Here is a 133,904-nt window from a genome sequence, read left to right as displayed (position 1 = left end):
AGGGGGAGAAGTGGAAAAATGTTTCTGTGGCAGACTAAATATTTCTTATTCAAAGAGATTTCAAGTAATCAAGATATCATTTCAAAAAATGTACAGAGATTAAGTAAAGAACTAAAACCATGAACCTCTCATGCTGGTTTTCTGAGTATTTAATTCAGAATAATTTCTTAATTTTCTCTCCTTTCACAAAAGTTTCACTCTCATTTATTGACAAATGTTGCTCAATTCTATCTGGTCATCAGCTTAACACACAATGAAGTAACATGTAACTAGTATACAGTTCTTTTCTACCTGCCAGCCCTTTCTGAAAAAAAAGTTAATGCTCAGTTTCACTGCAAACAAAACTTCAGGACCTCCGTGACCCTGGATCATTTACTCTCTGCAAGACTTACTCTGCTTAGTGGTGTCTGTGTGGCGGTTTCCGCTGTTCCAGTCACTTAAGAGCAGTTTGCCCATAAAAACATGCGGATGTAGGATATGGGTGATAGAATGGATACCCTGTTCAGCCAGATGGCATTTGTCAGACTTTACACAAATCAGCTTGAAATTCTGTTGAGCCACAAGAAATGTAGAACTTCACTGAAGTAACCCACCAAGCAAGGTCAAGGAGTTCTTCCTTCATGATTTAAAACCTAACAGAAGAAAATAATCCTCTCCTCACACACACCTACACATGTGCTCAGTGGACAACTAGAGATGAAAGTGAAGACATCAGAAAATAAATGTTGAAAGTCACTTTTCACATATTTGCACTCACACAGCTTGATTTACAAATGTGGAAATCTTGCACATTCAGAGATCAAAAAAGAAAAAGAAGGTTTATCTTGTCATTCCTGTATATCTTCACCTGAAACATCCAGACTGAGCCTGAGTAATGAAATCAAGCTGTTATCTTTTCTCATGGCACAAACAAAGAAAGAATGTGAAGCTAGTTGGAAAATACAGAATGTTTAACCTCACAAAATATATTAATGTGTGTTTCCTTGCACAGTTTTATTTTCTTCTGTGGAATACAGAGAATAATAAATGTCCAGTGCAATGATCTCTGACTGGCAGCCTTTACACTGCCTACCCAGTAAGCAAAGGACTTTGAAGGATCAGAGCCCTTTTACACTCTGTACTTAAAACATTAATTCCCTATTTGGGAAGTAATAGTACCATTAATTCATTCAGGGTTAGCTAAGTCACTTGGAACCTAGCTGGGGGTACTGTCTAACCAATAACTATACAAACTCCCCTTTCAATTCAGCAACAGACAGTCTTCAATCAAATAAATCATCTAGAGAACACCAATTTAGAAAGTTTTTTCAGTGTTTCCAATATTTCAAACTCCTTGTTTAAGGACCTCATAGCTGATCAGTCCCAAAGCTGTAAACTGATCAATTCCTGAAAAATGGGTAATATTATGGATAATATTTGCATACATTCATTTAAGAAGATTTAATCTCCCACTAGCTGAATTCAGTGCTCTAACCATTGCAACTGCAACAGATCTCAAACTCTCCAAGGTCAGTGGTAAAAGATGTCTCGATGAGGACTTGAAAACGCCTGAAATAAAACCATAGACAATACAGATATTAATTCCTCTTTCTGGCTGCCTTCATCTGATCTCAGTAAGGTTTCAAAGTGTGTAATGAACTTGGTAGTAAAATAATTTAGGTGGTTTGTATAAGCTGATTATGAAACTGTCTCTTGGCAGTGTAGATGATAACACAGCTTACAAGAGCCCTCAGGTTTTGGTAAGCTCAGAGCCTTGAACTCAGGTATGGTTGCAGACACCCTTAGAAATAAATGTGCTTCTGCCATGCTGCTCAAATTTGGGGCTCACTGTAGGGACTTGATTTTTATTTGAGTGTCCTTTATATCCTGACTATATATGAGATTTATAACCATTTTGTCATCTCTCCCTACTAGCATAATCATAAACAAGTCTTGATGAAAAAAGCTCTTCAATGTGAATGTATCTGAAAGCAAAACATAAATTTAATATTAAATTATGGTATTGCTTTTTTCTCAAAATGTACCTTCATTTTCCATTTTCATGTTGAACACTCAGAACCACAAAGAAGCACACACAAAACTTGCTGTTCATGCTGCAGATGACTGAGCAAGGCTGTGAAAACCAAGTGTGTGTGCCCTTGATCTTTTACTTAGTTATTTGTTAAATATTTTTAATGCATGAAAGTCAGGACTCTAACCTTCAGCAGACAGTGAGAATGTTCTGTTTTGTGACTGAGCTGAATACAAGGCAAAATACAAGCCAGATAGCAGGGGAAAAAAAAACAAAACCAAAACCAAACAAAAAAGGACCAAACCCCACAACACAGCTTCCCAGAACTGATATGTGTGGCCTTCAAATGAACTGTCATGGCCCTCATGACCAAGCATAGGAATTGTTAAGCACCCTTCTTAATTAATCCTTCCTCCCTTTCCATTTACTTCACCTTCCCCATGTGGATGTAGGGTGGCTGGACCGGCTGCAGTAGAACAGAGACAAACTGAACTTACTTGGACTGAGATTAAGTGATTCATATGGACAAAAAGGACCCTCTCTCCAGCCGGGCTGAGGGAGGTTCAGTGTAGGGTAGAGGCGGCCTGCAGCATGATTTATGTATACAGCCAGAGCCAAGAGTTTCCATGTTCTCACTATGGGGCTCTCTGTCTGAAACACTATGGTCTGATGAGGACAGGTAAGGACAACTGATCTTCTGGCATGAATACAAAAAAAGTATGAATTGGAAGTGATTTGTTCAATCAAGTCAAATCTCAAGTTTTCTGGCATGAAATCACTTATGAAGAAGGAAAAGTACTCACATAAATGGTTTGGACAGTGTCACCCGTTCTACTGCTCAAACTCTCATTCTGATTACAAAATCATCACAAATCAATTTGTTTGTCTTGTGTTTGCTAACTTGAAGAAAGAGCTCAGAGAACTTCTGACTGCAAACAAATGACGCTGAAGCTTCCCAGCACTTGTCCAACAATTGCAGACTAGGAGTTACCCAGCACACATGGCTTCTACCTATGTAAGAATGTCTGCAATGAGTCAAAGATCCAAGTAGGTCATGCCATGCTGAAAAGTTTCAAAGAGAAAGTAAAAGATTTCTTCGGAAGAGATATTAGAACAAAAGAAACAAACATTCACAAACAAAACAAAACACCATCAGCAAAAAAAAAACAAAAAAAACCAAACAAACAAACAAACAAAAACCAAAAAACAAAAACAAAAACAAAAACAAAAACAAAAAAACAAAAAAAAACCCCATCAAAAAATACCTCCCTCAATGAACTAAAAAGCAAACTTACAAGCAAGCTTACTGTGCAATAATTTCCCCAGAATATTCATGTAACTTTCCAATTTTGATAGCTCAGGACTTCCTAAGATACCTGTGTCCTTGCATTTAATAACATTTTTGTAGATTCTGTGAATCCACAGCCTGCAGCAATGAAGTACTGCATAACTGAAGTGCATATCATATGAAGGAGTATTTCCCTGTGCAAGTTTCAAACTTCCTGCCAAATAATCAAGTAATTTTCGGGTTTTTTTTGGTACTAATTCATGGCTAATGAGAAATAGGTGCACTATACCTTTGTAGTCCCAGTCACCCTGTTCTGCATTTGTGCAGATTCTGCTGTGACCTTTGTGAGACAAAATACTCAAAAAGAAAATATTTTTTCTATGTAAAGATGTTGTATTGTTAATCTCATTAAATTATAGTGATGAAATAATTTTGCTAAACTCACAACTATAATAGTGAAATGCAGTACACCAGCTACTGTTTTGGTTAACAAAGTGCAACTCAAATTGTAGAGGTGAAGCCCCCAGTGCCCTAAACCAGAACCCCACTATGCTGGCTACTCTGCCAACACTGAACAAAAATCACTTCCTCACCCAATTCAATAACATAACAAGAGATAACTGAATAAAGACCCATAAAAGGAAGGTGCAGAACAGAAGTAACTTGGAACCAAAATTTGTCGTCTGCTGAAGTGTTCTGTGATTTTCCAAACTGGACTTGCTATCTAACTAGCACTTGAAATTAACAGCTGGTTTTAAGAAAACTGAAATTTGGTGACTCTAGGCTAAAACAAACAAGCTTAAAGTTGATGCAATATTAATAATCCAATCAGACTTTTGTATCTGGGGGGAGGAACAGAGTTCAAGGTCTTGCAGACTACAAACAAAGAGATGAGATAGTGCTGGAAAGATTTTTTTTTCTTTTTAAATACTGCATTTGTTCAAATTCTTAAACACAAAGAACTGTGTCATCACTTCCCAGCACACTTTTAACTTGTATTTATTTTTCACACATCCCAGCACAACCTTTCCCCCACTGCCTCTGAATTGTGGCTCAGTTGAATGCAGCAGGATTTCTTTCAAATGCTGATAATTTTTGACTGATAATTATTCCCAAGTATGGAGAAATTCTATTGCTCAAACACCCTAATTTCATCAATCTAAATGGATCAATGCCAGCCAGAAATGTAAACTTAGGAGAAACGACGTATCTTGAACACATCCCACAGTAAACCTATTCACTATTAATGTCTTGCAACCACACATTGCAGAGTGCAATTCTTTAGTAAAGGCTGTTTTTCCCTTCCTGAACACCCCAATCCTGGTTACCTGCCAGGTCCAGTGAAGCACAAACCTGTAACCATAAGCTACTCCCATGCCTCCATGTAGCTCAGTTCGTGCTTCTGTTTACTCCACAGTACAGCTGTCTGGAAAGTGCAAAGGGCTCGTTTAGGACAAAGATTGACAAAAATTTGCTCATCTCATCCTATTCAGCATTATCATTAATGGCTGGGGTGATGGAATAGGTTGTGCACTTCTTAAACTGACAAATGAGAACAACCTGGAAAGTCTAACAGCATCCTGGCAGATAGGAGCTAGAATTCAAATTTACCTTAATGCACTGAAATTAATTATGTGCAGCTTCTGTGATGCAAAGAGCAGAACTTTTGAATTTCAGCTGTGATAACCAAACTTGCAAATAAGAAATTCTTCAGAGCAAATCTTATACTGGAGTTTTTAAATAGCAACTTTCTACATGGCATGGAATCCCTCATTTCTATCCAGCATCAGAAAAACTTTATCTGTTATATTATGTCCTGGGCACCACTCTCAAAGTCAGATGAAGACAATGTGGTAAGGGTTCAGAAGACGATGGCAAGAACAACAGATATTTGATGTAGAAAATACAGCCTCTTAAGAAAGATGGAAAGAATTAACCTGTATAACTAAGAGAAGATTGTGGGTGGAAAAGTGAGAAATACCTTCCTTTAAAAAGGAAAGGCAATAAGCAACTTCCAATACACCACAGGATGGGAAAAGGAGTAACCAGTTTAAACTATGGCAGAATAACACAGACATAAGAAAACAAAAAATAAGGAAATTCTAGTATCTTTAAGCATTAAAAAAACAATGATAAGAGCTCGTAATTTCTCAAGTCATAGCTGATTCCTTATCAGTGTAGAGAGAAACTCGATGAGTCCCCAAACTCTTCTCGAGCACCTCCTACTTCAGCCCCTTCTGCCCCCCACTGCTGAATCCACCTTCAGTACATGCTTAAAGGAAAGAGCAAGACACATGCCTGCATATACAATTAGTTACTGGCATTCCATGAAATGTCAATGACAATACATTATAACAATCCAGGTGATGATCACTCCATTGTTTTTTTCCTCTGTTTTGCCTTTATTTAATAATATTTTTATATGAATTGAGTAAAAGTATTTGTACTCTGCCACATTAGCAAATGCATTACTTCTGTCTCAAAAGTAGATAATACTTGAAATGCTTCTATTAAAAGAGCTAAGCAAAACATCAGAAGCATTAATGTCAAGAAAGCACTTATAGAGGGTCATGCAATGTAACAGGCATTGGAAAGAAACACTAACATATTCTAAAAAATAAAATACTGTCCAATGAAAGCTAAATGTACACCAGATACATATTTGTGTATGCGTGTATTTTATCTCAGCAACCCATAAAATTTCTCAGAAGACATTTTGCTGCAACTAGGCTGTAAAGAATTAACTTTATCAGAAACATGTTATCTATTTGTCTCAGGAAATAGCTATGTAGCTATGCTGGCTGCAGCCTATTTTTTAATTTAGCATCATAACAGAAGTACTAAACGGCATTTAAGACTCCTTCAAATAATTATTTAAGTACAAAACTTGCATTATGTGTGAATGCAAAAAATGGTGACCACCTCTGTTGGTTTTCCTAATCTTTAGTGCATTAAATATTAGGGAATGTGTGGTTTAAATAACTAGATACATATGCTAGGAGTGAGTGGACAGAGCAAGCTGCCTGTGAGCAATTTACAACCTGGGACCTGTTTGTCCAAGCCATTTGGGAAGGGTGAACAAACATAAGGTTGGTCTTCATCTCTTAGTGTTTGCTTATGAAAGAAAGAAAGAAATTTTTCCAAATCAATTTCTTATGTAAAAACACAAGGGGACAACATAAGCCTTGTTCATCTAAAGCATTGTATAAGCATAACAACTCTTTGTAAGGCAGCAACACAGTTGAAAAAAAAAAGTTGAAAAGAGCCAAGTAACTACAGTTTATACTTCTTCATAACATAACAGTATAAAAGATTGACATAATTTGTTTTATGAACCCAAGCAACTCAGGCAAGAGGTGTTGTCTGAGTTCTGTGAATTACAGTGGTTTGCATTAATAGGAGTCAGGGGATCTGCAGCACTCTGAAACCGCTCAGCAGAGCATCAGTTGCACTCAAGTTACAAACAGGTCTTAAAAACTGCTTGAGTTGACACAAGAGCTGCGCAAAGCTTGTCCTGGCAGAGTCCCACCAGTGAGGCAACAGTGACAAATGGAGCTTAGAATTCCAAGAAATAGAGTGCAGAATCTTGTCAGCCAAGAATAATTCAATGGAGTTCAGTGCTTTACCTTGCTGCTTGCAGCATTAACAACACAGCCAGAAAATAGCAAACAACCAGGCAGTAAGGCACCAAGGAGCCAAGCTGATACACATGGTAACCCAAGAATTCTGTAGGTGACCAACGGGACATTAATAACAGAGGGAAAGAAAAAAAAAGAAAGGAAGAAAAAGAGGAAAGGAAAGGGAAAGGGAAAGGGAAAGGGAAAGGGAAAGGGAAAGGGAAAGGGAAAGGGAAAGGGAAAGGGAAAGGGAAAGGGAAAGGGAAAGGGAAAGGGAAAGGGAAAGGGAAAGGGAAAGGGAAAGGGAAAGGGAAAGGGAAAGGGAAAGGGAAAGGAAAGGAAAGGAAAGGAAAGGAAAGGAAAGGAAAGGAAAGGAAAGGAAAGGAAAGGAAAGGAAAGGAAAGGAAAGGAAAGGAAAGGAAAGGAAAGGAAAGGAAAGGAAAGGAAAGGAAAGGAAAGGAAAGGAAAGGAAAGGAAAGGAAAGGAAAGGAAAGGAAAGGAAAGGAAAGGAAAGGAAAAGAAAGGAAAGGAAAGGAAGAAAGATCAGAAAGAGAATGTGAGGGGGTTTTTTCTTATTTTTAATCAAATACATCCCAGGTTTGAATCTTCTAGTATTTTTGTTCACTTTTATTAGATGTTCTTTTCTTGAAATAAATTTCTAACAAGATAATTCTCCACATTTACAAAAAAGCAGTCTCTGTACTTTTGAATAACGCCTTGTTGGAATGATTGACCCTGCATGTATATTCATCCTTGCCTACAGGTTTAGCTCTTAGAAGTAACAGCTCATTTTTGCTGAAATGTCTACAAGAACATGAAATCTGGAGCTGGTTATGAAGACAGCTAGTCAAAGTGTGGATGAACTGCATCCTGTTCCTGGTGGGAACATAGTGAGAGACATTGCCCTGCAGACCAGGTAAAGGCTCCTTTTTTACTTCAAGAGAAGCTATTCAGTTCTGGACAGTACAGTATTTTAGCAAAGGTAATTGGTTTTTCTAAGACAAAACCAAAATATACAAAGGAAATTTGTAAGGTGATGCAATACACAAGTGCAATACACATTAGCACAATGAGTAATTGAAATATATATAAATATGTACATTTGATCCTGTAATCAAAATTATCTTCTCTTTCACATTGTAGACTGTGTAAATAAAAGGCAAAACATAGCAACCCCAGCAGGTAAATTACCCAGTCCCATGTGTCACTGAGAATCACCTCCCATTTAGTGTTCTATAAAAGCCATTACCTACAGTGATCACAGTGGTAAGGCAGCTTGTTATCCATCCCTTCCTTACTGAAATAAGCTCAGCCTCATGGACCAGCTCAGGAGATTCACTGAGTCGGATGCCAAAGGTACGTGACTAAGCATATCAGAGTACTTTACCAAGAGCTTTGTTGTTTGTCATCTAGTCAAAAGTAGCAACAATGTACCTTTTCAAGATACAATAAAGAAGGGAGAGCTCAAAAAATGTTGTATGTATGTTTACTTAAGAAATTAAAGCCTTCAGCTATTGGCCCTCTGTGTATTTAGAATAAAGCTAATACATTTTTAACTAGGCAATTGCTAAATAGCATTTTCTAAAGAAATCTGGAAGTAGCGTAAGGATTCTTTAAGACAGTCACAAAGTAGTGCTAATGAAAGGAGCAGCATGCTATTATTAGATAATCCTACACATTAAAAACAAAACTTTTAATGTTTTTCTCAGGTGAAACATAATTTCTACTTACTACTATTTGCTGTACTAGCTATGCACAAGAGCTGAAATATAGCTTAGTTTCATGTTTGCTTAGAGTCAAAGTTACACTTCTGTTGATTAAGGTAACTGGCCCTGGACTTCAATGTCCAGGGATATGCTATCATCCTTGTACCTAGCACAGTGCATATAGAAGAAATAAATACTCACAGCACTATCCTTAGAGAAAAGGATCTGATTTGCCTGTGATCTCTTGTTGGAGTCTACAGGCAGTAGGTACAGACACATAAGGAATGTACTTCTCCCTCTGCTCTTTTTCAGGGAACATACAAAGAACTTGTCCATTGGCCACATGTTAGCGAGAGAGAAGCCTACAGCAAAACCAGAAATCTTCTCCATTCCAGCACAATGTACAAAACCACATATGGCTGCACAGATTTGCAATGGGTTCCAATAGTCACTAGAGCTAGAAGAGAAACTTATACACAGTTTTGTAGCAGAAAACTGTCTGATAATAAAATGAGATTATAGTAAATTATATAATATTGATCAAAGTTCTTACACAGACCTTAAAAAAGCAACAAAAAGTAAATTCTTTCCCTTCAGAAACATTTTGAAATCCAGCACCAGCTGGGATTTCATTATCACAGTCCAGAGAATGTGGACCAAAGAAACGCCCCAGAGTACTGATGTGGTCACAATGTGGCTGATGTGGCTCTGGCAGATGACTCTTACATCCCTTTGTTCCTTCACCCAACTGTAATAGCCTCGAGTAAGTCAGTCTTAAAAAGGCTATATTCTTTTCCTACCACACATGCAAACTATTAAGCCTAGTTTTTGGTTAAAAACCAAAGAAGGGAAGCATTTAAGTGCTGTTAAACACGGATCTAAATAATACATTTTCAGATATTAATAACTGTCTCACAAACTTTCTTTGATTTGCTGTTCTAATGGACTTAATGCCAAAATAAAGTAGTGGATAGCAAACTGTTAAAGAAGCACTTTGCAAAAAGAGTGATCCAATTATGACAAGGTACAAAAAAGGTCTCATGAATTTTCCCTCATTTGGATATTTTGGGAGAAAAAATGATGTTTAAATCCATGTCCAAAAGATTATTCTGTATTAAGTATAAAAAAGTTACAGCAGTTCTAGGTATTGATTACATTCATTATTGCTACAGACCTGAAACTTAAATTTAAAAACTGTTTGGTTTGGTTTATTTTAATATCAGTTTATAGAAAACTGATGCATATATATGGTGCATATATATGGTGCAAATGAAAACTAAACCCATCCCATTTCAAAGTTATGGAATCAGTTAAGTATGAACGTAAGAAAATGAAATCAGATATTCTTTTGAACCTGCAACCTTCCAAGCCTTATCCTGAAAATTTTAATAGTGAAAGAGTAAAATTCAATTTCATATAATTAATTTTTAACCTAATTTGTCAGAGGACATGTGAAGGACCAGTCCTATTTTGGGCTGTTGCTCTAAAAATGAGATGTTTAACTTTACACGTAAGCTCACAGTAACCTATGGTTTTAGACCCAGGAAGAATGTCAAAATCCAAGCTTTTCCCCAGATGTGGAACTACTCTTTTAAATTAAAGTGGTTAAAGATTTGTGGGCTTGAAGTACTGCAAGCTATACTCTGTACTCAGGACAGCACTGAGCTCATCACTCAGCATACAACTCTTCCATCCTCAGAAGCAATTTTATTACTGTTCTGGTTTGAAGGACAGGTGTCTGCCGATAAAGGCAAAAGTTTTCCTTTGAAATAAAGACCTTAATTTTACTCCCCCCCAAGTATTTTAAATGTTTGAATCAAAGACTCTGAGGCAGAGATAAGGGGGTAGGAATAACAGCTATTTTACTAATATATCTAACAGTACAAGCAGAAACAACAGTAGTTGTTAAAATTACCAACAAAACAGAACAGATAACTCGGTCCCAGTCCTTTCTTTAGCTGCAGGCACACTCTCTGCACTCGGTCCCGGTGCTGCAGATGCGCAAAGCCCGGCAGCTGCAGAGAGCAGGCGGGAGCGGAGGCGGGAGGGGGCGGCAGTGGCCACGCCGGTCTCAGGTGGGAGCAGCTGGAGAGGGCAGCTCCTCGCTCACCGTTTGGGTTCTGGTGCTCAGCTGTGTCCGCAGAGGCAGGAGGCTGCAGCAGGGCAGATGCAGGGCAGGTGATCGCAGACCGTCTGGCTCTCCTGCGTTCGGCCACGTGGCTCCAGATGGGAGATCCTCCTCTGAGCTCCCCAGAAACACGAGTCCCCTCCGGAAGCACGAGTGCCCCTCTCGAAACCGCTCCCACCTATCCCTTTTGTCTAGAGTCATCAAAGGTTGTGGGTGTCACCCGGCCAGCTCCATTGGCATGATAATGGGAAAAATTCTTTAAATTGACACAGTAATAGAAAAACACTCAACCCCCAATATTTACTTAAAGAAAGAATTTACAATTAAAGGGAAAATTTACACCTGCTTTTCATTATCAGAATTATGTGGATTGTTTTTCTAAGTTATGGTTAAATGCTAATTTTTAAAAAAATTTAACTTTGTCCATATTCAGGAATACTGGAAAAGATACGATTATGTTTAATAAAGAAACTGCTGCCAGATTTGGAAGACAGAAAGAAGTATCATGAGGAGTTTGCCTCATCCACTTCATTTCATGGTGTGCATAACATTGTCCACACACAGAGCAAGGCTCGTAAAGTGCTGTGGCTGCTGATAGTCACAGGCTGCCTTGCCACTGTTATTTGGCAGATCTGCAGTCGCTTCATCTACTACTTCAGCTGGCCAACCACAACTACAGTGGTGGTTCAGTATGTGGAAAACGTCAAATTCCCTGCTGTGACCTTTTGCAACTTGAATAGGTAAAAATTATGTTTGTTGTTCGCTCTTGAGACACAACACATCTTTATATGAAAGCAGTCAGGTTCCACGACTTGTTTGGATAAATTGCATAAACCAAGGAAAATGTGACTATGTGGGGCATGTATTCCATACCACCACATGGTACTTAAATGAAAATAAAAATAGGAGAAACAACACAAGGAGGTTGCTTATATAATCTTCCCCTTCCTTCAGATGACATGATTTTTAAATTTTCACAATAGAAGTTGGAAGAGAAAAACTCCTCTGGTTGCAGTGTTTTATGTATGAGTGTTGCTATTCAATGTAACTAAGGGACAACCATCAGCCACATTCAAGTCAAAAATAAAAGGCAAGATTAGCAAATTATCTTAAGTAGAAACCTCATGCAAAGGTAAAAAGGTACTCTTTTTTCAGAGGTGCTCAGCCTTTAGAACTCCAGCTGATGTTTGGGATTTTTGCAGGAGGAAAGCATTTGGGTTGCTTAGAAATCATGTGTCTAAGCAAGAACTTCACTACAGATTTGAAGACAGTGACCAACATTCAGTGCAGCCAGTTTAAAAATAATTTAATAAAATTGTGGCCTGATTTTTAGAGCAAATACACAATTTAGGAACAGGGTTAGAAACACAGAAAGTTTATCCACATTTTTTCCTCAAAAAAGAATACTTTTTCTTATTTTCTACCTTTTGCTGGCAGAATCAGCCAGAAGTCCAAGTCTCAAAGATGTGGAGTCATTCTGCCTTCCTATGCCACCTTCCCATGACTTGCATAAAGCTGCCCTAGGTTATATCACAAAACATGCACTGCAGACAGAAGTTGCAGTGGGCTGGCTGTTATAAACGTGCCTCGCTTCTTGTAACTATAGCAGCAGCACACTGTATGGAGTCAGCTACTGAGCATGGCATTTTTCCATCTAAATAACAGTTCTCTGCCATATCCATCTGCCAGTCATGCTGTGCTTATCCTCCCCTCCTGTTTTTATTAACTGGGGTTTTTTCACTAGCAGGACAGAGACATAGCACTCCCTTCACCTTTATTTTTTTATTCAAATTCAGAACTGTTCCTACTAATCTTCCTTAAATTGGGGCATTAAGATCTATTACACAAATATGTTACATTAATAAAATTTTTAAAATAAGATAAAAATGTCAATTCTAAATAACATGGCATTATAGTTTCGTTTGTACTTATTCTCTCTTCAAACTTCTAAGTTCTGTAAAGCCTTAATTTACTTCAATGAAGAACTTCAATGCTGTACATAAGGAAAGCATCATGTTTTTGAGACTTTTCAAGTGGACTCAAAGAATAAAGATCATCCTTGATTTAAGCCACCATGCCACCAGCTCATGGGAAGGTAGACTCTCTACACTGAGGTGTACTACATTAGTAAAGCATGTACATGACACTACTGCAGATGTGCTTAGAATTCAGTTTTCCAAATTAAGGAAAACAGCTTTGTTTGAAAGGGGCAGCTCCTCTCAGCTAGTTTCCCACATGTCAACACAATTGTTCACCTTGTCATTGGTTCTACAAATCTGGTTGTTGGCTTATGTGGTTAATCTGCTTAGGGCATTTGGTTTTTAATATTTAATAAACAACCACACACAACAGAAATGTTCCCTATATGACTGACCAGAATAGCCATGGGAAGGGGTCTATTTTCTATTTCCAGATATGGAAGATACATTCCTAGAGAAAGAGACTATATTGTTTATTCATGTTGTAGAGTGCAACCTCTGATAAGAATCACTTATAGTTTGTGAGCAGACAGCAAATTATGTCAAAGTTTTGTCAAAAGCAGCCTTGAGATCAGTCCTATAACTACAGACTCCCAAGCAATTCTTTCTCCTTCTCATTGACAGGTTTCAAGCTCATGCAGTGAGCAACCTGAAAGTAATTTTTTTAATTTGGAACATTGTATCTGCAATTCTCCAAAAATTTGCTATGGAAAACAAACATTCCCAGGAGTTAAATGATTTCCTTCTTGGGAACCAGAACTTCAGTATCAAAGACTTCACAAGGAAAAATGGGTTTTATCTGAACAGCAGCACATTGCTAGAATGTGATTTTTTTGGGAAGCCATGTTACCCACAGGTAAATATGCTTATTTTATTAAAACAGTAGCATGGAGAGGAAGGGGATATGTTCTTATACTCTACTTAAGACATTTAGCTTTGCCAGCTGCTCCCCTATGTTCCTTTATAATCAAACAATGGAGAACAAAAGTCCTGCTCTAAATTACCCTGAGGGTCTCAATTCTCCCACTGACTACAGAGGCAGCCTGCTGGACTCTTTCAGCTGTAAGATGGGATTTCAGTTTAAATTGCTCTTTGCCTAAATCAATTCTGCACAGACAGCAGCTTTTGAAAGCTGTCATACCTCCAGGCTGTATCTAACAACCTTTTCCACCAGTGGCCTATAATGAAGGACAGTTTGAACGAAGTTTTTTACATGACATCATTCTGTAGTTTTGCTCTTGAAGTCAAGGATATAGACAGCCAGGGTAACTATATGCAGAGTCCACAGGAATTTAAAAAATTGACATTAAAACAGCCCATCTTTGGGAATTTGGGGCAACAGACAAAAAATATGATCATCCCATTCTTATGACAATTCTTCTGTAAATGAGTTCCCAACTTAAACAGAAAATGTGAACAAAGAAGTCAGATCTATATCCTTTCAGTTTAATCTAACCTTTAGATATGCTGTAGTTTCTAAAATTAGGCACTAGAGACTTCTCTTTACTGGAAACACTAGCACTAAGAATTAAAACTAAAGCAATGAGATGCAGTCAAATTACAAAGTGGTTTCAGGAAAAAATGCAAATACTGTACTTTCATATGTAACATGACATTTAGTTTTGAAACTAAGTCTTCACTAAGCAGTAAATGGAAAAAAATAAAAAGTTATTTTTTAATATATAATTTCTATATAATGTTACAGGTATAGAAATACACAGGATCTCATTAAACTACTCTGAGCAGTTCATAAGTATTAATAAACAATGTGAAATTTCTTCTTTAAACTTTGTTTTCTATAGAAACGGCTGAAAGACTTCTGAATATTTAATCACTACCACTTTTCTGATTGCAATATTGAGCACTTCGGAGGAAAAAAATAAAACAAAATAACCCAACAACCCCAGTAGTCCCTCTCTTGCATTGCAATTAACTAAGGAAACTGCAAGTGTTATTTCTTTCATTTCACTCTTCCCTATTTTCCTTTATTGAAGGATTTTGAAGAGGTTTTCACTGAATATGGAAACTGCTTTACTTTTAATCACAATGATCTTTCAGCAAGAAGAGTGACTTTGTCTGGAAGAGGCTTACATTTACTTTTTGATGTCCAGCAGGTACAGCTATCCTAAGGATTATAAGCAATGAATCACATGCTAACTTTTAAATTAGTGGTGGGGTTTGTTTTTTTTTTGGTTGCTTTGGGATTTTTGTTTGATTTGAGTTACACAGACCTCCAGAATTTCATGCCCAAAGTTCAAAATCAAGACTATTTCCAAGTAAAAGGGTATTTTAAAGAAAAGACCCAAATAGACATTTAAAAAGACAGAATTATTATTGACTCTGTCCTCAGCTAAGGCGGAGAAGGTTGTGAGTGAGCATATGCATCCACTGTTCACCCACAATTGAAAGATGTTATCAGAAGAGCAATTTAATTTTATACAAGCAGTTCATTTTAATAAAAGGCCCAGTAGGGAAGGTCACCTGGTACCAGTTTGTAAGTATTTTAGTTACAGCAGCTGCAGGAGCTCAATGCCAGCCAAGACCAGGCCTTTACACTGTAAATTATTTCTGACATTAAATTGTATTTGATGAACAAAAAGCAAAAAAACCAGGGAATATCACCCTGTGAGAACAGGGAAGAAAACTAGCACACTAGTAAATGACAGATATTGGCTTTTGTTCTCTAGGAATTATGAGTCAGGAGTGAAAGGTTCTGAAGAGAATAATGGAAAGTTTGCTGAAATGTGATGGGTAGTTGCAAGTAAAAGGATCAAATCTCCAAGTTATGAGTAAATGCTCATCTGTGACTTCTTGTATTTAAAACTGGGGTATTCCAAAAGGAATAAAAAGATTAAAAGTTTATAGCAACTGGAAAGAAACCGTCAGAGGTAATGAACAAAGGAAATTCAAGTCAGTTTGCTTCTATACCTTCCTGTAAATTGCCAAAAATGTTACTAAATAGCATAGTACCACAATTAATATAGCTAAAGGTTCAGATGGTAAGCAAACCCAAAACTACTTTAAACAATTCTTTTTCGTACCAGGACAAATTCACTGATGAACCTACTCTTGGTTATACTGATGCTGGAATAACTTTTGTTATCCATTCACCCCAAGAGCTTCCACGTTTTGATGGTTTAGGTTTACTGACACCAGTGGGGACACACGCACAGGTCGCAATCCGCCAGCTGAAGGTAAGGACTTTGCCATGAACTGGAACAAGTATTTTTTACTGTCTCTAATTCTCTTCTGAAGCACTGACAATGAATTAGACATTTTGGAATGCAAAATATTTTCTATGCTTTAGTGACTCCAAAAAACTAACATTTCCTCCAGACACAAATGAAATTACTGCTGTTTGGGGAAGGATATCACTGGTTTTCCTAATTTGTCTCTATCAAAGTCAGCCTTTCTTTCCTGAAACTTTACAGCCTTATTGACAGATAATGTTAAAAGACCACAGAATTTCCCTATCTGCTTCCCATTCTGCTACCATTAAGGGGGGGCCTCACATTCCTAGCAGAATCCAAGCTGTTCAGAGTACCATTTCACACTAAGCTGCCTGATCAGGCCCTACTTTTGCTGTAGGAGGGGGAGATGAATTTTTAATCCCAAGAGCATGAACTGTAATTGCCTCTAAATAAATGACAATGTTACACCTTGTGTCTTCAACAGGTTTCCTGCAGCACTTTAGGATGTAAGAAAGCAAAACCTATGTTTAAAACAGACCTCCAAAAGTTATATCTTTTGTTATTATTACCCTACAGTCAATTATCCAAGAATATCCATGGGGAGAGTGCAAGCCTGATATAAAGCTTCAGTACCACAAGATTTATAGTACTAATGGATGTTTGCTGGAATGCAAAGCCCGGTACATCCAGGACTGGTGTGGCTGTTTACCATTCGTTCTTCCAGGTATTTCTCAGGAGTATCATAATACCACACACTGATCATCTTCTTGGAAGACCTCACATGTTATTGAATAGCCAAGGAGATACAGCACATATTTGAGGGAAATCTCCATCTGAGATTAATTAAAATTCCAAGGAAACAAGAAAAATAGTCAAGCCTAGACCTAGCATCTGGGTTATTGTCTATTCTTAGCATACAGTCCAAAATATAGAAAGAAACAATTATGCCTCAGGAGCGTGAGACAGGTTTGTAGTCTTCAACTTGACTTCCTAAGGAGCTGGAACTAAATCCATAAGAAGGCATATATTTTCACATGGTATCCAGGCAATTTACTTCACCGGCAGGCATTCAGCAACCACAGCAGAAGAGCTTGCTTGAAGACAGAATATGAGGACCCCTACATGAGCCAAGGAAAGAGCCTGGCAGCAGCAAAGGCTTCACAAAAGCCAAAAAGCTGTATGGAGTCTTTTAATCAGCTTTAAATGTGGAGCACCAGGTGCATGTTGTAATACTCCCCTAAACTATCCAGGTTTCTTAGTAATACTCCTTAAAGTATCCAGGCTTCTAAATCAATCTAGAAAAGCAGTAACACTGAGCTCTCACACCTTTTCAGCATTAAATGTAAGGACAATGCTGTCACCTAAAGCAAGAGCTGGAATCCAAACCTCTGCTCTTGCACCACTTTTTTCACAACTGGTGGGCAAGAAAGCCACTAGATCACAGGAAAGGCCACAAGAAAGCCTGCACTTTCTTACTCATTGTATTTTAAAAATATGTTCAAGCAAGGCAGAATGCTCTTACTAAAGTAGGCCCATTAATGTGTAATCTCTAGCCTGTTTGAAAAAACAGGAAAAGGAGGTTGGCAGTCTTCTGCAAATGTCATGGAATGAGGGTTGCCAAGGCAATTAAGTCTGGATCGCCCATGCCTGGGGTGACAGCTTTATGCAACTTATACAACTTATACAAGGGCAGTTAGATAAATGAGAGCAATGCCTTCTGGAACTGTGTGCTAAACTGCTACACAACGTCTCCATGTGACCAAAAAAAAAAAAACAACAAAGGGGTGAAACTGAGGCCATCTGGAATCTGAAAATTTTGCTCTAGCTCAGCATTCTATCTTACCCCTAGGTCTCAAAAAAACTCCTGCATGCAGTTCAAATTTTCTTCAGAAACACATGGGATGTAATCACATATCAAATCTACCTTACTTTGGTTTTTGTTTTTTCATTTCCACTAGGAAAAGCAGACAATAACAAGCTAACACAAAGAGTGAACCACAAGCTTAAAGGCAGTTCAGGCTGGTACACATAATGAAGGTGTTTGCTCCAACAGCAGCCTCCAGGCTTGGTCTGTTGTGTCTCTTAACTCTGTACCCCTCCTGGTGTTGGCAGCTGCAATGTGCCCAACTGAATTGATTTCTCAGTTGTGTAATCATTAACATGAAGTGGTGAGCAGGCTATGACATTACATTTCAGTTTAGTACAAATAGAGCTAAGGGTTAGATAGCTAATTGAAGCTCCTAAATATTTTTATTTATATTTAGGAAATGGAACAGAATGTGACTTGCTGAAGTTTTACAAATGTGTTTATCCAGCAGTCTGTAAGTAATAACTTCATATTCATGTTTTCTAAGCCAATTCCAAATAGTGGACAACATCTATCAATTAAATCAAAATACTGAAAGTAATCTGAAGTGGAGTACATCCCAGTTAATTTAATATTCTGAAAACAGAGACCAGACGGAGCATGCTATATATATACATATATATATGTGTATATATGTGTATATATGTGTGTATATATATATATGTAAATATAAACAAACAAACAAATATATATATATATATAAACTAATAGAAGAACTCATTTTAACAACTAGAAATGGTTTAAAATGGAAGAAAATCCAACTAATGTGTTTTCAACTACCAAGACTCTGGCTAGCATTTTCACATCTTCATGGTATCCTTCTAGATCCAATGTTGTATTCTTTGTGCAAGAAGAGTGAGCAGGACAGTAATAACAGGTTTGTTAACTGGTAAAAACATAAATCACCGGACTTATAGGTTTTATCTTTTTTAAAGTAAATTATAAATTTTGAAAGCACTCCAAATGCATAAAATCTCTTCTATAAACAAATAATGTGCACAGAGTGGATATGAAATTTTAAGTCACTACAACAGACTGGAAAATACAACGGTAATCCGAGAAGTAACTTTTCATGTACTTCAGAAAACTTTCTTTTGTAATTGCTTTTGTTTCTATTGTGTGTAATCACTCTTTGAGTGATTAGTATACTCAGAAGTTGGTGGGGAGACTGTTTTGATAAGGTGTGTGCAACATTAGGGCCAGATCTACTACTATAAACAATTACTTTTTTTTCCCTGTAGCTATTTTGAAATGGATTCCACTAAGTTCACATTCTTATATAACCATGATCTTTAAAAGTCCGCCATGAGGGAAGATGTATATTATTTTACTTCATAGATTTTCAGTGACTGAATTTCAAAGAAACCACAGAACAATAAGCAAAAATGACCCCAAACTCCCCTGAAGGATGTACAGGATTCAGAGCTGGATGCCAGGAGGTTTGTAGATATATGGTCCCCAGCATCTCATTTTAGGGGCTGACTCTCCTCTGACAGTGTAGGAGAGGTAAGACATCTGATAACAAAATCTCAAGTAGCAGCACACTTATCCAGTATCTGCAGGACCTTCTAAGAGCATTATTTTAGGAGCTGTAAAGGCTGCTTCTCCAGAATACAATCCACAAACCCAGCATCCCTAGAGAGTATTTCAAATTATCATCTAACAGGCCGAGATATCTCCTCTTCTGTGCTTTGCAAAAGTGAGAAGCCCACAAGCAAAGCAAACAGACACAACCTCTGCTACCCCACAAACAGGACAAATAGAGCATTACAAGTAGAAGATTACAGTACTCATCTCATAGTGATGGCTTATGATCTAGGAAACATTTATGCATTACAATTTTTCATCCACATTGTTTTTCCCTAGCTTTCCCAGATTTCTGTAATGGTTATTTTCTGCAATTCTTTCTGTAATTCCTTGTTAAATGAATGGCTCCCCACCTTCATGAGCAGCCAGACCTGCAGAATTTTATGACTTCTCTTCGGTATTTGAAGAGAAAAAGCTTTCCCTAAGCCTTCTTAGCTGTCTGGAGCCCAATTATCAAATGTCAGGCAGGGGTTAAGGTAAAGTGAATTTAGCTTACCAAGGTTTTAAAGTTATCAGATGGTAGCAAATTACAACTGAAATTGCTCTGGAAGCTGTTTCTGTGCACTGAAATGAGCAGGGCAGGCACTAAGGCATCAAGACCAAGGATGTATACCTCAGTATTTAATTAGAAAGCTAGCAAAAAATATGGCAAGTCTTTTGTTGTCTTTTTGTTTAACTGTGGGTGAGAAATAATAAGCACATAAAGCACCAATGAAGGCAGAAACATTTAGAGGTGATGCATTTCTTGAAAGAAAGTGAGGAAAAATATCTCAACCCTTGTTTTGTGCACTAGTTTCCCAAATGACAGTTGCAAATGTTTATTTGATCCTTCAAAACTTTTCTCAGGATAATTAATCTGCACATTTATCAAAGACAATTAATAGTAATTTAATAAGTATTTTTAAAAAGTTTTTAAACTGTATGTTCTTTTAGAAATATTATATAAGTTATTTCTTCTGAAATTTCCAGATGATATAGAGGTAAAAGGATTATGCACAGTAGGAACTCACAATTCCACTTGCCCTACCCCATGTGAAGAAACAGATTATCCTACCACTGTCACCTATTCAAACTTTGGAGGAGAAAAAGCCATAAAATATTTTTCTACAAAATTGAAGAAAAGCCCAGAGTACATCAGGTAATCTTGCTTAACACCTTGTCTAACAAAGAAATTATCAATTCCTTTTAACCATGCTAGCAGAGCATATGATGAAAATATGACCTTACAAAGGTATTTTATGTGTGGTATTATTACCATTGTCTGTGAGACAACACAATCTCTTGGACAACACTGGTTAAGATTTATACAAATTCATATCTACATTGATGTATGTATGTATTATACACATAGATACATATACATATAAATATGTATATAACATACTTAGATACACCTAAGACTGGATAAGAATAGATAAGACTGGATAAGAATAGATAATGCAGTTGCAACATAATAGTCTCAATTACCTTCTCTGTCGCGAATCTCTTGTAATGAAGCTTTTGATCACTGTTTCAAACTGGAAAAAAAAAAAAAAAAGCAGGGTTATGAAACCTATACACAATCAATTCAATAGCAAAGACAAATCTTCACTTCCACAAATTAAGGCAATGAAAAAACACACCTAAATGCTGTATAACGGTTTTCTCCTTTCAGCCTATTCCCAAAGGAAGCTTTGTAAGTATGGAAGACCTGGGTTTTATTGTACTAGCAATGCCACAGATACAGTAGTATTTTCTATTGATAGTAGAATTCCCTAACACCATTAATATTATAAAAGTTATTTAGAAAATCTTTGGTACCACATTAATTCTCAAGAGATAGCAGAAGAGTGAAACAGGATGGTTGCCTGTGATTGAAAGCACTACACAGAAAAAGATCATTCTCCACCCAACAGAAGAAACACAGAACAGAAGGTAACAAACACAACCTTCCAGTGTGAAAACATCTGAACACTACTGACTACAACTTTTATGCATGAAAAGGTGATAGGACTTACGTTATGCATAGAGCTGTGTTGGTCACTATGCAGACTGCACTGATCTAATCTGCATACTTTTAAATTCAGAGATGCCATGTGTCCTTATGCTTTAATAGACCACACGTGCCTTACTGTTATGATATAAAGAATTGGTGCCAGACTTCTTTGCAAACACAAGTGTTATACACAAAAAAATTTAATTATTTCCAGATTTTTTTTTTTTTTTGGTAGAAATATATGATCTAGTTGTCAAAGAAATTTAATGCAGTTCCATACACTGAATTGCCTCTTTCTCATAGTCAGAGATGTCAGCAGTACAAATAAGTACTAAAGCAAGTGCTACATGAGCTCACAGTATATACAACATCAAAATATATTTATAAACAACTGAAGAAAATTTGATTCATTAAATATCTATGAGTTTCACTGTCTCAGTGACTTTAGTTTTCTCACTTTCAAAGCCGTCAGTCTGCAAATGTGTGCATACATTTATACATGCACAGGAACTATACAAATCATAAAATGGTTGGGTTGGGTGGGACCTTTAATGGTCAACTAGTCTAACTCCCCTGCAATGAGCAGGGACATCTTCATCTACATGTGGTTGCTCAGAGCCCAGTCCAACCTGACCTTGAATGCTTCTAGGCATGGGTCATTCACCACCTCTCAGGGCAACCTGTTCCTGTGTTTCACCACCCTTGTTGTAAAAAAATGCCTTCCCATATACCTAGTCTGAATCTACCCTGTCTTAGTTTACAACCATTATCTCTTGTCCTGTGTCTACAGACCATATTAAAAAGCCTGTTCCCAATGAACATTATGAAAATTCAACCTGTTGTTATATGCAAACGATATTAATCCCTTTATTTATCTTTGTTAATTATTTTATTGTCTATAAACATCATGTGCAACTCTGTAATTATTCAATTAAGCAAGGGAACATAGAGGAAATTCCTCTGTTACCAGGTCTTAACCAATAGGAATCCTGCCAACACATTAATGAGTACACATTTCAAACTATAAAACATAGAGATGTAATTATCTCTGAAGATGAAAGGGGAAAAAAGTTAAATATTTATTGGATAGTTCTGCTAATCCATTACAAGGGCAGGAGCCTTACTAACAGAATCTAGGAGAATAAGATTATTTTTATCTATTAGTGCTACCAGAGTTTTAGAATTATCTCCCAAAGAGATTGAAGTGATGATTTTGTATAGAAAATAATTTTCATGAATATTTAATACTGTTAATGAGCTCATTGTCACTGTCAAACCAGAAACTTGTAGCTGTTAAAACTTCTGAAGAATTACAGAAGGGTTTGGGTTAGAAGGGATCTTTAATGATTATCAGGTTCCAACCCCTGTGGGCAGGAATACCACCCTCTACATCAGGTTGCTCAAAGCCCCATCCAACCTGGCCTTGAACACCACCATGGATGGGGCATCCACAACTTCCCTGGGCAACTTGTTCCAGCGCCTTAGTACCCTCACAGTAAAGACTTTCTTCCCAATATCTAATCTAAACCTACCCTGTTTCAGTTTAAAGCCATTCCCCCTTGTCCTATCCCCACATGTCATTGTAAAAAGTCCCTTTCTGTGTTTTTTGTAAGCCTGCTTTAGGTACTGGAATACTACTATAATTTCTCTCCAGAGGCTTCTCTTCTCCAGGCTAAACATCCCCAAGTCTCTCAGCCTATCCTAACAGGTGAGGTGCTCCAGCCCCCTGATCATCTTCATGGCCTCCTCTGGACTCTCTCTACATCCTTTTTATGATGGGAGTCCCAGAGCTGGAGAAAACACTCCACTCTTGTGGACCTTCCTTCAGTCTTCTGGTCACTCTTCCTTCAGAGTTGTCTAGGCTGACTTTGTGGGCTTCAAGTGCATATTCTGGTATGTGTTGAGCTTCTCCTCAGTGAATACCCTGCACTTAGGGCTTCTCTCATTCTATTCTCTGTTCAACCTGTACTTGTACTTCTCCTGACCCAGGTTCAGTACTTAGCACCTGGCATTGTTGAACTGCGTGAGGTTCACACAGGCTCACCTCTCAAGTCTGTCCAGGTCCCTCTGGATGGCATCCCTTCCCTCTAGCATGTCAGTCATACCACACAGCTTGGTGTCATCGACAAATTTGCTGAAGGAGCCCACAGTGCCACTGTCCATGTCACTAAAAGAGATGTCAAACAGAGCTAGTCCAAATACTCTACTTGGACATTGTGCCATTAACATTATGTGTGCAGTCAGTGTGTCTGTTTTCTTCCAAACCCATTTTTTTTAATATTCAATTTAGGATATAGGCAAAGCTTTTCTGTAGACAAGACATCATAAAGAGCTCTTTACTTAATCATTACACAGGTCTTGCTCCAACTGAGATTTACCTACTCCTCCAATTTTGCAGCAGGCAAGAATATAATTAGGTAAGTGAGGCTACTAACAAAGAGTAGAACTGAACATCCAAGTTTAGGACAAGCAATGCTCTGCACATCCATGCCAGTTGAAATAAGCGTAATTAAATATGCAGTTGCACATAATCAAGTGTAAGGCTACACTGTGCTTGGCATTTCCACTTCAGTTTCTCAGTGACCCTTAAAAAGTATGAGTCTGTCCCACTCTGAGTTCAGATCTAGAGCTATTTTTTCAACATAGAATGAAGATCTACCACTACTAAACTGCTATTGTTATTAGGACTTTGGGTTTTATCCTTCTCTCATATAACTGATTTTGATAACACTCATCTAATATTTCATTAAAGGACACCATCCCTCTCCCTGAACTCAGACCATGCTGACAGATGTTGATAAAAATGAGCAGCACTCCTGATTGTCTCAAGTAAATTCTGTATTTGTCTTTAGGCAAAACCTTGTGCGTATTGAGATTAAATATCATGATCTGAGCTACAAAATAACACAGCAGCAGAAGGCCTTGACTATCTCTGAGTTACTTGGTAAGTGAATGTCTAATATTTATTTATTTTTTATTTATAATTGATCTAAAAATAATAATTTTAAAAACACCAGACAAAAAACCCTACCCTGTTTCTTTAATTCTCTCTCCTCCTAAATCAGAAATTATGTGGCCTTCTGAACAAGAAGCCATAATTTTTATATTATAATAGTAATAATCATGTCTGTCTCATGGTCATTTTTGATACTGTCTCCTCTCATTCAGTTAAAGAAACTGTTGTATGGGTCAGCAGCTGAGAGTAAGAATTAAGTTTGGCACTAGTTTCTTGCTCTATCACATGGAAGACCGTCAGAATAACGATGTTTTGGGGATTTGGAGAGGAGAGGGAAAACATGGGTATGAGAAGCAAGGGAACAGCTAAAAAGGCATAGAAGTGGTAAATATTTTAAGTATCTGTTTCACAGTAGGATGACTTGTGTTGTACTTGCTTTATTTAGAATTCTCAAAAACACATTAGTCTTCTTCAGTAAACTTTCTTAAGAATATTAGTTATATTTTCTTAAAGTGATGGATTATGTATATTGAATTTATTTAACACTTGAGCCTGGCAAGGTTTTGTTTGCTTGCTAGACTAAACCAGATGCTTTGGATGACATATGTTTATTTCCTTCTATTGTAGCTGATGTAGGTGGCCAGCTGGGATTGTTTTGTGGTGCCAGTATGATTACAATCATAGAACTACTAGAGTATATTTTTACTAACTTCTGCTGGATGTGCATCTTTCTTCTTTTGAAAGCTCCTGATATGCCTCAATGGAACAATCCATGCCAGAAACAACCAACACAAAAGGAAAAAACCAGGGGAATACAAGAATGTTAGTGGCTTGTAGAAGTCCAGAACTAATTGGTTTTGCAAATTCCCTTTCTTTTTAAGATATAAAGGAAACAGTAATATTTCACACTGCTCTCTCTTCTCTTCTCTAACTGTGCTAAATAACTTCAGAGTGTATTTTGCAAAGTCTTGTTATATTAAAAAAAATGCAATCTTTAACTTTTAATAATTTTTTTTAAAATAGCATAGCAAGTGATGCTGACACATGATACAATTTAGCATTCAAGTTTTTATCTTCTGTGTTTTGAGTGACGAGAAATAATACACATGCCAAATTATCTCACAGAAATTTCTCGACCACCATAAATATGTAGCATTGCTATTCTTAAAATGCAGGTTCCTTATTAACAACTGTTCTAGTAGGTATCATTGTAACATACTCCAGTGAAGAATATAGTGGCTTCAAGTAGAACAATTAGGAATGTGCTTAATAGCAATAAAATTTACAGTACTATCTGTCTGAAACACATAAAAAAAATGTCATCAGTCTGCCAGCAACTATAGAGAACCACAGGGCATCCAAGTGGGATGTCAAGAGGGCAAACATGGATCAGGTTCAGTGTTTAATGTCATGAAAGATGAAAATAAAGAATAAAGGCTTCATCTAAGTCTTAAATATGAGTCAGTCTAAGAATTTTGTGGTTTTGGTGCTGATTCAGGCTTCCTGAACATTTATTTCTTTAAAAGTGTTCAGAAAAGCTTCTGTGATTTCCTGCATCTGTTTGGGCATATAGAGCACTAATGATTTAGTCTTATGTTTTTTAAGAAAATTGCAATGATTAAATAAAGTAGTAAGCATATTTACCAAAGAGCCAAGTCCTTAAGGTCAGACATAAAGTAATGAAAATGCCACCATTTGGCCATTATTAGCAACAGTTTTCCTTCCACATAAGCTGTACCATATGCAATTCAGGAAATGGTTTTGCTTCCTACACAGAGATGCCTTGGTTTTGTCCTCTAGCTTTAAGAATAACTCAAAGATTTTTTTTCTCAATTCTTTTTCATTGGTCACTCCACTTCTGCTGGGACTTTTCCCCCTCACTATTATCAAGCACATTTATCTCAGCAGCTCTACAAATAGGTCATTCTAACCCCACTGTCCAAGTGTGCCTTAGCCAACACAGAGGAAGAATGGAAAGAACAGAGCAAACACACTGCAATATTTCTCCAAAGACTGCTCCCAGCCTCAAACAGTTTCTAACTGTGGAATTCTTAAGCCAAAAGAAATTAAAGGTTTGGAAGTAGGAACCAGGTATTATCTGAGCCCTGGATAAAAGAAAAGTAGGGTAAAGTTTAAACATAGTAATCTAGCATACCTTGAATTTCCGAGATCAAAGTGTTTGTTAGCTATCAATCACAATGATTTGTTCCGTTTGCTTCTATTAATAAGGGCTAAATAAAAGAATTGTAAGGACTAAACAAAACAAAACTAGTATTGTTTCTGTCTAAAGGTTCAAGTGAAATGAAGTCGAGAACATGCTAAAAAATCAGGAAAAAAAAAAAAGCACCAGTCCCCAGAAAGGGAAGGTACTGAAAACTTTGCTTTGTTTAACAAGACTTAAAATAACTTTTGCTTGCTACACTGACTTTGGGCAAGGACAGTTGAAATCACGGCTTGGTTACAGATTCTTTCAACATACATGGCAGAAGTAGCTCTGAATAAAGCAAAAAGACTTGTTTTGCCCAAGGTCAAGCGACAGACTTGGATGGATGTTATTCAGCAATGGTTTGTGATAAGATTATATAAAGCAATTGATTCCCCAGCACAGCTAAATTTAGCAAATGTGCAGCAGAGCAGAAGTAAAGGTGCTTTTGTATTTTGATGTATGACTACTCCTCTATTACAGCAATAATATTTTTAAAACTGTTGAGGAAATGTCTGGCTTTACTGGATGAGTGACAATGTCATATCTATAAGGACAACAGGAGCAAGGTATTTTAACAGGTTGAAAAGATCCCCTCCTAGTTTAGCATTACTTTGCCGCTTACTTATTCTGTTCTCCTTTTCACAAGTGCACATCCATGCAACAAGTAAAAATACTGGGAAGTTTTTCCCATAGCAATTGATTCTAAAATAGTAGTCCCAACAATGAAAGTAGTTTACATGATTAGGAAAGCCCCCTTGGGCTCCTCCCAAGTCCTTGTCTAATCTGCAAAAAGAGATGAAACAGAGAATTTTGTAAAAAAAAGAAAAAAAACCCCAACATTTTAAAATGCATTGTGCAGAAGTCATTAAACTTTATTTAATACTGTAGAGAATCTCACACTGTTGCATACATTTTCTGAAGAACAGAGGGAGACAATTTAGTCATGTGGATAATGACCTGTGTTTGGGAGCTCTGGATTTTATAGAGTATTGTATTCCCTTATTAATTTTATAAGTATTTTTCATAGAGTATTGTTTCATTCCCTTACACACAGTATTAATTTTCAACCTCTGGGCTACTGGTCAGTGTCAGAGCTCCTAGCACAAGGAAGACAGACTTTATAATACAGAACTTGCCATGAGAGACTGAGGGAACGCTGGAGATAGCTAAAGACATGAATCACACCTTTTGACAAGTTTCTTCAGCTCATTTCCCTTCTTCTAAATGCCTCACAAGAGTACTATTGCAATGTACATGACATCTCTGAAGGAGTGCCAGAAAGTAAGGAATTATTCAAGAAGAAATTGCATTTTTTTTTCCAAAGAGATCAGGAAACCAGAAACAAGTAAAGCACTTGCTTATTTGGCAAAGCAAAACGTAGAATGTACAGAACAGCCTGTACAGAAAGATTTGGAACACTTTCATGGAGAAGACAAATTCACTGCAACATTTCACCAGTAGATGCCCCACTTACCTTGGGCTGCTGTTCACAAGGCTCCTTTCACACAGCTGGTTTCTCAGCACCTATTGTAGAATTTCTCAGTGTAACTGAAGTCAGATTGTTTCCCTCTGGTTAATGATGTGTTAGCTGGGGAAACATTTCAAAGGAGCTGGTGGCAAACCTGCCATTATTTAGACGGAACTAAGAGACATCATCTTTGCAGCACTATGTTTAGATTGATTTCTGAGGAAAACAAACAAACAAAAGTATACAGCCATCCCCACTCTGCAGCAAAAGGAGGTGATCAAATAATTTCTTAAGGAGCTTATTCAAGCCAGCTGATCTAATGTTGCTTAAGAAAGTGTTGGTTATGGTAAAATAATTATCCTCACCAATTTCTTCTTTAAGCTGAAACTACCTGGGGTGGGGAGGGGGGAGGGGGTGGAAGTACTTCCCTATATAATCACTCAAGTTTGAAGGTAGTTAGCTGTGCCTACACCCTAGCCCAAACACAAGTGTTTGCACTGTGTGTGAATCTGGCGCTGGGAAAACTTCAGAAGAGAACTCTACCTCACCTGAGCAGTACCTCATGGCAGCATGAAACAGCCAAGTTTCTTACAAATAAACACTGCCTTACAGTTGCTCAGTATTTTGGAAATCCAAACATCAATCCAATCATGCAATTCTGAAAACTCCCAGATGAACATAAACCATAGTATTTCACTCACACCATCTCTAGAAGTATGAAGTGTTTCCACACTGTATCCAGAGTTAAACACATTTTTGTGTTGGCAGTTGGTGTGCTTAATAAACTCAGGATACAGGAAATATCTCCAGCTTCATACCATATTAATTACTTAGTGCAATGTTGAAACATGTTAGGGTTATAAATGATAAATTCTGTATGGTGAGGATACTGCTGTAGATCCAGGGTTAGCACCACATCTCCTTCATGTTGCTTTATGGTCATTCTGCACTGTTAACCCTCTTACACTCTGTCCCTTTATCCACCAAGAGATGCTCATGTCTGGTGACTCCTCACTAAAATCAGCCACTACATGAAAAAAAGCTTCTTTCCAACACAAAAACTTCCACATGGCTCTTCCCACTATACAACTGATGTTTAAACAGGAAATCCCCACCTATCTGTTGTCTCAGGACAGAAATACCCATGGTGGTAGGGTTTTTGTAGTTTTTAGTTTGGTTATTTTTTAGCATCTTTGGGATCAGGGCTACTTCCACAAAACCAGGAAACAGAGGTTCACACACCAGCTATTCTTTCCCGAGTGACATACTAAAACACTTCTATCTCCAAAGAAGCATGTAATTTTGCAACAGGAAGCCTGGTTTAAGTGCTTATCTAGTTTTGCCTTGCTAATTCTTGGGGGTCACTTTCAAAAAAATAACCCTCAGCCTTAGAAAATTTAGTAACACTTCCAGTACACTTCAAGGTCCTTAATGTAAAGGATGATAGTCTACATTATAATTCTTAGTATTTCTGCCTACTTTGTGACACTTTCAAAGCCACTCTCACCTTAACCGGTCATTCTATGTTGAAGAGATGAACACTAAAAAAAACACAGGTTGTGTCCTCTGTGGGTGTTAATCTGAGCACAACATTGGGTTCCCTTATCTACTTCTACCTATTTAAGACTTGGCAAATATGTGTGCAAGGCAGGATTGATGATTACACACTTGACCATTCCTGATATATCCCTCACATACTATGAATCAGCTGAAGATAAGAAGTAGGAAGTTACAATAAGGAATGCTTTTGTGCATAAGCTGTAAAGAACGTGGGTTGGTCAGGGCTGCACACATACCACAGAACATGCAAAAACAGTTTATTAAAAATGAAAATTTTCTTCTGGTGTTTTTCAACTCAACCCATATGCCTCCCACAACAATGACTCAATTCTTATGCAGTTTCCATAACTGATACTCCCAATAACTTTAGCTAAGAATTTTAATACAACCCCATTTTCTGAGGTAACCAACAGATCTTCCTGTACAGTAACTGCAAAGAAAACATACTTAGAAGGCCTACTGTGAATCCTGCCTAATAGGATGAGCCCAGGAATATATTCCTGTTGGTCACCTGGCCTGCTACATTTGTAATCCCGAATTATACCAAAATGTTTCTAGCTCCACTGCATAGGACTCATTACTTGTTACTCACTTTGATCCAGAGTTCAGCAGAAATTTTCCAACCTTAAAATGTCAAACAACTTCTGATGACGTCCATGTAAATATATAGTTCATTTATAGATTGCACATGCTCTAGTCTAGAAGTGCTGCATCACATCTTAATCTTCTCCTGCAGTCTCAATAAATGGAATTTTCTGGGGTTGTTTTAGTCCAAACACCTAAGCAATGTATGAATAACAATGTAAAGCAATGCCACACATAAAACAAACCAGGTATGAGGGAAAAAAAAGCCTTATTTGACTGGAGAAACATGACAAAGTTCTGTTTTAAAACTAATTATAAAAAGCTGCTCACTGTTTAAACACTGAAGCCAAGCAAACAGTAAAAGTAGGAGAAAAAAAAATTTAAAAGGCAATACTGTTACTAAGAGACCTACATAATTCTAAAAAAATATCTGAGGAAAGTGAAGTAATAGAGTGCAAAATTTAGAGAATTCATTTGTCTGAATCATAAGCCCTGTTCCTTATTTTCCAGTATTCCAGTCCAGACAAGGACTGCTCTGTGAAGCACCTCACAAAACCCAGACCCTGTCCCAAAGGTCCTTCAGCTTTTGAATACTGTAAGGCACCTGGTTTGCTCCTCAATTCAAAGCACCTGTGTATTTGGGATGCCACTTTAATTGGTCAGATAAGAAAGTGTGGTTAGGTAGGGCAACTACCTTTTCTCTCATTCTTACTGCTTGCAAAGAAAGTTTAGATGTCTCAAAACAAATGGCCTTAAGAGTAAGCAGAGAACAGCAACAGCACCATCATGCGATAAATATGACTCTTCCTGAGCCTCCCTTGTGAAGGCAAACATGTTTTGCATGTGGTGTATGAAGAAGGGTGGGGAAACAATGGTTTCAAATTATGCGGACAGCACAACTTCCTGTTGCCCAGCTGTTTTGATGAATACTCACCCACATAAGCTCTGCTGATGACACTAGCAAATACTGCATTATGATATGCATACTGCATATTTACATCTGTATTTGGAGACAATATATTTATTCTTTATTGCTGACATGACTGAATTCTCACTGGCTGGTATTGCCAGTTTCTGCAGACTCCATGGGAAGTTTTCAGTATAATAAGCCAATATGAAACTTCTGCCAGAAAACTCTGTCTGAAAATCAAGAACATTATTAGCATATTAGTAACAGCATTCAATTCCAAAGATACATACAGGGGTGAAAACCATCTCTTTGGGAAAGAGGAAGGAGTAGTTTTCAATTGAAAAAAAGAGTATTTCTCGTGATGGTATAGTTCATATATCTGAGGAAAATCAGAAGGGCTGAGGAGTCAAACAGTTGCTGTGCTAAGGGAAACACTAGACTCTTGCTTTCTTAACCTCTGTGCCTTTCATAATGCCAAACAGGAAATAAACCTTCTAAAGGTATGATCTTCTACTGAGTTTGCACCCAGCAATAGAATTCAGCTCTTCAGCTCCATCAACTAATCCTTAAAACTCATCATATTCTCAGTGTGAAGTCAGCAAATATAGTTCTGAATTCAATGGCAGAATTGTGACATTCTTGCCTTAATAAAGAATATAAACTCCGGAAACTGATCGGTAATTTACATGATATCAAGACTAGACTTAGGATGCCCAGTAAGGAAAATATGCAACAGCTACTTATCAATATACATGTTATTAACAACAAATTCTATGCAATAGCGGTTAAAGCTAGAAAAACTCTGGAGGGTTACATCAAGGACAAAGTTGGACTAATTGTTTTTTTTCAGTCACCCTGTCTTGATTTATAAATACTACATTACTCAAAAACATTCTACCTTCAAATAATCAGCAGAAAGAGGTTGGGGGTTAATTTTTGAGATTGTTAAGCAATCAGCTGAACAGAATTGCTCTCCTGCTGAGAAAGCTACAAGTGAAATGAATTTCACGTATGCTGAATGCATGCATTTGGTTTTTTTATTACTAAGAGCAGATAAAATAAATTAAATAAAGCATATACAGGACTTGATAATTAAAATGAATGTATAGTTCACATACATCAATAATGAGTATTTGCCCTAAGGAGGTGAAGGACAACAGAATGTAAAACAGATGGCAGGCACCTCTCAGATCCATAAACCAAAACAATTCTTTTGGCCATGCTTACAGAATCTGTTAGTGCCCAAATTCTGTCCCTCTTTTCTTGTTAAAAGTGGAAAAGCAGAAACATTTCTTGGTACTGTTATTGCTTTGGATGTTGATGGAAAATAAACTCCTCAGCAAGGACCTGCGCCTCCAGCACCTTACCCAGGTCCCCTGCTTCCACAGAGCCACACTGCCTCTGCTACAGGGCAAGGCAGGTGCATCCTAAATGCATGCTCCTTGTGCAAGCATCCAGACAATGACAGAAGCCCAAATGAGGCCTGGTGCTCAGGAAGCAATAAGTCTCTTTTTCTTCACCCTCCTGATGATCTGTTCCATCTGCCCCTGCAGAAAGGAAAGAAGCATAGGTGAAAAGGCCATGGCAGTGCTTAAAGTTACTGCCTGACTAAGCTGTGTGCTGATGGGTGGGGACTATTCCTTTCATGGCCCGATTTTGCACTCAGAATCCTGTTCCACTGATTGCTACCAATTTTTTTTGCACCAAGCTTTGCACTGATGGAATTCACTCACCTGCATATCAGCCAGACCAGAATAAAGCTGCTTTTTATTTTTCCACAAGCATGGAGCTTTCCAGTGTATGTTTTTTGTTTAGGTGCAGGAGATGTTCCAACCTGACTTAGTGACTGCAGTTAGTAACTCTAATGACCCGTGGATGTTTTCAGGCAGACCAAGCAACTAAAACAGTTCTAAATAATGCAACCCAAAGTTCAAATCTGCATTACTGAGATGCATAGAAGGGGAATTGTTATAGAAACAGTTGAGGGAAAGAAGCAAAGACTCTTTAGTATCAGCTCCTCCATTTTGTCCATGTCCTCACAATTAACAATGGAAGTAGTTTGAATGCTCCAGAACTGCAGAACAGAATAGAACAGAAGCAGATGCAGGGACTTTAGGCATACTCCAGGTATGAACAACAGCCTGGAAATAATGTATTAGTTTTTCCTGATTTGCAACTATTTTGAATTCCTGTCTTCAATTCAGAGACACTTTCAGTAGCACTTGTCTCAACAGAACTTATCCTGTGTATTTACCAGAGAGCTGTAGAGGAAATGAACATAAGGTACAGAAAGAGATGTGTAAAATGGATTACTCTGCATCAGGAGTGATACTGTTAGTCAGCAGGAACTCCTAGCAGAAAAGTGAGCACTCTACAACAGAAACCATTCCTGAAGTGCTGACAAGCTCTTTCAAACAATTAATTAACAGATCAGAAAATTTTTTTGTAGCAGTGTTACACTTACCATGGGCCTCCACATTCATATAAATAAAATATATGAATGTGCAACAAAATCAGTCACTATGCAAGCAGAAATGACCGAAAAATCTTTGTATGAGAAACTATACATGAATGATGAATTTGAATGTTTAGAAAGACAGTCAGTGTAGTACCTTTGGCTTGTAATTCTTAAATAGTTACAACAAACTCTCTTCAAATATGACCTACGTTGGAATAAGCTTCAGTTATTTCTAGGATGCTTTCCTTCTAAGAGCCTTCCACAAATGTAGCTGTAGGAATGCTGGGCGCTGCTTGGGCAAAGTTGAATTCCTTTTCTTGAACTGAAGCAACAACACTGTTGGTTACATAACCCTTACCAAAATGTTACCAAATATCCATGGCATTGTAACCATGTCTTATGTTGGATGTTGGAATATGATATCTTCATTTAAAATGGCAGCTTATTTTACATACTTTTACACATGACAGATGTTACAATACAAAGTACTGACACATCCATCAGAGACAAAATACCTGATTTGTGTATTCCTGAACTAAAATGTAATGAGCTACATGATGCTTAAGTTTTGGATAGCATCAAGAGCACCAGTAATAGATGAAACAACCACAAATATTGCATCTGAAGTCTAAAGCAGAGTTAGCAGTCAAGAAGGAAAAGACTTTTGATTTTCTTCAGGGTGCCAGGACCAGTCAAAGATAAGGTGAAAATTTAGCACTTAGTAAAAACAAAACAAATGAACCAAAAGGATGGACAGTGACAAAAGGAAATCAGTAGTTATTTCTGTGGTCTTCCTTTGCAGAATTGAGTACCTCAGGAAAGCAAGTTCTTCTTACAGCTGCTGACTTTATATTTTGCAGTCTGTATGCCACTCATGCTACTCTATGCAAGAGCGTGCAGCATTCAAATGTGTGTGAATATATATATATATACATGCATCTATAATGCCTGAAGGGTAGGATGATGCGGGAAAGGCTGTGTGAAAAAGCATGTATCCTTATTTTGTGGGCAGATTTCTTATCCTCTAGATCATTACAAAATTGCCCAGAAACACATCTACAATGTGACAGAAAGCAAAGGTTTGATTTCTTGTACAGGTAGTTGAAGCTCTGAATGCTTCATTATGCCCTCTGTGGAAAAAGGATACTTACTCTTCAACCTTCTTATATGGGTTTTCTTTGGGAAATCAGGCTGTTTCTGAACACTTTGCATAGGAAAGCTTACATTTATTAAGTTGACTTGCACAAAATACCTGAAAATAACAAGGCATAACAGGCTGCCTTTTCTTTCCAGGAACTTTACACACAGTGTTTAGGACTTGCAAGAAATAGTGTGCAAGTATGCATTTCTTTACACTTAATACACTGCATATTTCAGTGTGATTTATGAAGGCGGTTTCTTTTTCATACACTTCATTAGAGCACTATGAGCATACTGACACAGAGGCTGAAGGCAGCAATACTGGACTAAGAGTTTTATTTCTCATCTGAAAACTATGGCCATGTAGTTTGTGTGGAGAGGTTTGTTTGGTTTTATTTTTAAACAATGGCTCAAGGACTATTGGCTTAATTGGTCTCTAGTTCAGGATAATGATTAACATCAGCCTGGAACTGTGAATATTTTCAACCTTTTGCTGGGACTCAGCTAAGTTCTATAATTTTAATCACAAGTCAGTTGTTTGAGCACTAGACAGGATAGCACATTTATCAAAGTGTAAAATCGGTTTTGAAAGACTAAATGACCCTGAGAACCTGCAATATAAAAAGGCACACAGGTTTCCTGCCAGACGTGCCTAGCATATGAACAGATAGATCCTCAGCACACAAAATCACTGCCCTTGAAAACTCAGTTGTCCTGTGGTGCTGAATCTGTACTAGGTGCATAATCATCTCTGGAAAAAAATAGTAACAAAGATAATGCCAATCTGAATGCTGGATATGGGTAATAGTCTGGAACAAAACCTTTAAAACAGAGATCACACATCTTCATCCCAGAATAATAATCACAATATTGTTTTCACCTTCCATTGTTGTCATTATCTCCAAAACAGTTATACTGGCAAAAAGACCTGTTGATTATGGTGAAAGTGAACATTAGCCCTTTCCTGTTAATAACAAAGAATGAATTGGTAGAGACAGTATGTCTCTATGTTGCAGTTTTTCCAAACTGACACCCAAAGTCAGACAGAAATCTAAAGACCAGTAGAAAAAACCCCAGTGCCTTGTATGTGCAGCTATAGACTAGGAAATGAAACCTCATTTTTGCTGGGTTTTTTTACAGTTATATCTGCACAGCTCTGTTTACTGGCTTATTACTTGCTCCCCCCTCATGGTCAGATAGGTGCATGAAATTACAACAGTTTCAAACTTCATCCCCCAGGAAAGGATCTTGTTAACCAGAAAAAAAAAAAAAAAAAAAAAAAAAAAAAAAAAAAAAAAAAAAAAATCAAATCTTGTTAAAATAAAACAGGACTACAGGACTTTAAGCCCAGTAACTTCACTTGACTTGGAGATGATAAGACAACACAGTGATTGGCAGAATTAATTTACAATTGTCCATATGCTCCCATTTGTACCAGTATGCTGACTGCCTGGATAATATGAATACTTAATTCTTTAATTCTCTTCAAGTTCTCATAGTGATAGAATCCAGTGATTCCATTTTTTTTTTTTACTGTTTTTTTTTTGTAATGGCTCTAGAAATGCATGGAATAACCATTTTACAACTTGTGACAACACAGTAAAGTGTCAACCTGTCTACATGGCAAATGAAAAACACATTTTAAAATGCAGATGCCCAGGCCGTGCTCTGGCTCCATTGAGATAATGGAGCTCCATGGAGACAGGTGTTACTGACAAGGCCATCGACATTTCAGAGTACAAGAGTGGATATTGTAGTGCACAACTGCCTGCAGCACACTCATTTATTAGCTTTAGATTTTACTGGAGGTTTCTTCAAAGCAAAGGTTCTGGGGCCTCCAGCACCACCCATTTTTTATTCATATCAGATGCTAGCATATCCCTTCCTATTTCCTTCTTGTGCATATGATTGTCTTTCAAAAGTGAGCTTGGAACCAATGAGGTACGATTTGCACTATCACCTTAAGCACTGGAACCAAGTCACTAAAAAAAAAACCTCACATAACCTTATTGGTTTTGTCTTCATGTGTCTCTCCTGAAGGATGTCCTTTACAGAGAATCACAGTTTGGAAAATAAGTCTAAGACCATCGATTCCAGATGTTAACTTAGCACTGCTGTGTTCACTGCTAAACCACATGCCCAAGTGCGACAGCTATGTGCCTTTTGAACACTTCCTGGGATGGTGATCCCACCACCTCCCTGGGCAGCCTGTTCCAGTGCCTGACTACCCTTTCAGGAAAGACATTTTGGTGACAACCCTGTAAGCAGAGATCCAAATGAACATCTCATCCACTATTTATCATTCTGTTAAAAAAAAAATAAAAATCAAACATTAAGTTAGGTTCCCAGAGGTCGTTCCTACCAAGGACTGAACCAGCAGTCTGGAAGCCAACTGCAGTAACCACTTTAAGACAGCAGTAGTCACAGAGCCACCTGCACAGCCAAAACACAAACATCACTGAAAATCAATTTCCCTTGCCTGTCTGAATTCAAATGAATGCATAAGATCCAGGAGATTGCAAAGAACTAAGCATTCCATAATTTGCAATTTCATGGCTGATCTCCCCTTTCTTCTCCTTGTTCCACTTTTTTTTTATTTTTACAAAAAATACTAGAATAAAATACATCCATTTATAAAGACCTTTGAAACACTTTGGTAATTATTCTGCCTTATGTTTCAGCTAGAGAGCTTCTATTGAAAAAGCAAATCACTACAGTTAAATACAAGAGGCAGCAGAACACACATAAAAGAACTAAATACCTGCCGAAGTGTTTAACTTAGCTGAGAGTAATATTTAACCAAACTATAAATTTAGTAATTGAATGCAGCATTTAAGTGAAGACCAGTTTTAGTAACAGAAGTGGTTAAGTGCCTAAATTGTACTGAGATAAAAAGCTCTTACATGAATACAATATGAGCTATTCTTCTATGCTTTAAGAAACTGGTTATGTTACAAAGCAGCTTAATAGGAGCTTTAATATTTTGAAATTATTAAGAAGGTACAATATAAACTCAGAACATTATTTAAGATTTCTGGCATGCCATCTTCCATCAGCTTCAAGTGTGATACAGAACAGTTTCTTCAGAACCATTTGCATATGAATTACATCAATACACAATCACAGCTGTCACAAATTCCACGTCTTTTGGAGTCACCATAAAGGTTTTGTATGCTTTAACAACTTCAAATTGCTGCTCTGTACCTATCTGAAAGAGGGCAACCTCTGATGATGTGTTGGGACATGTTGCTGTCTGGCAGTGAGATGATGGGGAAGAGAGTATGCAGTTTCCTCTCTTCATTTCCCATTCCTAAAGCTCTGGTTGCTAATGTATATCCTGTTCAAAATGTACAGCTAATAATTTTTATATTGTTAAATATTTCCCAAGAGTTTCAAAGGAAGGTTTTATGCATTTTTGTCACCTCATCTAATATTTTTGAAGCATTAACCTCAACATTTTGAACACTACTTCAGTTTGAGGATGTGGTCCATTAACCTGAATGTATGAGACACTCGGACGTTTGCAAACATTGGAACAATGACTCAATAATATATTTCAATTTGAACTGAAAATTATTTAATGGAGAAGATACGTGTTTTGTACCTAATAATGAAATAAAGTATTCTACCAAAAGAAAATCACAAGATTTCTAGAACTCAGTGGAAAAAATAATTTATTGCAATTTTTTGCACATTAACATGAAACATTTATACATATATATTCTGTGCTACTAAGTTATACTAGATATAGACAATTTTTATACACAAAGTAATTGTACTATTCTATTTTATAATGCAAATATTCAGAATTGATCAGTCAGATAAGAACAGATACTATTCACATATAAATGCGCTATATATTAAAGTTATGGTAGGTCTATGCATCTGAAACCTTGTCTACTTTTATTGACTGCATCAGCTGATGAAACACACTATGTCCACACTTTCCAAGCTTTACATGCTTTAATTATGTCATGATGTCTAGAATATTACCAGTTCCTCTCAAGAAATAAAATAAGATAATTTCTGAAGTTAGAGAGACCAAACCAAAGGCAACAATGTCCTAGCAGCATGCCTTCCAACTTCAGGGGCTACATCAGATGAGAATCAATGCACTATGAATGGTCTAATATTGTCCAGCAATCTATTATTAATATGACAATTTAATTTAGTTTATATAAATCATCATAAATACATTGCAAGTGAACAGCATTTCAGTAGAAGTACATTGGCACATGCTTCAAATGGCAGTATCAGAAAAACAGCTGCCCCCTTCCAGTACAGAAGATGTTTACAGTGTCCACAAAGGGAAAATGCAGGATAATATCAAATGAGAAACACTTTTCTAATCAGGAATTTACAGAGCATCAAGTGCTAGTCACAAAATGAATGAGAAGCATGGTAATACCAGAACTAAATCTGATACTATTTATGCAATAATTTTCGTAATGATGCTTTAGGTAGTTTTACTAAACATAGTTCCTTAGGTTCATTGTTCTGCCTATCAACTGAAATAACTGTCTTTCCAGAAATGTCATCAATTCACATAACCACAGTACTTCAGAGATGAAGATGATGATGTGAAGCTTCATACTGAAGTGGTTAGTTGTGGCTGCATACTACATGGTTTCATTCAATATCGTCTGGTGGTAGGAACGGTCACATGACTGACATGCAAAAATGCATATCAAAAACAGGAAAGCTTGAAATACATGCTCATAGCAGTGATGTAACAGCACCAAACAATAAGGACAAAAATTAGCAAGCACGCTCAGACAAAGATGCTAAGTATGACTTCAGAAGTAGGGCAAAAGACAATGGTATTGCACATGGTAATGGGAGATATAATATGAAAGAACATCCGTAACATAACCTTACTGTCTGGCACCCTATTTGGAGACAGTATTGCACCCTATTCAGCGTCCTCTTCCTCTTCCCTCAGCTCAGAAAGTATCTTGCTTTGTTTCCTTGAGAGCATGCAAGCAGAATTTGAGAAGTAAGGAATTTTCTTTGAAGCAACAACATGGTAGGTTAATGCAGTGACAAAATACATTTTACAACTTGCAACCAGTATCAGTAAATGATAAAAATTAAAAAAACAAAAAGCATAGATAGTGCATGTATTTCTTTTATATGTATTGTATGTAGGAATTAAACAATTCCTACATACCCTGCTGAACTACCAGCTCTGCCTGAGATATTTCAATTTGTTTCCACCAGTAATCTGAGAACAGGGCAGAAAAGAAAGATGTTAAAAACTGGAGAGGGAGTAAAATTGCAATTGTACATCTGGGGCTCTCGGCAAGATTTATTTTTTTTACAACACATCTGCTTCTCGAGAGAGAAACTTCAGCTGAACCTCTGTTAAAATAATGAAGACAGTAATAATTAATCATATAGCATGCAAACAAGCAGATGCAAAATTAATAATTGGCCTTTGTTGCTTTGTTCTGTGTGTATTTCTGATGCAATTCTACTTATTGCTGTACTGGTATCATGGAAGAGATATCAGGAAAAAAAGAGAAAAAAGGTGAAGGAGTAGCACTCCAAACCAACACTTATTCTTGTAAATTAGGTATTTCTCAGAAGTAACTGCTGCTCATGGGGACTGATATTAGAGATGTCAACCCAGGAATCAAGTTTGAGGCATGCTGAGCTGCTTCAACCCTATCATTTTCTACTGGCCTACAAGAGCAAAAGCATATTTTAAGCCTTGGTTTCACATCTCTTATGGCATCTGTAAATATTTGGTCCTTTTTCCTCACCATGTCCTTATTGCTTGTCTTCAGAGTAAAATATTATGCTGATAGATTTACAAATCCTAAGCTAATAACTCTCTAATGGATATAATGAAAACAAAAAAAAAAAACATCACTAATGTGCATCAATCCTAGATTTAAGATATTGGAGGTAGAAAACTTCACAGTAAAAGCATAATTGGCAAAAGTATCTTCAGGGTGATTTAAGAAAAATTTTCATGCTTACTTCAATATGCCACTTCTTGCAATATTCTGGAGTGACCTTCCAAGAAATTTACCATATAGTTCCTGAATATATGTTAACATGCCCTTATTCATTGTTATGTACAGTCCCCCTGAAATAAATGGCACTGCACATAATATTACATTAACATTCTGGAAAACTTCTGGAAAGGAAACCAAGACTACATGTGTACATAAAGCGAAGTCATTGCTTTAAAGTGATTAAACATAAAATGTTGGTTATCTGATTTCTGCTTTTGGATTAAATAATTTTGCACAGCCTATACAGTGCCAGAAAAAAACATGAAGAGTATCTTCACAGGAGAAACTGTGAACAGTTCAGAAAATATTAAATAAGTAAAATTTCATGCATTTTTTGTGTATGGACAGACTGAATTGTGCAGAGAGTGAAAAAGATCAAAAGGTTAGAGGAATACATTCTTTCACTTTTCAAAGTCACCTCTGACAAAATGATTATCAGTTCACATCATCTCATCAATGTATTTTTCTAATCTCCAATGCTCCCAAACTTAGTACAATTTAGAAGAGATATCTGTCTTGGGAGAAATCATTCTGTCTCTAAGAATTACATCTATATCTGAATTTCAGAATTTAAAAAAACTAACAAAATTAGAAAGACTTTTTGAGTGTGCTTGAACTGTTAGTCTTAAGTGCTCCTGAAAATCAGGCTCACAGTATTTCTCAGTCAGGCTTATTCCTGCCCCCATGCCTCCCTCTAAAAAGCTCAATTATTGGATAATAGTATCAGCAAGTGTCTCTCAGGACTTCTGTGAAGATTAACAAAACCAGCTGTTGTACAAGATCTCTGAAAAGTAATTGCAATATTTAAAATCTTAAACTACTTGAACCTTATATTCATATTAAACATGTGTTAGGCTGAAACAAGGAAAATATCCACCTAACTCAGTACCTCTCTGAAATTTACATTTAAAATTATAATGTGCCTTTTTACAAATGATAGGACATAATGCAGAAAAAAGTGAAAAGAGTTTAATTAAAATATATTTTATATATAACAATAAATTTGAAATAATAGTAGCCATGTGAATCTGTATTTATCTTACTGTAGAATAACAATAGAAAAGTATTCTCAAAATTAAGTGATATATATTAAAATACAGAATTAAAATGCAGAGTTAAAGCACAGGAGGTTAATACTGGGAGTTACCATTAAAATATCAATATACTTGGGTACCAGTGGTAATAAATCTGGATTAGATCTCCTAAAAAGCCTAAACAGTTTAATAGCCTAGATTACATTTTCAGAAGTACATGAGCCTTCAGACACATAATTAATTTCCTCTGACTTACAAGAATTATTTCAGCCAAGGTAACTGATGACTTTCATTATTTTAGTCAAGTGTGTTTTTAAGATTAAATGCATTAGCTGAAAACTCAGGGCAAAATTCAAGCTATGTAAATTACTTTTATCTTTTTTTTCTTCTTGTTGACAATGGATGCAATGTATGCACCTGCTCAGCTATAGCAAAGCAGCTCGCACACTGTAACCTCATTGCCTAAGTTTGTAGCACACTTTGAGTCTAGATCTCACTGGCTTTTACTGAAATTCTGGATAATACATGCCCAGAATCCTGAAACTGAGGAATAAGCTCAAAGGTCCCTCAGTGTTTGAAGAGCTTTACCCTACTTCATTTTGAGAAGAGGATTTAGGCTGATATGTCATTTACAAGAAGTAGTTTTCACCCTGTGTATTTCTAAAGCAGGACCTCTGCCATGCAACAGTCCCTCAACAAGCAAATGCCATCTGGGGTTAAGAGACCACCATATACATCAGGTGTGAGCCTGCTTGCAAATAGCTGCTTGACTGTTGCCTAAGTATTTGAAGGCACATTTTTTCACTTACTGCAAGAAAGCAAATGGTAAATTTTGAAGTGCTGATAACCAGACATGTCAGCTAAACAGAAACCAACATTATATTGCAAAATCTAGTACAGTGCAGAAATCTGTAAGAGGGAGATATAAATATTTAAACACTTGGCATTCCCTCAAGGACTTTTTGAAATCAAAAGTATTCTTTCAGGAACTGCATAAACTGCAAAGACAAATAATCAAGGATTTCCAAATTCTGTCAAGATAATAAATGTGTTAATGAAAGAGTGTTGCACAGAACTCCTCATTTTTTTCTATGGAACATTTCATTTTGCAAATGTAAATGGATCTCCATAGTTTAGATTACATTTTTGATGATTATGTTTGAAAAAAACAAAATTATATTCTAGTTACTCACACCTCTGTCTCTGTACTCTTTCTGGACAAAAACCAAACCTGCATTGGCTCTTTTTTGCCCTTCATAGAAACTGGACCTCTGTACTCCAGGTGGAACTGAGGATCTGAATTTTCTGGTGTCATAAGACACCTGAAATTGAAAGAGGAAAAATGTAAATGAATGCACTTTGCATGCATGCCACACACTATGTAAAATATTAAACATGCTACATGTATGTGAAAAAACTATCAAAATATTCAAATCTATCTCAACATCATTATGATATTTGCATAGCAATAACTGTATATCATAATGCAGTTTGCCATACAGTTTCATGAGAACTCACATACTTAAATAATGGTTGCAGGAGGACTGTCACTTTCAACTCCAAAAAAATTTTATGGTATGCTGACAAAGTGATGTATTTTAAGATGTCAACACCAATAAAAATACATTACTCACCTGTAAGTATATTCAGAAACATTGATCTTTCCTTTTTCTCCAGTAGTTTCTGTTCTGCTTGTTAGATTGACAGTATTTCCAAAGAGACAGTACCGTGGCATCCTTTGACCTATGACACCTGTGACTACCTCACCAGTATGGATTCCTATGGTTATCTTTTGAGAGAAAAAAAACATGTTTGAATATTCAAAATTAATGTAATTAATCTGATGCTTCTGACTAAATACAGGCAATATATCTACTAGTTTATTTTTCCAAAGTGCTATTCCCGCTTCTTCAAAGTCTTGCATTTTGTGGGTTTTGTGACTTAGTTTTTTAACTTTAGTACAATGTCATGCCTCTGCCTTCCATATGAACAATCAAACTCTGTAATTTTCCAGCATGCACCTTGCTGTTATTATGTACTGTGAAAATAAAAAAATATGTGGGCAGAGAGGTGTAGTCTGCAGGTCTGTGTTTAATGAGTGCTCAGAAAGTGCAGAAAAGGATGGCATTAGTAAAGAAAAAAAGATGTTTCTCAAAGGAAAAAACCCAGTATTTTGTTTTCCGAAGGTCAAGAAATAGGACAGGGGTTTGGAGAAGCTCATTCTTGTAGCATAGTTAACATAAAGCCCCAAGTCAAACCTTCTCAGTGTTTTGCTCCATGATAAAGTGAAGTATACAGCTCAAAGCTAGGTGACAGAATAGCAGCATTCATGTTAATAGAAATTTGCAAAGCACTCGTAAATAATTTTCTGCTCACAGCCTTTTGATGAGGACAGTCAATGCTGCTTGCCCAGTTCTGTATCAGTGCTACATCTCCAGAAAGTTCCACAAGGAGTGAAATTCCACTAATATACACTGGTGTCAGTAATCATTGCTGTAACTGCCTATGGAACTGTAATTCTCTTTTAAATGCAATAATTTCTTATTCTGATTTGAGGATCTGAGGCATGATCAAAAATATCAGGGAAGGAATATTGTTGTTCTGCTCCTTGAGTTGAAGAAGACCCAACAGATTGTACTTGGTGCACAAGTAGGAATTCATTGATTATATTGAAAATATCAGAAGACCGACATAAATGATGTGGATCTAAATTAGGCCTTTATCTTTCAAAGCACAATAAGCATTTTAAGGTCTGGGAACTGCACGTCACAGCTGCATGTGACTTCTCATATTATTTTTATATATCAGTCTCAAAATCTAACAGTCTTGCATGGACTGGGCCTAGAGCATTAACTTATTTCAAAACATTATCATTCTATCAAAGAATAGGTTTTTCATTCAAGCCCACATTTTACTAACCTGTACAGGCTCACCATCTACTTGAACCTGGCCTGCTATTTCCATCATATCCAAAGCCAGGTGGCAGATAGATCGTGCATGATGCATGCAAGGCTCGGGTAGACCACTCACTGTCATATACTTGTCTCCAACTGTTTCCACCTACCAAGATAGATACTTTTCAATTACTTCATTATTATGGTTTTTCGAGTACTGATACAGTGCTTCCTTCAAGACTGCTTCTCCTTTAAAATAGTTCCCTTTCCTTTTCATTCAAATCACCCTAATTACTGTCATCTCTGCTTGTTATTGAAGCGAATTTATTGTAAACCCACAATGTAACAACTTACAATGACACCGTGTAAACCTGATTCTCTCTTCTGGTGTCTTCTCAATGAAATTGAGCTCTATGTTTATTCTGACTCATACCCTTGATTCACATGGAACAGAGCATAAAATTCAGTTCTAGCAAAACCCAGGAATGAGCTTCATAAATATAAACACACAAGCAAGCATATGGACATATATATGGGATGCATATGTATGGATCTCTGTACCTTCCTGCTACCAGCCACATTTGCAACTACATCTCACTCCTAATGAAGGAATGAAATTCACATTGAGTGAATTATAATTTACAACTAGAAGACCCAGATATAGAACTGAAAAACTTAAAGCACAAGGTCAACGGCTTGCATAAGTTCACATCTGCTAAATGTGGAAGTACATTTATACGTCCGCCTAATGGGTGACTACAGAAATCATGATGAGAACTTAGCACTTTATGAGCCTTCAGACATTTAGAGATAACCAACATATACTTCTATAGCTATCTAGTATTAGATAACACAGAGAATGTAAGTTTTTTTTAAAAAAAGCCTAAAATCCAAGAAAAGACTGGTAAAGACGCCATAGTAAATTATGGAAAAGTAACAGATTATATACTTTAAAAATTGTATGCTTACCTTATAAACAAATGGATTCCTTCGTGAATCAGTCAAAATATCAAATCTTGTGTAAAGATCATTTAAAAGATTGACAATTTTCATGGCTCCCTCTCCAGAGGCATGTTTACTACAAAAGGCATTGAATCCCACAATGCCACTGAAAAGAATGGTGACGTTGTCATAGCGCTTGGCTGGAACAGGACGCTTGTGTCTCAGCTCATTTGCCACTGATGGTGGCAGAACAGAGTACAGTAACCTACACAAGTAAGGCAAAAAAGCCAAAAGCAAAACAGAGAGAATGTGGAGAGAGATGTTTACAACAGCACTCTTCATATATTGACTTCCTACCCCCCACAGGGTTTATAGCATACTCCCACCATCAACAAGCAATAGAAAAGGTGTTTACTGAAGAATATGTTATTTGGAAAACAAGAACCAATCTACATCAGCATACCATTTCAGAGACAATACATCTAAATTATCAACAAAATGAGACACATATTACTAATTCTTCTGACACAATTTGTTAATAGTGTCTTGAATAATTTTTACTTCTTTCTGCCACATCCTCAGCTCATGTAATATGGTTTTGCTCACAGAAACATAAAAACTGCAAAAAAGACGATGAAGAGATCAAACAGCTTTCCATCTCTGATCAATTAATGGATTTCTAAATGCTCCCTCTCTGTTAAGCATGCTGCTTTTAGGGTCTAGACTGTCTTTAATTAATAGCCTATACAATATATTAACACTTGTTCTTATTATTAATTATGCAAATAAAACCCAATCACACACACAGAAATTCACCTTATTCTCATGAGTATTCCTTCAGCTTTCTAACTGCTATCTAAAAGGTCCATTTCCCTCCTGACACAGCTAAGTGGACAAGCCGAAGATCTCCATTTCACAAATCCTGAACATCACTTTCTACACAGCCTCCTGCACAAACTCTCAGTAGCTGCATTTTTGCAAGTTCACTACTTGAGTTATAATTAGTGAATACTTTTGGCACATCATACAGTAATTGACACTATCTGTTCCAGCAGCTGCCATGTTGGCTAGAATTCCTGAAGATAAAATGACTTTATAAAGCAAGCCAACAGGAAGGAAAAAAACACTTCTCAGACTTTCTTTTCTCTGATCCTCCTGTCCATCCCTTTTAAGTATTTTTAAAATAATTTCCATTACTCCATTACAGAAAAAGCATATCTTTCAATAGAATTAATACAGAGATGTATACTGTGATACTGTGTTTTATAAACAAGAGTCAATCATGAACTCATGCTACTTTTCACACAAGCTTTTGTTTAATTTGCCAGTCATTGTTGAGCTGAAATGCCACAGACTAATGACATTTGAATTTGACTTTACAGTCATCTGTAGAATTGGATTTGAGGCCCAATGCATGCCTACTATTATGTATTATTTTAATGTACTTGTATCTAGATAAACCAAATTTCATTTCTACAAGCAACTATAAAATCAAATTCATAGCATTAGGCTTTGCAAAATTTCAGCTTGACACAAACTGTTTTCAAGGTTTACAAGATATGCTTTTCTGTTCTATTATCCTATGCCAGAAAGACAAAACTTGGTTTACTGAACTCTGTAAACAGAGATATAAGAGCACTTCGGCATTCATCAAACTCACCTTCACTAAAGTGATTGCATGTAAGTTTCCAAAATTTTAGGTAATTCACAAATAATAATGAATTGTCAGCTCATTTTTAATAACTTTTCTTGCCAGAGAGGGAGCCATCAAAACATCTAGGTATATAATGGTCTAGACTATGGGTGACATTCAACAATTTAAATAAAAAAATACCCTATTAAATGTTCTTTCTTGACTCCAAAATTAGCAGTCCTGATTATCTCTGATATTCCATACAAGATTCTGTTATTCTTGAAAGAAGGTAGCTATAAATAATATATTGCTTTGAGTGTTTCAGCTCAAAATTGGAATTTGGTTCTTACGTGTCTGTCTTTTTCTTTTCATCTTCCAGTGCACGCAGTGTGTGCTGCAGTCTGTCAGTGAGGATCTCAAGCTCCTGGGTCAGTTTATATTCCTCTCGGAACTGCTCTCCCAAAAGAACCAGATCACGGGTAGCATCATGCAGTGGAATATCACTCAGATATAAACCTCTTCTGGTTAAATCATCCAAGTTCATCACACTGCAAAGCAGAGAAATATACAATAATATGGATAAAATGAAATTTGCCAAAGGAGCATTTAAAACTCAAATAAACAGCAAAGTCTGCTGAATAATAGTAGAAAGATGAAGCTTCTGAACTTGTGATGAGCTGTACAACATATCCCCTCTACGAAACACTTTTAGTGATCATTCATTTTAACCCACAGCTCTTAATATTTGCATTTAAATAAAGAATTCTCACAGAGTTCCATGAACATATCAAATGTACGTACTTCAGCACACAAGGTGAGATTATGTAAAGAATCTTTCCATTTAATCCTCCATTCCAACCACTTCTTTATCACCAATCTATTACATTAAAACTACTGCAAAAATCCATGAAACCACATAGACAATCAAATCACTGTTATATATCTTAGCATTCTCTGAGAAAAGAACAAAGGAAAGAACTTGCAAATAAAAAGGAATATGAGGAATAACCTTTTGTACAAACTGGGCCAGAGCAAGCCAGTATTTATATTGAGTATTCAGTGATCAGTCAAGTTCCTACCTCTTTTAGTATAAACACATCAAAACCAATTAAACAAATACTTGAACCAGTTAGTTGCTGTAGTATTACTCCCGTAAGTATTAAAATTAGTAATTGCAAAATGAAAATCAGTATTACAGAACTCTCTAGGTTTAAAGTACCTTGGTGAACAAAGAAAGAGAATGCTGTCTGCTTCAGGTAAGTAGATCATTTGCCCTTTCAGGCGTAAGCAGCTGATTTCTGTGCCAGTCAGTTCATCTTCACACTCCAACTTCTCCACATCCAACAGCCCTTCCTGGTGATGAAAAGCCACAACTGTGTAAGGACAATGGCATCTTATGTACCAGGCCTTGTATGTAAGTGCATTCACTACAAAGGCAGTCAGAATATTTGGGGTAGACAACTTACATTAAACCCTGATTAAATTCTTGTTTGAACACCACGCTATGATGCTATGATACTATGATTTGCCACCTTGAAGACACGAAGCACGGTATCTTTCTTTACATTCATGTTTGTAACTTCTTGTTTTCTTCCACATAATTTTTTAACAATGGTTTTGACAGTAGTATTGCCTGTTCTGTTAAGCTCTATCTGTGCCTGGGACCACCTCTAAGAAATCATCCTGCTTACTATCAGATACAGTTTTCTTTAAATAAACAGGCTCATTGATGTAGTAGGGGTTACTCTACACGCTGCATCTGTTCATACCACCCGCCTTGTTTCCTGCCCTCTTTAGGGAAAAGGACACAGACCTTCGTATGAACATATGGGTCCAAGCAAGAAGACAGTTCACATTTGCCTCCCAACTGCTACAAGCAAAAGTAAACGCAATTACCTTTTTACATTTGCTTTGATACAATGCCATAACCTAGACTGGCCCCTTGCAAAGAAAGCATCTTAATGAATAAATGAAGTACATTTCCTTCACCATTCCTCTAAAACATTCTGCTTAACAGCTAATTAATACACAAATTCCTATTGTAACTCTCGCTTAGCTCAAGACTCAAAAGGGTCTGAGCAAACCACTGTGCAGAGAATTTTCTCTGAAGACTTCTGAACTTTCTGCACTTCTTATCTCTCCAAAGCACACTTCCTTAAAGAAAAGCTTGGAAAATATTCTCTAGTTACCTTAGTCCTCAGTACAAAGACTGTATTGATATGGGAGAGGATCCCATGGAAGCTAATATCAATATGAGGCCGGACCAAGGAGAAAACCGACAAAAGACTGCAATTTCCTGGCTGCAGCTAGAATATTAAAAAACAGGAAAAGGAAAACAAAAAAGACTGTTATACTTAATAATAAAAATATACATAGAGAAATTATATTCCACTTTCTTAGATGACAAAACAGAATGCAACAGAATATATACTTTATGCATCTTTCCATTGAATCACAAGGTTTTTAAACTGTTCTCTTACTGCATATATGACCACAAGGAAAAAAGCTGTTGTAGAACTAGGCTATTTTCAAGTCGCTTTTCAAACTAGAGAAGCTCAATTAAGTAAATATTACATACTTACAATGGAATGCTTTTTAGACAGAGAATCCTAAGTCTATTTTATTAATCTTTATAAATTAACCTGTGAAGCATCACTAGGAATTTCTATGGCTATCCATGTGTAAAAATCATCTAACCTGTGGAAGGACTCTGTATATAGCATTGCCACATTGTGTGACCACCAGATCTCTGTCAAAGATAATGTGGAAAGGAAATGCCTTGCAGAAAGTATAGGGACTGATGCGAGACTCTTGGGTACCATTTTCTTCAAATCTGTCAAGGTCCTCATAGTAGTCCTCTTCTTTAGACTCTTTCTCTTCAATTAAAAATTGAATGTGGTCACACTCCTCATTTCTCTGTTGAATAACCTAGAGAAATTAAGAAAAAAATTAAAAATTGAAACTCTGCTACTCACTAGTAATTGGAAAGCTACCAAGACAGGAATGCATTTAGAGGAGAAAGATATATTCAAGAATTATATTCACATCTTGAAAAATACTGCATTCTAACAGGAATTTCTGATTTTAGTCTTTGTAATTCCAGGTGAATAACTATGCCTTTGATTAGCCACAGTTGCCCTCCACAAGAGCAACATATTGAAGATCACCCAAGTACAATTTATTAAGCCAGAGTGAAATGCAAATCCTGAAATGAGGGGTCAAGGCTCAGGTTGTGCTTGCTTTTACTGGTACTTGCCAAAAACCAGGGTGGCCCCTTCCCCTGAAATGAACCTGTGTGAGTCTTGAATCACACAGAACCTTGAATCCTTATTTTGATCAAATCTGTTTGCAAGGTCTGTAACACAACAGTAAAAAGTGCTGACTGTTTAGTGACGACTAAATAGTGCTAAGAGGGTGGGCATGTCACTGACAGCAAGAAGCAAAGTGAATGGAGCAGATGTTAGGATATACAGTCCTTATACATTCCTGCAGACTGCAAGATCAGAGACAACAGACAAAACTAAAAGCAATTACAATCTTCTCTGAGCTACAATCCATTTAAAGGAAATGATAGCAAGAGTAGAATCATCTACATCAATGCAGTATCAGAAAGATGTCCTTAACACAGCATTACACTCTTCAGTAATTTTACTCAAAGTTAGAAAAAATATGAACAGGGATTATTTTGTCTGCAGTGAGAGTCATGTATGGCAATATAATTTAAGATAATAACTACTAAAATAACATCATTTACCCTGAGAAGCCAAATTCACTGCATTTTAAATTTAATTAGACTTAATGATTAGAAAAGAACAATTCTATTTACATGGTATTGTTTAGCAGCGATTTTCTGGAACATGTTCCACCTGATTCTACTTTCATGTGGAGTCTGATCCTAAAGTCACTAAAGCAAAAAAAAAAAAAAAAAAAAAAGGATTTCCTAAAATCTCTAAAGCATCCTGATTTTGCCCTTCACACATAGTCTAAACCACAGAGATTAACAGTTACAATTTGAAAACAGAACAGATATGCACAACCACTGCAACTGATCCCTAAGGTGTTAAATTTATGAAATACTGGTTCTCCAAAATTGCCAAAAACACTAGTTGATAGGTTGAGGAGTTTTTTGGTATTTGCTTTATTTGTTTCTATACAAATGAAGGAGTGTAAAACAAAATGCCAGTATTTTATAGTTAAATATCTTTAATTTAAAGTGGCATTGTTTTTTGATCTACAAATTGACTACTCATTTGAAGGAAAGAGAGGCTTTTCTGGAGGACAGTTCAGATCAAGAGCCTGACTTAGGTGCTCTGTAGCTGTGTTATTTCTGCTGCATTATTCTTCTCTTTCTATTACTTATGTAAGAAACTTAGATAAAGATTAGCCTAATAAATTTACCCACTAATGTAGGTAACCAAAGCTGGATGTACGAATAAATTCAAATGCTGATCATGATAAAACCTAACTGCCTCAGGAAACTGTATTGGTAATCCATGTGTCAGTGTGTGACAAAGAGAAGTGGGCAATTATGACCTAATAAGAAAAAATATATGGTGGTCATCTGAGGAAAACACATTAAATAGGTTTGTCTAGGAGAGTGGAACATAGTAGGTGGACACCTAGTTTTCCTCTGAATTCAGTGTTTAAAGGTTTTCCAGGTCTTCTTTAAATCATTATCCCTGACATCGTGAGAATCAGAATGCAACTAAGAGTCTTAGTTCTTACTTTCTACCACTCATACCCACTCCCACAGCTTTTATTTTAATAGTACTGTTATTGCGGCTAGAGATAGCTGCGATTGCGCACAGAAACCTTTTTCAAAGGGTGAAGATTTATCTCTAGAACAGATCTATACTTCCAGATCATTTCCAATCTTGGATCTTACTTCAAAGTATTGCTCTTGCCACAAATGGAAAAAAACCCTGCATATTTTGGATGAAAATCTTCTTAGCAAAGCTGATTTTAAAGAAGTTAATAATTTTTAAGGAAATATTCGTATTAGCAGCACATCAACTTCTAGAGATATTATCTCCTTTTGGCCATCTTACTCACTCCACACTAGTATTCTGTTACCAAGCTGTACTTACAGACTTTTTTCTGCTACCATGCAGCACCTAACAGGTTGTTTTTTATTACTTCCCATTTTATTTAATTTATCAGAAATAAATGAGGCATCAGTAAACAAAACTCAGGTTTAGATTAATAAATTACCTATAAAAATAGAACTGATACATGCTTCAAGATGTTTAGCTAGTCTGAGCCATGACTCTCTGCAGATCCTGCAAGCTCACACAGTAACAAAGTCTGTTCTCACACATGCTGTGCTATTTTCCTAATTTTTTACAGATTAGAACTGTGCCTGTAACAGTGCAAAGCTGCAAATTTCCCAGCATCTTCAAGTTTGTTTGAAACACCATTTTTGACCAGATCCTAGGGCATCTAGAAATGCTTGCTGTATTAGTGCAACATGTTAATGCAGCAAATGATCACCAGGCCAAACACATGGACATGTGTCAGACCTACAAGACAGACACAGCGCCAGCTGCACATTGCTGGTAAACATGATATGCTGTGGACATGGCTGGTTTATGCAATTTTATTCTGATCATTCATGCACAGACACTTATTAACAGATGCTTTAATTATACCCCTCTCCAGGCTAGGAAATCTACTGATGCATCTCTAATTAACTTCCCAATAGATATGTAATTTCATTATGTCTTTTCTGCTCACACAACTTATGAACTATCTTCCTATCTCATTACTTTATCCACCTTGTCAGCAAATTTAAAATAAGCACTTTTGACCGTTAACATAAGATGTTAATTTCTGTTCCTCCACCCTTGTACCTATAGATCCAACCTAATTGGCTGGATATCTGTCTGGCATAAGGACCTGCCCTAGATACTTTGCTTAACTAAAGCAGAATAGAACTTATCTAGTGTTTCATTCTGCAAGCAAAGTTTGCCAGCCATACAATTTCAGTATCATTTAAATACTGTTGAAGAAGCCTCTGATAAATGCTTGACAAATCAAAGTTCAGTCATAAAGCAACAAAGCCAGCAATCAAGTCTAATTCTTCCTCCCCCTGCAGTCTTAGCTGGTGAAGTGGCATCAGTTCACACATCTAAGAGCTCAATCACCATAGTAACTGCAGTTAAAACTGAAGGGAGACATCACTCTCTTGGTTTCAAAGAGAATATGTAACATCTAACTGCTAACCTGCCTGTGCCTTCCAGGAGATGTACCTTCAGAGTTTGTCCTTGCCTAATCAAGTGAAAAGTCACACAAATATTTGAGGGAACAGCAATTCAGAGAAAAGTTATTTTAAAATTAATGTTAGCTTAATGTATTTGGTGAGCTTCACACAAGATATTAAATCAAGAAGTATTGCAGTGGTGTAGAATATATAATGAACACAGGCTATCTGTTAAGCTGTCACTGATGTGTCTACAAGACTCCATTCTGTAGATGTGAGCATATCCCTAGGACACACTCATACCTCAGTACAGCAGGACAGAATGTCCTTGGACAGGGATCTTTTTTGATGAGATTGTGAAAATTAATACAAAAATGGGGGGGGGAGTGCCCTTTAAAGGTCAATACAGGATGAAATTTTTGATCTCTTCTTATCAAAACTGACTGTGCAATGTTGCTTAACAAAGTTCACTGTGGATGTTTTAGAAAGATCCCAAGACAAAGGAGTTCACTGTGGAAATGGCACCACTTTCAGTTTTGCATGCCTAAAGACAGAGCCATGGGGACATCTTCCCCTTGCAGCTGGTTTCAGTGCAGACTGTATCACTTCACCAAACCACTGTGCCTGGAGATAGTGAAGTCTACAGCTGCCCCAGTGCCAAAATTAGAGGCTGATCATGCTCCATGACTGACTTATCTTCACACATAGTTAGCATTTTAATGTGTATACCAGTACTGCTTGTCTTCCATGACAAGTACCCAAGAAGTTTTTAGATCAACTCTCTAGCTGGTCACATCCTTGTTTTTTTACATTGCCATTAATAAGCCTGAAATTACCATCTTGTCAAGGACTTCCTCTTTAATTTCCTCATTTTACATTGTAAAACATCTTCCTTATGTAAAAGATTTTGATAGTTTGCTCTCAAATAACAGAACTGCACAAGTCTGCTCTCCCAACAGATATTTGGGCTTTGCAGGATTATGTACAACAAACATTCTTTGTTGACCCATACCATTACCAGCCTTGAGGGAATCCCTGTCCTGACTTCACCTTCACAGGTCACCCTCATTTATATATTAACAACCTCTGACAAGTGAAGCAAGAGAAGGCATAGCCAGTAGGCTGCTAACAGATATCTCATGACAAAGTACGTCACCAGCATTGTCATGATTTTTTAGTTCTCATACTGAGACTGGAAGAACATGAATACGAAGTCAGCAATAATTTTGGAGACATTAACTGCTGCAAAAATTATATAGTCTTAGCTCTATTTGTTAAAAACGGATTAGCATATCAGAGAAGATAAGGCAAATTGGATTTGAACTAAATCAATTAATACCAACTTGGGCTTTCCTGAACTATTCAATTGGATTTGTTTTCCTTTCAGTGCTGACATCATCTAACAGAACCAAAATGACACTTGTCCTCCCGTGTCCCCCCTTCCTTCTGCACATACATAAGATGTTAAAAGAGAATGCACATTTCCTAAAAAACACCATTCTGGAAAAAGGAAGCCCTACTTTATTTCAAAAGAAGATGTATGATTTTATATATTTATACACACAAAATTGTTCTGTGGGAGAATGAAGAAAGGTGATAAAATTAAAACTTTCTTTTTCTATTTAGCTATTTCTCCACCCAAAGAAACAGTGTGAGACAAAACAAGAATAATATTTTTCTTAATATTCAGTTTCCTCTTGTGATCATTAGCTGGTTTTCTCTGCAGGTTGAGAGAGATGATCCTTCCTCTCTCCTCAGCACTGTAGAGGCCACACCAGGAGTGCTGTGTCCAAATGTGGGTTCCTCAGCACAAGACAGATATAGAGCTACGAGACAGAATCCACTCCCTTTAGGGAGGGCCACTAAGATGATCAAGGCACTGGAGCATCTCTCAGAAGAGGAAAGGCTGAGACAGCTGGCACTGTTCAGCCTGGAGAACAGATGGCTCAGCAGGATCTAATCCATGCACACACATGAAGGGAGGGTCAAGAGAGGATGGAGCCAGGCTGTCTTCAGTGGTGTCCAATGCCAGGGCAGGAGGTAATGGGAACAAACTGAATCACAGGAGGTGTTGTCTGAACATCAGGAAACACTGTTCTACTGTGAGAGAGATGAAGCACTAGCACCTGCTGTCCAAAGAATTTGGAGAGTCTGTCCCTAGAGATAGCTGAAAGATGTCCGAGCATGGCCCTTACAGTACGTTTGACTAACACTATTAAATATCTATTTACTTACAGTACAACAGTAAAATTTCCAGAAAAGCCTAAAAAAGTAAAATTAAAATTATGTAAAATTAAAAAGATGCAAATACATAATAAATATTTAAAACTCTTTAGAACATATATTATTTGTGAGAAGCTCCGGATGGATATTAATATGATTTTCTCAGCAAAGTAACCTTCAGATTGAGAGCACCGTTTAGCAAAAGTTTGTGCTGCTAGCTGCTTTGGACAACCCAGATTTCTCCTCTGCCCTATGGATCACTTTTGCCTCTGTGTGGCTTTCTGAGAGACAGAACACCAAATCATGTAAAGAAACACATGAACGTAAAAAAAAAAAAAAAAAAAAGTCCAACCCGCTCCCCCCCTACCCCTGCTGTTTTGAACCCAGTTCATTTCCTCAGTATAGTTTATTTTATAACTTGACACCAGCTGGAAGGCACAGCCGAAGAAGCTGCTGTAGGACAAGCCTGAGCACTGAGAGAACAGGAACTGCTTAAGCTGCCTGTGCTCCCAAAAGAAATGCTTGTCAAGTGACAGCTTCAGCACTTTTGCAGCCAACTTTCCAATAAGGTTCTTCTTGTCTATCTCAACACTTTGAATAAACAGGAATCTAAAAAGAGGATTGTTTTGATTCTGTTGTATCCTTCTGTATCTGATTACTAACACCTGCTGCAAAAGTTTGAACTGTGGTTTTCTATAAAATAGACTCTAAACAAGGACACAAGTATATCGCTACACTATAAATATCTAGACATCTACTATAAACCTGAGCTATCTCAGAACAGGAAACCTAAAAGGCAAATACTCCAATAAAGCAGTACAAATACATTTGTCATTCGATTTCTTGCAAATCTCTCACCTAAGCAAGGTCATGTTTTTGTGATAAAATAATGAAAGTATTTTCTCAGCAAGCATACAGTGAATCTGTGATAGAAATGTAGTATGACTAGGGAATATTTAAAAAACTCAAAGAATGATCGGTGTACCTGCTTAGATTCTTTTCTACTTGGTGAAAATAATTATATCAGTTGCAATATTTCTAACAGAAAAAAGCTTTCTTTTTTTGTTTTTCCTCCACACCTTGGACCAAACCCTGATTTTATACCATTACATATGCAAGGCCTGATCAATTAAATCTTTCTGTTGCTCTGTATGGGCAAAGCACACACATCTTTCCCATTTCACAAGTTACTGTCATCACATAAACTCTGTAACTGAGGAACATTTATTCACTTCGGGGCTTCTAGGTGCATATCCAGTCACGCTTCCATGCAATGACAGCAAATATGTCTTTTTTCTGGGAAGAACCTGGCATGCTGGCTGGGAGGAAAACACTGCTTGCCACCCAGGCCTCATCAGTGCACATCAGCCTCACAGTCTGCACATAGATGAAGAATCTAGAATAAAGAGGAAATGTCCGTGTTCTCAGAGAACACAGTAGACAGTAGGAAATATATGCCAAACAAAAAATAAAGAGGGAAAAAAGTATCCCAAATAAGACAGTATCTAATTTCTTTACATCTCCTCTTTACAATAGAAAAAGGGGATATTGTTCTGTACTGTTCCCAGTCAGGTCTGCCTGACAATTAGAGCTAGCCTTCTCAGTACACGGCTGATGTGTCCTTCAAGCAACCCAAATGATGATGGCTCTTCCTGAGAGTGAGTACTGATTCCACTTCTTCACAGAAGACAGCAACAGTGAAAATTACTGTAGTTTGCCATCACTTCACTTTTGATTTTCTCGGTCTTTTCCTATTGGCATATATTTTCAATGAGTATATCGCTTCAGACATTACCTTCATATCTATTTCTGTACCATGGATCTGTTGAGCTACTGTTTTGATGATTCCAATGACAATATCCTGCAGACCTTCTCTTTCTGAATAGTAATGCAGAATGAGTCCCTTTCCCTTCTCCGCGTCAGTGCATCTAAAGGAAGGGGCTCGCATACCCGGGTAAATAGTAGCAAGGTGGTCATGCAAAGCATCCAGGTTCTGGAAGAAATTAAAAACATGGTTATAAGGCATTCACTTACTATTTATGAAGAAAGTAAGCATATATTTTGTCCAATCTGAACATCCCCTTTCTCCTGCTGCTCATGCTTCTACACATTTGCCTTATTCTCTGTAGAATGTCATCACAGCAGGCTTTTCAGGCAACCCGAAGTGTTCTATCTACCATGGCAACATTTGAACAATGAATGGCATAAAAATTAGGACCATTACAATTACTCCAGATAGTAAGAAGTCGTGCTTGACTATGCTGTATTTTGAAACATTCAAAGATTAAAGATCTTCTGTGTGTTTGTCAGCCTGATACCTCATCCAGTTTCATTCTTTCCAATTCTAGTCTCTATAATCTCCTCTTCAAATATTAATTCAGGAGCCAAATGCAAATACGCATGTCTGAATAAGCATACATCTTTCTCCTTATTATCAATGAAAAAGCCTAGTTCTGACACCATAACGATCAAGTTTACAGGGCCTGACAAAGTTCAAACTTTAAAGTAAAGATTTAAATGCTAGAAAGACCAAACTCAAATATCTTTTCTTTGACAATAATTGAAAAACTCCACAGAATAAACAGAAATATCACAGCTGCTGTAATAATGTATCAGAAAACATTGTTCAGGAAAGGGAAGAGATCGTTTTTTTTTTCCCTGCTACTGTTCCAGACATCTCATGTATTTTACTTTTAAATTTTAACCAGGCAAATTGTGATCTGGAGAGGAAAGCTAAATTATAAACTTAGGTATAGGTATACTTAATAAGGACATTAAAGAGAACAGTGAGATCAAAATCACAAAATACAACACTAGATTCAACTTTGTGAAGCAATTATCAAGGCTCCAATTTGCTATTTACTGTACATTTGGTATAGAAAGAGCAACCTAGTTTGCAGGATAGAGTTGCAACACACAATTTTTTATTTATGTTGTAAAATTCATACAATTCTTTACATCTTAAGTCCAGAACAGTACTGCATATTTTAAATGTTGTTCTCTCACTACCGTGAAAGTGACTGCTGCCACTAGGCTTCGCATATTGTTTTCTGCCAACAGGAAATGAAGTGAAAATATTTTCAATGTGCTGTCTGGGAAATTTTCCACCTTTCATGAGCATCTGTCGATTATCAAATTAGTGGAAGCATACTGAACTTGATTTCATGTGAGCTATAAAGTACTTGAATAGCTGCCTCCTCTCCTGTAGACCTCCAGACAAAATCACACTCTTAGCAATGAATTCCATGGGATGCACTTAACCTGGAATTTTTTAGCTTGTTTCAAATCCATGTTTTTGTTGCTATATCAACATCTCCAAATTAAAACATGAAGAGGCAACAATCTGAGTGTCAATTCATTCCAGCTGTTAGTGGGCACTGACGAAAAAACATAATGCTTGAAGGAAAATTCTGTAAGAACTTTGCTGGGTTCAAGACAATTCAATTGGAAGAGACTGTTTTGAAAGACAGAAGATGAGAAAAGAGCAAGAGAAATGACTGGCTCTGAAAGACAGCCCTGCCATCTCCTTAACTGGATGCAGAACTGCAGTTTCAGAAACAGCCAAGATATATCGACCTTTTGGAAAAAAACTCTTAGGGAGATACATGCGAAAAGATGATAATCTTTCAGTTACACAGTCAACAGCTAAAGAATTTCAAACAGGGAATACCCAATGTCAAGGACAGAAGTCTTGTAAAATGACTGTTTAACATTAAGTATTTAAGTGTAGCACATGTATGATTAACAACTGGTGGTAGCACCATTCTGCAAAACCACTTTGCCACCCTTCTACTCTTTTACTGCTGACTTTACTGTGACAAAGCAGTGTCACAGGTGAAGTCCCTGTGATATGCCCTTCAGTTTTTACTCCCTAATATTCCAGAGTCGGGGATTTACAGCTCACTGTATTCAAAACCTCACTCCAACACATAGTCAAGGAGTAGACATGTTTTTCCAGAGCTGAAATCACTCCTAGATCTAGACAGTCATTGTTACTCCTACTCCTGTTTTTTTGTTGCGTTCAATCCATTCTAACTTGCTATTGCTGCTTCTGAAAGAACAAAAGCTTTTTTTATTGCATGTTCATCTGCTGTGAGGCAGAGGTGAGGTAAGGTACAGATTATAATAGGCTAGGCTCCCTCCCTGAATTTGGCTCCTAGACTGTTCAGATATACACCAGAGCTCGTGCTGGAACAGCGATCAGCTCCACGGGGAAACACAAAGAAATCTCCAAGCAAGAACATACAGTCACACTAAATGGGGCTGATCCTGGTCTGTCTAAAAGTAAGAGTGGTGGTTGGCACCTGAAATACAAAGATATGCTGTTCAGTGCTGTGTGGTACACAGCACCTGGAGACTTATCTAAAAGAAAAGCTACCCCCTGAATATTTTAACCCCCAAGTTAATCCCACTACAATTATGAAAACCTAAATAGCCATGTAAACAATTCCTTAAATTGGAGAACTAACCACTTTGATTTTCATTTGATAGGAAGCGATTAAACTGAACATAAAAGCACACTCTGGGTTTCTTAGGAGGTACCTCTTTTCACACTGCTTCTCTTTGGCACAGTGTCTTTCAATATGATTTGCAAATTTTCCATGCTTGTGTTTTTCATATAAAGCTTAAATATTTGATTTAGTTGCCCTTTTTATTTTCCTCTTTCATGAAGTTTGAAGTACCTGTGTCTCAACTATAAATAAACTTAAATTTTCTTGAGATGTCAAAGGAAAGGGAACATAAATGTGAGATTTATTTTCATGTATTTTAAAAAGCTGCAGTTCTCAATCATTTTGTATATATCCTGGAGTCAGAATCCCTTTCAAGAAACACTTTTTGGAACTCTATGATGTATTTCAAGAATCTGAGAAAAGTTTGGGACATTAAACCCAACCTGCAACTATTTCTGTAACGGGTATATAAAGTAGTTTCTGACCCAATATGACTGCTGGAAGATGCAAAAGTAATAATTCACAGCTAAGGTTGATTTTTCATTGCAATAAAAAGCTAAAAAGTACACTTCCACCACATCTATTAATACATTACTCCTGTTAACATTTAGAGAAGTATATAATAGCCAATGTCATCTGTTAACACTAAAATTCAAACAAAGCAATTTAAAATACTGTCATTAGAATAATATAAATGTAAGCTGCTTCCACTTTTACAGATGTTTGGTATAACAGTCCTTTCACCAGCACGTGTGATAAGGAATGAAAAGAGAAGTATATTATATGGGAAAAGGCATGAGGGAAAGCAAATAGTATCTGTATTTGTGGCCCATACACAAGTAACCAAAGTGATGATGCAATGGGAAAGCTACACCTTCTTTCTCCTCCCCTACTCTTGCTCAATCTTAAAACACAACTTCAGTATCTGAGTTATCTTTGGAAATTACTTTTAACTGAAGGCTTGATTTGAGAGCAGACTGTGAATGAAGCTATGAAATACGAAGGATGCTACATCCCATAGACCGACAGTGGTTTACAGATCACTCATGATATGCCCGTGTTGGAACATACACATACCCTGTCTGCCCAGCAACTACAGTTTGTGGGATTTGTACAAGAAGTCTGGACTGACTGCATCTAGGATGCTCTAGAATTAGGTTTTGGGATGGTGAGACAGACAATCAAATATTTAAGTAATCCAGCAAACTATGATTCTTTTTCCTTTAATGGTAGAGAGATTTTAAGGGTACAGATGACAAGAGGCTACTACATTTTCAGAGAAAATCAATAGTTTTGACAGTCAGCTTTTGGGCAATCTTCAGTTCAATGCTTTTAACTTCGATACACTACACAGTTCTCTCCAAGAGTGATATAAATCACAAATCTTAAATACAAAGTGCTTCCTGAAGTGAACAATCTTCAGGTGACAAAAAAGGGAAGGCCATTTTTCTGCATTTAGAAATAACACTTTTGAAAAGACCCTACATTTCTTCCATGCTATCAAAGAAAAATTTTAATTTTGTTTTTGTTTATAGTGCAGTATCATGCTGTTCTACAGAATTCCACCCTCAGTTCATGGGTGAAAAATAACATCTTAAGAGATAAGCTGTTATGAGCCCTAACTCTGTACATAACCTACTATTAGAAATATCCAGTCTCTATGATTAGTCAGAGATAATAGAAGAAATACCATAAAACCTGAAGATCACATTTTCTGTTACTATAAATAAGGTAAATCTTTCCACTTAACACCCCCACCCCACCATTCCCCCCCCCATCTGATGCATATGAATACTCCTGTTCCAAATTTCTCTTTGGAATTTCAAATTAAATTTCTGTTGACTAGGCCATAATTGTCTGGTATCTGAAACAATTTGGCACAAAATTCTTACCTGCAAAAACTCTCTGACATTTGAGCCCAAGACACGTAGAATTGTATCATAACCAGATTCTTGACAAAACACAAAAAACATCTTCCCAAACATTTGAAGAATTTCCCCAGCATTCAGATCTAGTTAAAACAAGAAAACATGATTCACCCCAAACACTGTATTTCATGCTCTTGCTTATTTCTTTACTCTTGCATTCATAAACACTACCCAGATGCAGTAGGTCATGAACAAAGCAAGATTCAGGGTTCGTATGGCAAATACTTAGTATCCTCTAAATCCTGAGTATTCTATACTGAGAAATATAGGAATTTCATTAGGATTTACAAATTACCATTATTACTTCACCGCATTGTATGTTTCACATACATATAGCATATAGACTTTGATACAGAAAAACGAATCACTTATTGAAAATGAAGGAATTTGGTTGTTAGAAGTGAACACCTCAGCAGAATTAATTCCAATTTACAACAGCATGAAACCACGTCAGCTGCTCCAATTCAACATTACTACAGTCATCAGTCTTATAGATTCTTGGCTAATTACTGATGCAGAACAATTTCATACCACACTTGGGTCTGCAGATAAAAAAATGCTGATGCGCATAATCCTACCTTTTAAATTCCAGACCAGAGCTGCAATGATTGAAAATGAATGCAACACAAATCAGTGGCTGATATGCAATTAAATGAAATATGTCCATTAAATGAAATATGTGCACAAGCATTTCTGTGACTCATCATTGTTCTTCAGCGGAGATCATCCATTCATTCATTCATTCATTCATTCATTCATTCATTCACTGCTCTTTCAGCAGTGGTTAACTTGGGTGTATTGGAAGGTAGTTGTAGCAGGATGCTGTTACTTCGTGACTGCTGGTTACACTGCCCATGTTGTGCGGATGAGGTGGATGAGTTATATTTCTCCAGTTTAAGACAGAATACTTTGAAAATAATAAAAATAATTTCAAGCAATAAAAGGAGTAGAATTTTCTTATAGAAATAAGAAATGAAATTCTAGCTCCTAAGATTTAAAAAAAAAAATCTCAGACTGATACTCCATCTTCACTTCCCCTGTGCTAAATCCTATTCCTCTCGGCTACACAGATTTGGGGGGCAGGAGGGTATTTATTACCTTTTTTACGATGAATGGGCAAAGAAGATATCTGTATTACTTACTAAGGACCTTGCTTGCAGCTGCAACGAGATCATATGTTTTGGAATCATCGTAAATTATTCTGACCAGAAACTGTCCCTCTTCATCCAGCTGTGCCTCCTTCCTAAAAAGAAAAGAGAATAAAATCTTTTTGCTTGAGGGTAAAGCACCATATGGATAAAAATCTATTAAATAAAAATGTTTGTAGAGTTATTTAAGACGGAAAATTAGAAATAAATTTGTTACATATCTCAGTCCTTAGTGTACAATACAAATATTTCAGATCTGATTGTTCTGGAAATAATAAACAACAAGAAAATAAACATGATTTTTCAGTACAGAGCCTCAAAAAGAAGTTGCCGCACTAATAAAGACACAATTTATATTTTAAAATGAGACTATCCAATAATCCAGCCTATGATGGGCTCTTTAAACACTTTTTAAAGCTTTTTCACTCTATCACATTTTCATTACATTTTATTTACAAAAGGCGTGGGATGTTTCTAATAACCATTTGCACATATGTCCGAAGAGGAATTTAAATACCGATGCAGGTTCCAAACCAATTATCTTTTTTCAGAATATTGCACATGCCCAGTAGATAGGAAGAAAAAAGGATGATAGGATTTTGCAAGGCCTTGTTTTCACACATGAATTCTCATGTGCAAAGTGTCACTACTTAGCTAAAGCACAATAAAAATATACGTTTCTTCACTAAAGGAAACAATTCTTTAACCCAGGTTTAGGACAAGACTCATATATATGTCCTGTGCACATTTACTACAGCTATGAAGTTAAAAACCAAAATAAAATGACTGCTTTGCTTTTTGGGTCATTTACTATGCTCTCCAACTTGATCATCAAGTCAGCAGCTTGTCCAAAACACAGCACAAATTTGTAGACTGTATTTTTTACTGAGGAAAATAAGTTCATCCCACAGACAATGAACGTACTGTCGTGCCTTCCAAGCCTTGCATTTGACACAAATAAGTTACCAGGAAGAACCCACAAATGCCTTCCTCCCCATTTTACCTCATTTGCACAGGAGCCAGGCCACTGGTGCTGCAGGAGTGGCTGAGTCCCAGCTCTTGGGAAGGGGATAGGGAGCACCTCATGGACAGGCAGACCCCAGGACACTGAAGAGCCAGCTGCCCATGTGGTTTGTCCTGCTATGCATGTCTCTGCCCAATTTCAAGTAAAGCAGTATTCAGTATTTGCACTTATTTCCCTTGCAAATTTTCCTTCAGCAGATGAGGAGATGTGCAGAGGAGCCTGTGTTCTCTGATGAAGTCCTGCCTTGTTTGTTGAAGTCCTCATCTGGAAAATGAGCATGGCCTTCTTTCTCAGTATGCTTTTAAAAATAGGGGTTCACCTCCTGTGGTGCTGCCTACAATGACTCTCTATAGAGACAGTATGCTTTGCAGAAATAGTGACGAAAGAGGAGACATTTTTAAGTGCTCATGCTCTAATTGATGTACTTAGAATATATTTTGGCTCAGCAAAATTAATATGATCGTGGCATCATTAGTATATTTGCAGGTGGAGGGTCACAACTAACTCATGAAAAAGAAATCATACTATTTCATCTAAATATATCTCTATGCTGCAGCTCATTTCAGGAAGTCGCAAGAAAGGCAAAGAGACAGGAAAGCCTTCAAGTGAATTACTGAATCATGTCTTACATCACACCAAAAAAAAAAAAAAAAAACAGCACACAATGTTGCTTTTCAGACAAAAACCCTTAGAATTAGAAAAAGTATAAAAAAGGCAGATGATGAGGTAGGTTTAAAAAAAAAATCTAAGCACAAGGGATGCAAATCAAGACATTCACCAATTTGGTAGTAGTATAATTATTTTTCTGATGCAGAAATAAAAGAGGACAGTGAGTAAACAATTACTTACTAGCACCATGGTAATGAAGAGCTATTACCAGAGTATGACTGGTAAATTGAATAAATACAATGAAATGCTCTTTGTGATACAGCTCAAGCCTACAGAGACAGTATTTCTAACTTCTGAATTTCTCTTGGTCAGAGGAATTATAAAGACCTACAAAAAGTAAAATTCTAAATCTACTATATAAAATCCTGCATCCCCTTTTACATCAAACACTTTGTCTCCATTATCATAACATAATCAACCAGAAACTAAAACCAAATTCTTTGACTGTAACTCAGCTTTTAATTTCCTAAAGTGGTGTCATTGATTTTTCAAATTAATTAATACAAAATAATAATGCCTGCAGAACAATTCAAGCATTTATAGATGTAGAGGAATTATCCATCCATCGAAACAGAAACATTTCCTGAGGTACTCAAAGGGGAGAGGTCTGAGAATTAAGTACTCTTGTTGATCTTAAAACTGCTAGATGGCAAATGGTACTGCTGAGGACTGATCCAATCGAATATGGCAGTATTCTACTGACCTAAGTTAAATGACTTGTCATTTAACCTTACAGTTTGTAATCATCAGTCTTTGGTAATCTGTTCACTTAAGGGATATCCGGAAACCATTTTCTTTTTCCCCTTCATCTTCCTTTAATCCTGCTCCTCACATTCTTCCCACTGTCTAAAATTACATAAACATTGGTTTTATATTTCAAAAATATATAATTTATTAATAACTAAAGTATTGTAACTGTTACTTGAAATAAACATTTTTACATTCATTCTAAGAATGATGAACTAAAAACAAGCTAAGGCTTTTCCCAAAGGAATATCACAAAGCTACAGGGGAGGTGTGACTAAATATCCCTCATAATTCCACACAAAAGAAACATCATTCTCTATCCAATGACATGAAAAATATTATAATAACCTTAATTAAGCAGTCTTAAGCAGGAGGAGAGGTGGAGTTAGTGGAAAATGATTTCTTGAAAAATAAGAGATCAGTCAGGGACAAGAAGGTCAAGTTTACATTTCCCAAAAACAGAACTGAAATGCATATGAGAAAAAAAAACCATCTTGATTCTTTGACTCCTACAACATGGTATGTAACTACAGTTTGGAGGGATGTTTGCAAAGGATGAACAAACTTTCCCACATCTATGATACATGCTGCGCTTTCTTTTAGTCTCTCTGCTCTGAGCCAAACCACAAAGGATAATACACGCAACTGGAAAAGCAATGAACATCCTCAAAAATACTGCATATTTGCACAGTCCAGTAGACACAGCTTCTCTGTGTGAGAATTTTCTCTATGAAAAATTGAATCAGTTTGATGATGTTGGTATCTCTTTCAAAACTTCTTGCATTTTTTCCAACTACATTGACTGGAACTTTTCCTGTTTACTTCTCTGTGCCAAGCCATGTTTCTTTTCTTATTTGTCTTTAGTTTACTTTATCAAAGTTTTTCTTCAATATCTGAAATTTCTCTGAGCCACCACTTTTTAAAATCACCACTGGTCATTGTAGCCTATTCCATTTAATTATTTTAGCTAATTTTTTTCTAGTTTACTCTAGATACTTTGGATCATTCAGCAGCCATCTTCTCTGCAGTCTTACAGATGTATCTCCCATTAAAAATATTTTTAAATTGAGCAACATTTTCTAGAAAATTTGTCGAAGTACATATTTACTCCTGCGGGGGATTAGTTAAAACATGCAGGCAAAAATTTCTTTGCTTGTTCTACAAATATGGCAAATACCATGACAGTGGCTAATCTAAGCCTGTGTTGAAAGATAAACTGCTTTTTAAATATTCATGCTTGAAAATTATTAAATTTCAGAACTTTCTTCTTCCTTTCCAAGTAATTCCTTCTCCATATCTCTAAGATCTGTTGTGCTGGTACATCCCAGCAACTTTGATAGGCATTGAGCTGAAATAAAATTCAGTTAGATATCTGTTTTTCTGTATTATTTTTCTGCTAGATGAATCTCCCTGTCTGCTCCATCAACCTGTTCACATAAGCTGCTTGGCATACAGACAACATGTAGCCAGAGTGATTGTGGACAGGCTTCTGAAGCCCTTCTGCTTCCCTCAGTAATTTAACAGCAGTGAGAGCTTCCAAAAGTCTTTCTCTCCAAAATACTAGCCTTAAGACTATATGTAATGGGAAAATGCTGTCATGAGTTTATCCAAAATGCCCAGCACAAAGTGAAAGCAATCCTATTTTTTCAGAGGCACTGGTCCTTCAGCAATTCTACAAAATAGCATCACAGCTATCAGCACCAAAGAGGCTGACCAAGACAGACTTCCAGAAGCCTAGGAAACACGGCAGTGTCATTCAGGTGAATACTTAAAAACCCTCCATATAAATTGGTGTGCTGGCTGGGAAATCTCAAATTGGTGAATCAAAACCACTAAGCAAAATTGGTGTTTCTGCCTGGTTTCAAACTGAAACCACTGCACCACAGCTTTACAAAAAAACTGTGGCATTTCCCTTTAAATATTTTGCTGCAATCTTAAACTACAGTTTTCGACCAGATAAAATTATGGGAGGAAATTAGCACAGTTGTAATGTTTTCTGCAGACTCTGGTGTTTGATCACAAAGACATTAACAGCAATAACACATTGGTAGCTTTCTTAAGAACTTGACTGGAAATGAGCCAAAAGCAACAAACTCTGGCAAATTCCCAAGCTCTGCTTAATTCTTTAGTGAAGAAGCAGTATTACAGTAGCAAACTTTTAACTTTTATATGGCCGTTCTTTCAAAATAACTTTCAAGTCAAATAGAACAGAATTTAAAATTAATGTCTCATTTACATTTATAGAGACAAAATAAGTGTGGTTTTGCCCCCCTGTAAATTTATATTCAAAACGCTGAAACATCCCACGATTTTAAGGCTCTTGCCCAAACTGACTCCTGTCACACGAGACGTGGTATTTCATAGTTCAAAACTTACATCCTATGCCATGTCTGTCCTAACTTCTAGAGTCTGGCAGCCCTTTTTATTTACTCTAAACTAATTTTGAATTATTACACAGAGCTATTTCAATTGTGGGAAACAAAGATTCCAGCACAGACTTTTCTAAAATGCTTTTGTTTTCCTCCAGAATGTTTCTATTATCCAAGTTAATGTGAGGCAGTTTACCTGGGCAAGAGAAGAACCTTAACCACTGTACCATGGAAAATAACAGTTATGCAGAGGATATTTCTCACATAAAGATTTGGCCTTGAAATCAGTGAAAAAATTCCTATTGAATAGATGAAAGGATCAAGTCTTAAAACAGTCTTTCCTCCATCAGGCATGCTAACACCCCCAAACTGCTGTTGATTTAGCAGCACAGAGCAGCATTACTGTTGATATATCTGTGTAAAATGGTCCCTTTGAAAATCTTTCCCATTGTGCAATTAGATTAGTAAACACACTACTAATGTTCAAAGGTACTAATAATTCACAGAAATGGCTGAAATGCTAGGTGCAGACAAGCATTCCAAGTAAAACTATTCTTAAAATCAGAACAGATCCTGTACTTCAGATTTTTAAACTATAGGATGCACACCATTTTTATTTCTCATAGAGGTTTAACGTAGAAAGGAGTTCTTTTGCCATCTTTGGACATTTTACAGACAACACAGATGGACAAGATGTCACACCAGGCTGGTCTTATATAGCCCATTCTGCACAAGGTGAGTTTTAATGTAGTTTTGTAGTCAGACTGTAGTATTTAAAGTGAATTTGCATAAATCATAATCAAGAAGATTGTTGCTGACAAAAAAATTTTTTCCTGTAAAGTCGTACTTGCTATCCTGCCTCTGTAGCCAGTCAAAAAGCTGAAATCTTAAGAAATTCTTACAGAAAAAGAACCCTTCCCATTTGCATGCAGCAAATATTGAGATAAAATACAGCAGAAGACTGCATAGAACAATTACTTTCCATCCTTTGCATGGGCTTCTCTGTGATATAATATTATTATTTAGAAGCTGCAGGTGTTGCTTTAAGACATCATCCAGTGTCCCAAAAGCACAACGGGACCTCTTCCTACCGAAACTCAGTCCAAAGTGTGCACAGGGTGTGTCACCTTGAACACACCAAAAAGAGCAGCTAGTTCCAAGACTACCTCTAGGACTTCTTCCATGATACATATTGTTTCTGTTGGGACTTTTGCCACCATTGTGCTTCAGTATTCTTGGTATACCAAGGATGGAAAAAGTTGAAGAGATCAGTCAAAACAATCTTAATGACAAAATAACTCTACTGCACTTAGAAACATAGCATGGTTCTGATCTCACTGATAGGAGCAAGTTTAATTCTGTTCCAAGAATAGCACTCTTAAACAGGATTACATGGGTCAGAACTAAAGATGGTATCTGTGAACCCAGAATTACTGTATTTGCATCTCATTTACAAATGAGTAAAATCACCTCATATTACTTCATAGACAGTTATTTCTTCAAAATGTTTCCCATCTTTTTTTCATATATTTTACAAAGATGCTTTACTAAAAGTTATTTAAAATATTGAACCACTATTCCAAAAAGGAAAAAAAGAAAACAGTCTTGTACATGTTTTGGATCGTCCAAAGGTATTTTAAAATATCAAGCTGGGAAGAACAAAATGATATTAAGTTACAAGATTAAATAAAAATGGGAATCTATCCAGGAAAATAATGTTCTGGGTAAAGTAAATAGGTGTATTTATAGACTTCGCAGTTCTGAGCTATTTCCCAGTTTTACAGACTGGATACAGGAGTGTTTAATGTAGGTTTTCAAAACAAGATAATACTAGAAGATACAATTAACAGAAGTACAAGTTCCTTGCTGCTACTACAAATACTAAAAAAATTATTAAAAATATAAAGCTTGTATTATTTTGCTTCCTTTTACATAAGTGGAATAAAAAGAATGGTATTTACAAAATACTCTTTCATGCATTTTACTAACAAAAGAGAATGATGTGTTTATAACACCTGTTATCCTGGCACATCTAAAAGCACTTAATTCTGGGAAAACTGCAAAGTATTTGAGATACTGCAAGAACACTCACACCAGGTTTCATAACATGCCAGTATTTTCTTTTAGCCAACCCTTCCCCAGAGGAATTAAAGAATCTGGCATTTGAAAGTTAACTTAGTTTAACTCCTGACCTTCAAGCAGGTCCTTCCACTGTGAGGAACTGAAAGAGCAGGAAGTATAGTGTCCTGACCCTATGAAGTTTGTAAATATTAACCTCCCAACCTATGAAGAATCATCTATTCAGCACCACTTTAAAAAAAATATAAAATACTGAATTATATAGAAGTTTGCAATAGTATGAAATAAGGACTTAAAAACATAAACAAAAATAAATGTTACTTTCTAGATAAAAACTCATTAATGTTAAAAGAGGTATGGATTAAAAAGAAATCATCTACTGTCATTTCACCACTAACAGCTTTCCAAAGTGTCTTACTCATATCTGCTTGTAGGCAATCTGTACTTTTTTCAAAATTGTTGATATTGGTTGAACAGAACTCTGCCTTCAGCACTGGGTAAACCCACATGGCTAAAACAGGCAGCAAAACCTCCATTTTCTTGCCTTTTAACAGATCACTGCAATTATCTACAACTGATGATCCAAAATAAAAATGGATTCACAATCCAAACTCTAGTGAATAGTCAAATTTTTTCACCAGTGTTAATTGTGACAAGACAGTTAAAATATTTAACACAGTATGTCTGCAACACTCTTGAGCAGTAAGTTCAAGCAAACTGTAAAGCAAACATATTTACACTAATTACACTAATTAGCTGTGTGCCAGGAAAGGGAAATACTGAGCAAAATCCCACCAGTTCAACAAAGAGGGAAAGAAGATTCACAGACTTCCACCACTGCAGAGCACAGGTATGCATGTCTGTGTGGTAAACTCCGTAACTCACCTGTTCACCACCCAGACTTCTACAGCTCCTGGGGGAAGAACAGAAGAAAGGAACAGGAAAGCCAGCATTTTGATGAGAAAAATCCCAAAAGCATTAATAGGATGAAATAAAATTGAAGTGTGAGACACACTGAAACCTACACTTAGAAATTTACAAGAATGTTGGCACCAAGGTTCTCCTGCAAATCAACCCCCTTGACAAGAAATACCAAAGATAACTGGAAGACTTCTCACTTGCTTCCACTACAGATGATTACTAACTGAAGTGCCCCACCTCACATTTTGTACAGATATTTGATTAATCTCCTGTTTAGATGGCAATTTTATTGTCCAGGCCACATGGTGATTATGTAGACATAAAATGCACATACACATACGCATGTACATCAATATCAAATTGCATATGAACCTACTTACATAGACAGATTTTCTCCAAAAAGTTTACATTCTAAGCTGATGATTATCCAACTTCTCTCTTTCCAGAAGTGATGATGTTATCACCATAGACAGATTGTTACGGACTATGGTACTGATTTACATGCTTCTTAAAGGGCTGTCCTATATATAGGAACTACCGTCAGCTGAAAACATGAAAAACACTTTCCAAAACAAATACAAAGAAATAAAACACGTCTCATAAAGAGTCATAAGCATTTGGTGATTCTTTTTTCTTTTTTTTTCTTTTTGTAGTTTAGTGAAAACAGGAAAGATGGATTCAGGTCCACTCAATGATATTAGAGCAGTTTGCTCCAAGAAACATTTCTCTGTCTGTTCCTGAGCCTCTATGAAACACACAGCCACAGCCATGAGCTGATAAAACTTGTTCCTTTTCCTCCAGGCTTTCATTTCCTTCAGTACTGAGGCTAGATCCTACTCCACTAATGCACAACTATTCTGTGTTTTATTTTATCCCATTACTCAATATAAAACCTCAGACTTGATTTACAGCAGTTTTCAAATCCAATTCTGAAGAAAGAATTATTTCTTTCTAATAACTCTTCCTGTGGAATTGATCTCCACTAATTGCATGCAGAAGCATTAATTAGCTTTCCAACAATCTCATGAGGCCAATTATACCATTTCCATTTAAAACAGGCAAGAACACCACAGATCAAAAAGGTTTCATTCACTTAGGGTGCCCAGTATGTGACGAGTGGTTCTGGTTTTTTAAGATACTAAGCACTTTCTATGCTCAAAACACAACTTTCATGGACTTTACAGCCTACCAGCATCAGACCGACAAATTATCTAAATTCCCACAAATCTTAAGAGCTTACCATTGCAACTTAATCTTACACTAGAGCTCTTGTCCATATTTTCCTAGACTTCTGAAAAGGCAAACTACACTATAGTAGGAGCTATTGCTACATCTAAACACTTTGCTAAGCAATAGCAGTAGGCCATAATCTCGATTCTCACAGGATTTGTCAACAAATATAAGTTGTGTTTTGATATATTACTAAAAAGGAAAAAAAGTGACATTCTGAACTCAGCATACAGACAGCAAGCCAAGCTGGAGCCTTCAATTTGCAGCTAAAAAAGTTTTTCTTATTTGCTTTGTTTAAGCAGAAGAAGAAAGAATAATTTTTGTTTATGTGAGAAAATCCCATGAAACAATGTAATCCAAGTCTGTCTCTTGTAAAAAAAATAAAATATTTTCTTAAAGGCATTTCATATTTATTTTATATTATTTATTTATATTATTTGCTATTTTAGAATGTAATTATAAATATAACTAATCAGAATAGCACATCCCATCAGTGAGCTCCTAGTTATTTAAATGCTAGTAAAATCAGTGGACTACCATTTTTAGATACATAAATTAATAAAAGCATCTACCTTTCCTGACTTAAGTAGGCAACCTACAACACTACAAATAAATCTAATTGCTAGGAATGCCTTTGAAAATTTACCCAATAATATGTATTCTTAAATTACCTACATTTCATTGCAAAAGCCACACCAGGTCACTACAGTCTGACCTATGTTAACCTTCACCAATAGGATGTAGAAGTTTCTGTCTGTTTAGTTTAGTTTTCATTTTCAGGCCCTGCAGTTTCTTTCATTTCCCCAACTGGTACAATCTTCTACCACTTCAGCTGAATCCAATTTGAAACTGAGCAGAGCTTTCCACTTTCCTTTTCCACACTGCACCACGATAATTTCTCAATCCTCAGTGTTTCACCATTTTAACCGTAACAGGACAATCACAGGAAAAAAAGCTTTTGCCTGGAGCCTTAGTAGGTGATAATCTGTGAACCTTGAGGGACGAAATTCTCCTTCCTTCTAGGACAAGCAATTGACTTTCACTCTTCCGTAGTGTGCACTTCCAGACCACTAGGTCCCTGTAAAATTTGTGCTGGCCAGACTGCTCCTCAGACCTGGAATATTGGCATTTAAGAGTATGGACAGCACATGCCCATCCCGACCCCTCCAAAGGACAAAACAGAGCAAAAGCAGGAGAAGAGGCCTTAATTCTACATTAAGCACTGAGCACCAGGGATGTAAGGTTATTACTTGATTTATATACCCCCATGCTAAGGTACAGAGAGCAAAGGGGCAAAAAAAGCCTATTTTTCTACTGTACAAGTTTGAACACTTCTCCAGAATCAAATAAAAAGTGTTTTCACCTCTAGGTAGTTGCTTTTAGCAAACACTGAGTTTCAACTTCCATTCTAGTTTTTTCACACTACATGTTTTTTGTGGGGACTTCTACCATAAAAACAGAAGGAATATGAAGACTGTGTCTGACTGGCTGTGCCATTTCATTTCCCAAGTCCAGATATTTAATCTGCCTGTGTGGGAAAAAGATTCATTTACTGGACAGGCTTGTGATGAAGCAATTTAATGCATTTCTTTATTAGATTTTTGAGTTCTCATTCAATTTCTTGGCAGTATGTTTGAAAGTGTTACAGTTTGAGCATCTAACCTGGCCTCAATTCAGATTTACGAGCCTGTGGGAAAATCCTGTATTCATTTAATCAAACACAGAGGAATAGTGTTGGGAAACACAGGAAAAAAGACTCTGTACATATTCCCTGCTGACAACATTGCTCTAGCTCCCACGTATTGACCTGGAGCTGTTTCAAGAAGACATCCCTGTCAATGCTTGTTACACAATTAAACCCTTAGAACTGCTGAATGGAGGAATCAGAATTTCACATATATTGGCAGTTCATAAGTGATACCTGTTGCAGAAGTGCTCAGATTTTATGATAGAGGCTTCTTTTAAAAATGTACTATCACGCACCGCAAAAATATGCCCACCATAGAAACATATTTCTTAAGCCCTGGAAATTTCTATTTATTTTGACAACATGAGTAATCGCTCTGCATTGTTTTGGACAGATACATGGACAGTAATTCCACATGCACTACTGACAATCGTATGCACACACTACCATATCACCCAGAAGTACAAGTTTGGCCTTAAACAGACATGTGCACAGAATTGCATGTATATGGGAACGGCCAGGCCTGACAACTTGCAGTTTATATTGGCTGCAGAGGACTTGAAGATCTCGAATGCAAAAGGAATCTTGAGATCCACTCCTGAGCACCAGCCATTACAACTGTGGCCACACAACCTAAACCAGCCCTCTGGATGTAACAAGTACAAAATAAAGGATTCAGAAGAAGTTTTTTATGAAGTACAGAAGGAACAAATCAAAACTGTTTTCTCAGCAAAAGTGTGGTTAACAGTTCTATATTAACTGTTTATTTAGTAACTCCTTGCAGAGCTAGTGAAGCGCTGATCAGAGGAGTCTGTCTCTCTTGCACTGCAGGTTCTAAATCTCCCCTTCCAAGCACTGAAATAGTGAATGACAATGAGCACTGTATGTGCAGCTTACAATTGCTAGTAAGCAAAACAAAGGACTATGGTGAATCATGTTCACTTTCCATCAAGAAAAATCTGCTACTGCAGAATTCAGCAACTACAGGACTTTCCCATCTCACTCCCTCTTGCTCATCCAGCTTTGCTAAATCCCTCTAATGATTCTAGGGGTTCATCAAAAAGACCCTGTTCACTAGCTCAAATTCTCAATTCTGCAAGTGGCAGTCAGAGAAAACCCTAAGGAGAAGCAAATTTTAGAGACTTTGCTGTTGAGAAAATGAGTAAAGGCTCCATAAATCAAGATTGCCTTTTATTACTTATATGCCAGCTTTCTTAGTCTTATTTTAAATTCAACCTATTAGGGATCCAGAATGCTGGTTCAGAAATAGTAGGCTTTGAACTATTTTTGTGTCAAGTATTTTAATTCTAGTTCTTTAGGAAAGCCCTGTATCAAAGTATATATACTGTAATTTTTCCATGAACTTTGCGCTTTATTATATGATGTGTAAAAGAAGTCTGTTGTTTGGTTATGCTTTTTTTTAAAAGTAGATGAAAATAACATGGAGGCTAAATTTCCCAAGAATTCCACTCTATACCATTAAAAAGCACTTTGGATCTTTTTCTAATAGATCATGGTTTTACAAGAATGATGAAAAATGAACAAAATAACAGACATGGAGACTTGAAATCATCATTCTAACTCAGTTAACAGTAAGTGAGGGCACTGAAAACACCACTCTTGTAAAAGCATCAAATTCAACTATTTGTGTACCCAAATTCTCTATGAAAGAGTTTCATTCAAAAGCACTTTTGACTGAACAAGCCACAAAAGAGTTTCCATGTTTCATATGGAGAATACTCTTTCAATTCAGTATTTAACTTTCTTAAATGCACTTTTTGGAAGAGTGACCAGATTTCATTACTTCAGTTTATTTAGTTCTATATTTTCTTTTCCCTTCTATCAATATTAAGTACAAATCCACCTGCTGGCATTTGAGAATCACTCAGGAGTCATAACCCACTACATTGCAATGCTGATTCACATCTTCTGTGGTGACTTCTGAGAGAACAAAATAGCAGTATGAGATCAGCTAAACATTGAAAAAAATCAATACCAAAAAAGCTTAGGTAAGGAATTTTGCACTGACTTACCCAAAGGCCTCTCTACTCCACAAAAATCATGAAGCAAACTCAATCTCACTACCTCCAACCTCCTCTTTGTTTTGTCGATTTCAGTAATTATTTCTCCAGTCATCAGTGATTCTACTGATTCTACTCAGCATGCCACGACATTGTTCTATACTTACTTGCTGTTTCCTAAATAATTAACAGTTCTAACAAAAAAGCCTTTGCAAGATGTTTGTATTTGCTTATAAAAGATAAAACATCCAAGTTTTCCCCCAACATTACTTGGCTACCAGTTGACACTAACATTCCCTAAATCACCATCACTATAATGTGTTCCAGTGAGGGTTGGTTTACTTGTTTCTAAACTCTAGGGTACTCAGCTGAGAAATCCGCTGAATAAAGCCCCCACAGTGACCAATTTCACATAAGGAGCTATGGCAGCTGTTGCAAATACACTGGCTCCTTCTTGGAGATTACACTCCAATCTTCTGCTGGGTGATGTCATGCTAGTTTCCTTCCAGAGAGCTATCTTCTTGTGAGCTAATAGCAGAGCCTACCTGCTGGGCTGCTACAAGACATAAATGCTTCTCATTTAAAAAGCAGAAACAGGATCTATCCGCGTCCTGCATTTTCACAGCTGATCTTAGAAAAGTATTTTGTATATTTCTATTAAATTTCTCCGAAGTGTTATATGAGTAATATTTCTCATGGGCTTTAGTTATCTTCAGTATTCTATTAGGTGTTTCCAAAACAAAAAAAAGAGATAGGATGCATCAGGAATTACGGCCGTGTTCTGACAGTTTGCAGCATGGTCTTACACTAGAATATGAAACTCTGTATCTTCTCTGAGAAATTGATCTTAAATACAGATATGTATTCAGTGGGTAATCTGGACAAAAAGTGGTCCATGATACTTAAAGGCATCTTGGTAAGCGATGCCATGCCAAGAAAGAGTGAACATCATATTTTATACATATTTTTATTTTATCTATTTATTTTAATTTTCATGGAAAATGATGCATATGTTGGTATTTTATCACCTCTTAATTTACAAAACATAGGAATTCAAAATAGATCAGTGTTTAGAAATGGTTAGTATGTAAGGAAAATAAATGCCTCACTTATAGCACAAAACTCTGTGGCATACACTAAAGGTTCATCTGTGGTATGCACAGAACTGTATTTGCAAACAGTAATTTATAGAGCACCTGTCAGGGATCAATAGAACAATGAATGCCTGCTGAACCACAACTGTAAACTCACCTTTGGTGATTTTAGAGACTCAGCTAGACAAAAGTCATAGCTGGACCCTGACTTAATGCCAGTAACAATCCAGGTTGGAACAGAAACTGGACTAGATGACTTCCAGAGGCCCCTTTCAGATAACATTTCTATGATTCTCTGATTTCATGGTACTGTGCAAAGTTACCACATTCTAAACAAATAATTTTATGAAAAAGGTATGTCATAGTAACAAAAATCTCACAATCAAAACTGGCCTTTGACTCCAAAAATTGTCTTAAGACAACAGCAATATATTATAAAATCAACATCAACATGGACATATTAAAACTGGCCCAAAATAAATGCAATCTCTTGATCCCTTATCAAGCGATTATTTCTTCTGACCACGTTACCTAAAGCCCAATGAAGTAAGTCTACAACTCTGTAAGCTTTTACATCCTTTTAAAAATTTTTGTTCTAGTTTTGCCCAGTGAGTCATACTACTATATTTAAGGTAAAAAGAATTTTGTCAAAACTTTCAGTGCAATCTCACAACTGATCAAAGGTTTAAAGTGAAGGCAGTCAGCTCCTTAGAAAAATGTTATACCAACAGAAAAGCAAGGGTTGGGCACAAGAAATCAAATTCAAGAAAGGAAGCCAAAAATCATTCTTCTACTTACATCCCTATATATATTTCTCTATAATATTCAATAACTTCTTTGATTTCAAGCAGAGGACATTACCAAAATCGGACAGTATTTTTAGACAGTGTTTAATAAACACTGTATCTTAGTTCCATCAAGGATGCAAAGGGATGCAACTGTTGCATGGTTCACCTGGTGGCCTCATGCAAGGACATTACTTTCGCCATACACTCCATATAACCGAGGGAATGGAGAGATCAATGCGGCTCCTGGAGACCGGGAAAGGTGGAATAAGGCAGATCTTGGAGGTGTTAAGGGAGGCCGCGAGCGGGACGAGGCGCTGCAGAATCCGCGCGGGTCTTGTCACGACTGGAAGCCGCGTCCTGGGTGCCTCTGCCGGCCCGCAGAGCGGGGGGTACCGCTGCTGGTGCCCCTGCCGGCCCGCAGAGCGGGGGGTACCGCTGCTGGTGCCGCTGCCGGCCCGCAGACCCGCCCAGCATCCCGCGGACGGCAAACGGGATGCCGGTAGTCGGTACCCGGGCGGCCCCGTCTCCCGGCCCTGCGCGCCCCGGCGGACAGGCGCGCGTACAGACACACGGACACAAGACGGACGCACACAAACACACGCACGGACACTTACTTGATGTCCTCCCAGACGGCGGGGCCGTAGTTGCGGATGACGAGCAGCTCCAGGGCGTGATTGACGAAGCCGTACTGCAGGGCAGGACGAGGCCGTAGCACACGGTCAGGCACCGGGCGTTAGGGGAGCCCCTTCCCCCGCCCGCAGCATCCCACCCCACCCTTCCCATCACCCCGGCGTGAAGCGACACCACCGAAACATCACCCATCTCTCCCCGAAACAAAGGGCCATAGTCCGGCTTCCCGCTTCCCAAGTGGATTCAGCCCCTTCCCTCCCACCGCGGGCCCGGTGCCCGGCAGAGCGGACGCGCCTCGGCCCCAGGCAGGGCGGGCGGCCCGGCGTAGCTCACCATGGTGCCGCCGCCGCCGCCGCCGCCAGCAGAGGATGGGCCCGTCTGCCTCACCGCCACCCCCGGCCGCCGCCGCCCCGAGTGGCACCCGCCGGCAGCCAATGGCGAGCGCGACCGCTGCCCGAGGGGCCAATGGCGGGCGCGGCAGCCGCGCGCTCCTCCAATGAGAGCTGGAGGCGGGGCTGAGGGAGGCCGAGGGCCGTGGGAGGGACCGCTGGCCGGCGCCGCCCGGGGCTCAAGGGGCGGCCGCTGCCCGCTCCGGCGGGGAGCTGGGATGGATCGCAGCGTCCGGGCGCTCATGTTCGTACCCATCGTGCGCATAGTGCTTGGGTGGGTACCTGTAGGGCGACGCGTGCTTGCCCTGGAGTCAGTTCTCTCTACAGAGGTTACCTTCGGAAGAATGCTTCAGTTGTTTCTTGTAACGCTTAGCTTTTAGGAAGAAAAATGTCCCCAAAAAAGGGAAGAATCTGAGCGACAAAGTCATCGCAGACATTTCTGCTCCTGTGCATACATTTCTGAAAGGCCAGTGAAGCTAAAAGTGTAATAACGAGTACTTTCAGTAATGGGTTTTTTTGTGTGTTTATGAGTCTTTCTCAGGTGTTTGTGAATAAACACTGTGTTGTATCATTAACCTACTGAATATGGCTTCTTAGAGGGTTCTGTGAGTAAAGTATGACGCTTACAACAGGTTTTGAGCAGAGACAATATGCCAAGGGCAGTTCAGAAATAACACGCTCTATCATATGTTACCATACACAAGGAATAAAAAAGAGACAGTACAGCACCGTATAGGTTAAAGCCCTTTGTACAATCAAAAGACCTGGCCCCAGTGTATGAAATAAAAATTCTAGGGAGACCACTGATTTTTTTTTAATTTGTTTAAGAAGAATCAAAACATAATAAAAAGATACTTAGTTTTAATCTAGGTGGAGAAGGGGATGAGTACCTAATGAACAACTAGCATCATAGCTTTTGGGCAGAAACCTTGCTATGTGATGGCATAAACACTAGTCAGACCAGACGGATTCTAAATGTAGGTAAAATTACAGAATTCAGACCTTAGTAAAATAGTGCAGAATAAGTTTAACATTTGAACTGTTCACATAGATCTTGAAAAAAAATAATTGGTGTTGAAAATTCTATGTAAATAAGTTAAAAAATGGAGGCATGTAAAATCTTTTGAAATTTCAACTACTGCCTGGTGAACTTTTGAAACTATGTTAAGAGCTTTTAAAAATTCTAGTAAGCGAGGATACGAGTGGATAGGCATTAAGAAATTGTCAAAATCATCTCAGCAGACATTCCAAGAACTGCAGAGGCAAACCCTACTTTTAGGTCATTCAGGCATAGTCATCAGTTCTACCTAATACAGTCCAAATCTACTGGGAAAACCAATTTTAGGTTTGTTAAAAGAATGACCAAGAACAAAAGCTTCAGTATAACCAGTTAAAATCATACAAGTAATATGCTAATTCTGAAGGGAGGAAAGAAAGTATTTAGATAAATTAACCAAACTACTCTGAACTACTGGTTGAATATCTCTGTGTAGAAAACCAAACAAAAACTGAAGAGATACAAATTTCTAAAAATCTCTTCCACTTCCAGAAAACTGACAACAGAGATAATGTAATAAATTATACTGTTGGAACCTGATCAAAGGCTGTGCTTCCCTGTAGCTAAAGAGGGGTTGTCACCAATTAACTAAGATTTGTACACATCAGGTCACAATCTACTTTTTACTTTTTGGTAGGAAATCAATTTTGGGAAAATGGGAAAACATATCCTAACCTACAAATGTTGCAGTTACATCTTTGTGTGCCTATTACTGGTAGTGCAAAGACAACACCTGGCACTTTTGCCTTTCAGTGGAGCTAGTCTTCTCCTTCAAGCACATATAAAACAGTTTTGAGGATACAAATGTCAAGGCAGCCCATCCCGGGCAGGAAACAAATTGACTGCATTGAAAATAGGTGCAAAAACCATTTCTCATTTTTCATAGATTTCAAGGGGATCCACTTTGTGTATGGGGTAAGCCCTCATGCTCACAAAGTATTAGAGACATTATTTTAAATTATTTTTGGTTGTGGCTTTCAGAAGGTAAATTATCTGGATTTTGTGTACCTGAGTGACACTTTTTCAAAAGTGCTGATATCTACAAGGGTCCAAATTGATTAGATAAATATTAAATTGTTGCATTTGCAGACTGTTCTTGTGATTAACCCATTAAAATACAAATGGAAGTTCTAGTCAAGGTGAGATTTGTAAAATGTGAAGTGAAAACAGCATGGTCATAGTAAAAGCAAGCAGTGATCGATTTAGTTTTCTAAAACAGGGTCTCCTTTTAAAAGCTTGGAAAATGCTGAATTAAAGAATTCAACCAAGTGATTTGTTGAGAAGGACAAGCCTCTGTTCCACATACCTGCTCAATCAAGACTGTCTGGAAGTCTTAGGCTAGATTTGCTTTCATCTGGATGAGAGGATTGAAGTCAATAAGATAAATATCAAATGTCAAACTAAGCTGTTAATACTAAGCTATGCTTCCAAGGCCCACTCATGTCAGTATCAGAACTGTTAGGCCACATGCATTATGCATATTACACAAACATTTGGACTGTATCTGATGCACTTCCAAAAAACCTGCAGCTGATTCCACTATGGCACACAATCCTATTTGGGGACCCTCATGCACTAGATACATGTTATATATCTTTTATTTTAACATCTTTCTTCCTAATTTGAGATGCTGACTTCCTCTGGCAACTCTTGGTGAGATATAGGATCCTTTTATGCTGTGTGAAAGGACAGTTGCTGAGACGAACTTTGGCAAAACTGCTAGCTGGCCAAGAACATCTGCATTCAGATGCATATGGTTTGTGTTAATGCACAAGCACTAGTTGCATTTTTTTACATGGACTTTGCTTTTGCAGTTAGTTTCTTTACTGAAGTCGTGAATAAAAAGACTTCCTTATATAGTATTGCTGGTTCCACTTACTGAAGATGGAGTTATTTTACTGACATGGACTAAACTATAGATATTTTCTAGTAAAGGTCTGAGACCTGACATTTGGAATTGTCATAATACTTCTCTGGTGCAGAAACACCCTCTTAAGTTCACTTCAGCAAGATTCATTATTTCTACTATACCACTATACAGTGTTACAGTGTTTTCCTATCCCATTACATAATTTTTTAATCCTGATATTGACAAGCTATGATGAATCAGCCCTCAATATTTCCATGCTATTCTGTAATGCAGTAATGTGTACATTTGAGAAACTGAGAGCTCTATTGCATCCTCCTGTTAGAGGAATGTAATCTTAGCCATGTAGAGCGAACTAATCATATGTAAAAATTTTCCCGAACATCATCTGCAGTTGGTGAAGATGAACTCCTGTTCATCTTCACATGCCTGTAGTCCAAAGCCCCTAGGAATGCCTTTTTCCTTAATACTTCTTTGGCAGGTTTTGTTTGGGCTGAAAAATCAGAAGAGTGGAAATGTTTCTATGCCTAAACTCTTTACATATCCTTGGGATGCTACTGGATATGTTCTCTCAGTTTACGTGCTGCTGTGTGTGCAGGATATGCATTTGCCGTAGTGGTGCAAAAATTTGTAATTTTGTACTGCTCAAAAAATGAGAAGCAATTTTAGCACAGATCTTCAAAGGCCTTCTTATAATGAAGCTGCAAAGCAATGTGCTCATTTACATTTATATTAGGAAACGACTGGCTTGACTTTGCTTTCAGCATCAAAAGTCTGCCGAAGCAGATGAAACACACAGCTTTATAAGGTTGTTTACTTCATTTCAGATTCTTTCACAGTTTATTACTTCTTTGACTGGTTTTCCAGCTTCATGTTCCACCCTAACTGCATATTTAACATTTAGATCCTACTGTTTGTGCTCTGGAGAGTATGTATCTTTAAACTGTTGCATTTGGTTGCATTGGATTCTTTTATTTGTGTTTTGGTATCAGAGCAATGCTCAGCAACCTAAGACAGTGGCTTTTACTCTCCCTTCATGCTCTGCATAAAAGGACTGCTGGTGAAGATACCCAAACAGGATTGGAAAATTTAAAATAACAAAACCAAATAAACCTTATATCAGATTATTTTTTTCTTATGCAGTTGTGAGCAGCCACACCATCAGGTGGTTTTAGAAGTCTCAAAGACTGTTGTGGCATACACCTTTTAGACTTTAGAGGCAGAAAAGCAAGTCCTAGCTCTCATTTCAGAAAGTTGAATTGGGTTCCTGCCAAGCTGACTTATGATAAACTGGAGCAGAGTTTTGAAAGCAGCTCAGTACCTTGTACACTATGGCAAACAGCCACAAAAGTCATTGCTATTGCAGGAAGCAAATCTCCCAGCACTTTTTCAGAACAATGGGCAGGCATGAATAAAATGTTAGCAGCTGGAGTGGCCTCTAGGTTTTAGGATGGGTGGGGTTTGGAAAAGGGTCCCACTGCCAAGATTTAAGAGTAATTCCCTTAATTCTGATGGCATTTAGTTGGAAATACTGATTTTGCCCCCTGTACTATTAATTGTAGCTGTTTCTGGAAAGATTTCAAAAGAAAATGATGGGAGAAACAAACTGGGTTTGGGGGAGGTCTGAATTCTGCCTTCACAAGTTTTCCCAGGAAGAAGTACATCTGTCCCAAGGGCTCAATTAATCTGTGCGCTTCACTCTTCTGTCAGTTTCTGTGACTCCCTTTGCTCTGGTTCTGCACAGTAGTTCAGAGAGAAAGAAGGCATCAGCTCCACACTAATTGCACTTCCTCTGACACCAGTAATGCAAATTTTTTCCAACACCCCCTGAAATCTTATCGGGTCATGTCTGAATGAAATAAATTAACTGAATTCTTTTGGTATAGCTTTTACTTTAGCTATGTCAATGTTAAGATTCAAAGGACCCACTTCTTATTTCAAGGGCCATTTATGCTTCTTTGGCAAAGAAACTGCAGTGATAAAAATGCATCTTCCATCACATACTCTAGGTGTGAACAGGAATCAGCCACACAGAATCTTCATGAACTAATAAAATTTCACACATAACAAAACTGTTTCTGGACACAATACTAAGGTATTTTTATATTTGTATAAATAGCATTGCATAGTCCCTGAAAATTTCCACATTATCATACACTATACTACAGAAGAGATCAACTTAAAAACAATTATTTTATTTTCTTCCTAAGTGTCCCAGTATTGCATCAGTTAAATTCCTTCTGTTTATGTCAACAATTTGCTTATTAGCTTTCTGATTCCTTTTTTTTCAATTTAAGTGAAATGATTAGTTAAAAGGTGAAAGGAATATTTTAGATCTAAGTGAAAAGATCAATTAAAATATTGGTCCCTTATTAAATATATATTTATTCAGCAAAAGAATTTAAACAGAGAAACAGTTTAGTGAGACCTACCTTCTTAAATTATATTTAAAGCTAAATGGACTTATAGGAGTTTTTGTAGAACAGGTCCAAACACAAGTACATTTTAAAGCACTTTAGTGAATCATTGTCATAAATATGTGCCTAAATCCTATTTACTTCACTAAGACTCAAGCATATTGCTTTCTGTGTACAGTAAAGCACCTTATCAGAATTATTCCTGGAAGGTTGTCGCCACTAGGGAAGGTATCAAGAACTGCCATGAGTAACATACTATCTAATGGCAGATTTATATGGAATTTGGCCTTGAGAATGGCCATCATCCAGTCCAGCAACTGTTGTCTTCTAGGGACAAAAGGAAATTTCCTCCTAAACGTACTTCCCATTCGGTAGACTTGCCCATTTGGCAGATCTGAGAAAAAAATCCTTTTAAATTAAAAAGCCTATTTATTTCTTGACAGGGATGGATAGATTCATACTGACTTCAGTCATTCCTGGTTTAATAACATAAGCTTACTGAACTGTGAGGAGTCAAATACTCCTCCATTTTTATACCCAGGGTTACCCACATGGGACTGCTAGTAACTTCTGGGTACTTCTCTCCATAGAATTGTCTGACCAATAAAATATTGGAAAGATCAGTCTCCAAAATTTGGATAGTTCTTGTTTCCTTGAAACACTGCAGTATAAAGTGTTACAAATACATGTGCTTGTATATATGTGTATGTATGTGTGTATATATATATATCTGGTGTGTGCAAGACAGATGTGTATTTTTATAATACACAGACTTTCTGGTTTCATTTTTGTGCCACAGAACTATTTCTAAACATCACTGATGGACATAGTAGACTTCAAGAAGGATTCAATAGTTCAATTTTTGCTCCTTTCAGAAATCTGAATTGAAATATGGGTTTAAGATGTTCTTAATTTTAGTATCTTCTAAGATATTTTCTCAAGATTCTGATGGCACATGTATGAATTTCTACCAAAAACTAGTAGGATAAAATGGTTTATTTGGCTTCAGAATGAAAGATCAGAAAATTAACAAAATAGCACCTTAGTCTAATGTAATTGCTCCCTGTAAATATTAAGACAGCAAAATGTGATTCAGTAGCAAGTGATTTGAAGAGACTTTTATGGCTTGATAAGCCAAACCCGAGGAAGTGAAGAGGCTAGAATAATAACTAATAATACCTGGTACTACTGGGAGTAGTAGTAAGTGTATAAGTTGTGCAGTTCTCCAGCCTGCAGATATTCCATCAGCCAAAACAGAAAAGCTTGTACTTAGTAGTATTATCTTTGTAAATATGTTCATATGTTTAAAAGCATCTCTGTTCACCTGAAAATTCCCCTGGCAACTTTGAAGTGAGCATGCAATGGCCATTTCCACAGCACATCACATCCACATTGCATCCTTGAATAAGGATCAGAGCTTTGAACTGGTGTGCTTCCATTTCATACAGTCTGAATGGAATTTAATTTCTAAGCAAACATTTCAAAGCATATTTTATTACACTTCTGTTAAAACATTTCAAATTTAAATGACAACAAAAAGAAAACATTTATTGCTGTAATACATAATAACAAGTGGATATTATTATTTTTAAGTACTTTTAAAACCCTATGAACTAAAGTAGTTTGATGATTACAGAGATGTTAGTATGTGATTATACAGTGTTTTAATCTATATTCATTTTATATACAAAATAAATTTCATGAAACAGTAAGCAGCAACTCTGCTATGCATGTGTTTTAGCTACAATTAGCAGCCTGATCCAGAAAATGCTGAGCACTCTCATACTTTGACTAGTCAGTGTGAGAAGATGGTCAGCAGTCTTCTAGGATGGGGCCCAAATGATGGACTGGAAGGAGTATGTGATGGCAATGACAATATTTTAATGGACATTTCCTTATGGAATCTCTAAGAAAAAACATTTTCATAGTCATTGATAAGCACCAGCTCACTACACCACATGTGGCTGCATCACTTGCACATCACATCTCCTGACAAACTGCATATACAATACATCTAGAATTCCCAGTATAGAGAGAACTGTAGCACTTACAAATTACCACAGGGAAAATACAGTTTATAGTAGCATTTCCAACAGTGACGTTGCAACATTACTTTTGCGACTATGTTCCTTATGCAAAGGAAAAATAAAAAGTAGTCAGTGACATACTTCCTGAAATTTTAATACTGGCTTTCAGGTGTTAACAATCTAAAGTGCTTTCAGGTTTCATATGGTTTTAAAAATTTTCAATTTATTAAAAAAAAAAATCCAAATATTTATAAATTTATTCTATACATTTGTGAATGTACTATTTAGTCTACTCCTGTTTCCTCACCAAAAAAATTGGCATTGCCATCTCCCAAATCTCTCTTTTGAAACCAAGTCTGTGAGTTTGTTCCTTGAATATAAGCATCCAGAAAATAGCAAATTCCAGGGATATCACTCGGAAAATTTGGGGGAAGCTCCTCTCTTGAGCGTGGTGTGAACACAAAACCTGGGTATTCCTTCAACAACCTAGAACAAAAATGAATCATCTTGATTAAAAATCAATCCATCACTAATAAGTGCAGATATTCAATAATTCTTAATGTAGGGCAGGGAGAATAAAATTTAATTTTTATAGTTATTTACTGGAAATATAAAAATAATGTTTACTTAGTAACTTTGATAACCTATTAACTTGTGCATCAGTGCAAGTAACCAAGTATCGCCTCTTTTCTAGTCTTGTCAATGTTTATTGTAAATATTTTCAAAAATTATTCAGTGCTGAAAGCTAGCTCACATCCACACATTCAAAGAATGGAATACTGTGAACCTCATTAATTAAACTATTCAGACCCTCTTTTCAATTCTAATATTATTTGCTTTTTCACAGATTGAAACAGAGACTTCTTATCTGTAGGGATAAATGTCGATAACTCGTACTAAAGCTTTCAAACAATTACTGCAATATGCAGGAGCTGTGCGAGCTGCCATAATGTTATCAATGTGTCTTTAGAATTGGTGAATGAACCAAAGTTTAAAAAACATCAAACAAAAAGGAGGTTAACACCTTGTTCACTCAGGAAAAAAAAGAAACTCCACAATGACAACAGTTTACCCATTAATCAAACTGCCTATTTTATAGGGGTATGATTCAAAATGATTTTCCATATCAGTGGAATGGAAAAACAATCACTGTTGGCCAGCACTGCTTTTGTTGACACACATAAGCACTGGTGATGCTAATGCACTCTCTGCATTTTCAGAGTGCATGATCAAAAGGATTCCTTTCTCTGTACTTTAATACCTGTGCTACTTTTTCTAAATCACCTATCCAAGATCATCTAAAGCTTGGCACCCTCTATGTCACATAACACATGCTGCAGGAGATATCAGGAAGGAGCATGTGACAAATTCTCGGTCTGATGTTGGATACGGAACCTTTCCACAAGGCATTATCAGATTTGTGGTAGTGGATACAAGCTGAGTGGGAACAACAGACTACAGTTTAGGCTGTAGTGAGGGTAGCAGAGCTTCTTTAAAAGGCAAAAAATAATTTATAATTTTGCTTATTTTAACCAGCCAAAAAACAACAGGAATATAATAGACTACTATAGTAACTACTGCAGGTGGACATTTTATGTACTGCACTGTACCTGTAGGTTGTTGGGCTGACATTTATTTTTCTAGGTATACTGCACGATTCAAACTTATTGGCTAGGGTTACATTATTTCCAAAAAGGCAATAACGAGGCATTTTAACCCCAACAACTCCAGCAAAGACGGATCCAGAATGAAGGCCAATACGCATCTTTAAACAAAGAAAGAAAACAGTATTATTAGGTAAAGTAGAATTGGTAAAGTCAATTTTATAAATTATTCTTCATTTAAAAAAAAAAGAAAGACCGAACTACTAAAATAAACAGTTAGCAGAGTCTCCCTAAAATATCTGTACTGTGGTCATTACCGCTCATGGAGAGGGAACTACCTGAAGTTTATCTTGCACTGCATTTTTAGTCAGTAATCTTACCATATCAAAATATGACTGTGAACTGCTGTGAACTTCGCTCATACTCAGATTTTTGACTCTTACTTAGCTGCTGCTGCTGCTTTCTATGGTTCTTTTTGGTGGGATTTTTTTTTTTTGAGCTGTGTTCTTTCTTTCATGTGCATTATACATGTGTAGAAGTGTTTTCTTCAGAACAGCATTCTGACTAAATAATGGCATGATGTCAGAAAGCTTTTATGTCTACTCTGCGTACTACTTTTTACATATAAAGACAGTATCATACCATTATGAAGAAGTTGCAGTTTCTAACTTTGACTGTAAAAGCAGAAAAACTTGCAACAAAAGGGAAATCCACCCACATAGTAAAGATGGCTGAAATACATTCATCAAAATGTAAGTCTGATTCAAAGTATGCCATTTACGGTCACACTTTTTTTTCTTGGTAATTGATATGTAAAATGACTGTGTGTCAAAAGATTGTGTGACAAATTTATTGCTTTGCACAATAGCCAATGTTTTCATGAAGCATTTAATTAAAAGAGATGCATGATTTAATTAAAAATAGTTTCCTTCTAAGAAGCTTCTATTAGGTACTTATACAATACAACTTTTTTCTCCTTATTTTAAAATAATTTTTAAAATGTAGTAGTAGAGTTTGAATGTAAATTATAAACTTGTAATAATATTGCCAGGATGTTTCTAGATATTTTTAAGTAATTATATTTGATACTGCAAAATACAAAAAGAACATTTATTTATAATATAATACTGCTGTTCTCTGATAAATGTGAAGCATATAATCCTCTTAATATCCATTCTCTTTGTCTTGGAATACAAGTATTCCTTAATCTAAAATTAAAAAAGGGAAAAAAAGCATTAAGCTTTCTGGAGGAACAAATGAACAAATAAATGTTACAAATTAGCAAATGAAGGCACCTCTATTAAAAATAACAGGATGCCACTCTAGGCCATTTGAACTACGCTGAAGGTCCACATAATTTTTCATGCACACAGACCTTTATTTTTCTTTCTTAGTAAGAGATCCTATATGAAATTATACATGATATATATATATATATAGAGGATAATCCTATATGAAAATTTCAGTACATGTGTAAGTTCTCACTGAAAGGAAGCCATAAATATAATTACCACTGAATTTAACAGTTGCTCTGACAGCATTAACACCATTATCTTATGCTGGTTCAGTATCTGACTGTGAAACAAGAACAGCAGTGGAATCCTTTAAAGATGTGTGGATAACTACAATCAGAACGTCTTGGGGCATTCATATTCATAGCTTCTGCGTCAAAAGACTTGGAAGTCTAATTTGGAAAGAGGATTAGTCATTTCCTTAGAATATTCCATGCCACTGACAGTTTTATTGCTACTGAGACAAGAACTGCAGCGTGCCAGATTGTACCTATTGACTTCACTGCATTTGTCTTTTGGGATAATTTTCAGATCTCTATTTCACCTTTACCTCTCCACAAAACTCTCATCCATAGATCTAAAGAGGTCAGCTTCTCCAGCCACAGTCACTTGATTCCCCAAATTCTCTAAGTTAATGCAATAATGTGATATGTCCTTGAGACAAAATCCCAGAAAGCAACTAAACAAACAAAAAAGCTCACTTTAACCAAATAAAATACAATAAAATATATGACCTTGATAGGCTCTCCATGGGGAGACACCACCTCGTCTGACAGTTCCATCATCTTCAGGGCCATCAATGCTATTTGAACAGCATGTGTTTCACTTTCTTTGTGTAAGCCTCCAGCAACACAGTAGGCATCTCCAATAGTCTCAACCTAAAACAGGCATGTTTATTTCTTACTCTTAGACTGTTTGATAAATATAAAAGGACAGCCTAACTTCAGTAAGAATTGTAACTACATACAATTCTTGACTGAGCCTTAGTTTTCCTGCAAAATTATTTAAGTACTGGACAAATCCTGTAATATCATGCAAAGAAAAAATTGCCCAACTTTTATTTATTGCTGGGCATAATTCTAAAATACTTTTCCTTTTTCATTTACTATCAGGCACCCCTGGCTACATTAAACACCTGTTTATCCAGAGTCATGGCACTGTAATTGAAATTAATTTTTTAAAATAATTCTTAAGTTTTGATGTGTTTCTTTCTTGGCTGAATGAACAACTGTTTATGCTGACCTTTTTTTTGTTTGTTTTGTGATTTATTTTGTCTTTCATTTGAAAATGGTTTATGGCAAAATTAATTTTGGACCTCTATTATCTTCTGTCCCACTTAGTCTTAACTTCCTTTCCTGCCCCAGAATACCACAGTAAAGCAATGAATTGTGTACCTTGTAGACATCTAGCTCTCCACATTGGTAATCAAAGCGAGTATAAAGCTCATTAAGCATGGTGATAACCTGCATAGGTGAGCATTGGGAACAGATGGCAGTGAATCCAACAATGTCAGAAAAAAGCATTGTGACATTACTAAATTTCTTGGCTTGTACAACTTGTCCCTGCCACAGCTGCTGAGCAACTTCTCCAGGAAAAATTGAAAACAGAAGATCTACAGTCTTCTTCTTCTCTTCTTCAAGTGCTTGATGGGCCTGCTCAAGGGTTGCTTTTAGCTTTCCTAACCTCTTCTTCAGTCCATCCTGGGCTCTGGCCTGCTCTCCTATCAGAACAACATCTCTTAAAGCATTGTGAATGGGAATATCAGAGAGGTATAATCCACGTCCTGTAAAGTCTTCTAGTCTGTCCACACAGGGAGATCCCAAGAACAGAATGGCACTGGATTCAAAAATATAGATCATTTGGCCTTTAAGATCCATTACCTGAAACAGTTAAGGAAACAAGAATTCATGCAAAACATGCACTCCAATGGTCTAGAAGCAAGAAGTTTGACAGAAAATACATTTTGCTAAAATGTAAGAAAATCAAAATTAGTCCATAGGCCTTACATTTTCATTTAGTTGCTTAGAGAAAACATAGGGTGCAGAATCATAGGACCATCAAGCAAGTTAATTTTTCTTCAGTCCTCTGGTACAAGAGGACTCGTACTCCCCAACTTAAGGATAAACACCTAATTATGTTTGAGTATCAGCTTATCTTAGGGAGAAAAAAAATGAAAAAGAATAATTTTGTGCGTTTTCAGCAATTGATAAAATGTGTTACTACACTGACCTCTGAATTTCTACTAATAACCAGTCCATGCACCACTTTCTCCATAAGATAAAGTGAGAAAATCTGCTTCAGTTTAATTATAGGATGTTCAGTTCTCACAGCAATTTAAAATTAAAGGCAAAAATGGCAGGAATATCCAATTTTAATAGCAAAAAAAAGAAAAATATTTTGTGTGAAGTGTTTTTATGTCCCTTCTGTAGTCAGTTGTGTAACGTGAAAGGTGCTGCAGAGCGTACCTTAACGCAGCTTTGAAAAACTTTTTTAATAAAATCTGTTCCTTACTAATAGACATTTGCATATGCAACTACATGCAAAATCAAAGCTGCCTCTACTACCCCTTGTAATCATTCCAGTCCAGAAATGGATCTGAGATGAAGTAGCTACAGCTTTTAATAGTAGCTATATTATTAACTGGGTAAAACTTTTTTACTGTTCTTCATTTAAATTTTTGGAGCGTTGAGTCTGAACTGGTAATTCATTCTGGAGTGCCTAAGGTGCATATTAGCTGGAATTCAGCTGGGACCAGGAACCAATGAAAACAGTAATTGAATATTCAATGTTTTTACTGTCCCAGGTCATTTGTCACAGACCCACCTCCAGCAAAGATAGTTGTAATCCCATCAGCTGAAACTAAGTGTAACCTTTGGTGATTGCATCTAATGAAAACATCAGAGTATCAAAGATACCAAAACACCAAAGGCTGAATAATCACAGAAAATAACCGTTTATTTTCCCCAAACCTAGAGCTGGTCCCAAATTATTCAGGGGCACTTTGTTAAAGCTTTTCCTGACACTGTCATTGTGATGAAGACGCTCTTACTCTCAGCAGTATGGCATATCACTGGCTTTATCTCAGTATTTCAAATTGTTAAAATTAGCAGTCAGATTTTACTTGTGTAGAAGTCCTATAACAGAGTTTTGACTGAACATTGGCTTCAGAATCTGAATTACATTTGACTACCCTAATTAAATCATTACTATACAGTTGTATCAGATGTTCAGATGTAGAAAATGCAAAATGCACCATGTTTTGTGGCTATTTTAACTCCATCTGAAGAAAACAAATTCCTTGTAGAAGTAATAGTGATAGAAAGTCTCTTACCATGGATGGTTTCATATCAGTATTATCCCATCTTCTAACTCGTACAGTAAACTGCATATTTAGCATTGTCATTATACCACTAAAAGTACAGCTTACTTTGGGGGTAAGAATTTCAAAATACTCTTCAAAATTTGGCTTAGCTTGAAATTCTCTCCTGGTCAAAAGTCTTCTTATTCCATTTCCAACTTGAAGAACTGACATATCCTTGTCAAACATAAAATGAAATGGGAAAGTCTTACAGAACACAGAGGCAGGAATCACAAGTGAAGACTGTGGTTTACATGGAGATAAGGAAGGTTTTGCACTTTTGACTTGTATAGAATACAGTAAATAAGGCTGATTAGCAAACTCAGTGCAGTCATTATGGAAACAAGGAGGCATGAGCATCACTTCCACCTCAGTTTCATACAAAATATGAGCTGCTGCTTTAATGATACCAGGTAGAATAAGACTTGTGATTTTCTTAGGAAAGAAATAATAAACATTTAAGAAATCCTGATCTTTCTCCAGGCATAATATGGAGGCATCTTCAAGTCTGTCCTTTTTTCCTGCTTCTTGGCTGTGGCCACTCTGCTTCAGCAGAGTAGTGAAACTATTCAAGAAGTCCTTAAGGGTGCCTCCAATAACCCCTAATATGTGTTCATCCTCTTCATAGCATATTTTGAATAGCTCTTCACCAAGAGATTCCCGTAGAGATTCCATGGGAACACCTGCACAGAACAACATTTTAGTCAGAACTGCACTCATCATCCTGAATCACAGGCTAACCTTCATATGTTTTTCAACCTAGGCCTAAACAAACTATCAATATCCTTCCCTGAGGCAGCACTGACAGCTGAGCGCATTCTAATGTAGGAGTCCTGGAAACAAGATCTGGAAATGGGGAGACAATTGGCTGTAGTTTAGAAAGATCCAAGATTCGGTGTTCTTTGTAGAGATTTAGACGAAATGGATGCATGTTTTGGCACAGGATTTAATTCAACTCCCTTAGGTTGATACAAAGGAGTAAAATAAGAAGTTTAAAACTAACATAAGAATAAAATAGGATCTGTAGATATAAGTGCTATGTGGAATCCAGTACATTAAATGACCTTGGGAATATTCTGGAACACTGAGGCCAATTGGCACTGAATGGCTCACAGCTTTGCTAGTAATTTTTTTTTCCCCAGATAGCTGCATGCAAACTGACTGTTGGGAATGTTCCATTTCCCCAACTGTTACTGGGAATCCTTTGAAAAAGTATTTTCTCTCAGAGGCCAACTGTGTGTCTGGACCAGATTAACAGTTTAAGTGTACAGAAGACCACATTTCAGTTCCAGGAAATGCTAATTTACTATTATAGATATAGCCAGAGTTACATATTTCAAATTATAGAGTTCTCTTCTGACACACAACAGTCTCCAGAATATGAAGTAACATATTAGTAACAAGACTAATTTATAAAAAAAAAAATAAAATATTCTATTTATATATATATTATTAAGCAAGCTTACATTACCTGCTGCATTAGCATGATCACTGATTATTTTTTCAAAATCTTCTCTATCACCAGTTTTTCTGCAAAGATCATAAAAATATCAATAAACCTCCTAAATTATCGAGATAAATATGGTAAAAATAGTAAGTACAGAAGGTGCCTGCCTTGTCTTTAAAGTGCATAGACCCAGTTCTGCTGGTCAAATAGAAAAATTTTAATTAATTCAAAAGAGGGTCTTGGTAGGCTCTTAGATTATCCCATGCATTTCTGATAAATTAAAGTTTTGGTGGTCTGAGCTCAAATTATGGATTTCGGTCAAATGCTATGGCCTGTCTTTGTTAACAGTCTTGATTTTTTGTTTGGTTTGTGTTTTTTTCTTGAAGCCAAAACTACATTTCCTAACATCTTGTATAAATAATTGGAATTATATTCAAGCATTTTTTTGGAATTACACTGCATTTAATTCAAAAGAGGTAAGAATGTATTTCTGCTTTGAGAGGAAATACAAATAACAACTATTAACTTCAAAATTACTTTTTTATTCGTAGTAATGCAGGTATTTGACACAAAAGTGCAGCCCTCTGAGTTCTCTGAGGACAATAAATATCAAACTGAATGTTTGACTCAAAGTTATGAGAACAACATACTTAGAATAACCTTCATAAAAGCAATAAACTCCTGATACATGCCTTCTGAATTTCTTCACTTGGAACATCATAGGTATATTTATATGCAAAAGCAATACAGACATTTGGATTTGTTTTACATTTGCATTATTGCCTCCTTCAGAATATCACAGTAATTTTCTCTTTTCAACTAATACTCCAGGGAAGCAACACATAATTAAAGAATGGGAAAACATTCATAGCAATAAGCCAGTCAGCAATTGCAAAGCACATCTAATCTGCTATCTTTGGTTCAGTCAATGTATGTGAAGTGCTTTAAAAATATCAAGTATAACTTAAAAGATACACTGCAATTATCTATTATTATTATGGTGAGCAACAGTATAGTTTCAAACTTGATTATTTTTCTTCAGTTCAGAAAGCAGATTTAAACTGCTGGGCTTATTTTTTCAGATGCATTCAATAAACTGAATTCTCAGTGTATCATGAGATGCTAAGAAAATCTTACTCCCTACAAGGCACAAATGATTAATATTGGATTAGTACTAAGAAGTGCTGAAAATTGAGCTGAGTTCCTCAGAAATGGAAACCAGAAGCCAAGTGAGCTCAGGAGAACACCCAAATCAGTATCTGTAGTGTATGAGTGTTCACTGTATCAGAAACTAAATTCTTTCGTATAATATTGATTGTATTTAAAACTCTTTCCCTGGGATCTTAGAAACACTGGGCTATATCCATATACAACCATATCTATTGTTCCATCTATGTCAAGCAGTCTCTGAGCTCTTCCAAAATCCTTGCATGTTTCCCTGTACAATTTGCCCATTAAGCCAACTTTGTGAGTGATGTAAATATTTATGAATATTTTAATATAAACTAAACCATTACTAGCTTACATTACATGAAATGTTACACACCAATTTGACAAGATATTTGAATATAACTTCCAGAGGTCTTGATTCACGGGCACCACCCGATTCCTGTCTGAAAAACATTTTTGCAGTGAAGTTAGTTATAAACCCATTACACTTACATACCTGGTTTCTTTCATTCTGTGCTTTGCAAGTGTTCTCTGCAGTGCAAGATTTAGCCTTTCAAACTACGGAAAAAAATAAGTATGTCATATATATCTATGTCATTGCTGAAAATTTAACAATGAGATAACATTTCTATACACAGAATTACTTTGCCATCCTTGGGACTAGCAACTTTTTTTTCAAAACAGTATTGTTGTTAAAAACAGCATATGACTTCTGTGGTTATGGGGTATTTACTTTATGTTCATCTCTTTAGCTCCAGTACTACTATAATTAAGCCCCTCAGTTCATGTGCACCAGTGGTTGTGGATTTTAAACACAGTGATGTTCTTTACCTCTAAGATTCCAAATGGCAATGAAGACAGCACTGATAAGAAATAATTATAACTTACACAGCTTTCTATTATTAGAAATCCTACCCCCCAAAAAAACACTAACTACCATGAATACAAAATTAAAGAAAAAGAATAATTTTGACTGTGTATGCCACGACCCCAAGCGTCCTACAGATGAAGATCTTGTCACTGTAGACAGCCTTAATAAAAGGATTCTCTAATAAAAGACACTTTAGAGCGTAATGAATATTTGCCTTAAAATACTTCAATCCCATGATTCTATATCCCTTCTGCAGTTCCTAATTAAAACATATTGAAGATCTTCTAAATATGCATATTTCAAATTGCTCTCATTCCCTGAAGAAACTAGCAGCTTTTACTTTTTTTAATACCATGAGGAAAGTTTGCACAACCAAAGAAAATATCATGTGAAAGAAATGCACTATCTTCTGGAAATGTTTCCCAAGGAAAAATCTAAAGTGAATTAGATATATATATACATATCTATGTATATAGCATATACCATGTAAATGAACACAACATAAATTACACCTGTATAGAAAGTGATACAGTAAGTGGAATGCCATCCAATCCATTACATATAAATGAGCAATGCTCTACATATTTCTGTAAAGAAAGAAGCAAATTAAACAACATGCACTACATTATATCTTAAATTTATTCCGAAAGTTGTCTGGATACGCTTTGTCCTGTACTTCCATGTATAGTTGCTCTTTCCATGAGAAGTTTATGAATCAAGAGGGGCCATCATGCAGCCCCATTTTGGAGCTTCCAGTTGGAAGGAAACTGATATTACTCAACAATATTTAAGTCAGGTAAATTACCTAAGCAATGAAAAATACGTTTCTAAACAAGTAAAGCCCTTTTATGGAAAAACAGGATTAGTAAGATGCTTAGGGCTTGACCCCACATCAGCATGACAACAGACTTGGACACAGTTCTAATGAATATGACTTGAATAATTGTAAATAGCAACAATGATAACCTTGAATTTCAGTGGTTTCTAGGGTACATGGTCATAGTATCTTCGCTTTGCCAAGCTTTGTCCAGCTGATGAACTAGCCTACAATAATTATGTAATAGGCAACTGCATACATTTATACCACTCTTTAAAGAGAAAAAAAAATACTAGTTATTAAAAATCCTACCAACAACTATATATTAGAAAAGCAATACAGCAATCATGACACCCTGGAAAGGATACTTTGCCAGTTTATTTTTGGGTTACAGGTCTTTTCCTTTATAAATTTAGAGATCAGTTTAAAGGGATGCATTCCATCCGTATAAATGCAGCCGAGGTAAAAAGGAGTTTTTCAAAACTTAATAATCTAGAGGTTTACTGAATGGGTAATGGATGAAAAGCTACATAACCAGATCTGCAAATAGATTTAATAACACTCCAGGACTTTAAGTAAGGTACACTAAATGTCCAAGTAATGGAATAGTAATTAAATGAGTTACAGAACTGTCCATCTGCTATTTTTAGTCCCGATATATCGTTCAGTTCCTTCAAACTTCCCACTTACTTTGAGACAAGGCCAAGAGTTGGATGCTATGGAGCAGCATTTTTCATGCTCTTTTTACAGAGATAAACCAAGTATTCATCTCCATTCAAGCAATCCTGCACTGGGCCTGTTTTCATTTAAGTTGACCAGAGACATAAGAATATCTTTGGTAAACACAAACAGTAATGGTTTTAAAAATAGTATGACAGGAGGTTAGTATCATAGCAGATGGAAACATCTATTTTAAATTTTTTGTGATAATGACTAATGCACTTAGCAGCTTGGATTCAGTTAGATGAACTGATGAGATGACCACATAATTTACATAATTTGGTAACAAGAAAAAACTTCTGTTACTATATCTCTATGTAAAAAAAGGGTACAAAAATAGATGGATTTAAATAGAACAGTTAAAAAGATCAGTGGAAGGTTGCAAATACAAGGCAAAAATAAAAGGGGAAATACAGTGGAAGGAATGGTGTGTACAACACAGATTGTGGCAAAACTATATCCAGAAGGAATGGAAATGGATTTAAACTACGGAGAACTACATAAGAACACAAACTTTTAAGTCAAAGCAACTTTCTAAAGGCTTACATCTAAACACAGGCATAGAATGTTTTTTTAATGTTTATAGTTAAATGCTATTAAAGTTTTATTATTTAATATCTGTTTACCTCAGGAAAGATTAGTTTGCAGATGCTTTCAGTTAGTGTGTGCAGGTACACTCTACTTCTGCTTGTTTTCCTTTGTGGAAGGTTTCCTTGACCATCTTTCTCATGGACTTCTTTGCAGATGGGCAAAGCTGCTCTAGAGCTGTTTTCTGTGCAGTCCTTGTCATGTTCTTCAGTAATATGACCTTGAGTCAGTAAGGAGAAAGGACATTCTCCTGTGATCTTCAAGTCTTTCAGTTTTGTACAGAACATACTGTACAAAGTCTCTCTCTTGAGATTAGGAGTACTTTGCTCTGTGTTTAATAGTTCTCTTCTGCTTACTAACAAGAGCAGAAGATGTCAGAATAGTAAGTTGATACGGCAACCGCTGTGGAAGGTTACTGGTAGCTATAAATCACCACAGGAAAAAAATCTGTGCCCCTACAAAACGATAAAGAAAAAAAGAATTACAAACATTTATTTTCTCTTTTAAATTCCCATGATACATCAGTTTTATCTTCAGTACATTAAAATAATGGCTTTTTGAGGACTTAGCTCAGAAAAGCACTTACTCCCGTGCCATTTTAAGCATGTAATTATGTACTGACTTCAGTGCTTCAGGTCTCTCAAGTTGTGTGCATGGTTTAATTTCATATGAGTCGGGACTCAAGTGATTAGGGCAGAGGACTTGTCTTACTTGACACATATTTGGTCACATTGACTGATGAGGTTTCTGAGAGAGTGGAATTCCAATGAGGAAACCTTTTTGATTCTTTGCAAGTAGCTATTAAAGACTATCTCATATGGGACAATGAAACAGATTAGCTATGAATACTTATATCTAAATTTACTTGATGTCCAAGGTATCCTTTATGTAACAGAGAAACATATGACTTAAGTTAGTGTGTGTACCTCTTAAACAGTAAACCATCCAAGACCAATAGATTCTCTTGTGAAAACAACTGACTGGCGACAACTCACATCTTGGGAATTTGACCACACAACTGCAGTTGCTTGGAAACACGAAGGGATTTTTATGCTTTTGAAGGTGGTATTTTTCAAACAACACATTTAAAAAAGGCTGCATTTTTAATTTTAATAACAGTTCCATTTGTTACAGGGCCAAAGCCCTGGTAGAACTTAATCTGACTACTGCTGTAAAACATAAAAATGTTTTTACAAATACATCAGCAACAAAAGGAGGGCTAAGGAGAATTTCCATCATTTACTGGATGCAGAAGGAAACATCAAGGATGAGGAAAAGGCTGAGGTACTTGGTGCCTTCTTTGCCTCAGTCTTTAATAGCAAGAACAGTTGCTCTCAGGATACCAAGACCCTGTGCTGGAATACAGAGACAGAGAGCAGAATGATGCCCCTATAAACCAGGAGAAAATGGTCAATGATCAGCTACACAACTTAAGATACACAAGTCCATGGGGCCAGATGGGATCCACCCAAGGGTCTAATGGGAACTGGCAGAAAAGCTCACCAAATCATCTTCCATTGTTTACCAGCAGTCTTGGCTAATTGGGGCAGTCCCAGTTGACAGGAGGTTAGTTAAGATAATGTCCATCCACAAGAAGTCAGAGGGAGGTTACAACCAGAGAGCTTGACTTCAGTCAGGCTCAGTCAGCCAGAGAAGGTCATGGAGCAGATACATCCTGAGTGCCATCACACAACACATGCAGGGCAACCAGGGGATCTGGCATAGCCAGCATGGGTTTAGAAAAGGCAGGTCCTGCCTGACAGGTTTGTTCTCCTTCTATGACAAGGTGACCTGCTTAGTGGATGAAAGAAAAATATAAAGTCTATCCAGACTCAAATAAAGCATTGACACCATTTCTCACAACATTTTAGAGAAACTGGCTGCTCATGGTTTTCACAAGCATACCCTTTGCCAAGCAAAGAACTGACTGGATGACCAAGCCCAGAGAGCGTTGGTGAATGGAGTAAATACTGGATGTAAATCCATCTGGCAGCCTGTCATTAGTGGGGTTCCCCAGGGCTCAGTACTGGAGCCAGACCTAGTTAATATCTTTATCAATAGCCTGAACAAGGGGATTGAGCGCACCTTCAGTCAGTTTGCAGGGAGCACAAAGCTGGGTGGGAATACTGATCTGCTGCAGAGGGACCTGGACAGGATGAATCTATGCAGAGGCCAGTCATATGAGGTTCAACTTGACCAAGTGCTTGTTCCTGCCCTTGAGGCACAACAGCCCCATGCAGCACTACAAGCAGAGGGAGAGTGACTGGAAAATTGCCTGGCAAAAAAGGACCAGATGCTGGGGGTGGTGGTTAACAGCAGCTGAACATGAGCCAGTGTGAGGCCAGGTGGCCAAGAAGGACAATGGCATCCTGGCCTGGATCAGCAATAGTGTGACAATAGGACTAGGGCAGTGATTGTCCCTGTGTACTGAGCACTAGTGAGATCACACCTTGAACCCTATGTCGAGTTCTGGGCCCCTCACTACAGGAAGGACATTGAGGTGCTGGAGCATTTCCAGAGAAGGGCAACGGAGCTGGTGAAGGGTCTGAGGTACAAGTTTTATGAGGAGCAGCTAGTGAAGCTAGGTGTGTTTATCCTGAAGAAAAGGAGGCTCAGCAAAGACCTTACTGCTTCTAAAGAGAGGCTGTAGTAAAGTGAGAGTCTTCTCTCTGGTAAGAAGTGTCAAAACGAGAAGAACCAGCCTCCAGTTTTAACAAGGGAGGTTTCAACTGGATATTAAGAAATATTTCTTCAAATAAAGGGTGTTCAAAAATTGAAACAGGCTGCCCAGGGAGGCGGCAGAATCATCATCCTTGCAGGTATTTAAAAGATGTGCAGATGTGGCACTTAAGGACATGGTTTAGTGAAGATGATTTATTTCAGTTAGACTGAAAAAGGCTCTTCCTTTCATTTTCTATTGACTGTATCTCATTGAATCAGATCCTCTCATCCTCATATAATACTCTTTAAAAAAAAAAAACCCTTGAGAGCTTCTGATGACTCTGGAAGCAGCTAAGTATTACATTTTTCTCTCTGGAGATACAACAACTACTTCTCTCAAAGGCACTACGGCTTTAATAAGCCTGTGCACTACACTATTCATTTTGCCCCTGAGATACTCTAAGGGCATTTGGGGTCACACAGAAACTGTAGCAAGGTTAAAAATAACTAATTCCCTGATACAGGTTATTAACTGCTGCTTTTGAAACAGCTGTGATGAATGGCACAACAGAGGAGTGCTGCAGACATAGCAGAAATTGCATGGATTAAAGGAGAAACAGGCAGGAGCTACTTTGATTGGACCTGCTGCTGAAAAAAAATATTTGGCAGAAAAGCCCCTTTTAAAGTATACTGTAATACTCATGGTGTCTGGCCAGATTCTATGGGACATCTATCAAAATTAACATCTTATTTTAAGAATCAATAAACACAATGCTAAGAACAAGAGGGTGAAGAATGTTTACATAACATTTTATATTTCTGATTTCAGTTTTTACACAGAAAATCATTTGTTTCTGCTGCATGGACATCAGCAATGTTTCATATTTTATTGCTGAATAACAATGCAAATAAGCAAATAAGGCAGTGAAAAATTTAAAGCAAGAATCACACTCCAAATACATAATATACATAATACTTTATACTGAAAGCATTGTTACAGATAGATAGATATAGATAGACAGATAGATAGATAAATAGACAGATAGATATTTAAATCCAGAAGCCATTACATACCTGATATTACTATACTAAGAAAGAAAAGCAGAAAGGAATCATCTTTTATGTAGTTGGACTGATGTGTGTACTGAAGTTAAACACACATATATATATATGCACAGCAGTCAAACTAAAAAAATTACAGCTCTGATGAATCTTACACATATACTCACATGCTTTGCTCAATTTGGGCCTTAAGTTTCAAGATAAATTTTGAATTTATAAAATAACTACTAAAATTTTTTAAGTCAAGTAAATCAGCACTTTGAAAGGAAAAAAAGCCTTTGAAATGTATTTTTGTAAAAAAAATGTAGAATTAAACATTTTAAACATCTCCCAGGGAATGCAACACTACAAATATATATGCTGCTATTTAAACAGACTTAAGTTTCTCGGTGAAGAATGTAAGAGGGAATTAATGGCTAAATTAGATATCAACAAATATTTACCGCATATGCACTAACCAAAGTAAGAACAAAGTAAGTGAATGATCATCAATTACCAATGGTTTTGATCAGTTTTCAGTTTCTTTAGTTGCTTTTGTCCTGCTGATTAAATTATTTCTCTGTTTCTAGAAAACAATGATCTGGAAATATTTGGGATTCACTTCCATGCTAGCTATTGTATTTTAACTAAATCACGTTTATTGTGATAGGAAAAATATCCAAGCAGGTAGAATCAGTAAAAGAAGTGATGCCATTGTTTCACACCTGAAAAGTCTCCAGAAACTGCCAAATGGGAAGAGGAGGTCCCAGAAGATGGTCATGCGACAAGATTATTTTCAGGGCCAAAATGGGCATTAATGTGAAGATCCCTGAGTTGACAAAACTCCTGGACAGTCAGCTACTGTGTCTGCAGCTTCTTTTTGTGATGCTACCCTTTGTGCTCCAGGACACCTACATTCAGCCTCTTCCTGCCCTTGTGGGAGTCTGGAATCTTTGACCTTGATCTGAATACGATCAGATGTTGGACTCTGACCTGTTTCTATTTATGAACACATCATCATTGATTTGCAAGAAAGTGGATATCCATTATGTTTCTAGAAAAATACTGTTGTACAAAACCAATATCAGATCTTAGAAGTCCAAATGTTGAAGATACAGTTTTTAAAGAAAGTTTTCTGAAGAAACATTTTCTAAGCATCCTGAAGTTTTTGTTTTTCCAAAAAAAAAAAAAAAAAAAGTATGGTTTTTTTGATAACAGAGACCCCAGTTCAAAATCATTATCAAGTAAACAGTTATAACAATTTTCAAGTTGTGGTCAGTTCAAAACTGTCCCTGACCTCTGCAAAGATAAAACCTCCTAAATCACATCTTTAAGTAAACAAAGTGGAAAACCTAATTCCATGACACTTCAAAAGACTCAAATACTAAAAAAATCCTCTAGGCATAGACTAGTTCTTCTTTTATTAAAACATCAAGTTTGCATCGGGTATCCTAGGTGCATTTAAATAATGTTCAGAAAAAATGTCTATTGTATTACATGAAAATCTGTCTCATATAATTAGACAGTGGTGTTAAAGGTCTGACAGGAGAAAGAAAATGAATCCTCAGTGTAGAGAGTAGGAAGGAATTTCAGCAGTATAATGGAACTTTAAAAGGTACAAGAAAGATGATACCACACATTACAGATTAAGTCAAACATCTGCAGATGTGTTTCAGGAATGAGGAACACCAGCCCTCCCCCTATTCACCATGTCATTAGACATTTTCTGACCATAACAAAAAAAAAAAAAAAAAAAAAAAAAAAAAAAAAAAAAAAAAAAAAAAAAAAAATTAAAGAAGTTTCTGGTTTTGATTCCTCTCCAAATATGATTTGAGAGTGCTCATCCCAAGGGAGCAGCAGTGTCTAATGTGAATTCTTCATCTCTGCTGTATTAATTGACGTTGTATTTACCTTGGGAAACAAACTGAAAATTAAAATTAAATACTCTGCTGTGAGATCAAACTACAAGCAACCAATTTATTTAGTGTCTGACTGAGTATAACATGGCACTGTGCCACTCAGAAAAATGAAGATTACTTTACATAGTATAGTCATAGCTGCAGAATAACTTAACCAGCACTCAAAATGCTCCGTACAAACATTTATTCTAAGTTTTCATTTATACTTGTCGCACAATCAAAATGCATTTCTGTATGTTTATTTTTACTATCTGCTTCTAAATACTTTCTTCATTACAACATTTATTGACATTGTCATGCAATACAGATCAATTTATCAATCACACAGTAAAACCCTTAATATCAGCACAGCCATTTATAAGAATTAAACAATGCCACTTGTCAACAGTAGCTAAAGGTAGTTTATAATCTTAATTTATGGACATGGCACAAAATCTAAAAGCAACATTAAATTCTTTTCTCTTATGACAAGCAGAGTCCTTCACTCAGAGTAAGACAGAATATGGAATGATGGTATGTCATTTTTTTATTTAAAGTCATACATATATCTTTGTTAGGTGAACTGCTGCATGTTGATCAATATTTTTAAAAATTCGTTTGTTTTGCAGCAGTCAAAAGACATCACTGAGTGAATCTAACTTTCTCTAGCACAAGAGTGATTGCAGCACTTGCAGGAGTGGTGTGGAAACCTTTGCCTCCACAGAAGCATCTGTTAACTTCGGCCTCTATGTAAGAAGGATGTTTTCTATTCCTACTCAGCTCTAATGAGGTTCAGAAATCACTGCCTTTTGCCCCTTGTCAAACAGTGCCTCTGAAGAGAGCAAGGCAGGAACTGTTCCTTTTATGCACAGGCAAAACACAACCAGATTCTAGTAAGACAGGTAAGAACCCAGCACCCACCCGATCAGTAGCAGCTCATTTCTGTTTCAGCTGCTGTGCCTATCAGCTGACAAACACAGGTAAAATAACTAAATCTTATAATTTTGTCTTAGTAATATGAAGTACAATATCTGCATGTTATTTTTTCTACTTCAAGTGCTGTGGGTAGCAACAAAATCAAAGCCCTGGTGATCGGTCCATTTCCAAGGATCTAAAGGAGGTTTCTAAAATACTAGGAGAACACACCTCAAGTCCACATCAATATATAAGCTCATGTTAAGAAGTCAAAGCAAGTACTTATCAGTCTTATTAAAGCCCATACAAATAAGTTAACCTTTCATTGTTTACTTCATTGTTAGTTTAAACATGTCCTGGGTAAATATACCTTCAAAGCATTAATTTGTTTGGATATTGCAAAGACAAGGAGCTGAGGTCTAGAAACCCCTTAATATACATGACCATTCCATCCTAAATCATTACCATCTTGTATAGACCCAAGCTTTACTTAATTTACCAAACAGTACTTTTCTTTCCCCAAAGATTCTAGGCTTTTTCACAGTAGATATTTCTGCTATTTGAGGAAAAGCAGTAACTGATGAAAAGGTTGTTACCCTCTCTACAGATCAGTATAAGACATTATATGGAACAGTGGACTTCACAATAATTTAGTCGTGCCCAAGAAAGAGCAATTGCAAATTCTACTTCAGCTCCAAAAGAAATATGCTTTGCCAGGCATTAACTTTTCTGCTTGTTCACCCAAAATTTCCACCCTCCTTTCTTTCAAGTCAATCCTGGTTCTGATCTGTCTTTAACCTAGAACCCTTTAAGAGTAGTCTTTTACCATTTTTTTTCTCCAAACCACTAAAATTGCCATTGTGTGCTGTGCAAGCCCAGTTCCAGTGTTCTCACTCTCCAACTATATGACTGCTTAGGGCAAGCTAAAAATCTAGATCTTGCTTACAAGAAACCTTTCTCCCCACATAATGTCAAATTTCCTCACCTTTCTACCTCTTTTTTTCTGTATAAATTGCTTTAAGAAGTAGAGAAACACAAGTTTTTCGTCTGTGCTCCAAATTGAATAGACTGTGATTTGCAACATTAGACAGCTACCAAGCCAGGAAATGAAGAAAATAATTACCTCTGTTTTGAGAAAAAAACAAATTATCTACTTTTCTATCTTGTCATCTATTTTGAAAAGTTAAAAAAATGCATGTCAGCTTCAAAACTACTAATATGTTTTATTTTATGGTAATGAGACATATTTCTGCTGCTTTAAAATATTAGCACTTGTGTAATAACACCAAACACTATATCTTAATATTGAAACTAATGTTCTTGAAGACAACAAAACCCTCATTTTAAAATACCACTGAATTTCTTATACTGGTTTTGTGACTGGGTCATTTCCCTGTAATGGTCTGAAGCAAGTCCCTGGATCCAAATACACCCCTGGGAGAAGCCCAGACTCCAGATGTGAAAGTTATATTGCAGCCACATCTCTGGTTTCAATTAAAAGCACAGGGGGAACCTTAATTACTACACCCATGTTTTGGCATGTCGCTAAAGGAAAGACCAATTCCCAAATGCTGCTGATAAAATACGTATTTGCCGTTTTAAGTATCACATTAAGTATTTTTGTAGGGTAAATATTTTCCTACGCTAGGACCAAATAACAGGGAGGCATGCTGAGAAGACAGCTTGGGAAAAATATTCTCTTCCTGTGAGCAAAAACCTCTGTGAAAACCATCTCCAGCAAGCCCAGCAGGCAGGCTCACAGCACCTGATCCTCTGCTCCCTCTGTCATATCCTCAGGATGAAATGGCAGCCCTCGACTGTGGCACATCCGCACCCCCTCCCCCTGGCCCATAGCATGGCTGGACTCCCAGCTGAGCAACTCCTGATGGAGATACTCCCCCAAGAGCCAAAGCCTCCTTACACTGCAGGAGCGCTGGAGCTGCACTGCTCATAGCCATTTTTACTGAGGCAGAGAGAAAGATGCCTCAACAAAAACTGGGAACCTGCTGTATGCAACCATGACAAATTATTCATGTTTTGGGCTTGCATTTTGTTTTTTTGAGAAATCCTGACACTGAACTGACTGATGAGACCTTGAGTGATCTAAGTGCTCAGATGAGGAAGCATTTGAAGGAGAGGAGCTGCTGCAGTGAGGGCAAGCAATCTAAAGCATCTGGAAATTATTCTCACACTTAAAGGAATATATTTTTAAATATAGCATAATCTGCATTTGCAGTCCCTGAAAGTGCAATACTTTCATAAAACTTGTAAAAGAAAAGCTAAGAAAAATAAATTTAAGTTTTCTTTTCAAGAATTAAAACTCATCCTGAAGACATGCAGTGGTCGTGACAGTCAGCAAGAGTTAAACGTAAAGATCAAAGCCATAGCCAATAGCTCAAAGCCAATGGGATTTAATTAGAATCCACAAAAGGAACATGAAGTCATTGTTAATTGCTGTGCTTACTGATTCCTCCCAAATACCTACTTAGAGCTCAATCTCTCAAATTTAGCAATGCATAGCACTTCCCTCATTTAACTTGACCTTTAAAATCTGATTTTTATTTATTTAATAGATCAAAAATGCTTTTAAGGAGCAAATAAATTAAAAATAATAATTATTATTTTGTGATGAAAGTGAAATCTAGTAACCTTTTATCCCATACCATTAGTGAAATCTTTAGCTAATATTTATGACTTAGCCAGCATTGCTGCATCTCTTTTAATAAATGAAATAACAAACTGTTTAACAACTCAAAATTTCTTAAGCATGAAGTAACTTCCCGTTTGAGCACCATGGTCTGGATTAACTGTGAAGCCTCTTTCAGAGATGATAAAAATATTTTCCCTACTTCTTGAAAGACACTTATCTCGCTGAGATTTGTACCTGCACATATTCTTGCTGAAGTTGATGCAACTGTTTATGCAACTGACACGCAGGTTTGCATAAATATTATTTTCACAAATATACAAATATGTAGCATGGTAGAGCAATATAAAACATTGATTGCAGTGTCTAATAACAGTGCATATAGTTAAATATCTGCTTTGTGTTCACAGCTTTAAATTATAACGAGCAGCAGGTTTTATAAATAAAATTATTAAAAGTATTATAAATAAAAGTACTAAAAGTTTCCATGAATTCCACAGATCTTAGAGAAGTGTCTGAAAACTAGGTCTGTAGAAAGGAAAGTGTTTCATTAGCAGATTTCAGTTGCAGAGTTTTCTGACTGGGTATTTGCCACCTATCAGTTCTGTTTACAATGTCTACAAAATCATTTTCACACTGAAAATCACTGATAACTACTTCTCATATTTATTCATAGCTAAGCACTCATGCCAACTCCTGTTGAAGTCAATAGCAGGTTTCTGGATATAGCAGGAATAGGATTAAATCTAAAAGGCCTGTCACTGCTGTCACTGAAATACTGATTTGCATGTTTTCTGCCTTTGAACCAAAATATGACCTTGGCTTTTTAACATTGAGTTTTTGCACCTAAGTGTGCAGATGCAATAATCACAGAACTGAGGTCCTTTGAGATTACAGAAAGGTTAAAAACTTGCATGGGAAGGTGATAACAGGAACTTCTAATTAGCAAAAAAAGTGGTTTGTCCTGCAGCATTGAGGTCATGTCCTTGTACTTTTCCACAAAAAACGTATTGATTAAAGATGTGTAATCCACCCAAATACTGCTGAAGGGGGGTTTTCACAGCCATCATACAGATACTGATTCTGCTTTGGGTAGGTCCCTGCAAAAAAAAAGCAGCTCTGAAGAAGCAGAGAAATCAGCGGCTTTCCCAATTGTTCTCTTCCATGGTATTTGCAGAACAGGACCAAGAGGCACCTTCCTTTTTGATCAAATGCCTACAGATGGTTCTGCTACAAAATATGTTTAAAAATAATTGGAATTGCTGATATAGCACATGTGCACAAATTAGCACCTTCCTTTTTTATTTCGCTGATTGGCCTGTCATTTTGCAAACAATGGTACAGGCACATACAGTTATTTATAGCCCACCTCTTTCAAAATCTGCTCTTCTAAAAAATATTTGAGTACATAAAAGCAGTGCATCTTTGAAGAGACAATCAACACATCCAGAAAGACTGAATGCTCTAGGAATACACTACAATACCACTTTCAGTATCTTGTTTAGGTGCTTTCTAATACTCATCTGCAAAGTACAGCAGCTACGTATTTAAAGCTTTTTTTTTCACTAAAATGATGAAGCTATGTAAAGATGAGAGGTTTTGTGAAATACTGAGCTGTGCATGTGCAAACATGTGGTATTAAAAGAAATTAATCTTGTTAATCACAACAAATAAGCACTTAATGACTAACATTTGCCTGTTGTTAGTGCATACCACATGTGTAACAAAATTAAATATTAAATCCAGAAGCAGATTTTGACTTCCTGTTCAATGTGCAATCTATGATGCTTGCTATTGTCTCCAATGCAATTGCTGAAGTTATCACAGCTACTGATCTTTCAAATCCTTCTGCTCCATTTATTCAACTTTTCTTTTAAGCATGTGAAAGAAATAAAATTGCACATAGCGTTTTTAAGATTACTTTTGCACAGGGAAAGTCAGCACATGCAAATGAGAGCAGCAGGGAGAAGGAATGCAAAATTAACTCAGAGATAACTGCCATGTTCACCACATATTCTGTAAGAACTTCCCCTTGGCCCTGGTCGCAGTTTGAGGTAAAGAGCGAGGGGAAAAATGTGGCCTTGTGGAAAAGTAAGCTGAAAATATTTATGGGAGATTCAGCTTTGACATATCTAAATCACAGCAGGCTACTGTCACGTAGAAATGTGAGCTCCTTTATAAAAAAAAAACTTTTCAAGTCATTAAAATGTAGCCTTTTGTTTTAATAACAGATGCAGTGAAAATCAGAGCATCATTGATGTATTGATCATGATACCAAGGAAAATAAATGATTTATAATGCTACACTTCCAAACACTTGCTGGTGATTAATAAAAAAAAGATACATCCTTACAGCTAAAACATATCAAATAGTAGAATCCTTGGTCAGTGCTGCTCCTCCAGTTAGAACAGATACATTTAGAAAGATATAGGTATTTCAAGCTATGCATTATACAGATTCAAGTACATTAGCTGTTAAATTACAGCCTCTTGTAACAATATCAAAGCTGAGTATTCAATAGAAAAAAATAATATCATCCAGCTTTCTAAAACTCTGTTTCAGTTCTGGCCAGACCAGATATAGATGCTTAGATTGCAATGCTTGCAAATTCCACTGAAATTCACCAATTTCTGTGGCAGGTGCTTCAGACAAATAGAGATTAAACAGATTAAGAGATATTGAAGAATGGAAATCCAAGAAAAGGTTAACAAAGAACAGTGCAGAAACTTTGATCAGATGTATCAATCACCAGCCTCTAATTCGAGGTACAAATTCAGGGTTTAATTATTGAGGCAAATTAAATGTATTTTAACCATAATTCTTCTGCTGGTTTTTTTGTGATTTTTTTTGTGCAATATCTTCAGGTCTTTCATCGGGTAAATATAAATATTGTGCATTACATGAACCACAGGGTAATCTTCCCGCTGTTATTCTAGGCAGGGAACCTAGAATCACCCACACTTCCTCACTTCACAACCTGTATAACTGCACTGGCTGCAACGATGTTAACATCATAGTATTCTTACCAAAGTCTGAAAGATCAGAGTTTGTCTCCATTTCTAAGATTGCAGTTTTTCTACTTTTTTAATATTTATTTTGCAGCATGTCCTGTTCTTTATTATGTGAAAGATAAAACAAAGGGAGATACAGACAGAATCAGATCAAGGAGGAAAGAACAGAAGATTAGAATAGAAGAACATAAGGATTTAAAAAAATCATAAGAAATTAGGAAAACATAGGCAATAAAGCAAAACTATTTGTAATGGAATGAACAGTTCTCTTATTGATAAAGTGCTTTCTCTCTACTACAAATCCACTGAAGTTTGGTAGGTTCATATAGCCTATAAAATATGTTGACATGCTAATTTTCATGGAGCTTCCAGCAGTATTTTAGGAGAAATTTTTTTGTTTGTTGTTTCTGTGTTTCAACCAACTCTCCTGGTTATATATTACTCTCTGTCACACAATTAAGGAAGGATACATGTTTATTACCTCAATTTGGCCATCAATATTCAATTTCTAGTTTCACTGGGTTGCCAAAGTAGCATCTATTGGGGGGCTAGAAATTACATACCTAGTTTTGCAGCATTGTTTAATGAGGCTGCCCTGTGTTAATAAAAAAGTAAAAACTTCCTAAACTGCCTATGTTATTTTCTAATATTTTGTTTTAAATTGCATTGATTTTTAACAAAGTCCATTGTTACTGATTTAAGGTTTCATTTCATAATTTTACACTCTTTATTTTTTTAAAGATATTTCATTTGTGTTTTATAAGTCTATAAGGAACCTCTTTTCTCTCTCCATCAGGCGTTCTGAAATGCCAGCTAGTGCTACACATGTATCTGAGATCCCAGGATGGAAATATTACTTACCTGGCTTCCTTCAATGCCCTGACCTGCATTCCATTGAGGCAGCAGGGAAATGCAGTGGTGTCAGCAATCACCAATAAACACAAGCAGACCTTCCTCCCACTGCCACCACAGAAGATAAGGAACTGTACAGGCAGACAGTTCTTAGTTCACGGTGTGGCAATTTATGGTTCAATGCTGGGAGGCTTTGGGCTTCAGTCCTCAGGCAAAATGAGCACAGAACACAGCTGAGAATCTTGGTCTGGAGGAGTTCCCAAACAGGAGCAACAGCCAAAGAAAAGTAGCAACAGAGTCATCTCAGATTTACTTTGTTGAGAATCCAAACTAAAATCAAATGTTATTAATAAACATCTTTGTCTCAACACTTCAGCTACCCAGAGACCTAAGGCTCAATTTAAGCGTTGGGGCTGTACCACACCAAAGGTCCTTCAAGTACAACTTCCCACCAAAATGTTAACGAATAACCATTCTGTATGTGCTGTTTTTTAGATCTGTAGAATGGAAATCCACGCCTGAACACCTGTTTTCTTTCATTATATTAAGAAACTACATTCATTTCAAAAAAGGGGTCATACAAGAAGATGTCTCCAACTTGCTATGCAGCTCCAGGCAGCAAAGAACACAGTTCAGCTGTTTCAGAGGTGAAAGAGCAGAGCAACTGGTCAGTGAACTGTGGCAAAAAACCTAAAAATGAACCAAAATCAAATTCTGTTCATAGCAAGTGCTTATGTACTCAAAGGTATTTCAAATAGGTTTTGAATGTTATTTGAATATTATCCTGAAGAGATATGCTCCTTTGACTAGACAGTTAAAATAATTGTTCACTGGACCCTTGAAAAAAGAAGTCATGTAATAAATAATAAGTTCCACCTCTGTACTTGTTTACATGCACAGAAAGAGGATGCTACACAGCAAGTTCCCCATTTTCTGAGGGAGTCAAGGCTGAGAAGCCATGCGAATAGCTGGGGCAGAGGGAAGGAATGAGATGCATGAGTTCCTAAAGGATGTAAACCAGAGATCTAAGTTTAAGGATAAAGAAAGGTATTATCTCCTTCACAAGGAATTTCCTGCCAAGATGAAGATAATATTTGTAAAGCATTTTTGGCTTTTTAGAGCATTTTGAAGCACCATGAATCTTGCAGAGTGTACTTTCAACAGGTAAAAATAACACAGGGAGGAAAGAAAGTCTGCTGCACTGTGTATAGTCTTCCCTTATATGGGGTCAGAAATAATTGACATTTCTGTGTACACTTTAGTTGATGTGGAAAATACAAAACATTTATTTTAAATACTTGTACCTGACAAGCTATAACAAGACACAAGCACTAACTTTACAAGTATCTTGTGACAATGGAGAAGTTAAGTTCTCACAGTATCACAAGTATCTTTGCAGCATAACTTTTGCTCTGGTTTCTCAACTCTATTTAGAACAGGCATCTAAGTCTCACAATGCCCATACTATGACAAATTGACATTAGGATTGCATTCCTAAGTAATGCAGCTTCTTTGCTAAAAGACAGAGTGCCAAGCCTAAGTTTAAAGATCAGAATGCATTTATTAATATTTTACTAAAGATTATGAGTGTTTTCCATTACTGTAGTGTAACTGTCGGGAAAGAAAACACTGAGTATTTGTTATATAACTACTTTTTTGGCATAGTTATTCCAGCATTAAATAGATCAGCCATTTACCATATAGCAACTTACAACAATGGCAATAAAATCTATTTTTTTTAACACATTCACCCCATTAGATGCTTTTTTGCCACTACCACTCTGATTTCAGCTTATCACCTTATTTCACCATATACCAATTTACTGCTAACAAAATTCTGCCCACAACACAGGCAGGGACAGACGTTCTGTTTTAGTTTTTGCTTTGGGTAAATCATAACCCTGTATCCTATCAGCAGTCCTTGATCTTCACTGCTTCAAAGCCTATTTGAAAAGATACTTTTTCCTTTCAATTCCCCTCTATCGTCTGACCCAATTTTTGCTTAGGACTTACTATTACTTAGAACTGCAAATAATTTTCAAAGAGAAACTCAAAGAAAGATATCGTGAAATCACATTTCATATATTAAGCAACCATTAAAGCCAGTTTTTACTGGCATTTCTGAGTGCCAGTCTCTATTCTGCTACGAGAAGTGTCAGTGACATGATGCTCACCTCTGTCTCATGCATGCTATAGCTGCACACTTTAAACTGTGACTTAGCCACGCCTCTGTTGGTTCTAAAATTTACTACTGTTATGGTCAATGACTTTTTCCACATATAGTTGACAATCATGCTGCCTCTCCCACAGATCTGGAGCATGTGACATACATGCTAAGTGTGAACCTGATTGAAGCTGATACTAATTTTCAGATCAGCAGCAGATTTTCAGAGTCACACTACAAATGTGGTTCCTGCCTCGTGAGCACATGAAAAGGTCTTGCAAACTGTGCTTAACTTGAGATGAAGACTGGTCTCTATTATTTCATTGCCACCACACAACCAAATGTTTTTGTCTGCAAAGGGAAATTTTTCATTATCTTCTAATATTCATGAAGGTCTCACTGTTTAGTCAGAAAGATCACAACGTGTGAAAATTCTTACAAAAGTTTGTTTACACTTAAATACTGGTATTCAGCCTTCTGTGAGTTCATCCTTGGGCATATTGCTTAGCAGAGAAATAGTGCCACTGATACCCTGCGTTCTGCTCTCTCTCTCTCTATCTTGTGATTGGTAGGCCTATTACTTGCTTATTTTAAACCAGAAGGCTCCAATTAAGAGCAGGGCCATACAGAAATGTACAGCAAAAGATGATGTCTGAACTGAAGGGTTTGCCCTTTGAATGGTTAAGATAGAAAAATGGGATATGAAAGGAGCATAACAATGCCTCCTTTATAAGTGGGGAAATAAGGTATACTGCAGATCACAAAAGAAAGACTGCAGACAAGAAGTGAATCCAGATGTCTTAGCACAAGTTAAGAGATTGCACAAGTTTGTTGGGCAGTTTAGCAGATCTGAGTGATTTAGAAAAGTCATGTTTGACCTTATAAAATTTGGCAGCCAGATTTGAAAAGCAACAATGGGATGAAAACACTTTACACAGTAAAATTCTGATAGATTTTGCAGATAGGATTCATAAAAAGGTGCAGGTGCTAAATATACAAGCAAAACAAGGAAGGTATTCTCACACTAAATCTTCATGGCTAATGCACAGCAGGTTTAATGTAGTTCTGTTATTTCTGAAGGTTTCATAATTCTTTAACAGAAATGCATTTCCCCTTGGCTGGTTTTTAATATAATGCAACCTGTTTGGGAACCTTTAACTGTATAAAAATAAGCATTTAATTCAATCTATAATTAATTGTTATTAAACAATTAATTTTTTCTGTCATGATTTTCTGAAGTTTTTGAGAAAAAAAAATCAGTTCCCCATTGACCAAAAGCCTTGCTAAGTTACTTAAGCCACGAGACTCTCTCCTTTCATACCATTCTTCCCACGGGGAAATTCTAAAATCCTATCTTTAAAAATGCCTTGTGAGCTCTATGGGCTAACGGCTTCATTTTCACTAAAATTTCAAAAATGTATCTGTCCACCAAAGATTTCTCATCGTGAAGGCAAATAGTTTTGCATTTTTAGCTTGCCAATGGAAAGAGACGAAACAACTATGAAGACAATTTTGGCAAAAATAACAAAAAAGGAAATTTAAAGTTAGATTGATACATGCTTTCTCCGAAGACATGGAAATTTTGCCATTTTTAGCAGTTCTATTTAAAACAGGAACTGCAATGAGTATTTTCGGCTCCTGGATACCTGCAGTCAGGGCTAGGGAAAAACACAGCTATTCGTGTAAGCAGGTACGCCTCCCTATTAACCAGAATGCAGCACCTGCATATATTGTCTTGTGTTTTCAAATCATAGAAATCATTATGAGCAAACACAAAATCCCAATTTTTCCCCAATAACAAACTAGAAATATTGCTGAGGTGTTCCTCTGTTTTATTCAGGCTTTTACTAATGCTCTTCTGTGTGTGAAGAGATTCAGTATTTGCCGAGGAGGGTAATCAGCTTTCCCTGAACAATTTCTGTCGGTCTGCATCTGTATCAAGTGCCAAGTGAAATGCAAGGTTAAAGCAAAATTAAACACACATTTATCTTAGTCAGCATTAGAAAGGCAGTCACCACTGTACAACACACTTCTAATATGCTATTGAGAAACTTGCTTCTGTGGTATTATTCATTAAAAGTAGAGTTTAGCAGCAACTACTGTATGTGGCATCACAGAAACCATAATTTTTATTGCACTCTCTGGAAACAGTGACATTCTAGAATTGCACCAGGAGGATTCCCACAAAACACGTTTTCCCCAAAAGCATGATATATTTTTCTTCTGAATAACTCAGAACTGGGTTGAGGAACAGATTCACTTCATAAGTGTATGTTTCTTTCCATTTCCATTTGTGGAGGGGAAAATAATAAAAGAATTTTAGCATGCTGCCTTCTAACAAGAAATTTAAACTTTATTCACAGGGAGTCATTTAGATGACTTGCACGGGGTATTCCCTGCAGCTCTCTAATACAAATAGCTGTCAAAGGGCTTGGTTTCATGATGCTTGATAACATCTTTGGAAGTGGTTCCAGTCTCCACCAAGATGATACACGTCTTGTTTCTAGATTACAACCACACAATTAAAGCTCTCTTCCTGAGTCACTGCATGGCTGACCTATTTTCTATATGGACTTAGCTGAAACAATCAATGGGCATAGCCATGCGTGAAGTGCAAGGCATAGCTAAACCATCCCAAGGGAGGGTTCCAGATAGCTCTGTGCCCCACAGCCCCCCACAGGAATGTAAGTCTCCAGGTGTTTCTGCCATTCCCTTAGGGCAGAGAAAAAGTGGCCTTGTCACACAAGCCAAGGACAGCATAGCATTCTATTCACAGACAGATACACATGCATAGGAAGTAAAGACAGGGTTCTCACGAAAGAAATACCCTCTCAGAAGTAACACATCACAGCTTGGTTATCATCTGGGCTTAGTGCGCTCCTTCGTAAGGAATTACCCTCCTGGGGCTGACTTGCACAAGGGGTTTTGTTTGAATGCTTCTGCTATAGCAGTGCACCATTCTCTTGGAAAAGCTACTTTGAGTGTGAATAGTGGATAGGCAAGAAGAAAATCAATTCACAAATTGACTTTAAGTAATACAAAGGAACTAATTTAAAGAGTCAGAGCAGTAAAATAAAAAAATAATGTGTACCACAATACTGCCAAGTTCAAGTAGCAGGGAGAGTGCTTAAAAGTAGCAGTGAAGGTCTGAACTGTGGAAGGGTGCATTTGAATGAATCAAAGGAGAATGTCAATTAAAACACAACTAAATCTCAATTAAATCTGAAAGCAGCAATAGTCTTAGCAAGGGCATCTACTCCACTTAATGAAACTCATACAATAGGAAACATGAATAAAAAACAGGTGCAAGTGATTATCACAAAATACTATGCTCTGATAGGGTAGGATTCTCCTTAAGACTGAAGGCCTGTGTAGGCCCTGAAGCTCATAGAGGCATTTGGGGTCTGAATCAATAAACAGGACATGGTGAGGCCTCTAAGTGGTAAAGTAAAATTAATCCGTAGGGTTTGTATTTGCTCTGGCTTAGGTCATGAAGCAGCTGAAAAAGTGAGAGCAGTAAAACGTGCACTCCTACAAAAAGGGAGTAGATGTCAGCTTGCTCTAAACAACACATCTACAAAAAACAAATATCCTGTGTGGTGAGCCACTTCCCAGCACGGACCTACAACTGCCATCACCCGAGTAGGACAGCCAAAAAAAAACATGGAAGAAGAGTATATTAACAAATGAGCTGCACTCAGTACCTATGGCACAAGTAAGAGACTTAATTACAGACATTAACATGTTTTTTTCAATTGTCTCAAAGCATGCGAACAAGAACTTACCAAAAATCTGCTGTTTCTAGCAAATTTTGCTGCCTTTGTTAGAATAAATTTATTTATTGTTTACACTACAGCTAGAAGCCCCAGTCAATATAAGCACATGCTTAAATCCTATTGTAATTTTAAAATTAAATAGATACTAACATTCTGCCCAGTTTTGCTTTGTTGAACAAAAACCCATGCCCTTGAACTGACTTAAAAATATACTATGTTTAATGATAAACTTGAATCTCTACTTGTCATACAACTATCCATGCAAGACATGCTGAATATACGTCATGCATACAGCTATACAATATAAAAACATCATACAGCCATATCTCAAATGATGAAGACATGCTAGAAAGAATATTCAAAGTAATGTCAAATATGAGATTTGGCCCTAATTTAATTTCCAGTGCTAAAAATCTTAATTGAAATAGCAAACATCTACATAAATGCAGTACGTTTTAAAAGACACATAGACAATAAAGGTCTCTAAAAATGTAAATAGTACAAAATGTGCAAGGAATCCTAGCAAAGAAATTCTAATGGCAGCTCTCCAATGGCCCAAATTTCATTTTATGTTAATAAAATGGGCAATCTGAAATGTAGCAATTTCAAATAACATTACAACAAAATACTTTAAATCATGTCCTATAGTTTCCAATTTTTTAAAAAAATAAGATTTCTTTTTGCCCGTACAGAACTTTTCTTAAGTGATTAAGCTTTTATAAAGAAAAATTAAAACCTGCTGCTAGTCTACAAAGTAAATAGAAAATACAGCCAGTACCTCCTTACGCATATTTCCTTGCCAATAATTTAGAACATAGCTTGCTTATGCCAGCTTAGATTGCATATGCTTGCTTAGATTTCTGAGGTGCTTGATTTTTAGGTTTTTGGAGATTTTTTTTTAAAGTACAATAGGATTTACAGTATTTTTTGTTAACAACTTTTTCCAATTAAAAGGAAAATAGCTGTGTTTGCTACAAACTCTGTCTTGGCTTCTTGGATTACTTGAGTCTTGGGTTTTTTTTAGCATTTTAAACAGATGGTATTCATATCCATAATAGCACTGATATTTTATCTTTTATGGTGTGACATAACCAGGTTTTGACTGCTACTGATATTTGGCATATTAGTTTTTTTATTAATTTTTACTTATGTTTTGATTTCACTATGGGATCTGTTTTGAAACAGACTGTCATAGAAGGCTAAGGACAGATTTTTTTAAAGATAGCATTAATCTGAAAAAGACAAATATACTCAATTTGAGTACTTTTATGGACCCTGACTTCTCATTTTTAGTGTTTCATCAAAGATTTGATTAATTTGAGTACTCAGCAATGAACCAGTGGAAGAAAGGACAGTGAGGTCCTGGTCAGAAATTTTATTGATGTCAAAAAACAGTAAAAAAAACCACTGTAGAACTAAATTCCTTACCTTCTCCTCCAATGTTTGCCTCATAATCTTGCATTGTCATGACTCAATATAGTAGCAAGCTACGTATTTCCACAGAAAAAAGAAGTACAACGAGGAAATCTCAATATGTGCTATCCTTCTCTCTCCTTCCATACTTTTCCTGCCTGCTTTGGATCAGCACGATTTCAGCAAATACTATTTTTTTATTTTTTTTTTTGAGAATGGGAGCACAAAAGTTTTTATATCACTGCTACAGCACTCCTCATGCTTCCTTTACAATCAGCTGGTTCATTTAAGGTTCTTGCTACTGGCAAAGCAAAAAGAACAGTCATCAGAATGTATGGCCATATGTAGCACCCCAGAGCAACATAATCAAAGCAAGAAACTTCTCTACAATTCTAGTCCCTACAAAGATAACATTTGTAACACATTTGCACATATTCTCTGGATGCCTGAATTGCTTATCTTCTCTGATTAATTATGTAAAATAGTCTGTTACAGGAACCTCTTCCCAGTACAGGCTGTCACTACCTTTTGTTCCTGACCCTAGAAAAGTAGTAGACCCGTTCATATGATTTAAAGTGTATGTTCCCTTACGACTACTTTTTGTAGTTTGGAAACAAATCATCTTAATCTAACTACAAGAAAAGGAAGTGTCTCCATAGGGAATTTTGTGTTAGGAAAAATTCTAATATCAGACTACTTACCAATAAGTAAAACACTTTGTTCTATACAAATATAATTAAACCCTTACATTTGTTATGAAAATCTCCTCTGTTACATTTTCCTGTAGCCTCAAACTTAATAATGGAAAATGTGAGTGAAGAAAGTTTTTGGTTTTCCTACTAGTACTCCAAATTGCAAATGTCTGCCCATCTCTCTTTAGACCAACCTACAGCAGCACAGTGTAACCTGTAGTCCACTGGAAGTGAAAAGCCCAAATATAGCACTGCAGACACACTGCATTCTTACTTATGACTTTTTCCCGGTTAAATCGCCCTTCGAACTTAGAAAGCCATCTTAGTACAGCCACAGAGTAAGTGACCAGCTCTGAAAATAGAGCCATTTTAGAAACAGCATTAGAGCAAGCCTGAGACAGGACATAAGATGCACAAAAGATGTATAAAAGATGAATAAAAGCACTCCTTTATATATGAGAGAAAAACTTTTCAAGTGTCTCATAATTATATATAGCAATGATTTTATAAAGGAAATACTAAACATAGGCTAATAATAGTTACTGGTGTTAGCACAGAAACAAACCTATTCACTCAGAAAAGGGATTACGAGCCACAAGTCTCGAAAAATTGGAAAGAAGAGGGAACAATTGACTGAAAAACTGCTAATCATCATGAATACAACACAATTTGGGGGTTCATTTATTCTTTCTAGGACAAAGAAGTAATTGGAATAGCAGATGTAGAGATGAAGTTATTGCTTGAGAATTAAGCACGCGATGAAATATCAGGTTTGTGCCTAATTCATGAGGTGGAATGATACAAATTGCCCTGAAAACTGGATAAGATACCTTACCTAAGCATAACGCAATCACACCAGTCTGCATGGGTCTAATTAGCCTGACGAGCATCAGAAGCTCGCGAATTCTTAGAAAGCCTCGCAATGCACAAAGGCCGCCGGGGTACCCCTCGTGGCTGCAGCCCTCAGCGGGCTCCCCAAGCGCTTCCAGCGCCCAGTCGATGCCTGTTTCGCTCACGCTCATATCTGGCCGGGGGCACAGCGCACACGGGGCTCGGCGCGCTGAGGGGAGAGGGCTCCCCGCGCCCCCCCGCCCGCTGCCGCGGCTCAGCACCGAGCACCGCCCCGCCGGAGAGCCCCGGCCCCGGCCGCGCCTCGAGGTCACGGCCGGGCATCCCGTGCCAGCGCTGTCCAGGGTGCCCGCCGCCCCTCTCCACGCCCCGGGCGCCGCTTAGCCCGCTTCCTCCCTGCCTCCGTCACTCACCATGGCGCGGGGTGCCCGCGGCCGCATCCCCGCCGAGGGGCTCTGGGCAAGCGCCGCTACCGCTCCCCGGCGCCGCCAAGGTGTATTTGGGGAGCGGGCGCGGCGCGGCGGCGGCGGGGCCCGGCGGGAGGGGCCTCCCAGCGGGCCCAATCAGGGCGGCGGCGGGGCGGGGGCGGCGGCCGGGGGCGGTGCGATGGCCCAGCCGGGCCGGACCGGACCGAGCAGAGCTGGGCGGGGCCGGGCGGGGCCGGGCAGAGCCGTGTCTGTCCCGCCGGGCGCCGCCGGTGCCGAGCGGAGCGGCCGCTGTGCGGGGAGCGCCGGGGTCGCGGAGCGCCGGGGTCTCCGAGCCAGGCACGGGCTCCCCGCTCTCCGCGCCCCGCCCGTGCCCCCTCGCCTTGCGGCCCCACGGGTTTAGGTTTCCAGAAATGTCAGCGCACTCGGGCACTGCTGTCTGCGGCTTCCGCGCGAGTAGGAGCCTGTGTCATGGGGGGGCAAGGCGCTGTGGTTACTGACGTCTTTCCCACGCCAATATCCTTCCACAGACCCTTCTGTTTGAAAACGTGTGCTGCCTTATTTGTTTTACTCGCGTTTTCTCTACCACGGCTTATATTTACTTGTTGGTAGTGATATTCCATGCAATATGTCATATATATTTTTTTTTACTGTAGCGTTGGAGTGCTATTATTTAAGCTAATACCTAACCAATGAAAGAAGGGAAACGCCTTTCCAGATAAGCACAGAAAAAAATCGTTTACACAACAGCAGCATATCAGATGGCCAACTTCAATTTAGAACTCAAATTCATAAACCACTCCTTATAGAGTCGCCCAGGTCTGAAATCGTGCTCTTAATTCTTGCATGACACCAGAATGATAAGTCAACAAATTATAAATCATTACCAAAGCATTTTCATGGTATTTTCACTGGATGGAACCAACAGATTGTTTTTGGAAGCCCAGGATTATAAATAATTTTGTCGGGACTGGACAACTAACAGTGACTTAGTTGACAGTAGGAACAGATGCCTTATCAAATAACACGGAAACAAATAGAAATTTTCACCAGGTAAAACAGCTGTTGTAAGCTGAATTATGAGTTTGGAGGAGCACCATACCTACACAGCAAGAGAAGAGGGGTATTATTTCTTGTGGCTCACTGACTGTTGTACTTTAATAAACTTGCGTGGAAGCAAGTGTCAAAATCAATCAAAACAAAAGTAGCACATTTCCAAGTAGTTTTGAACAGGCCAACTTTACGAAAGAGAAGGTATCAAACTTAAGGTGTGAATCTTTTATTGCCTCCCTGACTGTCAGAATTGAAAGATGGCTTAATAAATTTGTCTGCTTCACACCATGCTTCCCTGCCTGCCATGTTAAAAGAAAAGAAATTTGTCAGTTAAAGAAGTGATTAATTCCTTTAGCCCCCTGAAGGATAATAATCTGCCAAAGCCCAATTTGTTGCCATTTCAGAAGTTATTGACAATCAGCATGAAACTTAATTGAGTGATAAATAGCATAGGAATGGCGTACCTCATAAAATTTCTGTATTAATAGGTAATGCATTGATGCAGTATCTTGCCTTCAAAAACAAAAATTAGTCTCAGGGCAAGGTGTGGCCCTGCTAATGTTTGCCCTAATTTGCGAACTACCCTAACTCTCACTTTTCAGTCTCACTTTTCTTGCCTCAGGGAACCAGACATTTCTGGAAAAAAAAAATAGGAACAGCTTTGGAGCAACTGATATAAGTGAATTACATTATCAGGTTTCTGTACCAAAAGGAGTAAGAGCTTCTGTTGCACAGAGAATTCCTATTCCAGGATGTGCCATGCAGATTTAGAGATGGTGATCACTGCAGGGTAAACCTGCTGTGACCAGGGTGACAAACAAACGCTGGACAAGAATGGTGAATTTGGACATTTGGTGAGGAGCTGAATCATCAGCACATAAATGTCTCCCATAGTTCTTGGAAAGCCGCTATTCATCCCTGTCACAACAATTATTATGTGTGTACTAGTAATGACTTGCAAACTTGCACCAAATAAAGGACATGCTTATAAATAGGATCTTTGCAGTGAGTATTTGAAAGAAGAAAATAGTATTTCAAGTTATGTTAATTGAAGTATTAATACAAGGCATAATTCATTTTAGTCATTGAAAGTTAGTTCTCCAAACAAAATTAGATTAGATAAATTCCTTCCATAAGATCTCTAAGATCCTACAAATATCACGTTTTAAGGAACAGTTATGTCACACTTAAAAATGACAACATTTTCTTAATTTTCTTCTATGAAATGAAGTTCATTTTTTGACCAATAAGATAGAAAGGTTGTATTATATGTAATGGTGTTAAGATATATGTATAATCAAATATAAAGGTATCATAATTCAGAGCATAATTAGCACTCTTAAACTGCCATTTACTGGCATCTGCTGTATGTAATTCAAGTTCTCAAATCAGATGTCTTCAAAGAAGCACCTCTCAAATGTCTCATCTCCCCCATGGCAACTGAAATTTCTGAAAATACAGAAAGCTGCATCCCCGAGCTCTGGTGCTGAGCAGCTGATGGCTCAGCTTGGATGGCTTCTGGCACTAGCACTGTGGGGCTGGAGATGCTGGCAGATAACAGAATGGCAGAAAGAATGAGGTTGGAAGTTATCTCTGGGCTTGAGCTAATCCAACCCTGCTGCTCACAGCAGTCAGCTAGAACACATTGTTCAGCATGGTGTCCAGCCAAATTTCCAGTGTCTTCAAGGGTGAAGACTCCACAACATCTTTAATCATCACATCACAATGTTTGACATCCTTCACAGCAAAAATAAAAGTTATTTTCCTATATTTAAAAGGAATTTCCTGTATTTCAGTTTGTGAAATGCACATCCTCCTGTCTTTACACAGGATGCCACTGGGAAGAATCCAGCTCCCGTTCTTTTCTCTTCCATTAGATATTTATACATGTGGATATGATCTCCAGGAACCACCCCTTCTTTAGTCTGAACAATCACAGCTGTCTCCTCCTCTCATTGTGCATCAGATGCTGCTGTCCCTTAACCATTTTAACAACCCTTTGCTGCACTTGCTGCAGTAAGTCCATGTCTCTCCCTTGTACTGGGGAACCCAGGCTTAGACCCAGAAGTCCAGATGTGCTTCACCAGTACTGAGTAGAGGGGAAGCATTACCTTCCTCCACCTGCTGGCTGTACTCTCCCTAATGCAGATTATATAATGTTTATAGCAGCCTAAAATGATCCTATTTGCATGTATCACTAACACTAGAAATAGCATTCCTGCAAATGTGCCTGTGCTATGCATCTTTTTACAAGGCATGGACAAACTTAATTCTTGCCTTAACTATAATGCTTGGCTTTGTAGCTTTAATTTTTTTCTTTTCTTTTTTTCTTTTTGCATTATGCTTTTTGTTTGTAATTGTAATTTCTACCCCACTGTGTAATGATGCATTTTCAGGATTGCCCTGAAATGGCATTTGTTGGAGTCTCCCATGAGAAACACATTACCTTTCCATTCCAGTTCAGAGGAGGTGCACACAACACAGAAAGGTGACAATCACCTAATCCATGGCACTAGTAATCAAATTGGGATTTACAGAACAGGAAATGAGAATTAAGCTTGAAGATGGATGAAAATTTGAAAAACTTTAAAAAATCTCTGTCATTCACTGTGCCTTTTTAAGTGCCTTCCAACATCAATCTAGGTACCAAAAGGTGTGATGCCAGCTGAAGAGTTAATTTAGTCTTGTACTATTTAAAAAACATCTGAACTGACATTAATTGTGGGGGTTTGATACCTCTGCCACCTGGTTAGTATTCTTTTTTTGATTCACTTGTTCTTGCTAAAGATATATATTGTATATGTATATATACACTGTGGAAGACATACTACCACTGATATGTTTAAAGGCATCTTACCAAATTACATCAAATTCAGAAGAGGTTTCAGTGATTTATCCACATCTAACTGAATATGTCCCTTTCTGGACAGTGTTCAATCCTCTCAGTTAGAAATCAGTTTACTTAAGGCTCATAAATTCCTTCTTTAGGAATATGTCTCATGCTGTTTGAAAATATATCAAAAGACTACCAATGTTAGACGTTTTACCTTCAGTCTTTTTCACTGAAAGACTTCCTTTTCAAATAGTATCTGTCATTTTCTCACAATTATTCAGCCATAATCAGTTAGATCTGAGTATTTTTCAGAATTAATGTCTATATTTTCAACAAAGAAAGATTTGCACAGTTTCAAGTCTGCCTTGAAGAGGGTTTTTTTTCAATTATTAAAAGGTTCTCTCCTTTTTCATGGGCTTCATATACCTGCATATACCAAGCAAGCTGTTTGGGAACACAAGCTTTCTGAGGATCAAAATAATTTTTGTTTCTGTTGTGAGTTTTCTTGGTAAACTGTTTCCTGGAGGTCTGATAAGATTTACTGTATGTGCTCTAACATTATGTCTGTATCTTGTGTTCTCACAGTAAATTACCATGGAGATTCACAGGGGTGTTACAAAAGTTGTAACAGCAGTGACAGATAAATAGGATTCTTGGTTTTCATTTTCATTGGAAGATAGAGACAGTCAGACTTCCTGTGGAAACATCTTCCAGCTGGATTTGCTTTCTTGCCCTACATTCTTATTTTTAATTGAAAGATGGGTGTAATGCTTGTTTGTACTGATGAAATATTAATACCTCTTTTTATACAAGGAAGCATGATATTTGGCCAGATGATAAAATTTATTTCACTTTTGAAGTCATATTTAGGATACTATCAACCTTAAATACAAGTTCCATCTTGGGTAATTGAAAAACCTTTGCATCCTCCTCTAATTTAAATTGTTATGGCATCCTTCCTGTCCTGAGTGAGTTGTTATGAAATCTTTGTCCTGTGTTGTACTAAACATTGGCTTATGATCTGTGATCCTGAATAACTTCTCAGTTCCCTGATGCAGGTGTGTGATGTGGCCTGACAACACCCTGACTTTGTCGTGGATGAGCTCTGCAAATGGATTCTTTCCCACTGTGGCTTGATTTCCATTAAAGGAAGTCTAACAGGCAGGAAGGTGGGCTGGCAGCAGGAAAGCAGCTGCAGGGTGCTTCAAAAAGGGAGCATGAAGCTCAGGGAATTAGGAGTGCACGTATGCTGCAACACATTTTAGCCTTTTTCACATTTTATGATCACACTAGTGAATTGATTCCTGTAGGCATAAAAATTCAAGTCTAGCAAAGGTTTTGGTATTTCTTCATAAATAAGCACAGTTTTGGGAAATGTTTGATTTATATACTGTAGTCCACTGCTGTGGACTTTCTCTGCTACCTTTTCTTCACATTCTCTGAATGTGAGCTTAATTCAGCCATTAAAATGATGTGAGAAGAAAAAAACCTGTGCACAAATTGGAAATCTCATTTGAGGCATTCAAATTATGTGCTGTTTTAGCAATATGGAAAATAAGCTTAAGTATAATTCTTGTGCATAAAAGTAGTTTTCATTCAATATTTCAGTCTCTGATATTCTAAATTAGATAAAGTCTTGTAATTATGTAATTATAAAAATTGCTCATTTGCTTTTTGTTAAGAAGGTTCTGTTTGCATTGTGTTAACTATGATGGATTCCAGCCATTTTTTACTTGTTTGGATGCTGTGAGAGGACAAATATATGCTAATATCTTAGTTCCTCTACATAAACTCTCTCAATTTTTCTATAGAAATGATTGCTCATGAAAATATTCTTGAACAAGCTCATGAAGTTTCTCTTCTAGATATTTTTATGCAAACATCTGGATCTAGCCTTGATTTTGTAGGGAACTATTGTGTAGTTAAAGGAACACTATGCTGGAAGTCCTATTGTGTCAAAAGAAAATGGAATACAGTACTGAATTGTCATCACTGGAAGAGCAAGAACACAATTTGCAAGTAAAATTGGTTCGGCCTCTGTTTTGCAAATGCTGGTTTGTATAGATAAATGTTTCTCTTCTATTCTAATTGCTTACCATGGCAAATGCATACTGACTTTACTGTAGGCATGGGCTGCTTCTTTTTTAGTTTTTATTGCTGGACCATTTTGGTTTGCAACTTCTAATCATGGTTCGCACAGAGTTAAACTATAATGGGATACTTGCAGAACAAAGGTATTATTATCATCAGAATCTGGCTCTCAGCAGTTGCTACTGAACTCTGCAAATTTTGAATAGACTCATCATACTGCTAAGAACTGATTGGAGTTTGCTTTCTAATTCATCACAAAAAAGCCTGCAACCCCTCCCCTCCCACCACGCTATTAAACTGTGTTGTTTGATATTTGTAAACACAAATAAGTACTAAGCCACAGTGACCTCATGAATCTCAAGTTACCTAGTCAGACAAATCATGACTAGATAATGAAAACTTAGCTCATAGGTTCACAAGGAAAATTCCTAGGGAGAAAAAAAATAATTAAGTCTTTTTCATGTTGGGATTTTGTTTTGATTTTTTTGTTCGATTGTTTTTTTTGTCTTTGTTTTTGTTTGTTTGTGGGCTTTTAAGGAAAAAAATAGAAACATACCAAAAAAGGAATCACTTTCTTACAGGACTTACAGGACTATACACATGCAGGCAATTCTATTTTCTTCTCTGGGAGCACTCAAACAAATGGAAACTACACTCAAGAAAGTTCCTATATTTTTTTAATTACTTCAGCCTGTCAGATCTGACTTTTTTGTGTTTTTTTTTTTTTTTTTTTAGTTTTGGTTTTTTGTTTTGTTTTTTGTTTGGGTTTTTTTGTTGTTTTGTTGGGGTTTTTTTATTTGTTTGTTTGTTTGTTTGTTTTTGTTTTTTTGTGTTTTTTTGGTTTTTTTTTTTTTTTTTGTTTGGTTGGTTGGTTTGGTTTGGTTTGGTTTGGTTTGTTTTGGTTTGGTTTGGTTTGGTTTTTTTTGGTTTGGTTTGGTTTGGTTTTTGTTTTTTTTTGTTTTTCTTGTACTTCCCAGCTATAGTGAAGGCTACCGTCAGGTAGCTTTCCTCTTCTTTTATTGCTTCTTAATTTCCTTCTGCCTTCCCTGGTAAGGAATAAAACATTTATTGAGTGGAGATAGAAATTGACTGTTTTACAGAGAACTGACAAAGGAAATACCCCTCCTGCCTCTCTCCATGCAGAAGTAGAGTACTTCTTATGAAATAAGACCAGGAAAGAGGACCAATAATCTTTGTGAAGCCCAGTGCATTGTGTCAGCTGAACACAGATGGTATAAGAACAATTACATATTAACTAGCTCAAAACTGACTATAGATGAAAGTGTATTATCACCTGAGTTTGACATATTAAGCATACTCAGCATTAATTTGCTAAAAAATAAAATGTTGATTTCTCACTGCCTCTCCCCCAAATATATGGGTGTCTTTTCCTCATTCTAAAACTTCCTGAAGTAATTTTTTTTCCAAATCTTGGCAGAAGCCTTCTATTTTATGATAAATGTGAACATTTGTCATTATCCCTTCACCTCTCGCTTGTATTCATAACAAAGAATTAGTTCCTTGCAGAGTGTATTATCCTATAATGAGCCTGACACTCCTTTTGTTCTGTAGACCTTTCCCTGGAATAAGTCTATGAGTCGATTCTTTGTATTAAATCAGTAAAAAGTAGCGTGCTCTTAGTTTTGAATAACTAAATATGATAATAAGACAACAAAAGAATGAAATCTGAAATCAACAATGACTAGAAATAGAATAAGAAAAGAGATAAGAAGCCAATTTTTGAAAAGCCAGCAAAAAAGCAACCTGGCAAAAGATAAGAATATATGTAAGAATAAAAAAAAAAAAATTAATTGAATAAAAAAGCAACACCACTGAGTAATTTTATTCTTTTGCCCCAGAATTTCCAAGTCCGTACATATTAGCTGTTCTATGAAAATTTCCACTGCTAGATTACACCACACTGCCACTGCTCTTGCTGCAAGATAGGCATTAGTAAATACCTGTACTGCCTAGGCTTGTTCTGTCCAAAGTAACACTCATAAAGTTGATGTGGAGAAATTGAAAAGCTTCTAAAGTGTTTTTTGATTTTGCTATTTGTATAATAGATAGTTTATTTAAAAGGTCTTGAAAGTTAGAGGACTGTGATAGAGGAGTTTTGCACAGCTGGATCATGCATCCTTAAAACAGAAGGAGAAATATACTTTGGCCAGCAGAGTAAAAGGCATTCTTTCTCAAACAGTAAAGATCACATGCACCTGTTAGCCTCACCACTTCCTCTAGGACTTATTTGATATCACTAGGTTTAATATGATTTTATTGAGGTAGCTTCTTAGGTGGAAAGATATTAAGAAAGCAGAGTCTAAAGTACATTTTAATATACTTGCAATATTTTCAAATTATGTACTTAACACTAGCAACCAACAACCCACAAAGCACATACATGGATTTGCCTTGAAATAAAATGCATGGTAGCTTAACTAGTATCATTTAATTTGTAGGTGATATGTTAAAGATTGTCTCTTTAGAAAAGCTTTTCAAACCTCAGAAGTGTATTTCATTATTTTCCCTGATTAAGAAAACCACAAATAGACCCCAGAAAAGCATAAATACACATCACAAAAGAAACTATCAAAAGCCAAGGGAAAAACAAAAACAAAACCAAAAAAGATAAAGATTGTTTTATGGTCCTGGTCTGTCTGTTCTGGTCTCCATCAGTTTGATTTTTCAGTCAAAAGACTAAAATAGACCTTGTTATAAGCCTTTCCAACATGTGTCCAAATAAGGAAGAATTTTCAGGGCTAGGGAGAAAAGATTCAAAAGATTGCTTACCTGCCCTTCTTTCTACAAAAAATTGCTTAATTTAGTAAACTTCAGAATGAAACATAACTTAACAGGTTCTGGAGGTGATGGTACATCTGTCTGAACAGCTGCAGCAACATGACCTTATCAGTGATTTAATTTTTAATTTTTCTGGTTTTAATATGTAATTGAATTGAAAATTGAATCAAGCCATAAATGTTTCATTGCATTGACATCTAAAAAATACCTGGGTATTGAATGCTGTTAGTCAAAATAATTAAAAAAAAAAAAAATCTGGACTTTCTAAAAGGGATTGTTATGATAAAAAAAAAAAAATTACTTATTTTGGTATACACCTTATGCTCAGGTCTGAAATGTTTGGATCTGGCTGTGTTGCAAAAGAGATTTTTGTGTTGGTAGGTTTAGATCGTATACTGAAATATCTGGAACCAAAGATGTTCTAAAGTAGTTTAAGAATTTTTATCCACTTCTTTTTTATCCAGGCATTCTGTGCTTTATTTATACTCCTTGGAGGCATTTTTAAGTTCTTTGTAACTACTCTGTGAATAGTTAGCATCTGATTGAATTAGGCAACCCTACAAGCCAGCCAACTTGTATGTGATGAAAACATGTCTATAGTCAGATTATCCTTTAAATAGTATATTTCCAATACTTACCTACACTCAGGAAAAAGCCTGACAAAATTTGCTCTTCCTGTTTGAATAGCATACACCAAGCTCTTGTCCCTTTACTTACATCTACACATAGATAATCTAGTTTCTGGACAAGTTCATAATAGATGCATTATTTGTAACAGCTTCTAAATGTTCATGGGTAAAAAAATTATCTACTGCATTCATGAATGAGCTGAAAATGTGAACATTTACCATAATCATCCTTTTTTCCTAGCAGCCACAGCTTTAGAATTGCCAAAACTGAAATGTTGTTGCACTTTTCCCTTTGTTTCATCTTAATGTTGTCAAAGAGCTGACAATAACAAAAAGATCTCAAGGTTAGACAACTCATATACATAGGAATTCTAAGCAGGGGTCAACTTCCCTCCATCTGCTTTAATTCTATTTCAGTTTTATGAATCACCTTCATGCATAAACTGCTGCTGTCCCACAGGTGGTTTTGTCATTTATGATGCAAAAGAACCTCTTCTTATTATCAGTAAAACAGGTGTTGGTGTCCTATTGTAGAAATACATAGGAGACTTCTTAACCATGGGAATAGGTTACTAGAGTAGGCTGCAGTGTTGCAGTTGTGTACCAGCCTCTCTTTTAGCGTCTGTAAAGCAACAGCTGAAATTATTCATTGGCTTCAGGAGGAATCTCAAAGCATCCAAATGGACCTTCCTGTCCTGGGTTCAAGCATGGCACAGACTTATTCTCAGTAATACCAAGGATTCCTCCCAGGTCCATTTACAAAGATGGAGTTTAATGTAGCATTTCAAGAGTTTGTTACTGAAGGAAGTCAATACAAGTGTCTTTCACCAAGCCAGACTACTCTTCATTGAAGCTTCTGTAGGATTAGAAGAGCTAATTGTTGTAGCCATCAAATATATTATCTCTTAGTATACCCTGCATTAATAGAACTTTGAATTTCAAGTAGTTATTATATTAAATCAACAAGAAATTTATTTTAAAGAGCATGATAAATTTTCTGAAATTATTCCTATGGCCCTCTTGCAGGCAATTCGTCTTCCCCATATTGCAGGCTGAAAGAAGAACAATCAAATCACAAACCACTGAAAGTTTAGCAGTAAATGTTGTTTATAGGGCATGTGCCTGCTGATTTCTGAAATTCAAAACCTTTGTGTCTTACCTATCGAGAATACTAGGTTTTATGGAAAATACTGATTACCTAATATGTGTGTCATAGCTTAGGTTTCTGTTAAGTAACAGAAGTTTTTATCCAGTAGAATCTTTATTATCTTTATTATACCAGAACAAAAAAAGTATAACTGTCAGAGCTTTGGCTGAATTTAAAAGACACAGATTTACTAGAAGCAGAAAAAGTAGAAATTAAACAGAACTGACAGAAAATGGGAAGTTTTCCCATTTCTCCCTTTTCCAAAAAGAAAGAGGAGAAGAAATAATTCTGATTATTTTTAGTTCTAGTCTTTGATCTCCTCTATTGACTGTCAAATATCACCAGCAGAAAAATTATGTATATGTATTTCACAGAAAGAAGAAAGCAAACATATGTTAAATATAGATACAATGTTAAAGGGAATTTATTGTAATTTTTTGCTTCCTGCTGTAGTTTAACACATAGATAGATACATTTTGAAATGTCTGCTTAATACAGTTTTATGGTCACTGAACTTCTTACATATTAGAAAAGTTCCATCTCTAACCTCCTGAGGGAATGGCACATAGGCAACTATTTTTTAAACATGATTAGGGCAATACACTCAATTGTGTCATGGAAGTTTAGGAAATGCAATTGTGTGGTTGAGACAAATTCTGCTTTTTTTACAATGAAGCAGATTGATCATCTCATTGTGACTGACTCATCCCTGGCTGCTGTTTCCCTCCAGCCCTCCCTTGCCTTAGACCTCTCAGGGCTTCTATGTACCGGAGGAACTTTCTCCTCCTCCAATCCACATCTTCACAGACATCTCTTTCTCATTGGGGTGAAAGACTAATGTTCTTTTGCCTTGTTTCCTCTAAAGAAGTAGGATACAACATGACAACAGTATAATGTATTGCAATATCATGCAGCACATTGTGTCTCAGGTTCCAAGTAAAGCAATTTTTCCATATGAATTCTATTTTCCAAAAGGTGATTCACTGTATCTTACTCTCATATGCACAGACTCGGAGCAATGTTTACATTTCCTTTATGCATGAGAATAAATATGCACATTGTAATGTCTTTTTTTCTATGTAAGGGAATATTTCACAGGATTGAATATAGCTTATTTTATGCAATGGCTTGACAGGCATTGTCTAAAGCAATTTAACTTTCCTGCCCCTAGATGATATCAGAACAATTAATTTATTTTGTTACTTCAAAGGAAATATTTTTACTTCTGCAGTTCTTAATGTGGATAAATCCTTGCTTTTATCATATGAAGTGGAATTACTTGAAACATATTTGAAGTACATAGCTGATACTGTTCAGTATTTTGTTAAATGAATTGTATACACAAAATGTTTTAATATTCCCGATGTGATGTGTAGGAGTTGGTATTGAGAGCTATAGCACAGGATGAGCCATGTCACAACTAAATGCTCTAAAAGCTCACCTTGGCTGTTGTTTCGTTTCTGCAGCTTTAGGTCCTTACTTAGAAACTTTGCATCCATTCTTCTGGCCTCAGCTCAGGTAATGACTTTACATACTGAAAGTCGTAAAGACTGACCATTCATTTGCGTTCATCTCTCTCAGGCTGCTATTCTGGGCATTGCAGGCACGTGAAATACAGTGTATGTATATAACCTAACACTTGCTACTTTCATTGGCTTTTTGGGAAACAGAAATTTCTGGTACATGAAAAAGGCTGCTGCTTATGGACTAAGTTCATGTTAGTAGTCTAGCTTCACACTCAGCTACCATTATCCCTATATCCAAAAGCAAGAAGTGTAGAAAGCTGAGGTGCAAAACTCTCTTCACACTACTGACATGCTGGCTTCAAGGGCAATCATGGAATGCACAGATAAGGCAGATGTATGGTAACAATTCAATATCTACTCTCACTATTTGATATCTACTGGATGCCATCCTTCATTCACTTCAGTAGTGCTACTCCTGGGATAGATGGGTGGTACACAAGGAAGATTGTCTCTTGGATAATAAATATTTATTTATTCAATAGCTGTTTTTTTGCTTTTTACCTTAAATATTAGGGAAAAAAATTTACAAATGCTTGGAGAAATTAGCTTTGTTACAAAGCAAAATTAAAAATTAATTATTTTGGCTATTTGATATATTCTCCATATGAAAACTTGTGAAAACAAATTTGTGCCATCCAAATTTCATTATATATTTTTTTTACTGATTTATTATTATGTTGGTTAACATGCATTCTTATGCCTGTAAAAATGTTGATGAGTATAGAAAGAAATATTAGTCTCCAACTTCCATAGATCTTATTAGGAGTTGAAGCTAAGTATTTCTGAGATTAACCCTTTCTCCTTCAGGTAATCTTATCTCTTATTCCCTGTCTGAGTTCTGGAACTCTTAAAATTCTCTTTTCATGCTGTCCACATGTCCAAAAAGCATGACCTGACATTAAAGGAGTATATTCCCATCATATCGCCTGATGCAAAGCTCTAGAGCTTCATATGAAGACCTTTCCATATAAACATCTTTCTATGTAAACAAAGATTAAGTATTATGTCATGCCTTATATTGAAAAAAACCCCAAAAACTTGACTTCTTGACCTATTTAGTAACAGGAGGAGACATCCTGCTTGCACCAAGTGTTAATGCAGGTCTGTCAGGCACTTGATGACCCTGAGACTGCTGGTTTCAGTTCTGGACAAAGCTGCAGTCAACTGGAGCTTCTTCATTTGCCATGCTTGAACAACTCAAAGTTGCAACTCCTGCCCTGCTGAAACAAATGTCAGTGAGAACAGCATTAGACCTCTGTATTAATATAGATTGGGAGAGCACAGGTGCAAGATGAAGAAAAATAAAACAAGAAATCAATTTTCTCTTTTTTTGATAGCTCAGTCAAACATTATTATTTTAATAATTATTTAGCATAATTTCACCAATTTCAAACTGTTTTGGCATTTGTACAGGTGCCACATGTGTTTCCAAGACCTATCAATTCTAATTGCCTTTGCATAGGGGATCTGACATAAACTGTTTCCAGCTTCA

At 36.9% G+C, this 133,904-nt stretch overlaps 3 protein-coding genes across 4 annotated transcripts; 1 reads left to right on the top strand and 2 right to left on the bottom strand.

Moving 5' to 3' along the window:
• Window positions 1-11,170: 11,170 nt before the first annotated feature.
• On the top strand, window positions 11,171-25,760 carry ASIC5 (acid sensing ion channel subunit family member 5; the record flags this gene model as incomplete). The annotated part of the gene is made up of 9 exons (XM_056490850.1): window positions 11,171-11,490; window positions 13,354-13,585; window positions 14,724-14,843; window positions 15,774-15,923; window positions 16,497-16,644; window positions 18,185-18,241; window positions 20,344-20,512; window positions 24,202-24,293; window positions 24,933-25,760. Coding segments are annotated over 9 exons (1,488 nt in total), but the record flags the coding sequence as incomplete, so codon positions are not given.
• Window positions 25,761-32,297: 6,537 nt separating this feature from the next.
• Window positions 32,298-78,783, bottom strand: GUCY1B1 (guanylate cyclase 1 soluble subunit beta 1). Of its 2 annotated transcripts, none has more exons than XM_056490270.1 (14): window positions 78,700-78,783; window positions 78,351-78,424; window positions 63,102-63,202; window positions 61,924-62,042; window positions 57,376-57,573; window positions 49,856-50,086; window positions 49,348-49,464; window positions 48,378-48,511; window positions 47,509-47,706; window positions 45,553-45,790; window positions 44,609-44,749; window positions 43,324-43,478; window positions 42,883-43,011; window positions 32,298-32,581 (listed from the first exon to the last, which is right to left on the bottom strand). In XM_056490270.1, exons 1-14 carry the CDS (start codon window positions 78,700-78,702, stop codon window positions 32,551-32,553), a joined length of 1,869 nt encoding a protein of 622 aa, XP_056346245.1. In that variant the 5' UTR covers window positions 78,703-78,783; the 3' UTR covers window positions 32,298-32,550. The 2 variants fall into 2 exon arrangements, with proteins under 2 accessions (XP_056346245.1, XP_056346246.1); XM_056490271.1 differs by lacking the exon at window positions 32,298-32,581 and adding an exon at window positions 38,290-39,599 and having other exon boundaries at window positions 42,885-43,011.
• Window positions 78,784-86,352: 7,569 nt separating this feature from the next.
• GUCY1A1 (guanylate cyclase 1 soluble subunit alpha 1) lies at window positions 86,353-120,474 on the bottom strand. Its single transcript, XM_056490269.1, has 9 exons — window positions 120,323-120,474; window positions 98,029-98,445; window positions 95,491-95,552; window positions 93,849-93,907; window positions 92,351-93,060; window positions 90,414-90,899; window positions 89,754-89,897; window positions 87,734-87,888; window positions 86,353-86,609 (listed from the first exon to the last, which is right to left on the bottom strand). The coding sequence occupies exons 2-9, from the start codon at window positions 98,275-98,277 to the stop codon at window positions 86,408-86,410; spliced, it is 2,067 nt and encodes a 688-aa protein (XP_056346244.1). The 5' UTR covers window positions 98,278-98,445; window positions 120,323-120,474; the 3' UTR covers window positions 86,353-86,407.
• Window positions 120,475-133,904: the final 13,430 nt, after the last annotated feature.

The sequence above is a fragment of the Oenanthe melanoleuca genome, chromosome 4, assembly GCF_029582105.1.
Source record: "Oenanthe melanoleuca isolate GR-GAL-2019-014 chromosome 4, OMel1.0, whole genome shotgun sequence".
Taxonomy (NCBI): Eukaryota; Metazoa; Chordata; class Aves; order Passeriformes; family Muscicapidae; genus Oenanthe; species Oenanthe melanoleuca.
The sequence above is the reverse complement of the archived record's forward strand: the minus strand, read 5'-3'. Positions and strand labels throughout refer to the sequence as shown.

What these genes read in the sequence shown, in the direction of transcription:
- GUCY1A1 (XM_056490269.1), bottom strand. Translation starts at nt 98,277, where the DNA reads ATGTTCTGTACAAAACTGAAAGACTTGAAGATCACAGGAGAATGTCCT. An exon ending in GAGAGCTAGATGTCTACAAG is followed by an intron (nt 89,898 to 90,413) that starts GTACACAATTCA and finishes TGCCTGTTTTAG; the next exon opens with GTTGAGACTATTGGAGATGC. An exon ending in CCCATGGAGAGCCTATCAAG is followed by an intron (nt 87,889 to 89,753) that starts GTCATATATTTT and finishes CTTTGTTTAAAG; the next exon opens with ATGCGTATTGGCCTTCATTC.
- GUCY1B1 (XM_056490270.1), bottom strand. An exon ending in CTCTTTCTTTGTTCACCAAG is followed by an intron (nt 47,707 to 48,377) that starts GTACTTTAAACC and finishes TCTGCTTTGCAG; the next exon opens with TGTGATGAACTTGGATGATT. An exon ending in AAGAGTACAGAGACAGAGGT is followed by an intron (nt 32,582 to 42,882) that starts GTGAGTAACTAG and finishes TCCTTTCTGCAG; the next exon opens with GGGCAGATGGAACAGATCAT.